This window comes from Chaetodon auriga, chromosome 4 (assembly GCF_051107435.1).
Source record: "Chaetodon auriga isolate fChaAug3 chromosome 4, fChaAug3.hap1, whole genome shotgun sequence".
Lineage (NCBI taxonomy): Eukaryota > Metazoa > Chordata > Actinopteri > Chaetodontiformes > Chaetodontidae > Chaetodon > Chaetodon auriga.
In genome coordinates this window covers 23,404,842-23,532,989 of record NC_135077.1, presented here as the reverse complement: position 1 = coordinate 23,532,989, position 128,148 = coordinate 23,404,842, and the positions used below count along the sequence as shown (strand labels likewise).

The window sequence follows — 128,148 nt, the reverse complement described above, 5'->3', positions numbered from 1 at the left end:
ACACACAGGGACAGCGTGACCAGACGTCCCTTTGGCCTCTGATATATTTATATGCTTGGAGCAGTCTCTGCTCAGAGAGGGAGACCCGCGAGATGCACCTGAGCAAATATTAACATCCTCCATAAGGAGCCTTTGATGTGCTGGGGCCAGAGCCCGGGGTCGGCACCCCTCAGCGGGCGCGGCTCAGAGCGCAGGGTCTGCAGAGTCAATAGAGGAGTGGGAAGATATTGAAGAGCAGACGGGTCAGACTCTCAGCCAGACATGAAGGCGATGCAACACGTTCTGGGGTCAGGGAAATCTGCATCTAAATGATAAGGGTTATTCAAGTAAATTTATGTAGAGGTGGGACTCAGACAGAAGAAACACATGCAGTGACCTATTAAACACATTCAAATGTCAAAGCAGTCTGCATCAAATACGGTGTTTGTGATTGAATAGTGGAAAAAACTTACTCTCATGACAGTTTTAAGGCAATTCTTGAGATTTTTTTTTGTTATTATTACAAATGCCATAGTTAGCGCAGGGAATTCTGTCTGTCAGCCCTCCCTGAACTACTGTCAAAAGTTCATAAAACTCAACAGCGTACAAAAAAAAAATCCACAACTTATTTGAAAGAGGAAAAAAAGATTAACTTCCAGAGACTTAAGTGTCTTCGTTGCTAAATCCCTTTTCAAACGTTCGGAAGAGACTTGAGGGAAATAAATATATAAAGTCATCCAAGAACCAGGCTAAGTGGTTTATCTCCTTTCATCTTGCCACCGCTGTATGAGGACTAATCCTGCCTTGTGTCTTCAGTGCGGAGCCGGGGCCCCTCTGAACTACATTAAATAGAATAGATTAGCTCCTCCAAAAAGTCATGAGGTGGCATTTCAGAATCTGCCTTGTTTTTTGGTGCCATAGATAGTGGCTGGCACGAGTCGGTATCTGTGCTCGGCTTTGTCTTTGGGTGTGTAGCTGACATCTGAACTCTCACCAGAGCGAAGGGACTTTGTGCAGGATTGCTGACGATAAGGGGACATTGATTGTCTTTTGGTAACCAGGTTCATTTTGAAGTTTGAAAAATCTGTGTGAGACACTTCTTGTGTGTGAGATCTGTCTTTGGGGAAGGCTGTGTTTGTAGCTGGGTGGAACAGGGAGTGCAGCACTGATAAAACCCATGTGAACCATTCAACAAACCATCATCTGCAGGAGCATTGTTCTCCATCTATTCATCACAAGGTCCATTCCAACAGATGGAGAGGACAGTTCACTGCAGGAAGTGGAGGGTGGGTGTGTAATGCAATTAAATGACTCCTTCATCTTGTTTGATCTGCTTCATTTCATTTGGTCTTACTAATTTGGAAGAAAAATCAGATAAAGCGAAGCCATCATGTGTTTTCACATCAAAAGTGATGGATGACAATGTTTCCACTATATTTCCTCTTCATCTCCTCACTCAGACTTCTGAGGGCAGCGGTGATTAGATCATCTCCAGCTCTCTACACAATGAGCTATTGTGGGGAGAAACAGCCATAAATTGGACTTGTCAAAGCGATCTAGTTAAGACAGGATCAAAGGCTTTACTGAATACTACTACCTCTGCTTCTGAGAAACCTTGTTTATATCTGCTAATTTCTCCTCAGTCTGTGGGTGTGAGTTTATGGGCAGGAGATGTCCTCACAGACCTGAAATCAGCAGAAGATGGGGGCTAGACAGTTTATCTGAGGACAAACTTGGCATCAGTGAGGTAGTTCAAGCTATGAGTACCACATCTTTTTCACTGTATGTTCTTTATTGTATACGTTTGTGAAGTTGTACACCATTTGGAGTGTGTCTATGTATTCATGGTTTGTGTGATACAGCTAAGGAGATGTGTAGGACATTCTCCAGATGCACTGAGTTGAGAGAAGTATTAACAAGACCGCAGCTATGCAAGATATGCCCAAACCAAACAAGAGGAGCTGAAAAGACACAGGCGGCACACAAGGGCTCTCAAATCAAGGGGACAGGGAGACAGAAAGCCAAGGTAGACAAGGATTTCACCTTTATTTATCTAATCGCACGTCGGATTGAGGCCAAGAGCACAGATTTGAGAGTGAGAAGAAGGCTGTGACCATTTCAGGGAAAATCATGAGGTTTTAAATTGTTGAGTGATGCACTGGGTTGTTGTTTCCCATGTCTTATTGATTTGGAGGGAGCATCTACTAGCATGTCAAAGTGTAGGCAGTCTGATGTTATTTATGGACGTTCATAAATTGTCCTCTTATTCCATCTCTGCACGTCTGTGGTGCAGCACGTGTGCCAAACAACTTTCAGCTTCAAGGTTTGTGAGACATAAAGCAGTCTGCATCAGAGGAGAGAATGCTGTATGTATCTGCATCTCGCCACAGCATGTGACAGTCATAGCAGATGAGTTTATGGCTGTAAATTAGGAACTGAAAGCCCTGATACCACACAAGTTGATACATAACTGTTGTAGCATCACAAGGACATTATTTAGCTTTGCCTTCATTCAAAAGCTCTTTTAACTATGTGTATACCTTTGTGTGGTATCTGAGTATGTGACCAACCTTATGAGTGTATTTACTTCATTTCATGTGCTACTTACCAACATGAAGCAGGACAGCAGCGCACATCACTTAAGTACCTGCTTCTGTTAAACCCTCTCTGGAAAGTAAAGTACTGCATATTATAATGCATGTTGTTTTTAAATGTGCTGTAAATATAAACTGACTTGAATTTGTGAAAAAATTTTAAGGATATTTTTCCGTAGCAGTCACTATAACATAGATAAACCAAACTACATATTAGTAATGTACAAATACATTGATATGCAAGCAATATAATAAATACTGAACAAACTATGTACTTCACATACTGTAAACACATGCTAAATGATACACACATTCGCATACATACACACACATAAACAAACAGACTTATATCCACTATATATATATACACACACACACACGCACACACACACACACACACACACACACACACACACACACACACACACACTCCCAACTGAAAAAGGTTATATTACTTATAATTACTGTATATATTGGTAGTTTAATCTCAAACGATGCATTATATTCTTTAAGCAGGTCACATTTTGAATGAGAAATATTAATCTGCTGCAGCTGTCATATAAATGCAGTTGAGGCATAAAGCAGTACAATGGCAATATTTAAGTAAGCTACCAGCACCTCAAAACTGCAAATAAGTACTTGAGTAAATGTACTATCCACTACCACTGCAGTGTAACAGGGAGTCAGCCGTAATGGAAATGTACTACATTTGCTTCCTGTATGGGTATGGAGTAGACCACATGTAGCCTATGATTAAAACATCCTTTAATATCTTGTGAACTGTGACAAAAGTTGGAGAAAATAAGAAACAGTTTGCTGATTTCAGATCTCCCCATATGTACATAAACAAACAAATAAATCAACATAGTCAACATAGTGGCGATGAAGAATATCTATGTGTAAGGTTGAAATGAAAACGTAAAAACCTCCCTAAGGCGGCTGTAATATCATCAAAGCTCCAGTCATGCTTTTTTAACACAGTATTGGGACTTGCCTGCTGTTCTATTTTGGTATGTGTAAACAGGGGCCAGTAGTGGACCTCTATCTGTCAGCAGAAACACATTTGCGGGAGCATCAAATAAGGGCCAGAGCTGGAGAGCGGGCCGCCTTATTTAATAATTAATCAAGGTGCAGTTCAAGGCACACAATCTGATGAAAGCGCCGTCTGTCAAGCAAAATTAAGCCCCTCTATCATTCCATTATTGTTGTTAGTTTAGGCTGATCTCGCTTTCATTCCTCAGCCCCTCTCCCCCTCCCTCCCTCTTTCCTTCCATCCTTCTTGCCCCCACTCGCCTCTTCTTATCATAAGTTTGAGGTTGTCAATGTGTCAATTAAAACAGGCTGCGGCATGTTGTTTCATCGCATGGGATGTTTGATGTCTTGATATAAAAGTGCTTTGAAATCTGTTTATTTTGCCTTTGCGTTGCTCTTTCTTCAGCGCTCTTCTTCTCGCCGCCTGGTATGCTGTGGGTTCCTCTTATCTTTTGTGGCTGTGAATTAAAGCGTGGAGGGAAACGCAACAAACGTATGCAAGAGTGCCAATGATGTCACATGCAGATGATGATGATGATGATGATGAGTTGAAAGTGCAGAAAGCTCCTCAAGGGCATGCAGACAAGGTGGTTTAATCAAGACAGCGACATATTCCTCATGCACGAGGACGAGGTGGGAGGTCAGGTATGAACCCAGAGAAAAACTTCTAAAAATTAAGCCTCACTCAGTTCAGACTTCTACATACTTGCTTGCCATAAATTTTGATTACTTGAAAGACTTTTCCTCAAATATGTGGAGCACTTTGGTGATGTATAGGTGGTTAGGTCTTATGATGTCATGTAGGAACAAGTATGCTGCATGTGCTCGAGGCATGCATTACTGGAGTGAGTGAAGCTTTCTTGCTAATACTGACCTAAAAAATCCAAACTGATAATACCGTCTGACCACACGTCTTTGCCCTATTGGCCTCTTTTCTAATATCAGGTCTTAAGTTAGTGTGTAAAAAGTTGTCATAACCGAAACAGAAAGACGCAGGTTGTGAAAAAAAAAACAAAACAAAGGATCTTCCTTTAAAGAGAGCAGCGCTCGCCTTCCATCACCACCATCCATTAACATCAACTCTTGGCTCTGAACTTAACAGCCTTAATCAAATAAGTCTTTCATCGTCAGGTGTATAAACCTCCACCTTCTGCATTCCAAAATGCTACCCCTGTGTGTGCATGTGTGCGAGTCTGTGCACACGCTCCTTGTTCACAGTATGTCTATCGCATCCATATGCCCATGCAGTGCATTCCTCATTACCCACATGAAGCGCTCTCAGGCACATTTGACTGCAGCAACAGAAAACATAAGCAGAACTGACAGGAACAATATGTGCAACAGCAAATCTGTTCTTCATACCTGTATGGCAGTGTTTCTTCAGAATGATACCACAGGAGGGAAATTACCAACGACTACTGAAAGACAAAAGAAATACGTGCAGTAATTCCCCCGAAGACAAAACAGCAATGAGTGAGGAATGTCTTTATCTATCCAAATACTAAACCATTTGAGTGCTTCAGCAGGTGTTGATGTATGGTGCAGAGCTACCTTAAGCATGTACACTAAAGTACTCACTCTTCATATATTTATTGCAATGGTATTTAGGCTGAAAAATATGATTATTCTTTGTGATGCTCTTAAATCTAATGTCAAAATCTGTGAACACAAAGCAAAGAGTGAATCTGTGGTGCTGTAAAACCGAAATAATTAGCCAAAAGGTGCTAAAATGCTCTGCGAAGCTGAGGGAGACTGCAGAGCTGGGTGACAATTCTCTGTGGGTTCGTCAAAATATGTGAGTCATCTGACTCGAAACTACTGATGAGTGCAGCTTCAAAGTATCAGTTACAGGCATGCATCCACATTATATTAGCTAGAGGCCCTCAAGGAAGCTTTTAACATTGTTCAGATTGACCTGCTTGTTGTAGTATTCTGAGCAAAAGTTTAATCTTGTGGATTCCTGTTCATAACATCAAACCTGGTTATCACTTTTTTGTGTTCGTAAGACTTTTATGATCTCAGCCACTTCGTTTTTTATGTATGTGAATGTCACCAGGGTCGAAATGACGAGTGCATTCTACAGTCAGACAATGACCCCCGACAGAATATTTGATGCAGGTCTTTTTTGAAAACTACAGCATTTATTTCATTTCCATTCAGATTTTAGATTAAAGTTCATTTTTTCCAGTTTGTGCTTTCACAGCAGCTCTATCATTCTTCCCTGTGTCTTCAGCTTGTGAGAGTCACACAGGAACGTGGGGAATTTCTGTCGAACAGACAATGTGGGTCTGAGTGTGCTGCTCCTTTTCAACTGCCCTCATGATGTTTTGTGGGAATTTGCCAGCTTTACTTTGCAGAGTCATCAAAGGCCGTGTTTGAAAAAGAAAATCAGATTAGATGTAGAAGGCCTTCAGAGCATGCCTGTGATCTGTGAGCAAGATTCATGATTCACATGTGTAGGTTTCAACTAAGAGGCCATGACTGCTTATTATAGCCGGCCTAAAAGCAGCAGCTATTTCAAACTGACACTTTTTCTAAAGCAATAATACAGGTTTTCATCTTGAGAAGGAAATCTACTGTGCTCAGTGTTGAGAAAGTCAAGGCACAGGTATGTGTTTATGAGCAGATAATAACGCTGATTTCACTCTGCAGTTATTGGCATGAAATTAGGTTTCATTTTTCAGATAATGTTGTACCTGAATAACATGTAGTATTATCTTTCAGTTTGCATCAGCCCATAAAGAAATACAATTAGACCTCCGGGTGAAATGGTAAGACTTCCAATATGGAAATTCCCAGATGGCTTCATTATGGACAGCCCAGAGAAAATTTACATTTCAGTAGAGTAGTCGCATGATGTTGTATACATGCATTCACATAAATTATATATGATCTCAGCAGTGGAAGAAACAGCCTCTGAATGGTATAATTGCTGAGAATCCATGAAACACACACACACGTCGCAGACTTAGTGTGAGGATAACACTGAACATTATACATGAATAGGTGTTTCTGGTTTCTGCGTAAATGTGTCAGAATATCAGAATTCATTTAGGATCAATAATATGGATTTTTGCCATTAAAATGTCAGTCAAGCAACTGGACAAAAATCAAGTCCGATGAGGAAAAGAATACAAAACTCTACTACTGAAATGAATGCACATGACTCAAAACATACAGACATTTACAGATGCAACATCAGATGTGTTTTTCATGTGGCCTCACTCTTTGCCTTGGTCTGAACATAAGGCTGTGTGTGTGTATGTGTGTGTGTAAGTGTGTGCGTGTATCTGTTGAAGAAGATGTACTGGGTAAGGCCTGAGGCCCCAGGCCTTTGTTAAGTAGAGGGGACGGTAATTAGGACGGACTTCGTCTGGGGCCAACGGTCTAATTCAGTGGTGCTGTTAACAGCCTCACTAAAGATCAAATGCAGAGCAAACAGATCAAAGCGAGCAGCGGACTGGTTTTAAAAGGGAAGCTACAGCCTAAATTAATCAAGGCTTTTATTCTTCCCAGTCAGGTGGCTGAGAGGAGACAGGTATGTGAACAGCATGAAGGCAACACCTGGTCAATGTCCAGGGGTGCAGTGTCAATTAAGCTGTAACTGAGGAGTGAATGTGTGTCAGTGCTTGCTTGCACACCTGCCTTTTCCCTTGAATGAAGACACCTGCACTCATCCTTCACCTTCTTCAGATGGCTGATTTAAAGGGTAGCTCCATTTTCATTACAACAGGGGTTTTATTTCTTTATTTCTTTATTGAAGTTTTGGTTATGATTTACACTTGGGTTGGGTGAGAACCATTAAAAGAATAAAGTCTCAAGTTTTTTAAAGCTTGGGGTCACAGTTTAATTGTGACTAAAACATGATTGAAACGTCACACAGACAGAGCAGAGTCCACAGACTGATTCATCTGCTTCTGCTGGTGTACTGACAAGACAGCAGACTCTTCAGACTGGTCCTGTGGTCTCACTATACATAAAAAGAGATGATACCTTATCAACAAACACAAACTGAAAATGTGCAAATCACAAAAATCCTATCCCAGTCTCTCTCTCTCACTGATGCAAATATTAGATTCATTATGACCTTTTTACACCTTGCATTAAAATGATCGGAGTGCTTGACCATATGAAAGTGCAGGTGGAAATGCAGACAAGATGCACTGAGGATGGATTGTGATCCGGTTGGCCAAACCATGTCTGGAGGTGGTCAGGGAAGGATTGTGAACACATTGGACACAAATGTGAAATACAACTGCGTTTTCCATCCATATAGAACAGCTGCAGGGGTGGAAATAACACCAATAACTGGATAGCGGTGGTTACAGTCTCCCGGCCCCCGTCACTATATCTCCTGCCAGCCTTGACGGAACCCAGATCATCCTCTGGACAGTGGTGGCACTGACCACAGCTAAAATAAAAGCAGCTGCATAAAACAGCATTCTCCTCTGCTCTCGTCTTCGACAGGCCAATTTGTATTCTAGTTTTCTGTGTTATAGGCTACTATCATACATGACAGAATGAAATGAGAACACTTTATTATTTATCATGCTTTTATCCATTAAGATTTAATGGGACGTTTTTTTATGTCTCATTGTAATTATGTGATGTCCTGAGATTTCTGTTTTGTTTTTGCAAAGCAAGCTAATTCCCATCAACTCCATTAAAATGGAAATAATGCTGAATCTTGAGTCACAGGTCTGTATCATTGAAATTCTAAACTGATTTCTTTTTTCAACTTGCTACTCTTCCCTTGAAGGTTCAAAGTCTAAACACAGATTCCACCCTAAAGCTAGGCACTGCTCTTGAACATTTCCCACTGATGTCACACTCGATCGGTTCCCATAGATGATGTCAGTGTTTACTCTGTGTTTACTCGGCTCCTGCCTGAGAGATATCACACCAGGCTACCACGTGGACTTGGGCCTGATGAGTGGATTCCACAGTCACCAAGCCAGGGCCTCATTTAAGGCTAATCTGTTTGGCCGCGGAAAACAATGTTGACGTCATCTGTAATTTGGCCCCTTGTGTGAAGTATGGCAAGGGGGTCTGGCTTTCATCTCTGAATTCCATTCCAAAAGCCTTTTCACTGCAAATTTTTTGACTTGCCCTTTACAAAATTCCCGGAGATTCCCTCTTGGGATTACTGAAAGTCTGTTACTGCTGCAAGAATTCCAGTCTCGTGTCACCTCTCTTCGCTGTCGTTTGCTTGAACGCTCCACGTTGCTGCAAGATGACAAACAACCTATGTGAAGTGACTAATGGCTGCCATGCTTTATGAAGGCCTATAAAGATTAAGCTCAGTGCTAAGTGGAGTCAGAGGGCTGTCGGGAGGTAATTACATGCCAGCGTTACGAACACCACGTTTCCTTGGGATACAGCCAAACCTGCTTTAGTTTTCCTCTTTGAAATGACTTCACCCCTGGCTGTAACCTGAAGGGGGATATGCAGCATGTGATCCTTGCTAATGTTAGGCCAGAGGACTGTCTTTTTTAATATCTACAAGATTATCCCGTGGATTCTGAATTTGAATGAATTTCTTGCTCCTCCTTTTCTGTCCGATGCCAGAACCAACAGAAAGCACGACGTCTTGACCATGCATAGAGATAATGAGATCCAGTAGAGTTCTACAACAAATACCACCCAGAAACTCCTGATGTCATGTCCTCTTACCTCCCTCCTGCTCTCTTCATGGGTGGGAGCTGATCTGACATCAACCTCCTTCTGTCACTAACTTCAACTGTTGCATGATGAATTATAAAGCTGATGTAGGTGCAGTCAAACTGTTTTTTGTAACTAACATCCCCTGGAGTCAGCTGGGTGTAGTGATAGATGAATGGGAGGAGACTGCTGACAGAAGGTGTGTATTTGGTGCCACCTCCAATCTGTCTGTATGAATGGTAATTAGGCTGAGGGGTTTGGTGTTGATATCCAGAGAAAGAGAGTATGTCTGCACAACCCGCAGACACTTTGAGCACGCCACTCTGATAGCGCAGTAAGATGTTTCCTAATCATTCCATGCATGTGCACACACTCAGTCTTTACGCAGCACTGCACTCTGAGGACAAACAGATTGAGCTGAATAAATTACACCATTCATTAACAGCTGCCCAGTCTGGGAACCTGATAAATGACGAGATAGAGCGAGCGATGTACGGTGGAGCTGAGCTAATTAACAACTAATTAAGCATTCACAAGCTGAATCAGAATCGGGGATCCAGGCTGCAGTCGGTTGGGGTAGCTTGGACGGCGCACCAGCTGTAGCTCCGTGGCTCCTGCAGTCGGCAGCACACGGTTCAGAGCAGGAGTAGATGGTTTGCGAGGGGCAGGATAATCATAGCTCCATAGCCCTGTGAACAACTTCAAAGTGGAGTGAGCAGCATGCAGGGTGCATATCAAGTGAATGGTGTAGAATGGGATCTACATGGGCGTGTTGTAGAGACCGGCTAAAAGCTCTCAGATAGGGGAAAGAGTTGGGTTGTTTCTGTTTCCTTGCAAGTGCACTTTAATAAGCAATTGGCCTGGAAGTGTTTTCCATGCATAAATAGAGGTTGTTCTTGTTAAACTAGCCCGTACTGAAGGAAGGGTGATGCTCTGCAGTGTGGGATGGCATTTGTTTTCCCTGTCTCTGCCTCCTCTTTTTACTCTTCCCCTCTCTCTCTTTCCCTTCTGTTTCTGTTTAAGGTTTCTTTTTCTCCATGCAAATGAGAGAAGCCACATTGATTTGGCCTCGAGTTTCATGTTACTATGGCAACAATATAAAAACTACAAAGTGCTTAAAGCACAGTACTTTTATCCCTGCGTCCCTCTGATCATCACAGGAAATTAGCATACCGGGAAACAGGAGAGCTCACAGAGGAAAGCAATTGTGCATTTGGAAGGCCATGCTGGCTGCCTGAACAGAAATGGGGTTTTTGGGGGGATTTGGCGAATGAGTGGGAAAAAGCACGTTGAAAAGAAAAAAAAGAAATAATCATGAGGCGAATAGAAAGATGCAAAGGCAAAAATCAATCTGTTTTTGTCGAGGGAAAGTTTCATGGCATCCCATTCGCTGTTCTCACTGTTATTATCAGTGTCAACCTGTCAACACACATAAACATGTGCATGTAAACACAAACTAGTCATATATTCTGCCCCGTCTCCCTCTTTCATACAAAGAAAAGAAAAGTAGGTGCACATTCTTCCTCATTTCATCATCAGCTGAGTGCTGCAGGAGAGCGAGGCAGCGTGTTTCCTATTGGCAATGTAAATGAGTGAGTATCCGCCTGTGTGTGATGTTGACTCTGTGTGTAAAGAGTGTTTTTCAGTACGAGAAAGAGGGAGGATGGAGGGGTGGACACCAGGGCCAGAGCACCAAAGGAGATTTGAAGGCCAACATCAAATGCTACATCAGCTCATTAATGCATGTAGGGGTGACCCCGACCCAGCACGGAACAAAACAAACACATCAAAAACGCCTTCCAAAGCCCCCATCTTGACCGTCATCACACCCAGCCATAGGAAGGCTGTGAAATCCGCCCACCAGCCCCATAGATTTGAATTGTTGCCTTGTTTATCGTGTCTCCCTGAACCACAGAGGCGGACAAAGGCTGCAGATTGAGTTTGGAAAGCATGGCATGGGGCTGACAAAACTAGATTCACACCAACACCAGTGTGGAATGGGTGTTCTTTCGCCACGCATGAGAGTGAGCCCAGACTACTTTTCTGAAAAGAAAGGAGACACAAAAAATTGCCTTTTCTCACACTGGTATCTGAGCCATTACATTAGTCAGATATCAATATTGTTTTCCAATTTTGCCTGCTGCACGAGGTGGTTAGCCACAGATGAAAAACGTTACGCTCCTAACTGTCTCACTCACCGAATCTGTCTGCCTGAAGGCTACCCAGCATGCAATTCTGAAACAAAGAGGCCTCTTTTTGATTTCTACACAGCGTGACCTTTTTTGATTGGGTGAGATTGGTTGGCATGGAAATCAATACTGCGTTGCGCATTTGATGCAGCCTTATCTCTTCTCCACACTGTCTGCAGGTAGAGGCAAGGGAGGTTTGTGTGTGTGTGTGTGTGTGTGTGTGTGTGTGTGTGTGTGTGTGTGTCTGCGGGTATATGTGCGCTTAGCACCAACACCCTCTCACAGCGTTTGGAACATAACAATAGTTCCTCTTCATGAAGTAAATTACTTTTGTGTGCCAGACGAAACAGAGAGAGAAACAGTTTGAAATAATTCTGAGGAGACAAAAAGGGAAAACAGCAGGTTTGTTGTGTGATTCTGGAAAACATGTTCACATGTTCAGATATTACAATGGAATATGTTCTTCTTTGTTACCCCAGCTTTAGTAGACTGTTCCAGACCTCCAAATTTCCATCTCAGATTTCTGATGTCGTCCTAATTTACGGCTGGCTCATTGCTTCAAACAATCGACCAGTCAGTCAAATAGGCAGGATTCAGAATGGGGAAGTCATCTTCCTACATAGCTAGCTAGCTGGAAACGTTCGTAACCGACAGCAATAAAGACATGGCAACAATCGTGGATGAGATTGACACCACTGTTGTTGCTTTAAGCTTCCATATCAACCGATTATGATGGTACAATATGTCACTTGCTACTGATTGGTTAGAGCAAAACAACACAAAGCACCACTCCCTTCCAAACAGAAACTGACTCCGGCTAAATAAATGAAGAGAAATTAAATGGCAATTCAGTGTGATTATCAGGCTAAAGTTTTAGGTCATTCACTACACAGCAGCTTGGTTCTAAACCCATCATGCTGCATTTCAAACCACAAAATCAAACAGATGTATCTTTAGAAAAGCCGCATTTATGTGTAATAATTTTTAGAACAGCCACTGTATCTGCAGACTTACAGTACAGTGAGTTCAAGTCACACAAACACAACAAATCTGTTTTCTTTTTCCTTGAAAGTGAGCGCTCATACATACAGTCTTTCATTTGAAGACAAATATAGCTTCATAGCGTTGTATCTCTTCTTTGTGTTAAGATGCCATATGAACATTAAAGACGATCTCATAAGATGCTCAGTACTGTGGGTGATAATAAGCTCAACCTCTCCTCTGTGTTCAGTCAAGTCAGCTCAGTTGGGAGCTGAAATTGACTGAGCTCCGTTGGCTGAGCTGAGCCGCATGAGATGGAGAACCATCAAAGGTGATGGGGTAGGACTATGTCCTGGGTGGCTGTTCTCTCTGTGGCAGCGTGCCTTTTTGCCTTGAAATCCCCGCGTTACAAGCCCTGAGTCAGAGCGATCACATTGGGTCAGTCCAACCGTGGACAAAGCCAAAGGACCCGGAAGGAAATTGAACTTCACTGGAGCTCACCACCGACCCCCAAAAGAGAAAAACTTCATAGCTTTCTTTCTTGTTATATGTGCTCATCGAGAAGGTTTAAACTCAGTGACAAACTTTTCTTGTGTTCAAACTGTGCCTTCAAGTGCATTGAGAATGTAGAATCCTGCTAGGATGTTATTCAGAGTCGCCATTATGTGATTTTTCCCCCCTCTGGGATATCTACTAAAAACCCATTTAATCAAAAGCAATCTACAGTCTTTTAGAAGATTTTTCAAAGAAATTCCTTAAATGAATTCAGCAGCAGATAGGCTGCCGCTCACTGTCGCACTTCAAAGCTTAATTGTAATTTTCATATAGTAATTTGACAGTATAATATGTATCAGTTCAGGGTGTTGGGTAGTAGCTTTAATGAAAGGACTCCTGCACACAAGTATCATGATAATCTACTAACAACCCCCATCTACATAACAAAACATGATACATAAGGATAAGAGCCATGTTTTGGCAAGATCCTGCCTGAGCCCAGCCTATGGGGCTACTTTAACAGCCTCAACACTCTTTTTGTGCATATCAATAGCCACAGCAACCAGCTGTTTCTCACTGTGCACCTCCAAAAGGCGCATCTGAAACCATTTAAATCAAAAGCAGTCACAGTTTCCACAGTGCATTATAGGCATTCCAGCATGGCCTTTCACTCCATGCTGCGTAGCCTCGCTCGGCAGGGGAGCGTGGTATAAAGTGGGCACACAGCAACACAAATATGCGGCCCACTGCGCGTTTCCCTCAGGAACACTAAAGGAGGGAGAGAGAAGGGAAACAGAAAGAGAGAGGGAAGGAAAAAGCTGAACAACCTCTGAGTTTTTTTGCTCTGGCTTCTCGGGTTAAAACCTTTTTCCCGCCTCAGATAAGAGCCTTTCTTCTTCTTTGAATGCTTTGTCTTCTGGCCAGATCAGGGGGAAAGGGGAGAAGAAAGAGGCGAGCTGTCTTATTGGCACACCCCTGTGGCGGGTGCTCATACAAAAAGAGACAGAGGGCGATGACAATGGATGATGCTAGCCTATGGAGGCAAGCTTTATTTACAACACTACCAGGCATTTAAACACATGTGTAAGGAGATTTTAAAGCTCTGTTAAAAGATGTTTTTATAGTAACACTAAATCAAATGACCCCCTGTGGCGTCACATTTTGCTTTTCCTTTCGAGCCCACAAACCAGGACCAAACCACCAAACCAGCTAAATGGCAAGGAAATGTGGGTCTTATTATGGAACTATATATAATCCGTTTTGTAATCATTTTCTTCTATTGCCAAGCCATTTATACTCTACATCAGGACACATCTGAGTGCATTTGTGACTTTCCTTGCCACTGACACTTCTCCTGGACTGTCGCATCATCACAGGAGCAGCAATAAAGTGACACACCTGTGCTTCATGAGCCTCTTAATGGTTGAGTTGTTTTCACTGACTTTCACCGGCCAAATCATGTCCTGAGCAGTCGATTCCAAGAGTGAAATGACCCTGACGCATCTAAGTGGGCTCTACTTAGTTCATGCTATGGAAAGGTGCTTCACTGCTTCCTTTCATGTGTCCTTTAGCAACACTCAACAGGTAAGGATGCCGTCCCACAATTCATTGTGGCAGCAACATTTAAAGCGATGCACCGTTCGGCCTTCATGACAACAAATAATCAACACGTCACTCATCTACAGCCTGTATCAGCCATAACAGCTGCAATGTATGATCAAGTCAGCGCTTCAAGGTCTTTACTGAGTTGTGGTTCTGAAGCTGATGATGACGTACACAAACTCATAATCAGAATCAGCATATTAACCATAACACAGGAATGTGAGATGTTTTTAATTCAGTATGTTGAAACTGAAGAGTGATGATATGTACAGCAGCAAATATGGCCTCATACATTATGCCTATTGTGCATAAATTTGACAATTTTATTTTCATACTGATTTGAAAATGTTTTATACTCCAGCAGACAGCAAATTGCTCACTGAGGACAGATGTTTCATGGAAGAGATGAGTGAAGCCTCAACGCAGACCTACCTGTCTGTCTGTCACCATTAACAGAGCCTCCAGTCTGCAGTGTAAACCACAGAACTGTAGAGCAACATTAGGCTTCATGATCAAAGAAAGTTCTTATATCACGTCAACATTTCGGTCCATATTGGTATACTCTCTCTCTCTCTCTCTCTCTCTCTCTCTCTCTCAATGGTTTTTATAATGCCTGGTCTAAAGGGATGCTGCAGCCCCCTCAGCATCCTTATTTGCTGCTTCCATATCTATATTCCTTTTTTTTTTTTTTCTCTTTATTTCAATTCCAACCTTGGTAATGAAGTAATATTTTTAAGGCGGTCCATATTTATACAGCCTGCATGAAACAACACAGAAAGAACGCACCGGGGGAGGTATCTAAGATGTGCTTTTAGCATCCCATCTGTCAAGAGCATTGTAGTTTCATCACATCAGACCCACATCAGTAACATGTGGCGTCACATACTTAAGTAGCCTAATGTAAGTGCAGGCGGATTCTCCGACATCCTTATGAATTCTCCTTCACATCTTTCCCTGAACTCATTACATCTTCTGTTCAGGTCAAGGAAAAGTGTCTATAAGATCAGCTCAGTATATTTCCAGTTATAGATATTTGCAAATATCTACAAAAACTGTTTCTGGACCATATTTTCTAGACTCTCACACTGCATGTTCAACCAGTTTAAGCCTACACTGTCTTTATTAAGCGCATTCATGAATTCATTCAGTTCAGTTGTCGGGGCACGGGAAACTAGATTTACCTGTCATGTGAGTCCCTCTCAGTTTGAAGAAAAAAGTGCCTTTGTTCCTTCTACTGATTGAAAACTCTCTCATAAGAAGTTAATTTGTCGGTGGAAAATGTTGAGAAAACAGTTTAACTAAACATACACTATAGAGACAAGACGGTAACATAGGCTGTCATTGGGATAAGTGATCACAGTAGGTTCTCTACTTTTTAATGTTTGATCACAGCAAACCGAGGAGGTGTAAGGACTGACCCGAGCCAGAGCACATGAGTGGAGTGGAGCAGTGAGAATTTAGGCTCCTCACTCTGTTTGTTCACTCGCTCTAGAGCGACAAAAAAAGCTGCGTTGTATTTTAATTTGAGTTTAAACACCAGTCAGACTAATTCGCAAATAAAACATGAGCTCGGCAGATTTGTCTGGTTTCTTCCCAGGCTACTTTAAACACATCATTTCATTCATTTCACAAAACCACAACCCAACTCATCTCAAACTGAAGCGTCATGTTTCGTTTCAAAGCTAATAAAAACAGTCAGACAATAGGTTAGCAATTCAAATGTTTTTTATTAAACCAGCAAATTTATACGCTGAAGCTGTTCCTCTCCCTTATGAGTTCTGTCTCTCATGTGTCTCTTTTAGAGCCTCCCATAAACTGAACAAGAAATGAAAAGGAAACAAATGAATCACACAGGTCCAGCTGGAAAACAAACTGCTCGCACGGTCAACAACGCGACCAAAGAGTTCTCGGTGACGCCGCAGCTGCAGCAGCATCAAAGGTCACAGAGGCTTTTATTCACTTCGAGCTCATGGTACGAGCGGTACTGGAGCGAGACTGGAGCGGGAGATAAGGCGGCGCTCCAACTTTTTAAAAAATCCACCACAGAATCCTTCCAGCGATGCCCCACGTTCCCCTCCGCTCACATGCTCTGACCCTTACAAATCCTTATGTCATCACCATGGAGAGTACTTGACTCCATGGTGTCATTGCATGAGCAGTGGATATCCTGCACTCAAGCGTTGTGTGCTTAGCCACTGAAGACCAACAGACATGTTATCTGAGACACAGGACAGCCGTTGGACTAAATGAGAATGGCTGCAGAGTGGAAGGTCATCCTTGCCTTCGCCCCTGAACAACTGTATTACCTCTCCAGGCCCTTTGGCCAAGTTTAGGCCACCAGAAGACTCCAGTTGTTACCTCCTGGGGCGAAGGCATCCCGTCCTCCCCTGGTGGTCTGCTGTCATCTCATCTTTCACAGAACACAAGAGGCAGGAAGTATCCACGGGGATCAACAGATGCCGAGGAAAGCCACAAAATGGCTTCCTCCTGAGCTGGCCATGTGGCTTCTACGATCGTAAACCTTTGAGCCTCAGAACATACAACACACAACAATGCTATGCTCTGTGGCACTTTGAGGTTATGCCTCAGTGAAATTTGCTTTCTTGGGGAATGTCTTGGTGGAAATCAGGTGATGTGGACACAGTGGCGATACGACAGTGTGAGATCTGTTAATGGTGCAACTCCAAAATCCAAGCAAATGAATCAGTCTCAGTGGTTTTGATGGTGCGTGTAGAAAAGTTAGATTGCTTATTCAGACAGAGAAAACTTTTTTTTTTCTGTAAAGCAGCACAGCCGGAGAAATTATTTTTGAGTGTGGACAGCGGCGAGAGAGAAACCTGCTGAATGCCAGAGTAAATAAATAACGTAAATAAATCGGTGGATAATGTGAAGCAATTGTAGGGGTGTGCATAATCAGGGATTTGGAGGCTGCTCACTCTGCTGCTCATCTTCTGACTACAAAACCAGGCCTGGCCACCCCTAACCCCCCTTTCTCTCGCTCTCTCTCTCTCTCCAGCCGGTGATAATCTGTTCCAGTACACTTGCCATGAAATGAGCGATGCAGGACTCGTAATGCACTGGACAGGCAAAGCCTTACAGATAACATAAGCCCCCTTCGCTGCCCCCCTCCCACGCTGCCCGCCTTAGCCCCTCTCGCCATTACCAGCCCTCATCCCCTTCCACTGGTACATCAAGGCCCTTTAGCTGTAAACAAGAGGAAGTAGATTTGGTTCATTACAAGGGGAGTTGTTTTCTCTCTTCATCTGATATATCTGTGGCGAGCTGTCTCGTCGCTTTATGCTTGCGTCATATTTCATCTTGACTCTCATGACCTTCACTGTCAGGCATACAATGAGAGGCGGTTGTTGTGGGTTTTTGTTCTCCTCTCCTGTTTATAGTTGTGATTGTCATTTGGCTAATGTATGCGTGCATACATACACGTGGGCCTTGAAGCAAAAGCCTTGCAGAGCTGACAGTGGTAGTCTGTAGTCTCGCGGGGAGGAAGCAAAAGCCTGTTTTGATGGCAATGAATATATAATTTTTGTATTATTTTTCGCTTTTCTTCTCTTCTCTTTAGTGTGCTGTAGCTGTCTGCCTTTTAGTCCTCTCTCTTTCCTTTATTTGCTTTGATCTGGCTTTGGTTTGAATGTCATACCATCTGGATGAGTTCACTCTGGATGAATCTCTCTCCACAAACACTCAAATAAATATATATTATATCAAGAATATAACTCCATATGTTCTTGCGCTTTACTTTAAACCACACAAATTTCGCTCCCACTTACTCACGATGATAAGCAGTGCATTCATATGTCTAAGAGGAGAAAGTGGGTCTAACAAAGGAGAAGCGATGCTGCTTTCATTTCTACACAGTGGCCTAATACGTTACAGGAGGTAAAATGAAAGTGGAGTTTCAATGCGCTGCAGAACAATTTATTGTGACGCTATAATATGGGGCGAGAAAAACTGCTGATGAAAAGATCTTCCCAGTGCACGCTGAATTTATTGTGCAATTAAAACTGACACTGTTATTCAAAAGCATGACCTCCCCCAAAGACAACAATCCAAGCATCTCATTTGGAATCTGTGTAAATGTTGCTTGAAAAACTTAACGAGGGCGAGGAGCGTATTCATCTCTGTGAGCGACAATTCCATTCGACTGTCGATGGGGACCTCCCTGGCAGAATGTTTGACAGCAAACAGCAAACAGCCCCGGCTGTGATCGATAGACTCCCGGCCCCTGTCTTCCCAAGTGCCTTGTGGTTTTGGAGGTTTGGAAAATCCGCTACGATGCAGGGCCCTCCCATCTTGTCTGAACCAAACATTGTCCGGGTGGCTCCTGCTCCCATGCTCCTCGCTCCCTGGAATGCCGGCACGCTGAGGATAACAGGGTTTCCTAAGATCCGACTGGGACCTCTCTAATTTGGGCATCCACTCCTGCCACTTCCCCTGACCAGAAACCATTTTAAATTGGTGGCCACGTAGGAGCTGGCATTCCCCTTTTCCTCCTTTTTTAATGGTTTGTTCACTTCTGTGGCTCTTTCTTGGTCGCTCTTTTATTTCTATCTGTCTCCTTCCACCTCTGCTTTGGCTGAAACTAGAAAGTGAATTTATTTCCGCTCTGTATTATTGTCCATCATATTAAATTGTGGGCTTCATGTACAAACACAAAACCCCACCACCGCCACCATCAATGCCACTCCACACACTCAGACACTATCAGTGACAGGCACAGCACAACAGCAACGATGTGTTAGCACTCTCTCAGCTCTGTGTGTGTGTGTGTGTGTGTGTGTGTGTGTGTGTGTGTGTGTGTGTGCGCAAGCAGGTTCTTCCTGCCAGTGAGCGCTGAGAGAGTGACAGACCACCCACCTGCTCTGGCTCTTCCTATTGATGTCAGTTTGGCGTCAGTGGGAGGGCAGCTAATGGGATTTCACTATCAGCACCTCAGTGTAGCCACCATGTCAGCTCTCCCTCCTCCGTAGCGCTACGCACAGTCAGGCAAGGTAAAACTGCTTGGCTTGGATTGCTAAAGACTGACTGTGAAACGCATAAGACGTTCAACATAACATAAAGCAGTTTTCAAAAACAGACACTGTAAAGCAAAGAGTGACTCACAGGCGATGGAGGTACTTGGAGTCCAAATATAATCTAACCTGTAAGTGAACTGTCAAGGTCACCTTATCATACAGCCCACCCAGCAGCGTTGGGCAGTAACATGTTACTTGGTCACATTTCACTGTAATATATGTGATTTCTTTTTTAAGGAACAGGTCATGTAAGGGACCAGGAAGTCCATTACAGTGACAGACAAAGAGGGGCGTTGACAAATAGCTGCTTCAGAGGACAGACTGCTGCAGGAAGGGTGTGGAGGTGTAGTGATTTAGCCGCTAGCATGCTCAGTTACCTGCTGCAGTTCTCTTTAGCACTGCATGTCAGTCACCAGTGCTAAGCTAACATTAGCTGTTGATTGGCAGGCTGCTTGTTAAACCACAAAGTCTTGTCTTCATTTTCTACATAAGCGTGTGGGTGTTGTTGTTTACGTGCACGTTTGTCAGGGTTGACTAACCAAAGTAAAGCCACGATTAACTTATTACGTTTGCTGTAGTGTAATTAGTAAAGTAATATAATTACATATTCAGAGAATACACTGTAAGAAAACTTTACATTCACAACAAATGACTTGTAAATGGTTTAGAACACATTATACTGTAGGCTAATTGTAGTGTAGTATTAATAGTATAGTAGTATTAATATTGCATATGTTGTATTAATGGAAAACATCTTCACATGAGAAGATAATTGTTAAAAAATCCTGTTTATTAATAATAATTTTAAAATGCCCCAATTGTTGTGTACAATTACACTAAAGTGGATTAGAAACCAAGCTTGTAAATGCTAAATATGGACACTTAAAGTAAAGCCTTGCCCATTTTTCACTGCTGTCTGCTGACCCCGCTGATGCAGATCATTTCTATTCACGCTGTCTCTCCCGTCAAACTGTGGTACAGTTGGAAACTTGCAGCCTATAGTGACAGATTACGAGCTGGCATTGTCATGTGTACAAATGTATCAGTGAGAAGCTGCCACAGTCTTTCAGTGTTTGGAGGCCACATCCACACAATCCACATGCTGAAGTTTTGTGAATGGTGACTAATCAGTTCAAGGTGTTAAGAAGAGTGTCTGCGCTGAGTGAGCCTGGAAGAAATGAGTACCTCATTACTGCATCTAGTCACTATTCCATCACCTGGCACTGTCATAACAACACTGCACTTTTAAAGCCTCGTCTCACCTCCTCTTTCACTGTGTTTCACTTTGAGCTTTTCATTTTCCAGCCTTCTATGGCACTCTCTTTCTCAGCCTTTCAAAGTTTACAACTATTGTCTGAAAGTTCACACTTTTAGTTTGGTGGCAGCGTTGCACATTTTTTCTTCTCCCTTTTTATTTTTTATTCCTTTCTTCCTTGTGTGTTGCTCCACATCAGAGATCCAGAGAGGGGCCTTTTGTGTCTGACTTTGCCCCAAAGGCAGTCATCTTGCAAGGCAGATTAATAATTACAGAGTACACAACATCGGGGAAAACAATTTCAACATCTTTGATGTCAAACATGAGAGAAACCAAAATTACAAAGAAAAAAAGGATGACGAGGAAAGGTCTTGAAAGATGGTCTTTCTTTCTGTCTCCCTCTCTCTTGGCAGTATTTCCTGTTATTGTTGCTTTCTACTGTTTCGCAGTGCATTAAAAGCATTAAGGAGGACTTAAAAGAGACAGGCGTCTGCCCCCAGAGGGCCACATTGGAGAAGTGGCATGGCAACTATTCTTTGTGACAATGTCACTGAAGATGAGAAGGAGCTATATATAATGTTTCATAGGATTTGGTCTATCTGTTTACATGTTTGGGCACATCAATAAACTCATGAGATGTTGTTTGTTTAGTGAAGCATTAGGATAAATAGAAACCATGGCCAAATATAGGAGGACAGAGCTGTCATGGCCCTGAGTTATGATTATGGGCTGTAATTGAAAGGTTGAGGGTGCTCTTTCCTTTGCTTCACTATGAAACTCCCTATAACTGAAAAAGCCATGGATCATTGGAATGAGAATTTACAGTCTCTCCTGTCTTGTACTTTACAAAACCAATACTTTTTTTGTCTTGTATAACACAGAATGATTGGCCTCGGGCGGCCGTCCAAACACAGATGATTACATATCCTCTTTTAATAATATTGAATGAATATCAACAAATCACAAACAAAGCGACCACAACCACAACTGAAATTTAAACATGTTTCCTGTGAGATCCTGAAAATCCCTTCTGACAAAAGCCAGTTCTTAATTTGGATTTACTGAGGTTGTACTTCTTCAGTATCTCAGCTCTTCTTGAGTAGTTGAAACTGGCTTGGGGATTATCAGCACCCAATACTCAGTGCCTGGTCCACATCAGCTTAAAATGCTTCCAGTAACAACAGCGAAATGCAATTGAATGTTGTCTTTGTGTGCTGAGTGATGGTCATAGCTGGGAGGCCACTGTAAACTGGAACTATGTGAGGCCACTCCAAGCAGTGAAGCTACAGCAACAGCAACAGCACACCTCTGCACAGAGTTACACAGATGAATTTTATTGTATTGCATTTTTTTGTGATGTAATTTTTTTTTTTTTTTTTACTGTTGATTGCAATTTGGGAACAATATTTTTTTTTATTTTATATTTACAATTAAATAAGTGAATTCATTCAATACATCTTGCTAAACTAATGAAGCGTGAAAGTAGGATTTATTGCAGGACTGTTGTATAAGGCTGCATTAGTTTCAGCTAGGTGTATCTAATAAACTGGCAGCTTCCTGCCCCCCCACACATGGACAACAGTTGAATTCAGACGGGGCCGGGTGGAGAGGTGATTTTAATATTATATGTTACGGTCAGGCTTCATAATACTCTTTCTTGTTCTCAGTTCTCTCTAGGAAAAGTGATCTTACTCGCAGTGACACTGCATGATTAAATAAAGATTAAATAGAACAAAAAATAAATGTGTAAGATTTTTCACCTCATAAAAATCACAGCTCCAATTACTCCGATACCACCAATATTTGTGTCTGTCCATACAGAGTGAAACCACACACATTGCTATCAAATATGTATGTGTGCTGCACACAAACATACATACATACGTCCAGTATGTAATGCTACGCAATATATGATGCAATTGAAAAGTAAATTGAAATGATTTGCAGGGTCATTCCACAGATGGTGAGTTGTGTGTAACAGTCATTTGTGTTTGTTTCAAAGGAGAGAAAGTGATATAACCACTCAACTATTCAGCAATGCTACCAACACCACACAACACTACCGGGAAATGTAGTGACACTTAAATAGCAACACCCTCCGCAAACATAATTTCTACCATAGATGCTTTATTCATACACTACAAAATTCTGTGCGATATAATGCATATTCAGTACATGCACTCCACATAAAATGTGTCAAGATTCACATCTCAAGTGGGAAAATTCATAATTTCTCCTAATTTTTCACATTTGTGCTGTTCTGACCCTGCTAATGACCACAGTGCTGTGGAGGCCGAATTGATACAGAAAATATTATTTTCTCATGAGCAGGAAGAAGCACAGAAGCAAGGTTACACCAACATACTGCAGAATGCAGAATCCACTGTTTCTAAAGCATATATTTCAAGACATTCATAATAATATACCAAATCACATTCCCAGCAGTAGAAACGTGAAGTGTAGTTTTTAAGGTGAGAGAAGAGGCAGTGCTGGCATGATGAGTGTTAAACCCGCTGTACTCATAGCTCCTCCGCTGCAGACTCTCTGGATATACAGCAGTGAATTTGACAGGTGTCAGTATGGAAAGACTTCTGTTTTGCTTTAAAAACAATGCTCGGTAGTGTTACACTGTGTGCTTTAACCATGACAACAGGAACTGAGGCGTCAAAGCTGAGACAACACAGAGGGAAAGCCACATTGTACTTGAGTCGTGACAGCGAGCCCTCTGTTTGACGGATGTCGGCGCGTCATCGCAGATGTACAATATTTGCTGAAAACACAACAGTCATCTGGAGCTGCTGTGACAGTTTTGATTTGTCTTCTGTTTATTTACTGTATCTGTTTGTATTTGGGAAAAACAACAATATGAATGTATTGGAACATCCTGTCATATGGAGTCCATCTGATTGCAGTCTGTAACATAGGTGAACGGGTTCATCGCTGGCTTGCAGAAATTCAGAAACTGCTGAATTTGAAGGGTCAGTGTCCAGTGCAATACATGTGATGACTGTCCAGACTCCAGACCTTAAGTTTGAAAGTGTACGTGGAAAGCAGATAATGGAATTGGTTTTTTTATGTTCAAATGACCTAATTATAAGCAATTTAGCTTTGTTTCATCAAAGGGTTTTTGATAGGCTTCCCTGCAGTTTATACTAGTTATCGACTTATTCAATCTTTGTGTATAAGTTCATATGAGTTCATTTTGTTCAACCTAAATAACAAAAACTGTCCATCTCTCTGTGTAACACACAGTTAACGTGTTGTCAAATGAGCACAAACTGGTTTCAGTTTAAGTTCCTTTACCATCAGTAACACAAATTAGACATGACATCTTCATCATGCATACATATGGAAACATCACAGCTGTCAAGTTTAGTTCAGAGGAACAAGTTGAAGTCAAAGCTGCACAAAATCTATATTTTCATACCAGCAATGGAAAAAGGGACATTGTGTAATGTGAAAGGTGCTCACAGTGACAAACCCAGATTCAGAGCTCATTGTTCTGGGTTACTCTGATCACTCTCATCAACCTTGTTTCCACCCCCAGGAGACAGCTGTTTTTAGTGAAAACGCTGTGGTAGTTAAAACTGAAGGAAAGTGTGTAGCACCCTGACCACAACACTCTTGCTTTTTACTACGCTGATACTTAGCACCAGTGCACTGCAGTCCTTTCATATATTTTTAATTCTTACATGCAGTAATCACCTGCAGGTCTTCATCTAACCAGCTGTGGTTGCATCTGCCTTCTCTGCAATGTTCAGTCTGATCAGCCCACAAAAAGTGGTAAAATATCCAAATGTACCTTTTTACAGGACCAGGGGTAAAAAACGGGTGTTAAAGGCAACAGTTGCTTCACAATAAAAGTCTTGCAGTGGTTGGATGGAAACAGCTGCAGGAAGTGTTCAAACTGAATGAACCGCATTTAACACAGTAAACCTCCCATTATTGTTCTGATAGCTGGGCTGAGCAACCATTAAACTGAGGCTGTTGATGAAAACAGGGAGCTGCAGAACTTGTGTTTCAAATGTGGCACCATCTCACCATTGCTAAATAGTTAGCCATTCAGTTTACTGTGACATGTTAACAGCTTAAATGATGTTGGGGACTATCATGATGTCATTGTGGGTTAGTGTGATTGTTTCTGGCCAATCGGGATGCTGCAAAATACACCAGGACCAGGACCCAGGATTTGGTCCTACTTTCAGCTCTACTGTTCCAGCTCAACGGACTTAACACCAAAAATAAAACCTCAAATTAGCCACTCCAGACATGGATGACATGATCGCGGTCACCGGGCTGACGTTAGGTAGTTGAGGCGACGTAACTGGTTTACAGAAAGTGTGGGCAGCTGTTCACTCAGCGGGCAGCAGCAGCAGTGAAACCACATGGAGCAGGTGTGTGTGCTGAGCGGTGAGGGAGTTGACAAGCAGCAGCAGGTGGGAAAGAAGAAGTTTAGCTGTGAGGGTGCAGACAGACAGACAGAGGTCATCTTTAACATCATGACCTCGCACATCCTGACGACTTCTGTCCTTTCATGGACTAACAGCAAATCAAGGTTCAAAGCTAAGATATATTTATCCCCAATGTCCTGCTGGTGTTCACCGTCCAGCCTATTGATGGACAACGAGCTCTGTTTATGATACACTTTGAAGAGAAAACTGCATACACTGTTTATGCAGCAGTAGACAGTTACAACAATTAACTTTTTTTTTTTTCAAAATTCAAAATGCAAACAACCATAAAGACGCCCAGTGTGAGGCAATGCGATCATGAATTTTTAATTAGAAATATTTTCTTCACACTAACTTCTGATGGACTTTACTGGATGGGAAACCAGGTCATCGTCACCAGAACGACAACTGTATAGGTCGAATGTGCAAGCAGGTTATTACAACCCATATTTACATTTATTCTTAGGGTGATAGGAGCAAAGGAGGAAGTCAGGTGACATAGCTTAAAAAGCAAGAAAATCCTTTGGAAGAGGGTGGGGTGGATGGATGGCTCAAACAAACACAGCAGCTGGCCTCCAAACTGGCTGTGATGTCACAAAAGCCTGCGTGTTTGGTGGGGGATGTCAGGCGAGCACAAAGAAACGTTCTTTGGCAGACGAATGTGAAAAACAGCTATCTGATATCAAACTCTGCACATAGGTCATTCTGCACAGTGACCGTCAAACATCAAGTGAGGTAACAATGCACTTTGCATTAAAAATGCAAGCTAATTTGAAAACACACTCCACAAAATGAAACTGTCCTTTTTGCATTTTTTTCTCTATGCCATTCTTTAAGCATCATCTGTTTCCAGTGGAAAAAAGAGCATTAGAGGGATATATAGATGGGGGTAACATTCCACTTGTGAAAGCTGACATAAACAAGTCGACTTCCAGCGGTTTGGTTGAGATATAATGGGGGCAACGGGGAAATGTGTCAGCAGCGTTAGTCACACTCTGAAGCTGCCTCCGACTGCTCTGAAGATCAAACTGAGGCACCACTGATTGAGCCTGACATCCACTTCCAAAGACCCGGGTTGTGATTGCGAAATTCCTGGTTTTCCCTGCAATGGCTGACGAAGACATTCTGCAAAAATCCCACATAGGGCTAAAGGTGGGGGAGGGCAGATGATACCGTCCAATCAGATGCATGAAAACATCACTGGATTTACAGTATATGCATAAAACCTCTACTTCAGCCCAGAATCATGATGGTGAGGGCTTACTTCCTTTCCCTCTTTTCTTGAAAAAAGTGTGAAAAAGCAGAGGGGAGGAAAAAAGAGCCATAACACTCAAACAAACAACAGCGATGCAGCTGCATTCAATTTCCTGTGGCTTGCTGTTTCTATCACAAGGTCTTTTCAGATGCACCAATTGAGTGGAGTTTGGGAATGGCCATGAATCTAAACCAGTCTTCCTCTCTACACTTGGCTTAATGAGGGTTTCATGTAGGAATGTCGGTTCTCACTCCACACCTTCTCCCCGTTGGCTTTTTCAGAATGATAAGGAGGAAGCAACATGTTCTTTACATGATTTTCCATCCCTTGTGGCCAAAAAAAGTGAAATTCATACACAAGTTAATCTCAACCATTAGCAAAATCATAAACAATTTTAATATTTTCCACCTGAGCCGGCGATCTGGTATGGAACTCCAGAGCCAAACCTTTCAAATGCAAAAAAGAAAAAAAAATACCTACTGACATCTCAGACTTCCCAAATCAGTTCCCCATCATGTCCGCAGATCTTCCACGCTTTTACTGCAGCGATACCTCCAAAAAAAGAAAAAAAAGTGGGACAGTGAATTTTCCATCCTTAAGCCTTCTGAAATGATGTGTTCCATCTGGTTGCAAAGAGGGATTGTTTTTGTATGGCCAGATGAAATTGCAAACATCCCTCCATAATTATTTCAAAAAGCATCCTGTTTTGAATAACATTGTGCTATGAAGGAAACTGCACGCTGGTAAACAACAACATATTCCTCACATGGCCCTGCTTTTCCTATTAGAGGTCTTTATTTCAAGTCCAGAACCTGTTTCTCATAAGATCGTGAAGAACGTGTCATTTTGCTCACGATGGCGAAATATCAGCACTACAGAGACAAGCTGTTACAGAGACTCTTCAGAGCATTTGTGTGTATCGAATGTCCCCCGACCTCATTAGCTGGTGTCCTTATTAAGAGTCTCCTTGCTATCCCCTGGAGCAGCCTGGTGAGAGCCTTCCCATGTCGTCCCCCCATCTCTCGCTCACTCCCTCTGTTTCTCTCTTCCATGACATGCCCTTTGAACTTCCCTCAGTCTCAACTCCCACATCAAAGCTTTGATGGAGGCTTCCTCTTTCCTGTTCTCAAGGTGAAGAACTGGCTACATGAGCATGCGTGTGTAGAAAAGATTGAGATGGCAAAAACAATTTAGGTAATTTCTGCCCAGTATTAATCACTGCTTCCTCCAAAACTGTGATGCAGGTGTTAATATGGAGAGGAGTCCAGCACCACTATTCCGAAAAGGAGACCATCACTGTCGCCATGATGTTACAAATATAAATCAGCTGAGGAGTTCTCTCCATGTTGTGTGATGATTGGCTCAAGTATTCAGATGGTTTTCTACACAGCAGTAGTCTGTTTGGGATGCCGAGATGCTGGTGCATCATCTTAATAAAACAGGAACGTCACAGTCGGAAACATAATGTTTCTTCATGCATGGCCCATATCACACATAAAACATGAAACAGTTCTTTATTGAGTGTAATAACAACGCTTTATGTTCATTCCATCAACTGTGCAATAAGCCAGTCTGTGGCAAACTGAAGAGTTACCACTTCAATACTTTGCGAAATATTGGATTTTAATAAGGTCAAAAGAAAAGACAACAAAAAAAGGGGTTGATTTTGCTGTTATTATTAGTTTTTGCACACACAGCAGTGAAGTCTGTGACTCCTAAAACAATGTAAATTCCACAATGAGGAGTTTTTATCAACTATTAATGTTGGACACAGTCACAGCCAAACTTTATACTCTTTGACTGGAAATCCTGAGATTTAAAGAAAATACTTCATTGAAATGGAAAAAGCTTCACTCATTTGATTTTTAACACAGAAAAGTGCTTTGGATGTCTTTCCTTTCTTTTGAAATATTTATACCAATTTTGGACTTTTTTTCTTTTTAAAGGCAGAATAAAAAACAATACATAGACTCGTGCAAAACATGACCCCTCTCAATCATCACTTGTGACCCACCAGTGTATCTGCGGACACCCTGTCCCCTGCCTCTTCTCTCTTATTTTGCTGTGTTCAGGATGTTTCTGGTCCTCAGCATTTGGAGAGTGTGTGTGTCGCTCCCAGCCAATAACAGCAGGGTGTGAGGGTGGGACTCTGCAATCATCCTGATCAGGTGAGAGGCTGAGTCGGGGAGATGGGGTCAACTTTGGATGCTGCGTTTATAATCCAACAGCTCATTCTGCCTTTCCATACAGACAATCACTGTTTTTGTTGCTCTGCTAACGTTGCATGTTCTTTTTTGATTCGTTATTTATTTACTTTCTTTTTTAAAATGCATTTCCTTTCTCGAGTTGTGAAAACTGAAAATACATCAAATAAAATTGTATAATGATAAGAATGTCCAGTAATAATTCATACCACAAACACAGTATTTACAGCAACAAACAAGCACTTCATGTTCGTGTGTGACAGGATCGGTGATAGCTAGAGAAGCAGGCCTATCTTGAAGTGCCATGCATACTCACAGGACCTTTACAGATAAATAAAAGTGGATACAAAAATGCTGTAATGCACATATTTAGTGTTTTCAAATGACTGTTGACGTTAGCTTTTTCAAAGTGTCTCATGTAACTGTGCGCCTGTGTCTGCAGTTCTACTTGTGAGGCTGAAATGCCAACCTCATGTCAGTGCAGCAGAAATAGGTCAAGCCTAACGCACTCACATGCACACAGATAGATGAATTACTCATTCTCTTTCATGGCCTTTATAGATGGAGGAAACGGATGCGGATGCAAAAAGATCAAAACCCTGTGCGCGAGAAACAAGTGTCCTCCTCCGAGCAGCCGCGCAGGAGGGAGGAAGAGTAGCTCAACAGGTTCGTGTCACTCCTCCAACTCTGCAGCTTTTCACTGCCTGTCCTCTGCTGCTCTGTCCTGCCAGGTATCTGTTTTTGGATCCTTTCTTTGTGGAAACGTCTGCGCTATCTGCGCATCAGTTTGAAGCTGCTTTTCCTCTTCCTGTGTCTGTGGAAAACACAATCAAAGAGAAAAATCAATGTATCCTGAAGCAATAAAAAAGTCAATAGCTTTCATAGAATCTATATTTAGTGTGGAGTGATGTAGAGATTCTCAGTTCTGCCTGGTTGCAATTTACGAGATTTATGAGAGATCAATTTCTTTCCACATTCATTCATTCATCATTCATCATTTCCTCAACTCTCTCTTTATGAATAATAACTCTGTAAATGTCTTATTTCCATCTAACTCAGGCATGTATATGCGTAGATCTGGGTGTATTTATGTGGAGGACGTAATGGTGGAGGTGATGCTGTCAATCTTCTGAGCAGATTGAGCGCTTGCGCCAATTATTATCTTATGAATTTACCCAGGTTCATTCCTACTTTCATTATATGAGCTATATTACATCCTGGACTTATCTAATATTAGTATCACGTAATCTTGATTAATAATCTTACCTCATTTCACTCAGTGATTGAAATGTATCATGCAGATGACTCTGAGAAATATATGCAGAAAGCAGTTCTATTGTTTGGGGGTAAATGGTTTCTTTTGAAGGAAGAACTCCCTATTAAAATCCTATCCGAAGCATCTCAGTGCCTGTGTGGTTAGACATATATACAGTGCAGCAGCCCCATCCACACTGGATAAAATGCACCAACCAATCACCATCTGAGTGCTGCAGCAAAAGGGAGTCCCTAGCAACAGCTGGATACCTGTTGGCCAAACCTTGCTGTTGGCATCTCTTCCAAGCTACAGATTCATTCCTAACCATCGAGTACAGCACGTCTGACAGAATATCATTATCTGCTGCACCATGAGCCCGCCACAGCTGCAAAGACTAAAATCATTTAGAAACTTTTAAATGAAGAAGTCCCTTTGATGGGAAGAGGTCCAGGGAGGGTAGTCTCTTTCCAAATTATACGTCAGATGTGAAGCCAGTTTATAATTTCTGAGCAATAAGTGTGTCAAATTCTGGATTGATTTTCAGCCAAGGCAAGTTCATGGCCATGTAAAATCTGCACAGCTTTTTGGGCCATGTGTTCACACACGCACACACGCACACACACACACACACACACACACACACACACACAGAAACATCCTTATTTTTTGTATTTTTAAACGGTCATTAACAGAATCAATTACTGTAATGCCTCTTAGCTCACTTTCCCTTTCCTTCAAACTTATTTTGTTTAAGGAATCAACCATGAACAATGCCAATTTTTAAACTTCCTGCAGTCTAAGATGTCTGTGTATAGCAGCTGTGATATGATTTAGGCTAGGGAAAAATAGTTATGCATGGTTATGCAAACAATCTATGGTTAGGGTTTGGCAACTAAAAGTTAAAGTTTGGAAGATAATGGCAACGGCTCGATAAAAAGCAAATGTTAACTTGGACATTTGTGGGGGGTTCGCTTTCATGCATGAAAATCTCCATCCACCACCTTGATCTCCACACCCGTACCGTACAATCCACCTCACCACATTCAGAGCACTCTGTGCTGGTACTACAGTGGTTATAAATGAATTGTTTGATATGAGCATAGTTCTGGGATACTTGACTGGTTAAATTCAAGTGATGGCATGTATATTTTCAGATTCAGATCCACTTGTGAACTGTAAGAAATCATATGAGCAGATAGCAGTTTCTCATGTAGTATCAGTTACATGTTGAACACCATTTCACAATTACTGAATTCAAATACAGGCACATGTGGTTTTCAGACTTCCATGTTTTCACAAGTGAGAACATTAATGTCACACTAGCTCCTTATGTAGATACTTAATAGTTTCATGTTTGCTACAGAATCAGTATCACAATGAAATCAGTCATTAATAAAAACTTCATTTAAAAGATCAGAAAAGAAAAAAACTGAAGAAAAAAGAAAAAAACGTTACACATATATGATATAGTTTCAATTTTAAGATCTTGAAAAACTGACAATATCAGGATAATGGTCAAGATAAGATATTTTATTAAAGGGTAACTCAAACAATTTTATACATCAAACTCTATTTAGAAGTCTTGAGGAGTACTGCTGCATGTGAGAAAACATTGGATAAAGCCTTTTGTAGAGCTCTGTGAAATCTAATATACTGCCTTAAGTGATGTCACTTAAGTCAGCCTGAAGACTAGATGTTTGGAGGTAAGGTGTTAGAAAGAAGTGAGCTTAGCAAACCTCTGTGGGCTACCCTTTTTGCTGCTTGAGTCTAGTGGTTCCCTGCTACATTAGCCGCTACTAGTGTAACACAGCTGAATTTCTGACCAAGCTGTGGCGTGCTGAGTGGCATTGTGGGTAATGTAGGCACCAGGAAGGAGACTGTATGGAATAAAAACGATGTGTTCTGCTGAATTGATGTTATAGGAGTGCAATGCTAATTTGATGGAGTAATCTTTTAGCTTGTCTAGTGCACTTTGAGGGCTCCATACAATATAGTGGAGAGGAACCTATCCATGAACAGATTTAACAGGAACTACTTCCTCTTAAGAAGCACATATGAAATTCTATTCACCTGAATTATATTGGTGTAGTGGTAGAAGTTTTACAATCAGATATGTCAAAACTGGGGTCCATAAAACCAAAACTATTTGCCCAGCTAGATGCCACTCAAAGTAGGTGAAAAAATATGGTTTTTGTCAACTGACCCTTTAACCTATGTTTTTAATACAATCACTCCTTGCAGCTTTTGAGGTCAAAACATCAAGAATAAGTTTTAACAGCTGAATGTGCAGGCAATCCCACCCTTCGCTGGTTCAGCTTAATATAGTTCCAAGCTGCAGTCATTTGTGGTCCTTCACTGCTAATAGCATCCCCTTAAATGAGCTCCCATTTCCTCATCTCATCTGAGCCCAGCATGACCCACAGATAGGTCCTTGTAAATTCTCCCCCCCATCTGGCTCCTTTTAAGTCAATGTCAGACTATCCATAATCACTCTGTCAAAATGGCATCCCGTCACCACGGCTTGTTATGAGGTAGTGCAGGGTAGGAGGCTGAGACATACCAGAGTCGGAGCAGTCTAGCAAGCCTGCCAGCCCCCTTCATGTAACTAGAGGAAATGAGTTTGTGTCAGGACTATTTTGGAGTTGCTTTGAAGTCTTATTTTGCCCCCTTTGCCTCCAGGGGAATAGCACAGAAAGCAAAGGGGGAGGTTGGGTGGGTGGTACAATATGTGGAAATCTGCCGAAATGCCCCGATAACCCAAAAGGCAGTGCTCTCCTGATCTCATGCCTGGGTGGTCAAAGCACATAGAAATGCATCACCACTCCATTCTGATATGTATGTCACTGTGTCACATACTGCACAGCCTGTTTTTGTGGTCTGATTTGTCTTTTAATGGCAGCTGTGGTACTCATATTCCTTTCTGCATGCATAAACATGCCCTTAGGAGAGAGTTTCATTGTCCTGAGGCCTTCATTACCCTCAATTCATTTATGCATTGTTTACATTTTGCACTCATAATTTCGAAGTTAAATTTAATTCTTCTATAGCTTTAAGCCTACAGTGGTGTATTCATATGTGTAGCAGTACAAGAAAAGCTGCAGCGTACAGGAAAGACTTTGCAGTACAAAGTGACTGTTTAGATGCATTCTCTGTTGTATTTGACTGCTGTTGCACAAGCATTTAAAAAGAGACACACACCAGAGATGAAAAAAATTAAACAGACACATCGTGATCCCACTACTGGAAAAGACATATTGTTATTATCATATTGTACAAATTCATAGATCAATAGTCAGCAGAGGGTCTGTCAATACGAGCCGGCAGCGATGGACTCGTCAGTGGAGAGAAGGGGGAGGGGAATATTCCTCAGGCGGATCAAACAATGATTTTTGTTCACTCACAGGCAAACACAAATATGTACACGCACTAGGGACTAGCTTAAAATTGCTTCACAGACTAAAGCATAATGCATTAAATAGTAATAAGCCCATAAGTGGCCAGTCAGCAGCATTTTGACCTTAAACACAAGTTTGTGGGGCAGTAAAGGGGTCCATCATGTCTCAAACCCCGATTTGCTTCCATAGTATCAGCAGTAACAACAGTGAGGAACTGCAGAAAAATAATGTCAACACAACATGTATTCACACATGCGCACATGCACACACGGCCACATGTACACACAGACAGGCACTTTGGTGAAGATGTGGTTGCTTCCCACCCCCTGTTGCGTCCGGAGCGGTGTTCCTGGAGTGGGGACAGCGAGAGGGCATCCCGCAGTGCTGTTTGAGCGTCCTTGCCAGCGCCAGACAACTTCACTATCCCTGCCCTAGCAGGGGGCGATAATCACATCAAGCTCTCCTGACAAGAGGCATTGAATTCAGCTCCGGTCCCCTTAAGAGTCTGGCATCCAGCAGTCTCTCCTGAACATGCTGCTGACGTTACAATGGGAAGGTTTGTATTTTCATTTTTTCACTCTTTGGCATCGCTTTTTTTTCCCCTTTCTTTTCTACCGCCGCCTCCGAAATGTATTTAGGAACGATTTGGGATTCCATGTCACTGGGGTGAAAATCTAAATTGGCAGAATCGAGTGTTACCGCCATTTCCCTGTGAGAAGTGTTATTGTATTAGTTCCTGTTTGTCATGGTGAATTCTTTACATCAGGAATATTTTTGAAAAGTTTTCATGGGAAATCGCTTTTCATTTGGAATTTCCATAGATTATATCCTGCGATAGTCACCATCGAAATGGTCAAAGCAGTGACTTTACGCACAGAATAAATGGCTAAAGACTTACACATTATCAATACGTTGACACGGGTTTACACTCAGGCTCCAGCCCATGCTGGGCGGTGGTCAGAGTAAAAAGGATGCTACCACTTTAAGAGGTCCATGTCTTTTCCCAAACCACGCTCGATCAATTTTTGCCGGCTCCACTGGTTAGCAGCAGTATTATGATTTTGTTTGTCAGTTGTCAGCTTTTGTGTTTCCGTACTTGTGCTTCCACGTAATAGTTTTATATAAAAATCTGTTGATGGGTATCTTGTATCACACTCTGCCCTTCCAAGGGTTGTGGGAGACGTTGCTTATGTTTTGTGAATACCCAATACTCTTTAATACGGCTATTTTTGGAAAATACTGTCCACTCATGAAGACTTAAAATACCAAGGACTAAGTGGGGGCATCCTTCTTTCTTCTGAAATCCACCAAAACAGATGAGAACCGCACTGGACTGTTTTAAGCAGCTTTGTGGGCCTGCAGAGCTCCTTTGCTACCCAGGGAGCCTGGCTTCCAGCAGCTATACCCCATTCATCACCTACTTTCAATGGCCACCACCAAGCCGCCTCCAGCTAGAAGGCCAGGTAGGGTGCCGGGTGGTGCACAATGTTTGAGGGATTAGCAATCAAAGGAGTGCGGAGGCTAGGGCCCTCCGTCCCGTCCCGCCTTTCACTCCTAGCAGGGGAGGAGAGCTCCAGCAGTGGCCAAGGTCAACGTCTCAAGCTCGGCAGGAGGTAACTGGGAAAGAACCCTGGGAACCAGCCGCCTGCTTTCTGCTAATCGCGGGCTAGCAGGCTAGCAGCACAGCAGGTGTCTCACCCGCCAAACATTCATCTGTTTGTGCCGCTGATAGCATGGCTGACAACAAGATAATGCCTTGCTTTACTTTCCTCTCACTTTCCCCCTCTTTTCTCTCTTCTTTCCATCTTTTGTTGATCTCTTTTGCTCTGTTCCTGCCTGATTCTGTGGGATCTGGTTTTCTTTCTTTGAACGAAACTGTATGTTGAGTGAGCAGGATAGTAAACTCGAACAATAGTCATTGTAGTCTGTTGTAACTTGTCCTTAGATTTTCATGGGAAGGACATGGATGAAAAGTGTTTGCGTACATTAACAAAGGCCATTTTAGGACAGAAAGTAAAGTGTCTTTCTCAAAGTCTATCTCAGGTTGGTCTCATGGTTTCTGCCCAAACTACAGTCCCCTTAGTAAATTATTATTATTATTATTATTATTATAGATAGAAAACAGTATTAGCTTAAGTAACTTTTTTTGTTAGAGTTAGAAGTCCCTCCTTTTCTTTGCTATCATGAGCCTGAATCTCGTGACGGAATAGAGATTATGGCCATCGTTTTAAGCTGATTTGGTATCCTGTGGTGCGAGACATTGGGCTGAGAAACCCTGATGGGACAGCTGGTTGTAGACTCACAGATTGTAGCAGAGTGGCCCATACATTCTCTGAGATCGCAAACTGGACAGATTAGCTTAGCCTGCTTGGACTGACAAGGAGGAAACAGTGAGGTAACGATGATGCAAAATGAATCGTTGTCGTGTTCCAGTCGGAAGCAAGAATGCAACCATGCTCCGCCACCCCACCCTCCCACAAACACACCCCTGTTGGGATATTGGCAAGTTGTCATGACGACAGGGATGTTCTCCTGATGAAGTCTCGCTTAGCGCCGTCCAATCAGATCGTGGAGCTACAACCGCAGCGTGAACAGGGGAGGACGCACCTATTCCAGTTGCACAATGCTGAGAAAGGACAGGCGAAACCCTGGACCACCAACGGGAAATTGGCAATCCGGGGGAGGCTGTCAATGGGCTGCCATGGTTCGACAATACACAAACAGCAGGGGTCGTGGATACAGGGGCTGCCAGGTAGGGGGTCTCCGTCATGTCTGATGCTGTTGGAGCTGCAATTCTTTGCTACTATCAATACAAAGTATTAATGCATTATTTATTTTCACTGTTAGCATGCAGTTATTGAACATTGCCATCAATATGGCTTATATGGTGTTTCAGGTTGTTGCTCGTAGCTATCGGACAGCTTCAGGTGCACTTTACCAAATTGGCAAATCACTCCTGCAGGTGGTTTTTACAAATGTGCAACAGCCACAACAACCACAACAAAAAGCAAAGGAAATTATCTGAAAAGAGCATAAATGTCATGTAGCATTAACTTAAATGTAATTTTGTATTCATTTCTCTGCGGGCTGTGGACGAGGAGTAGAAGAGGCTAATATACAGAAACTGCAGGTAGCAAAGTGAACGAAAAACTCTCCCGGTGTTAGTTTGATTCAGGCCTTTCATTTCAAATCCAGGGAAGGGTTTTTCTTTTCATTTATCTGCTGGCTGACCAAAGGAGAAGCCGGGGCTGTTTGTAACTCCATGAAAGATGGAGGGCTTGGTGGGGGCGCGCTCTGGTTTTTTTCCAAGCACTGCAGGTAGCCATTATGGTCATCGTCCTGTTAAGCTTATTATTGCAACCTATGGAATTGTAGCTGTTTACAATTGATATTCAGTTTTTTTCAAATGCTGACCTGTTCATAAGATGATTATGATTAGCATTTAAATTTTTTCGGCAGTTGATTAGGGCACCAAACGTTTTCTACCCTAATCTTACCCCTCCCTCACTCAGCTCCAGTCCCTCTATCATGGGGTCTCTGTGGGATGCCATTAGGCAGACTGACCCCCAGTAGTCGTTGTGTTTGACTCTTCAAACTTGAGAATCAAATGTAGGTTGTCAGCATGGCAAACCACCTTTATTAGCTCCTGGCTGGATGTTTTTGGTTTTTTTTCTGTTCTTTCATTTGAACATTTTTACAAATGATGGTCCCACAGTGAGATGATCAGCCCAGCGGGATGGTTTTAGGGTCACTGTGTTCAAAAGACTGGCGAACCAATAGTTTTGTCATTTTTAAAAAACAAGGCCCATTTGATACTCTAGAAGAATATTTTATACCGTGGGGACGTTTTGCGTATCTGGAAAATATTGCCCATGTTATTGTCTCATGCCAGTTTAACTGTGTTTTGGCAATTCAGAACAGACTATTAGGGTTCACACAATGCAGAGAAATTTAAATCTGTGGTGAGTGTGGGCCTCGTTGAGAGTGAGCACAGCTGACAAAATGTTTTATGCAAGGTTGGTTATTCTGTTGTGGATGGATATTTCAGCCACTAACAATGAGATGAAGCATGGGACACATAATGGTTTTAAGTATTTTGTGGAATATAGCAGGCTATATTGTATGGTTATGGTCAGTCGACAGTCCAGTTTTCAGCAAAAGGCCCAATATCTGATTCCATACTGAGGGTAAAACAGCAAATTCAGCGTTGTGGAGTCTGAAAGTTGGCTCAAGTCACAGTGATACCAGGCTTAAAGTAAAACACAGACAGGCTGTCACTTTTTCCACCAGTTCAGCATTTTTAATCCAACAAGTGAACATACTCTACCCTTACATGAAAGAACTCTCTGTGAGGCCTGGTCAGCAAGTTTGATGTGAGATATTGAAGCCATTTGGCCTGAGCAGATACTGTGTGTTTCATCTTCATAGGCAAAGATTTAGGCAAAGATGCCAAATGCAGCTAACTGCTGATTGCTGGTCTATTATGTCATTTACAATGGCAGTCAGCATCACAGCTTTACTCATTTAATCTTTATGCAACTTCAAGTCCACTACAATTCAAGCTAATGCCTGCCAAGATGGAACCAGTGGAACTGATAGTAACCTTGAGAGTTAACACACACATAGAGACTTAAAAAAGATTTTCATAAAGCTACAGACTTGTCTGACACTATTGCATTTATTTAATGGACTGTATATTCATGATAAATTATGTACTTAATTATGTGCTATATACTTTCATGCATGCTTAAGATCTCTGATAATGAGCCCCACTTCATGCATTAAAGCATCTCAATGGATGTGGACAGCATTTTGCTCAAGAAACAGTAATTTACATGTGAAACCAGCTAACCCAGTGAAAAGTTGCTTATTCACGGTCACTTCCAAGTTGGAGGGAAGGGGTTTTCCCATTGCTTTGAAAGTACACACCACAAATGTTGTAGCGAGTCTGCAGACAATGATGTCAGATTGTTTCAGGGTGAGAGGGTTTGTAGCAGGAAAACCACTGAAGTGAGATGATTGCTGTTCTTGTGATGCAGACTAGTAACATTTTGGTGACTTGGGTCAGATGTGGTGAGCTCTGCGCCGTCCTGTTTACTTTCTGACCTTGAGGCTCAGGAAGTTGTAAAGAGCATCGTGTTCACTGTAAATGGTGTAGACTGAATGTGAATGATGTGTTTTGAGGAAAGAATTAAAGACACATTTACATGAAGGATTATTCCTTGTTCACAAATGTGTTAAGGATTTATTAGATTCTTGTTGTGAGTGTGTGTCTTTACCAGTCCCCCTTTCCAAAGCATCCAAAATGCATTAAAAGCTGGGTTGATGAAGATGTCAAAGAAACCACAAAGGCCCTTTGGGAACCCAACACAACCTGGTTGGAATTCATTTACGGCATCATGTAATCAACTGCCACTGTCATACAGATAAATCACAATTTGAAACATCCAAAGAAAGAGGCATTATAAGCTGATGTTTCATAGGCTGAAATCAATTTCCAGAAACACGTGTCACTAAATGTCATCTTGAGGTTGATTGGACCACCCAGAGGTTGCCCATTAAAAGCCATGCGGTTTTCATTGAAGAAGTTCCAGGGTTGCACCCCAAAGGCCGTTCATCCTGCCCACCAACCCCACAGATCCAGATCCTGTGATCTATGGCTGGGGTCCCCTTCCGCAAATTACTGCATTTGAAAAGAACCCAAGCATGGACGAAAAAGAAACAAGGCCCCCGGAGTGCTCCGGAGGAAAATGTCATTCCTAACAGTCGGCGTGCATTCCTCCCAAGAAGGAACCAGAACTAGAACAAACCATCTGATGACAGTCAAGCAGCAAGCTGCTCACTCAGACCCCGGCCTGGATATGTCTATTATGACCATGTGAAGATGGGGAGGAGTGGTTGGTGCAAATTAATTGCCCATCAATTGTCAGTGTAGTGCAGAAAAAATAGCACTGTGCAACTGTCTCTCTGAGCAGCTGTCAGCCAAGGACAATGAATGCATCCCATTTCTTTACTACCTTGCTACATCTGATTTAATAGAGAGAGACGTGGACCACAGACAGAGCTGTGAGAGCGCGTACAGCAGCAATGTGGTCAGGTTGTAAACACACAGACATAAAGAGGAAGAGCGGGATTACAAACAGGTTTGATCTCCCCCGGGCTGTCCAGACCGGCTGACAGGGGAGGAGGGGAAGGGGAAGAAGGCGGGAGAGCGGCGATTTGGGCTCCTTTTATTCACTCCTCTCCCGTCAACTACCTCTCTCTTGCCGGCAGCGTTGTCATTTGGGCTGTCCGGATACAACTGAAAGTCCAGCATTGAAAGAAGCACTACAATGAAGCAAGAGACAGACAAACAGGCAGACAAATGCACCTGGAGGCTGAAGTCTCGGAAAACAGCTGAGGCCCACCAATTTGTTAACAGCACAATTTTCAATAGAGTCATAACGTTACCCCCCTCCCTATCTCAATCTCTTTTTCTCTTTCTCCATTGTTCATTATTCTGAAGGCACTGAAAGGGAAGCAACATTAATTTCTTCATCCAGAATGGTCAAAGGAGAGCCCAAACTACCCTCAGTGCCAAACAAATCAAATTGAATTCCTTATTATCGCTTCTTTTTCAAATGAATCAAAAGCTTGTTTTAATTCCAGTGAAATTGAGTTCCATTTATCTTTATCCAGCTGTAATATTATCCTCTTTGTTCATATCCCATTGGTCTAGGAATGCCTAGGAATAGGCAGATCATGAGATAATGATGGTGGGCCTTTCTTCCAGTGATGAGGTCCAATGTGAGGATGACACGGTCTAGAGATGAAGAACAGTCCTCCCCAGCCAATTTAGACAGGAGAATTAAAGGTCTAACATAGCTAGAAAGTGAATCATGTCCTTCATGTTAATGTGAGACATCTAATATCATTTGTGACTGAAAGGCAGATGGCTCTTTGAGAAAAAGTAATTGTACATCTGCAGGAGAAATATGACCTATCAGTAAAATCTCATTCCCTTTAAAGAATTAGTATGCAAAAAGAGGTTTTGTTGGTGGAGTGTGATTTAAATCCATCTTCATTATTGTCTGGAGTTAAACGTACCACAAGGAGTTTTGAACTGGTTTTGAAACAGTCTCATTTTAACACTAATGCCACTCTGTGACCTACATAAGCAAACGAGACCATCAGTGAGAAGACTGGTCATTTGTATATAGTTCTTCTTAATGTCTGTTCCCAGGTCTGACTGGCAAAGGGAAAAGAAAAGAACTGACCGCAGAACAAAGGCAGAAGCTCAAAGGGACAGTGATAGGGCTCGAGTGAGAGCAAGTCATCACTGGTTGGTCATTCAACAGATGGAGAAACATGCAGGATTTGAAAGGATTCAAAACTGATCCCAACCTGGGCCTCTTTCTCCAAGACAGGCATGTAATATGAGGAGTGTTGACAACTTTAGCTTTCGCAACAAACTTACAGTTACCAGTGCTAACGAATTCGCTCATTGTAGGCTTGCACCTTACCTAGATGTATGAACAACACTAAAAGAAAGTTTACGTTTCACCATCGTCATATCACATTAATCTTACATAGACACAAATAGATCCATTACCTCATTGATGCGCATCCTGCAAATAACGTTAGGCACGTAACTAGCAAAACACGAGATGCTGGGGCTCATAGTGGTTTGTTCACAGGGGGCTCCAAATAAACACAATTTGACAGTTCCTTGTCGTTGCGTGAAGCTGTGAAAGAATTTTAATGATTCACTTTCGTTTTCAGCTCTCTACAAAGTATAAATCCCTGTACAATAATCTAATTGCTCTTTTAACTCTGTAAGCGTTTCAATATTTAATGATTTCATTTCACAGATTCCCAAAACACATGTAAGGTTTATGCGCCAACAGCTTAATGTTAAGATGATAAAAGACTGAACATACTGTATATGTATGTATTTTAATTAGATCCCTCGATAGAAGATACTATAACTCTAAACTACGGATAGTATGATATCGTCACAACAAATGCCTTCTATACTGTAACAGAGCATATCTTACTGGGCCATGGCTGTACCATGTGACTGTATGTGTTGGACATGCACCCACTGTAGTAAAAGCAAATCTGGTTCTGATGAAAATCTGAGCCCATGATGGGTTTATGTATGTAAGTGGCCATGATGGATCTCCTAAGAAAGAGAAGAAGGAAATGACAAATGATAATGTCCTGCCAGTCAGTGCAGACACACAAATACATAGAAATACACACACACACACACACACACACACACACACACACACACACACACACACACACGGGCATGCACACATCAAACAGAGCTGGAACATCTGTCAGGCACCGGACCAGTGGTTTAGTTAAAAGATGAGGAGGGGTCTGGTGAATGCTCTGCTATTCATTTATCTCGCATTGCTGCCCATTGGTTTTAATTATGGTTGGCCCTTTCAAGTTAGAATTAGGCATGCTTCAAAAACAGAGCTGTCCTTTTTTTGTGTTTTCCCATTGTTTCCGTGGGACTTTGCGCTTGGGGGCAAAGGGGTATATGTGTGTGTCTGTCAGCAAGTGAGATCTTTATGTCAGTATTTCCTTCAGTCTGCCTCATTGTTCATCCATCTGTCTATTTGCATATGTACGCACATTTTTGTAATTGATGAGCATTTTTTGTGTATCTGTGTGTGCATGTTAGCGTGTGCATTGCCATGTATGCACAGGATTGGTCTGCCATATTTTCGTGGCACAGCTGCAATTGGACTGGATTGATGTGTAACCCAAGCCGGCACTTTAAAGGGCGAGAGGCCTGGACAGACGTGGTCTTGCTAGTATACCAGATGGGGCTTTATGATGAAAAGAGCATAATCCCCATCCAGGCATCACTTCCATCGCTCGTGCACTACAAAGCCATTCACAGCTTTTTTATTGCAAGAAATAATCTCTGTTTTTCTACAGTCCCAAATAAAGCCCAGTTCTTTTTAATATCTATATATATATATATTTCTCTCCTCCTTCTCTTGATTTCTCTCTACTTCTATCTTTATCTTCCCCTTCTCATATCCCTCTGTTTCTCCACCCCTCCATATCTCCCTCATCTCTCTCTTTGCCCCCCACTCACCCACTCTCCCTTTGCTCTTGACGACTTGCAAATGTGGCATTAGCTAATATTCACAGAGCCAGGCAAGCGATCCCTTTTTATCCGCCAGGGCCCTACTGATTGAGCTACAGTGTGTGCATTGGAAATGAGTGCTGCGCCGGGGCTGGCAAGCCCCATGCCTCTGATTGGTATTCAATATACATGTCACTGCAGGACATGCTAGTTTGGGGCAGCGGTTTACTCTCTCTCTCTCTTGTTCTGTGTCTCTATGTCTCCCTGTCTCATCCTCTCCTAATTCCAGTCATAGAAAATGCCTTTCGTTGCCACTGTCACTTGCAAAGAAGACAGCAAATTGGACACAGGGGCAATTAATAGGCTGGGCCAGGCTTACACTGTAAATGTGGTTGACATATTTTTCCATTTTTGTTGCATTAAGTAGCATGGCTTTGAGAGTCCACTACATTTGGATGTAACCCCTCCCCTCACTGCTTGGTAAAAGGCTACAGTATGTTTTATAGATGACTTTATAGAAAACAGACCCATCTCTCTACATGAGAGCTTTATTGTACACTTTAACAGAAAATGCCGGTCTCACTCTAATTTCCCACCCTCTCCCCTAGTAGATATAGAGTACATATATCTCTTTCATTGGTTCAGTTGTAAATATAATCATCAAAAATAATAATTGCTATTCACATGGCACACTTTTGCACATTATGCCTCCATAAGATCAATCTTTTTAAGTGTGTGCTTGCAGTGTACTTCTATATCTGTGTCCTACCCTCTGAAGTCCCCTGCCCTTGTTACACTAAGTGATTCGATTTTTTTTTTTTTTTTTGTATCGTAGAGCACATACAGTGGGTCCTCCCTCATTCTTTCAGTTGCCTGTTTTTCTTGTTCTTAGAGCTTCACCATGTGCACCAGGGGAACAGAGGATTTCTTTCTGTCTTAGACTTACATCACGCTTGCACAATATGTCAGGGATTGGACTTGAATTTACATGAGGTGTGGCGTTCATGAAAACTGACATGGCAGAAGTGGTGTGTGGTTTAAGCACAAGTTAGCTATATCCCCACTGGGACTCGAGCGGTGACGTACGCCGGAGCGCTTGCGCATCAGTGGCGGATTTAGACTGTGATTCTAAGATATGTTAATCACAGAAAGAGAGTTGAGAGAGGAAAACAATCATCATGTACAAATAGAACCCATACATTTACTATTTTAAAGCATCCCCCCCCCAAAAAAAAAAAAAAATCAGCATGAATGAAGCCTCCAAATCTAACCTGTGTTTAGTCACTGTACATCAGAAAAATCGTTTATGAGAAGACTTCATTTGAGGAGATATTTTTGCATCGAGAGAACAGTGTGTCTTAGTTTTGTGGCCCTGCAGACTGGTGAACACATGGATCTTTTTCTAGTCCAAATTTCTTCTTCTATTCTTCCTGTAGAAGAGAAAATGGGGTGGTGTTGGTGGTGAGTCAATACTCCACTCCAGCCGAAGACACAATCACTGCTCTCCTGCTGAAATCTAAGGCCCTATCTGTTGGTTCCTTCTTGTCGGCCTTGTTCCAGGTTTGCCTTGGCCCTCTTCCAGGTGTGGGAAGTGAAGTGTAAACAGTTTACAGATCTGCTGTGGCTGGGGAGGGCCAAGGGCTTTAGCTGGGAGAAATGTAACCTGAACACCACTTCACAGGGAGGCAGCGCTGTGAGATGGAGCATTCATGCATATTGTGTCAGTGCCTAACAGGAAACTGACCCAGCAGTTCAAGGGAGAGCCGGCTGGTGAGAATGTCTGCTGACGTCAGTGATCATGTGGAGGGTTTCTGGGAGAGGCAAGGAGGCCGTTTGGCTTTTGCCCCATAAACTATCACTCCTGATACTTTCCAGTTGATTGTAGCAGCTCTAACATTGGTTTCATATTAATACGTACCCACATATGTAAATACGTAAGCATGTACGTGTTGCATGATGCAAAATATACTGTAATAAGTACTGTGCATGAAGCAAGCCCATCTCAGCAGTTAACTGTGCTACAGATTAAAACAGAACGTGAAGAATCACAAATTTATGTTGTGCTGTGTTATCGTCATCCTCCCTCATATTCTTGTCCTCTTCTATTTTTTGCCATTCTTGAGATTTTTTAACCCACGTAGATTGGGGTTATATAACTCCAGAAATTCAAAGAAGCACAGAAATAACTCGTCCGTTTGGCTCTTGAGTGAAATTGGCACCATCATAACCTTCACCTCTTATCATTGTTTGAGTGCCATTGGACATGTATCCTGAATGGCAGCATATTTGCAGTCAATGTTCAATTTAGTTGAAATGACGCTGCTAAACCTGGTGAACAGCACAGCCGCACTATCCATTAAAGGGATACTCAAGCACAGCATTGCAGTTATTAATAGTATTGCACTTCATAAAGTTTGAGGATTCAAAGAGACAGATTTAAAACAAAAGGAATGACCATAAGTAGAAATGCAACTCAATAGTGTCTTCCATTAGACCATCCAGGGTTAGTTTTTCAACCTTTTAAAAGGTTCTTCTGGAGTCACAGAAAACAAATGTTTTCACAAGCTCAGTCGTACTCCTTTTGATGAGTAAACAGAACGTGTGGCCTTGCTCTGGGCAATGTTCTGCAGCACTTGCTGTTTGGGTGTGAAAGCAGAGTTAGTGGTTAGTGGTAACCCTAACCCTGGTAGCCTGATAATCTGAGTGAAATGCCATTTTGCTTCACCTCATTCATTCATTCATTCAGTTTGACACTATGCTCATGGTGGCCAATTTCTTGTTTGGAGGTGGTTATTTCTTTTTTTTTTTTGCACTAACTAATCAGTAGTGAGTGACATATCTGTCCTGGGGACTATATTTTTTAAAAGCTGCTGCAGTAGTGGTTGTTAGCTAAAACAGCTAACACAAAGATTGGAGAATGTTGATTTAAGAGTTATTAGGTCTGTAAGTTGAACTACAGCAACCTGTACAGTTCTGTCAATGTCATCCAATTTGGTGGTCATTTCCATAGCAATATTTCTTTTGCTATTTTTAATGGATGTAGCTAGGAAGCCAGCTATCTCTGATGAGAGATGACATTTCTGTTCTTTATCCTGCACACAAAGCTCTGATTGGTCAATTGTTTCTACAGCTGGCTGAAAAGCCATCTGTTCGCACAACACCAGACCTCTAAGAATTGCTGAACAAATCAGAGATGTGGGAGGCAATTCAGAGGTCTGGAAGCAGTCCAGGTCAGTGGCTTTATCAGAGCTAAAGGACTAACTACTTGGCAAGAAAATATTGCAAACTGCATTCTAGGTTGAATGTGGTTTGTTCAAATTAAATTTTGCGTGTCTGTGTACATCTCAGAAAAAGTAGTTACTCTATGTTCAGTCCTGAGATGGTCATATTACCTGTATTCATGAGTTGCATGTTTTCGCACTGCACATGTGGGCATGCACACACACAACACACACTAGTGTATTCATCATGCATATTTAAAATCACCTGGTGTCACATGATGTGCATGTGTAGTTTCTGTTGTCTGAGAATGAATGCAACTGAGCCTGCTGTTGCTGGAGCACTAAAACTCAGTGCAGGAAAATGAGGTGCTGGCAACAAAGAGCTTTGAGGAAGTAGACACGTATCTCCAAGGACACATACCACCCAGCAGATCAAAGGACCTAGAGGACGTGTTTGATGGGGAAACCACACTGGTTTTCAAAGCATTGTAGTCCTGCATCTCACCAGCCCACCAAGGCCCATGATAGAAATTCTAATACGTCCGCCTGTCAGTTAATTGAAGCCCCATTCTGTCCCTTGGGGGACAGCAGGCTAGTCTTTAGAGAGCATCTTTGTCCTGCTGCATGCTCGTCATTAATTATTATTCCTCAATCACTTCCTCAATAACACCGTTTATTGTCTGAGTGTGTTTTTGCGTCTTGTCACCAATCTCTTGTCTTGGGAGAAGACACTGATGTTTGACAGAGAAAGAGATCACAGCTATCCACATATTCACTCATATCATATCAGCCTACCTTTGGGGATGTTGTGTGTTCACTGCAGAGATGTTTGCTTGTCACTGTTGTTGCATTTGATCATGGGGTGGGGGAGATTCGGAGTCTGTACCTTTGTTAGTCTGCATAACAACAGAATATATGGTAGAGGACACAAGGAGGACATGGGGAGAGATTCAGCTTGATGTGTGAAGGTGACTGTATTTTGCAAAGCAGAATCAATGTATATCTTACTGTAGACAGACAAATGCACATACCCTCACACACACAACCAGAGCACTCCTGTCATTCCAGATACATGTCCCCTTCCCCCTGAGACAGACAATCTTCCAGACAGACAGGAAGTCAGCCCTGTCTGTGTGTGAAGTTTGCAGAGAGGAGGAAGTGATGAGCGATGGCAGCCGATCTGAAATCAGCCATGTTTCTGCATATGGCAAATGTGGTGTACAGTGTAAAATGCACTTGATCTTTGCAAAAATATACACAGCTCAGCATATCATGCGTGTATTAGAGTTATCTAATCATATTTGACATGCACGAGCCCATTTACGTTTTCCAGCTGAACATGTCTGTTCAGCCAGTGAGGGGGGGGTGACGCTGCATTTTGCTGACAGTTCTGACAAATTGTGTCTTAAAACCCTGACAAATGATATTCAATTGCAATGATATCATAGCTTGTCTGCAGCTGTGAGCCTGGAGCCGAATGCTCAGTGGATGCACAGTATGTGATACTCAAGTAATAGACGCTCGCTGTTGTTTGGGGTCCAAAGAGCAGTCGAAACTCTTGAACAGATCAGCTCCCTCACCGCGGTTCATTGCTATAGCACACAGCATTTCTATAGTTTCCCACTCAGTCTCTGTGACCTCCTATCTCCAGACCAAATGACCGGTTTGGACATTGAAAGGGAAATTGCGTGCATTCCTCCATAATTATAAGAGGTATTTAAATATGCTCTCTAAATAATTATGTGGTCCAGCCGGGAGCATCCAATGAATTTTTCACAAAAGCACTTTCTGCTATTTACATTCCTAAAATGTAATGTGGTTTACTTATGCAGCTGGACGGCCCGAATCAAAGCATTCATTCCCGGGGACCAAGTGCAGGCAGAAGGAGAGGGAGAAAGAGAGAAAGACAGGAGGGGGGGCTGAGGAGAAAAAGTTCAAAGCATGTGAGGTCAAGCTTGAGGGTCACTCTCTCAGTGCCTTTTCACTGCCTGCGTGAATATATAACCGGCAATTGACTTTCTAATCGGGAGGGGCCTCATAAAATATGCAGTTTAATAATAACGGTTATCATGGGTCCTTTTTTGTTTCCACCCTGTGTTTTAGTCTAGAAGCATCTAAAGCGAGCTGTGTATTAAATAATGATGGGGCTGCTGCCTGCCTTCCTTTGGCTCCATGTTTTGCCTCTGAAATACGGAATGACAGCCAACCATTCCCTCTACCCCTCACTCATAAAAGCCCTTCCCTGCTGGATTTTCCTCTGATTGGATCAAAGCTTTGACCTGTGTTGCCAGGTGACCTTTCCTGATCCCACCGGTGCCTCCAGAGTAGGGACCCTTGCTGGGGCACCTGGGAATTACCTCAACAGTGGTGTAGTCGACGGCTGTCACCGAGCCCTTGTCTTTTTGATGTCACCTCTGACACCGGCCTCTGTAGCGATCGCCAGGGAGATCTGACGCCCTTGCTGGGCTGTGAATAATAGAATATATCTACCTGTCTTCGACCACTGTTGTCACCTGTGCTCCCTATGATGAAATGTTCCCATGCTTATCTTCAGGGGTGATGTGCTCTTTCTGTCTGTTCCAGGGTACAAAGCGAGGCGTTGTTGGCCAGCAATGGGAAAGAGCTGTCGAGAAGGTGGCTCAGCTGGCAGTGCCCAGGGCTCTCATGGGGCCGAGAGCTGCCTGAAGTGGAGAGTCAAGGACGCTGAGGGATGACAAGGGACAGCTGGAGAAGCGGAGGACTCTTCACTCTCTGTGCAGACACTATGGACCACAATCAACAGTGAGAGACACCGAGTGATGTTCAGTGTCTTCTCCTTTCCCATTTGTTCAGTCACCAAACCCTCATAGGACTCAAACTTGCAAGTTTGTCTTTGTTTTGATGTCTGTATGAAGTGTATACTGTGAGCACCTCTTTGAAACATGTGGCTCTTCAATTTAGTATTTTTTTTTTTTCCTTTTTTCATTCCAACTGCTCATCTTTTTCTGTAAATGTTCATGTTTTCATTTTCATAGTGATTTGGAACAGTGATTGCAGAGCATTTCCCTTTTTGTGAACCTTTCGCATTCAGTTAGTGAAACCAGTCTTATCAATAGCAGCTCACCCGGTCTGATCCTCATCAGGCAGTTGCTGACAGACCCCTGGCTTGTCAGGCTTATCTCGCGAATCCTTGGAAAGGGTTTCCTCCACGACTCACAGCTGTGTAGCAGGTCAACACTTTAACATGTTGATCCCTGCAAATGAGGTTTTGAGGATTTGGCAAGTGCCGATGCATGCATGCATGCCTGGATGGATGTATAGATGAATACTGTGGATTTTGAAGGGGGTGAGGGACTGTGTGTAGCAGCCGTGAGAAGGAGAGAACTGTGGTTTGGCCCGATGTGTCACTGTTTCCGTTGCTGCTGTCACTCCTCACATTAACCGACCAAAAGGCATATGGTTGCTGTTGGCTTATTATGTGACGTTTTATTTTTCTGACTTAAAATCAAAATACCCACTTGGTGCATTCAAGTGGTTTTAAGGCATGTTATCTGTAATTAGAAATGCATCACAGGTGCATGTACAGTCAATAAGTGTACAGGAAATGATGATGGATGTGTGGCCGTAATGCTTTCCATCAAAGTCACTGTCACCACGGAACACATGTGTGTCAGACATCATCTGCTATGGATTTTTGTGGTCTGGGAATGTCTGTGGGTTGATCTGGTCCCCATCATTTTGTCACCATATGTCACCCCTTATAGTCTTTTGAATAACTGTGATATATTCTGTATGATGTGCATAACCCACCAAATATGAATTTCTGTTTTCACACAATCTTTCTGCTGAGCATTCTGAAACAAAATGAAAAAAATATGACCTGCTTACATGCTTGTAATAATCAGAGCTCTGAATCCACATTAAGCAGGAAGAATAAACCAGATTTGTGCTCTGGTCAGTACCTGTGTCTAGAAACAGGATTCAGTAGCCTGCTGTTGTCCGGGTGTTGACAACAGGGGAGTCCTCGGCTGTTCGCCACAACAGAGCTGCATTGATGGTGAAGGTGCAAAACCATGCTGACATGACATGGAGTCTTCCCTACTTTTTTCTCTCCACCACCCTCTATCTCCTTTAATTTCCACCTCTCTCTTTCCTCCCCCTGTCCTTTCTATCTACCTCTCCACTCCCTGCCTCTACACCTCTCTCTGCCTCTCTTTAAGCTGGTTGGAGATGCATTCCTCATTCCTTGAATGCTCACAGAAATGCTCTGCACTCTGGCATCAGCATTTCTTAAAATGGGCCGTTGCCACTGCTGCTCCAGCTGGAGCTTCAGCACTTTTCTCCCTCCCCAAAAATCCTGGAGAGATGAGAGTGGGAGGAAAATCCGCTAAATCCACCAAACTCAGGAATGTATTTTCATTAAAACAAGTTTGTTTGAGGGGATTGGGAAGGTGGAGGAGAGAGAGGCAGTATCAGAAGTGATCAGACCCAGTAGCTTAATGGCTGCACAGTGCTACAAGTATTAGAGGAGCCGAGAATGAGGATACATTACATCTGCTGTGCACACATAGACACAAGCTGGAGACTGTATTTAGCTGCAGGACTTGCTAAAAGGAGTTTATCAGTTAGCAATGGAGAAAGCTCCTGTCCCAAATCCCTGCTTTTGCTGCTTCTAGATAGGTAGCTTGAGGAATAGTGTTTCTATGTGTACGTGAGTGCTTGCTTATGTGTGTGTGTGTGTGTGTGTGTGTGTGTGTGTGTGTGTGTGTGTGTGTGTGAGTCACCTCTACCACTGACTAAAGCCATCATCCCTCTAGATCTCCCATTATCCAGTCCACACACGTATAGATTTATTTCTTGCCCTGGTCAGTCTACAGGAGAGGTAATTACTAACCAAGAAACACAGGACTTCCTGCAAGAAGCTTATCAGAATACACACACCATCCACTGTCTTAAATGTGACTGGCAATCTGGGACTGACAGCATAGAGTTACATTATTGCCTGCTACTCCTCTGCAGTTGGGTACCTGGTTTTATCTCTTTTTGTCTATAAATAGAAAAAGGCATGGCCACAGTTTATTTTTTCACCTTGTCTGACCTTTTCTCTTAAAGGTCCACTAGTCAATATTGTTATGTTAACAGGGAGGGAAATGACAATGTTTATCAGTGTTGTGCATGAATGTGAAAGCTCATGTTTTGGGTGAATGGTGAACTGAAAATATCAGTTTGCAAATAATGAACGTGAGCGTCATCGACGACAGTTAACAATGCTCACGCACCATGTTTTACAGCACCCAGCATACTGAGAATAGCTAGTGCAACTGGAAGATTTATGAACCAATCAGTGCAGATTCCTACTGAAAAAATCTCACATTTCTTTGCAAATTGTGCCTGAACTGGGTCTAAAAAAAAGTCTGAACATTAGCCACATTTGCAATGAGTAAGAAACAACACATGAAGTTGAAACCTTTGACCAGAAATATCTGTGAGTAAATGGTGATCACGAGAAACTATTGACAAAGGGTACGACCACGAGCCAACTGCTACAAAGTTCTTCCTCCCAAGTCCAGCTCACAGCAGTTTGCAAAGGACCTGTGTCTCGTAGTGGTGGAGGAAGTACTCAGATGCTTTACTTAAGTTCTAATACCACACTGAAAATACTCCACTACAAGTAAAAGTCCTACAAGCAAAACTAAGTAAAAGTACAAAAGCATAATCAGCAAAATGTAGTGTGTAAATGTTGATACTTTTGAGTATCAAAAGTAAAAGTACTCATTGTGCAGAAAAATGCTCCCTGTTAGTGTTTTACAATTATATGTGATTTTTTTTCAGACAAAATATTTGTGCTGCATTAAGATATGGTGCATTTTACTGCGGCAGTTGTTTAAAGTTGTGCTAATTTGAGTAGTTTAATGTACAGCAATACATCATTTTCTGTAAGATCACATGTTTGCAGCATTGCTGTCCAGTGAGAACCATGAATCACTAAATAAAGTCACCTTTTCACGAGCTCAGAACAGTAAAAGTATAATATTTGTCTCTGGGATGTAGTGTAGTAGAAATATAAAGTTGCAGAAAATAGAAATACTCGAGTAAAGTAGAAATATCTCAAATGTGTACTTAAGTACAGTAAATATACTGAACTACATGCCACCAGTGACAAGCAGACACTTGTATTAGACTACACTGTCAGAGATCTGCAGTCTTTGGAGCTCATTAAAGAAATGAACTTGAACTAGCTCATTGTTTGGGATTGTGAGCCGTGAACTCAAAGTGTGCACTGAACATGAACTAGCTCATTTTAATCTGTGTGAGCTGAACTTTGTGCTCGCTCTTGTGAAGTGTGAACTTGCACAACAGTGATGTTTACGAAACGTGTTCCTTGTAGGGATGAATCCCGACAGTTTCCCTCAGCTCTGTGAAGAATTTTCTCAACTTTGAGCTCATTGTTTTGGTTTTATGGCTCACAACTTTACTGTTCTGTACCGCTCTCAATAATTTCCAGCTGCAGCAGACAGCTGCTTTCAGTGAAAAAGCCCTGATGAACCCACTGTAACACCAAAGAACAGACAGACAAATTTGATGGAGACAATGGAGCATTTAGCTGTTGTCCTCAATTGGACAAAACATCAGTTACCAAAAGTTTGAAGAATAATTCCGGTTTGCTACAATGCCAAAATGACGGCCAATGGGGGAATTATTATTCAAATTGTCAAATTATGACTTCAACCTTTTCATTGTTTAAATCAAATATTTGTGTTTTAAATGTTGGTTTGTTAACAAGTTTGATTGTTTCACCACTCATCACAACTATTTCAGCAAAGTCACCATGTTCTCAGCCATCGCTTTTGTGAGCACAATTGTTTGAATAATTATAACTGTGGTCAAAACTACAAAAATGAGACTCAAGTTGGAATAGAAAAGAAATATCATTTAACACCCTAACAAGGGAAGTAACCTCAGCACCTGTATTTTGGCAGATGCCTCTCGCTCTCAATCTGTTTCAGCACTTTGTTGTGTGTCTCAAATGACTCCCTGAGGGTGTATATTATCACCTAGAAGACTGAAACCAGGAAGAAATGTATCAATCAATATCATTGTGTGGTTTCGGTAATCCCTGCCTAAGTGTAATAGGCTGCTGAGATTCGCTTTTTCTACAAGCTGACTCAGTCAGATGAGCACACCCACCAGGCCTTTTTGGCTGCTCCTCCCTTGCTGCTCTCCCCTTGATCAGCCCAGGGTGGTGGATGCACATGGGGACCACCCTTGCATTAAAAGAGACTTTTGCTCCCTTGATCAGTGGGAATGAACTCGTACATGGCTTTAAACATAGATAAACACACAGAAAACTGCATATGTGCATGATTACATGTACACAAAACAGGAGAGAACATCACATGGCTGAGTAACATGACTCTAATTTGATGACACACAAGAATACACACACATTGGAATATCTATCCATCACCACACGTGTGTACACATTTAGTGATGCATGTGTGCAAATGCATTGCCAAATAGTTACAAATGCACATATTTCATAGACCTTGAAATATGTGCATGCAGGATAGATCATCAGAACATAAAATATGAATGCCCATTCATCACAAGCACACCAATGCACAACTAAGCAATTAGAGTAGGAATGCTAAACACACACAAAGAGGGGTACTCCTCGTTAAATCTGGTTCCATAATATACATGTGTGTGTGATGATTTCTCAGGCCACTGGTGGTGATGAGGTGAAAGTTGACATCTCGATGTGATGCTGCAATGTGCCGGCCAGATGAGACTGGCTGTTTGCTCGGTGTCACTACTTCCAGTACAACTCCGACAAGACCTTCTGACACATTGTCTGTCAATCTCCCTCTGTCTTTCTCCCTGCCCAGTATCACGCAAAGTGTGTAATAGACCTGTCATTTGAAGGTGTATGAAGTATGAAGTGGACTGTATGAAGTACCAACACAGGGCAATAATGGTGGGAGTAAAGCACAAATATAACAGAATGACAAAGTGAGGTGAGGTGAGGGTGGATGCAGGGGTCAAACACAGGACTTTCACACAGGAGACATGGAGACACGAGTCATGTCTGGTGTGAGACCAAAACATAAGCATGTTAGTTGTAGAAATATGAACATTAGTCATGTTAGTTCAGTTATGTATGTATGTATGTACTTCAGTATGTGACGTCACTTATGTCAGGTACTTAACATACAACTTAGATAACTAGTGTACTTAACTAAGGTAGTTTTTTCAACCCAAACCATGATCTTTTCCAAACCTAACCAAGTAGTTTTGGTGCCCAAACGTAACCAAACTGCAACTGTCACCTGAAATGTTTCCCAGCAAGCTTTATTTTGAATGTCTAAGCAGATGTTGCATATTAATTGCTAACTTGGCCACAGAGGTAAAACGTGACATGGTGGACTGGCGGGTCCATCACTCGCTTTGGTGTGACACCAGGTTGCTTCTGCTCCTTGCTATCGTTCTTGGCTGTTGCCATGAGGTGCAAGAGGGTGACAGAGAGTGTTTGACGGCTGGTGCAGAGGAGCGGGGCAAGAGAGAGGAATGGGCCATTGGACAGAGATAGGAATGAAGGAGCACGAGGATGGCCAGAAAAAAAGATGGAGAATGAGTAAGATGAGAAGAAGAGAGAAAAGAGGATGAGAAATGAAAGACAGGGGATGGTGGGTGTTCTCCTTTTATTGTTGTTTCCTCAGAAAATAGCTTTAGAATCTGTGCTTGGCTGATAGCACTGCTACTGGCACACAAACACACATTTTACATGCATACACACACACACACACACACACACACACACACTCATTTTACTTGCTCTACATGGCAATCACCATGGTAACAAAATGTACAGAACAAAATCGGGGTGGGATATTTTTAAGTTTCAAAGGCATGGAGACAACAATAGGGACGACAAAGGGAGGAAAAGACAAGAACGGGGGGAGAGAGAGAGAGAGAGAGAGAGAGAGAGAGAGAGAGAGAGAGGGAGGAGAGTCAGGCCAGTCTGAGTCCAGCAGATGGACGTGTGTGTGTGTGTGTGTGTGTGTGTGTGTGTGTGTGTGTCCAAGGTCACAGCCCAGAATCATCTGGGAAAGCGGAGAGTGAGGGATGGAGGATAAAAGTAGGAGGACAAGGCCTAAAACACATTAAAGAGTCCTTTCATCCAAACTTCAGTTTTCACAGATTTTCTCACTGAACTCTGGTGTCTCTCCATGCAGATAGTTTCAGTTTTATCTGTCCAGGTTTGTCGCGCTCTGAGATTTCGACCTTCACCTCATTGTAAAAGAGGTGAATACAAAATCACCTGCAACTTAATGACTCATGTCATTGTGCATAATCCACAGGCCTGACTGTGAACAGGAATGTTTTACTGAAGAGCTAGTCTCTATTCAAACTGTTGACGATGCACTGTGTAGACAACCCCTCTGGAAAAACAAGCTGCTGGTGAACTTTTTAAATTAACATTTTCAATGCTGTAAGAACCACAAACGAAATAGAATTCATCTTTTTATTGGATGCATAAATCTCAGCAGCAGATGTCTCAGAACCAGAACTGTCAGCATGGATAAACAGTACTGGAGTTGGTGAAAATCTTTGGTAAACAGACCTTATAAAGGACCTGATCACCTATTTTCTCAATCAACAATGGGACCCTGTGTGAAAACACAATGTTCTGCTGAAGTTAGACTAGTTTCACATGAGAGATTTCTGTATTTGTGTTTTTTCTTTGCTTTCCTTGCTTGGTTGAAGTGGGCGTGGCTCATTTGGAAAAAGGTGATTCCACAAACTTTTGTTGACCAGTCAGAGTTCAGTAACATTCAAAACAAAATCTGATGACAGTTGGTGGGTCGTATGTTTATGATGCCCACACTCTCCATCAAGTCTGATCAAACCACACTCACACAGTTTAGATTCAATTTTAAGTGTTAAACTGTGAATAAATAAAGACTGAGATTATTTAAACTTTCATTTTGCTTATTTAGTCATGAATATTTAATGTTACAGAGAAGTACAGTGTACAGGGGCTTTAAGGCCGCAATGTAAAAGTAAAATTAGCTCATGAGCTTCTCCTCTTCTTGTCCGTCTTCCACCTTATCTGATGATGTCCGAGTGATGCATTCACATGTGTGGGTGGTTGGGTACATGCACGCACAACTGTGCATGTGTTTGCTGAGGTCTAAATGCAAGCACATGTTTGTGGGTATGCTTGTATGTGTATCTTCTCCCCAAAAACAGGTCTTCCCTCCTGTGTGGGTGTAGATTTAGCAAGGACAGCTGAGTTCTTTTCAGAAGTTGAAGTGGGTCGGAGGTCAGACACTGGTGTAGGTGGCCTCTTGTACTCAGACCACCATCTAGTAGTTGCCAAATAAATCAGAGTCTTGCTGAGTGGTTTGGCGAGCATGACATACCTCCCTCCCTCACACTCTCTCTGCTTTCCATCCCTCTCTCTGTCTGTCTGTCTGTTTCACCCTCCTCACATTCACACACACACATCCAAGCCAACAGCAACCCATAAAGCCACATCTGGCCCACTTCTCCCCACTGGACATGAACAACTCTGCCACCTTGAAAATCCTTTTCCTTTCTTTGTGGTATTTTGATAGTGAAGTAACTTTCGTGCGATGTTCCAGATCCTGATATTTTTTTACTGTTCTAAATGTTTCTATGGTTAGATAAAGTTTGGCATATCATTAGTTTATTTATTTGTGCATCTTCTATACTTGTCAGGCCGCAAATCTAATCCAGATGTTGTGTCTTGTACAGGAGACATTCAAGTAACACACACAGTAGCTTAACTACACACACACACACACACACACACACACAGGTATGCACTGTACATATATGTAAGCAACTGAGCCTCCACATGTTGTACATACCAGAGTTTAACTGTCTCCCCTCCTGTAACTGTGCTGCTCTGTTCACTTGTTTACTGTTTTTCTGATTTGTGGTACATTTACGTAATGCCTTCCCCATCAAAGTGCAGCTGTATAGCCCTGTTGCCAGGAAACGATGTTGGGCTACACAGGAAAGATGGAGAACAATGTGGGGGTGGGCGGAGCCACCTAAGCATGACTGATGGGAGTGTACCCATCTGGATGGCCAGCAAAGAAGTGACATCATCTGCATCTGAGCAAATATGACAAGTCACGCTTGAAAGCTATTCTCTGCTTATCACCTACAAGAGAGCACTAATGATATTGTTGTGAGACAGGCCAATTAGACGTCTTCCAGTGGGAGAAGGGATTACATTGTGACTGCACACAGACTGTACCACAGTTTGACTGGAAACAATCTCAGACCACCTTTTTCAGGTAGACTTGGGCAAGATTTCAGTGTCCATATCAGTGTTTGGAAAAAACATTCAAGCAAACTACTTCGGGATTTATTGCCTAGTGAGCAGTAAGTTCAGACAGTTCAGTGAGAGTGCCCTTTAAACTCCTGCCTATGTGTTTGCACAGCATAGCCATGGCTTCAAGTGCCAGTTCCCGTCTGAGAGCCTATAGGCAGCACACATACATACCATATTCATACAGAAATGAACATTCCCCTTCAATCATGAGGCCCGATGCTAAGCTCAAAGTGTCGAGTGGAAGCCCTCCTTTTGTAGTTCTGGACTAAGCTGACAGAAACGAGGCACAGAGGTCCCCACAGGTCGCTAGCTTGTTCATAACATTCAGCCTGTGACTTCCACCATCCGCATTTTTTGGAGTAATGATCCAAACTGGAGACGACAGACCAGCGTCGTGTGCAGCTGCAGATAGGGCAGGTTGAGCTCCGCGCCTGTGTGACTTTTACCATGACGATATGCCTCAAAAGATAATTTGATGATCTGTGTGTTTTGCTGCCAGGTTATCCCACCACCTCCACCATCTCCTCCCAACCCCTCCTCCTCCTGTTCCTTCATTGCTGCGGTAACTTATTAATTTCTGTCAGCTGGTTTTCCCTGCCATTTAGAGATACTACCAAATCACATTATGTCTGTCATGGATTACGTGTACAGGCAATGCATCTCCTTGAAGAAGAAAGGAAAAAAAGATCAAAGATGTTCTTACAATCACCTCTAAGTGAATATGGGAGGTGGACGTGTTTGAGTGCGTGCGCTCGCATCTCACATGCTATATGTTTTATGGGGAACGCAGATAGCCAGCAAAAATGCCGTCGACGTTATACTCAGTTTCCTGTTTATATAATCATCAGGATTATTGATCATTGAATAGTTGGGACTCTGCCGAGTGCACTATGGAACATTTAAAGGTCATCTATGCAGTTATGTTAGCTGATGATAGAATGAAACGAGAGATGCTCATCTCAGGTTTTCTTAGCTGAGCTCAGAATCTGAAAGGCTACAAAGCCATATTCCCATATTTACCCATATTTGGCTGTGTGTGTGTGTGTGTGTGTGTGTGTGTGTGTGTGTGTGTGTGTGTGTGGCAGAGGATTTGAAGCTGTCACTTTGTAATTACCTCAGCAAATACAGGCTTGGAGAGAGTTGACTGAAGTCTTCCAGTTGGACAGCCCTGGGAGAAAATGAGAAGTGACAGACCACATAACACAGCGTGGGACGTAAATAACTTTTACCCCCCTTTCTCTCTCCCTCTCTCCCTCTCTCTCTCTCTCTCTCTCTCTCTCTCTCTCTTTGTCGTAGAAACATGGTTGATACTTCAAGGATTTTGAAAGTGAGAGAGGGAGAGATGAGCTGAAATGAGAGAATATCCCTCGCTTTCATCTTTAGAAAAAATCTCTGACATCCTCTCTCACTTGCTTTGATGAAAGTCTTTGGTTTTTTGGTGTTTTATCCTCTTACACGAGGTGTATGTATTATAGTGTGTGTGTGTGTGTGTGTGTGTGTGTGTGTGTGTGTGTGTGTGCGTGCATGTGTGTGCGTACACTCACACATGTTGTGATGAACACTGGTACGTAGTGATATCATTTCCTCACCAGAATTTGTGTAGGTGGCATGAGGAATCTTGCTTTGTGTGCGTGTGTTTGAGGGACTTTTCTCCACAGAAGGGCCTCAATTTTTCATTCTGTGTCCTCATCAAGCACAGAAAGTCCAGGGGTTTGTGTTATACCCACTGGCCGCTGACTTCATTTTGTTGTGCAGGATTTACTTCACTGTCCTCTGTTCTTTGAGCTCTAGGCAGGTTGTTACTGAGACAACAACACTGTTGTTACAGCGTGTGTGGATGTGTGTGTGTGTGTGAGTCCAGCATTGATCACTGAAGAAACACTTCCACACTGGTAGGCACTCATGGTATGTCTTCAAGCTACCTCCACCAGAAGTACTCAGAACTTTTATTTGAGTAAAAGTAGCAAAACAAAAGTGTAGTGTAAAAAAAAAAATTCTGTTACAAGTGAAATAGTGACTTCATAATCTTACACAATGTGCAGGATGGACCATTCTAGAATACCACATATATACAGCGGATTATAATTAGAAATGCATAAGCATAGCTGATGTTGCAGGTGGTCATGGTGGGGGCTAATTTTAATCACTTTATACAGTATACTGCTGGTCACTTAATCATAATAAACATTACATTATGATTTATTGGTTTGTTTATATTTTGCATTAACAATCTGAATCTGAATCAAAATAAGTAACTACTGTTCAAAGTGTAAATGTAGTGTAACTAGTAACAACTGTTACTGTCAAATAAATGCAATGGGGTAAAAAAGTCCACTTCTGGCCTCCAAAAGGTCGTGCAGTATAAGTAAAAAGTAGCGTTAAATGGAAATACTCAAGTAAGTTAAGCACAGTATTTGAGTAAATGTACTGAGTTACACTCCATCGCTGACCTCAACCCCCATATATGTACACTTATATACACATACACACATATAGCACATCCTTTCAAGCTGTACCATTCCGCCTCTGGCTCTGTACCACCGGTGTCTTTCTCTTTTTCTCCTTTTCTCTCTCTTCTCCCGCCCTCTTTGCACCTCCACCGCTCTGCCTGGCTCAAGTCCAGCTATAGATTGTTAATTATGGTTTGTACGTGATGCACGGTCTTGCCTCCAAATACTACAGCAGTGTTCTTTGGCAGACATCAAAGTGTCGGTGTTTCATTCCATGGGGATTAGTGATGGTAGTGTGTGATAATGCCCCTGCCTGCTCGCTGAATTAAACGCCCATGGCTGGGCGCAGGTACTGGGAGTCTAATGAACACACACTCGCACAGGCAATCACACGCAGTGCATGCACTTCAACAATGAAACAAGATGCGGAAAACACTGAGGAAAGATAGTTACAGACAAAGCAAGATCGTGCTGAAAATACAAGCATAATTACAGAAAAATCATACTCATCCGTCATGATTAAACTGTGGTATAAACATCCAAGCAAACTCTCCCTTTCATCTGTCTTCTCTCAGAAAAAAAAGAAAAAAGCTGCATGTTGGTCAATGTCCACAGAGATCCGCAGTGCATTGACCGTCCTTCACTCATCTCTCATCTTACACCCCCGTGGCAAATTGGATTTTTAAACGGCTCGTTTTTGATCATTCCCCCATACTCATAATTGACTGTGGTTTTCTCTCTTGCTGTCTGTTTTCCTCACCCGCTTTCTCTCTGTCTCACCAGCAAACTTAATGAAACAAGAATTGGTACATAAAAAATATAAAAAAAGACCAGTCTCTATAGCAACTCCAGCCATGATTCATAAAAGGACAAATGACAAGTGTTTAAAGGGCTGTGGGGCGTCTTAATGTTCAGTTTGCGCTTTCTCTCGTCGACTGAGAAGGTCTCAGGAGACAGCAGGAAAAACAGCCATGAAAGGAAAATTACAGAGAGAGACAGAGGGAGACGGAGAGGCCGAGGGAGAGAGAGCGATAGAAACTCGTCCTTGGTGATCAATGCATCTGCTATTGTCTGTTCTGTTTCTTTGTCCACAAGGACGAAGGCAGAGGAGAGGAGGCAAGTGATGCATATGAACAGTGTTTAGGCCCCTTATACCAAACGCCTGACCACAAGCTGGGTGCAAAAGGAACTGTGCTGCTACTAGCATGTAGCTGTTTCTGTGTGACTTACATATAGAGGACATGCTGTGCACTGTATGTGTGAATGTGACGGCAGGCTTCAAATGTGTCAGCTCCTATAAAGTCATCTCATGGCTTGATACGGTCATTCAGTCATTCATTTTTGTCATTTTGTCCATTTCATTAAAATCACACTCACCATCTTCATTGATGAGACCTGTAAACAAACACTCAAAGTACAGCAGATGATCAAACCTTGTATTTATTTGCCCCAAACAGTCACAATACCTGTACATTAGCTGTTAGCTAGCAAGCTACAGCATGCACTAACTGTAATCTGAGGGTGTGTGTGTGTGTGTGTATGTGCGTGTGTGTGTGTGGGTGTGTGTGTGTGTGTGTGTGTGTGTGTGTGTTTATTCAGTTTAGCCTCCGACTGAACTCAGCACTCACCAGAGACAATTCTGTTTCCCTGCAGCCCCTCTTCTCTCTGAACATTCATGAAGTAAAGTACATTACCCCTCCAGTCAGCAGTCAACATGGACAGACAGCCTAATTACACAGCACCCGACAGTGGAGGTCGGCACTTCCGCGGCTCGCCGCTGCAGACAGGTTGAGAAGAGTGAAGATAATTCCACTTTCTAATCCCAAAAGTTTAAGAAATAAACTCTGAGCTCTCCTCACGCTGGTAAACAGCTTGTGATCAGAGCACAATCCGCTGTGACTTTGGGTGTTTGTTCCTCCAGAGGCTCCGGCTGAGTCCCCGGCCTCTCTTCCAGAGCTCCCCAGCACAGCAGCTGTCTGTCGGCGAGCAGTCGCTCCATCCCTCCACTCCACCCGGTCCTCCGTAAATAGCCCTCTCAAAGCCTGGCAGTGCACACACTTTTTGCTAAAGTTTGGAAAGTTTTTTCAAAGTGCGGGAATACCCAAATAATCTGGGCATTTAAACTGTTGGTTGGCATGTTTCTTTCCCCATCGGACCTTCATGTGGTATGACGCCACTGTGTTCCCACATCTTACTTTGAGTGAATATAATATCATTAAGTGCAATAGAAGTAACAGCCAACCCTACAAAAATGAAACCAAGAACCAGAAATGATTCTCTAAGATACAGGATAAGCATGGAAGTTTGACATGGGAATGTGCGGAAACCCTGATTAAAAGGGTTTAACACACACAGAGGCCATGAAATAAGAACAAAATTGTGATAAAAATGGTCCCTTAAATCCTAGAGTTAAAGCTGTTCCTTCATTCCTAACTTTGTGGCAGCTGGAGGTGATCACAGCCTGAAAAGGTGAAAAGGTTGTGACAAGAGTAACAAAAATGACACCAAACAATTCATCTAACCCTGCTATTTGAACCAATACAGCCAGTAGGAATAGAGTATCATCAAACTGAGCAAATGTGCTCTGACTTGTCATGTGAAGCAGAATATTTTTATGTACATAGAGCCAAACTCTGCCTGAATAAGAAAAAAAGGAATAAAAGAAAGAGCCTTGAGCCTGTTAGGCCAAGTTAGAGTTGCTGTGGAAGTGTAACCTGCATCATTTATGTGATTATTTCTGCTCTTCACGGGCTTTAAAATGTGTCTTGCTTACTGACAACACTGTAATCCTCTTCTGTTTGTTGTCATGACATCCTCATCATTTGTCTGACATGCTCCCTCAGTGAACAGCCTGTCATTTACAGTCGCTTCTTGCTTTGGTGACACAGTTAATGTGTATGTGTATGTATGTGTATATATATATATATATATACATACCTATACGCATGTGTGTGTGTGTGTGTGTGTGTGTGTGCGCGCGCGTGTGCTAGGGAGAAAAAGATACAGACAGGCAAATAGACAGGGACAGAAACACCTCGACAGAGACAAAGAAATGACCTTTTTTTTGTCCTTGTGAACTGGTTTAACAGCACGCAGTGGTAACGGAAAGAAAGGCACAGATAAGGATGGCAACAACAAGAGGAAGAGAGGGAGTCTGAGAGAGATAGTGAAAGAGGCAAAGATAAAAAAAGGGCATCCAAGAAAAAAAGAAAACACCAAAAAACAAGTCTTAGCAGCCAGACAAATACCTCTCTCCACCTGTAATCACCTCCTGCAGGTCAGCTTCTGCCTCGCCTCGCCTCTACTCGCCACAATCCTCCAACTAACACAGAGCCAAGCCATCAAACAGCCATGTCTTCTTCTACCCCCTCCCTCTTTTCTCTTCTTTCTTTTTACACAGACAGAAAAGACCTTGATGTTTTTCCAATAATTGGCAGCAGAGGTTGACTTTTTTTTTCTCCACCTCCCCCCCCTCCCTCTTTTTCTGTTTATCTTTTTCTCTCTCTCTCTTTTTTTTTTGCTCTTCCTCTTCCTTTAGAGATGAATACTTGGCCCGGGATCAAAGGCAGACCCCAACTGGCTACTCTGGCCACCACAAAGGGGCGTTGGGCGCTGGCGTGGGGCCAGGTGCTGCACATGGCCACATAGCCAGGGACAAGGCATGCAGATGGGGCCTGCAGAGCCCTTGTCGCCTCCACCCCCACTCCTGTGTGCCAGAGGTCAGTGGCTAAAGTATCAGAGTGGGTGCTTCCTGTAAGATGATCCAGTCTGACTCACTTTTGTTTCCATCTGTCTTTTCCTTACGCTTGTGTTTCTCTCAGTTGGTTTGTTTACTTCCTGCAGCTGCCATGTTTTTCTTTCTTTCTACACCTATCACATACTCTGACTTTCCGTGTTCTTCTTCGCCGTTCCAGAGCGCAGATCCGAGGGAGACTGGCAGCCCGTGCAGCAGGAAAAGCACCAGCTGAGGTAAACATCTTGCCCCCACGGACAGAACTGTGTTTAAATGTTTGAGAAGACCTGACTTGAGTTTAGTCGAACACTTCCCTCAACCCTCAGCAGCCCTTGTTTAAATATATAAGCGCTACAGCCAAGTCCGATGTCTCCGAGGCCAGTACAAATAAATTGAGGTGGAGGACATAAAAAGTGGGATAGATAAAACAAATGAACAAGCCCTTGTAGTCCAAATATATATGCAACACCCAGCTTGCTTTTCAACTCCTTCAACTGACACGTTTGCAGAATTTCTTAGACGACGGCCAAGATGATGTTACTGAGTGAGAGCAGGATTGTTGGACTCTTCAATTACAGAACAATTGAGAATCACTTCATTAAACAGGGGATGTGAAAAGACGTAGTGAGAGCCTTCTTTTCCCATCGTGCATGTCAGAAAACATCCTCTCTGTCAGAACCTTCCCCATAACTTTCCAGTGCAGTTCTCATCTGTATTACAGTTGGGGAGCTGAAATATACAGACCTGAGAACACACAGTGTACACACATACTGCCTCGTGAGTGCTTGGGCTTTCCAGTCTTTCCCTTTGACATGCTTTGCAAGGTATTTACGGGAAACAGTCTGCGTTTTGTTGCTTTCTCTAACAAACCCCAGTGGTTTCCTTCAGATTTTTCATTTGTTTTGTTGCGTAAAATGTAAAGTTTCTGAACCGCGATGTCCAAATTTCTGAAATGAGTAAAAACATCCTGGACATAAAGAGGCACACGTAAATTTCTGGGAGAGAAAAAAGACAACAGCAGTGTTTTTCCACACTCTGCATGCTGTCATGCATGAATCCCCGGCTTCAGCCATATGTTTAAGATTAGATGTACTTTTTTGTTAGACGAGAACACAGTCAACAAAGTTCTGCTGCTTCCCCACTGGTCATGAATCAACTGGGCTCTGTCCACACCCTCTCTTTGTGGTCTTAATTCTATTAAATGCTGTGATCACAGCCATCATGTGTGTGAAGAATAAGACATTTATAGTGTGAATGATGGTATGAATCACTTTCTTCCTAATGTTAACTGACATAGTACTCAAACAATATGTGTTTTGTTCATTTCTGGTACGGGTTTAATCTGAAAAGAACAGGATGAGGTACATTTTAATGCTAATATGTGTCATGTAAATGTCAGAGTCTCTCTCTCTCTCTCTCTCTCTCTCTCTCTCTCTCTCTCTCTCTCTCTCTCTCTCTCTCGCTCTCTTTACATTAACCTCTAGCTCTGTACTGAAGCAGCACTATACTGGCTGCCAAACTGGGGTTTTTGTGTGGTATGAAGCCTCTGTGAACAGTAATTAGAAATGATTAAATTAATCCTGAAACAAACCAAACAAAAACAAACTTTAAAGCTGCATTAATTGATTTCATTTTGGCCACTAGGGGTGCCACTTCCACTAGCAGATCAAGCTGGAAACAGATTTTGCTATATTGCTCATAGGATGTCTGAAAGCATTCATTTGAAGCCATGTTTCTGTCCACATGAAGTTAAATATTCACTCTTGTGTCAGCTCTCATTTGGTAAACTTATATCAACACAATGTATCTGCCTTTTCTGGAGTGGGATGCAGAGCTATATTCAGCAGCTGCTGGTGAACCTCGTCTGTCTGTTGATGGGGACAGGGAAGGTCAGCTGATTTATCAGAACCTTTTTCTCTGAAAACAACTGCCTGCTGCTGCTGAACATGGGTCAAAAGAAAGAAATACATTGACCAATTAAAAGATGTTAAACAGTATGTAGATTGAACAGAATGGCAGAGGCAGAGGCAATTATCTGTGGGTTTTTGCAAGCATCATCTTTCACATTACATTTGATCCATTGTTGATCTGAAACGTTTGATTAGTGCATCTTTAAAGTGACACTCTGCCTCAAACAATTATAGCCTGTGACAACGAGGCATTGATTGATTGACTGACACACAAACGGTCAAATCAATGTGAGTAGGACAGAACATGATAAATGTGTACTTAAGCGTTGAAAACAAGTGTGGCAGCATAATTGTTGTATTACTTGTAGTGAAAACAGGGACAGTTTGGTAGGGAAAGTCATAGTGTTTTACAGATATTTACCCAGACTCCAGACACCCAGTTTGAAACCGGGAGAATGAACAGGGACATCTGGTCACTGTCGCATTGGTTAGCACACAAGAAACATCGACCCCCCATTGGTCAGAACCTTTCTGTCTCAGCTCACTCACTGACCAGCCTGTTGCGGTGCATTTCTGACCTGTTTGCTGGTCTGGATTCCTGTTGTACATTAATGTTTTGCTAACAGGTAGCAGGGATGTCACTCACACAGTTGCTTCCTTTATGAACAGCCTGTTCATTACATCCTGCAATCGACTGGCGACCGGTTCAGGGTGTACCCCGCCTCTCGCCCGTTGACAGCTGGGATAGGCTCCAGCCCCCCCGCAACCCCAAAAGGGATAGTCAGTATAGAAGATGAATGAATGTTCATTACATTTTATTATCCTGAGTAAAAGTTTAACTCTTTACTTGTATCTTAGGCTGTTAGTTCATGACATCCCAATCAGCCTCAAATGTACTTTGTGTTTAGTGCTAAATGTTAGCATGCTAACGCACTAAGATGGTGAACATGGCAGGGCTGCCAACTCTCACGCACTGACCGTGAGCCTCACACAGTGAAAAACAAATGCATGACACGTGAAAAGACGATGGTGGACAGAGAAGAAAGAGCAGCACAGGACAACAGCAGCTCTGTGCATGTGCAGCAGCCAGCTCTTTAGACCATCAGGGGGAGAGTGAGAAATATACACAAATGCATCATATTGAAATGTATTCCCCTGCATGTCATAACCTCAGTCAGCGGCTCCTCTGGCGTCTCTTTCTCACAAGCAGGAGTGACAGTTGCTACAGTAACAAGTGTCTCTGTCGCTCTGAAACTTTCTCATGATTCCCATTAGCAGGTTTTTAGGTCAGTGCAATGATAAATCACAAATGTAATTGTGCGTCAATGGTGACATCTGATAATATAACATAATTTTTTTTAAAGCTTGGTTTACATCAACTGGCCAAACAAATCTCACACCAAATAAGAGGAAGTCTCAAAGACACTACAGCACTGAAATAATAGAGCTGTAATGTTAAATAGACACAGGACAAAGTCTGAACATCAGGCTTTTTTCCAGGACCCTAAGCACACAGTCTGAGTGTGTTTAGTTGACAGATGCACACACACACACACACACACACACACACACACACACACACACACACACACACACACACATACACACATGCACACACCGCTCCAACATCAAAAAACACCTTTCGTGTACACAGAGTTTTGTCTCACTTTGTGCCTCAGTTTCACATCTATGACAGATTGATTATTGATTCATGAAAAAATACATATTTGAATGTGATTAAGACGGGTTCGTTTAGATTAATGAGGCTCACCACGCCACAATCTGAAAATCAAATCATCAAATCAGCATCATGTACTGGTATTTATCCCAGCTCTTATTTAGACAGTACCTTTGCTTAATAGCTTCATTCAGCTGCCAAGGTGTCAGAAGATGAATTGCCTTTGTGTGAAAGCACCACTGACAAAATCAATAAGAAAAAAATATGACAAATCCAAACAACATAGTTCAGCCAAGAACTCTTTCCCTCTATTCAAATTCTAGGCCGTTATTCTAGTTTAACAAAATCGAGTTTGTTTGTTTTCTGGACAAAATCATCCTGCGGGATCCACTGTCTTTGAACAATGTGTTTTTCTCCCTCATTTACTTTTCATACAATGCTACTGTTTGTAGATGCAACTACTTGCCAACCCTCCAGATTCTCCTGAGAGCCCCACTTTTCAATGCCCCCTTCCCCCCGTCCTCCCGATTCCACATTTCTACACCAAAATGACTGGGTAAATTCACTAGAATGCAGGAAAACAGTCTCTGAAATTAACAATTTTCTGGGGAAGATCCCCAGATACCCTGATTAGGTTTGGTTTCCCGTGGCTATGATGACTGGCGGTTGGCAAGTATGCTTATCAACCGTGATTTGGCTTTTCATCCATAAATCTCACTCCATACTGCAGAGAAAGCCCTGACATTACACCTGCCAAACAAGAGCATTTTAACATTTCCGTTATGAAGATTTTTCATAGCTCTGCCTCAACAAGCCTCACAGAGCCGTTAGCGTAGCTGTAGATTATCGGTCTTGTTTCAGGTGGGCAGCATCAGCAAAGCTAATGAGTGACGTGGGAAGAGCAGGTTCCCTAATGTAAGCAAAGCAACATACGCGTCCACTCACGGAGGTCTGAGATCATTGTGCTGCAGAAGTGGAGTTAGAAGTGTTTTTACTTTTTCTTTTCTTCTCTTTTCTTTATTTTTTTATTGCATTGTTAAATCTTGTCATTATTCGAATCCATTTGAACAAACCTGAATCAAAGCTGACTACAGCCTCTGTGCTCCATCATAGCAACCTGTAAATGTATTACTGACGCCTTTTCAAACTGACAAGGTGTTAGTGGTATTGGATGGCTTATCACTGTAACTGCCTCATGATGAAGTAGCATATAACTATTCTTTATATAACCTGACCGTCACTCAGTTATGTAACTGGATCGTCACTAGGATACATAACAAATACACCTTATGTTGTGAAGTAAACCAAAGAAACAATAAGCTACCAGTGATCACAGTATTAGGAGATAGCCATGTGGATGTGGAAAGATGCCATGTTGCTGATCCTTCGCTGGCTCAAATTAAGGACTTTACTTTGAAAATCGCTTGATTTCTCGCTGCTTTCAAAAGACTTAATCAAAGCATCACTGTGTAAAAAGCATAGGTCTCTGTGAGTAGGTCCACTCTATGTAGTGCAGGTTATGCTGACCCCCTGCCACGAAGAGGTAAATAAAGCCAACTAAATAAAACGACATGATACACTTAATGTAACCATTATGGAAAAAAACAGTTACTTCCAGCTCAGATAATGGCCCGCTTAATACAGAAGACTTAGTAATTAAAGCGCAGGGGGAAAATGATAATGCAGTTACCTAAATAGGGTCAACTGGTTGCTTGTTTAGCTTCAGTGGTAGCTTACTTGCTGTTAGAAAATTATGAGCAAAGAAGACTGATGTTGTTTTTCTGTAATAATGGGCATTATTTTCACTTTTATGTGTTCCTCCTACAGAGAAAATAGGCCTGATCTCTCCCTTTGTGGTTGCTCCAACTGCTCACTTCCACCACCCACACAACACATTTTCCCAGGCAACAATGTTCCTCCAAAGTTTACACACAATAAATAACGATATGCCCAAAGCAGTTAGCAGTGGCCCCGCTCTCCGTTTCCTGGCTGGAGTTGAAATGAAATGGTAATTTTGACTTGAGGAGGATTTCAAAGGGATGGCCTCTACTTTTCATCTTGGTGCATACCACGAGCTCGCCGACACATTCACGCTGGGATTTGAGAAAAAAAAAAAAAAAAGGAGGAGAGAAAAAAAAGCAGAATTTTAAGTTTTTTTTCTATGAACTTCCTTCTTTCTTTTTTCTGCCATCTCCCCACAGAAAAAGAGATGCAACGTTGCTGAGATCTCTCCCCCAGATGGACAGCGTTTATATAAACAACCATCCCCGGTTCAGGGAGCATTTGATTGATGTGTCATTGTCTAAAGATTGTTTCCAGGCATTTGAATAGATAATTCAGTGTATTTGATGTAGACATCTTTCTTCAAAGGTCAGTTGTGGGGGTAGAGCAGGGGTGTCCTCTATCTCCCATGCTATTTTTCACGTTGACGGCTGCAACCGGCCTGCCTGCTTTTCACAGGGGAGATTGACTGGCACTTGAATTGTCCTTCTGCTCAAGATTACAAGGTGCTTTCCAAAACTCCATCTGAGATCTGCTTGCTAGCTCTGTTATGCAAAATACCTTCGTCTCAAACAAAAGACCATAACACTGTGTGGATGTGTCCTGTGCCTATTTGTTGTCTAGGTTTGGGCTACAGTCTTGAAGTGAGATTGGAGCAAGACCAAAGATGCAGCGGAGGGATTGGTTCAGGAACTCCATTATCTCTGCGACAAGGAATGAGAAATGGAATTAAAACACCCAAAACAAGGTCTGTCGCACATCAGCAGCACTGGCTCCGATCCTCCCATGTATATAACATTTTACTCTGCACAGAACCCGCTCTGAAAACCAAAACAGCCTCCCACTTTGTACACTCTTTTAATCCCTACACAGCCTCGCCCGCTCCGACCCAGCAGCCGCGGCACTACCGAGGGTCCACTTTCCCTGAGTTGGACGATCACATTCCATTGTCAGTCAGCCATGAGGGAAGCGTCCGGGTGACAAAGGCAGAGTGCGAAAAAAAAATAAAAAACACCGTGGTGTCTTCATTATCTCCTAGCTCCGCGGCCCGTGAACGAGGCCAGGGTTAATTGCTGTTGATTAGACGTCAGTACGCATGGCTGAGTGCGCTTACAGATCTCACTGAGGGGGCCACAGAGGGAGAGGAGGAAAGGATGAGGTCGCTCACAGACAATGATGTGAAATCAGTGTCAAGTGTTCCTCCTCGGTGGGCTTAGCTGGTTGCGAAGCAGATAAGGAATGTAGATGGGGCATGTTAAATGTGTTTTACCTGCGAGAATGAAGAATTATGCTGAAAATTGACTCAGAAAATGTAACGTGCCGTGGAGAAAATAAGCTAACCGTGGTGATGAAATAATAAAATAATACATGCTGGATTAATTTTGTTGTATGATGTGTCTCAGTTAATTATTGATTTCGAGATGAGCAGCTTTCTCTGCCGATGCTGGTTTGGTGCTCTCGTGGTCGGCCCACCTCGGTTCAGACTGAAATATCTCAGCAGTATTAAACGGACTGCCATGAAAATTCACTCAGATCTCCACGGTGAACAGAGGATCAGTGCTAACTGATACTCACTTCTACGCTAGCGCCACCACCAGGTCACTCGAGAAACACCTGAAGATCTGCTGAATGTATTGACATAAAATTTCGTCTAGACATTGATGGTCGACAGAGGATGATCACTGACTGTGAAGCTCTCCTGACTTTTATAGTGCCATCATGATCACATCTGTGTTTTTCTGGATGGATTGTAATGAGACGTGATACCAGCATTTAAAACTCCCAAAAGATGGATTGTAATAGTTTTGGTTTCTATTTCAGCTTATTTTTTTAAATTTATTTAATACAATTATATTTAAGGCTAAATACTGACTTAACTAAAGGCATTTCCTTCAGTCTCAACTGCACTTTGTGTTCAGTGCTATTTCGAAAATGCTAAACATTATACCTGCTTAACATCAGTATGTTAGTTTTGTCATTGTTAGCATGTTAGCATACTGATGTTCGCATTCCTGTAAAAGCACCTCTAAAGAATAAATAACTAATAAGAAGAAGATATAACTGATGCTTTGATGTGCGTGAATTCAGACTTACACGCCCAGAGGTTCTGTCTCCTATGACATGTAAGTCACAGTCTGTTGCTGGTACGTTGCCAAAATGTCTGTCTCTGTTTGTGTGTCATAGACAAACAAGCACATTCGTTAACCCTGGGTTATATTTGTCTTTAATGCGTGATTTTTATCGCTTTGTTGCTTTTGTAGCCAAAATAATCACGACAATAGAGGTGGTTCAGACCGGAGCAGGAATGGCAGGCAGACGAGGGAGGGCAGGACACTGTAACCTTCACGCCCTTTGCAGGGGGAGAGCTCGCTTTGTTTAAATCTCCCAGATCAAAGGGTGCAATGCAAATTCCTGCAGCTTCCACGCCACCATTTGATGTTTTGGGGAGCCAAATTATTGTGGTGATTACAGTAGCCGTACACAACCGGTGGAACGGGCCAAACAAGGATCCTTGTTGTGACTCTCAATTAGTGGTGTGACATCTCAGCACCCGACGTCTGAGAGGCATCCCGCAATAAGAGAGGCTGTTTAGTCTGATAAAGTGATTTGGCTTGGTGGGGTCCTTTCATCTGCACCGACAGTGGGGTATTTGAGGCTTCTGGGTATTCTCTCTGCACATCCTCACACCTCCCCTTATTGCGACAATAGTGCCACTGTGTGCAGCATTTCAGAGAGGCAATAGGCCTGCTGCACCGTGAACAGCTTCAGTCCACTGTCATATACAAGTGTTTCCATGGTGAAATTAACAGGAATGTCTCAAAAGTACAGGCATGTGAGGACACTGTACAGTGAAAATACAATCGCATATTATTTTATCAGCTTCTGGTTCTGTTTTTCTTCACCCTCAGCAGCATGACTCAGAACAGATATTAGATATCACACCATTAGCAGTGTTCCGATGTCTGAATATTCAAACACTCAGCCATCTCTGAAGTTGACGACGCAGGCGTTGTTTTTTGTTTGTGTGTTATTGAAAGCCACAGTGAGTTGAAAGCATAACTTTGCCTGTGGGAAGGACAGAGCACCAGAGGATCAGGTTCAGCTGTATTTCTGATAACACTTTGCATTCTGCAGGCACTAGTGACAGCTCTGATGCCTCATGTTTGATTGTCTCTTTCATGTTTTCCTCCTGCCTTCAGTATAAGCAGCAAGGCCGGGGTGGAGGTGAACCGATGGCGAGCGGACTACCGCGGCGGAGACAGATTGAGATGTGATGTGTTTCTGCCAAGGTGATGGACAGGGGCACTGGAAGGATGTTGGTTTTCAGACACTCCAGGCTGTTTCTGATATGTAACAGAGAGTTGCAAAAGGCCCTGGTGGTGAAACCATTTCAAGTACAATTAGCATCATGACGGGAATCTTTGGCTGTGGGGTGATACTGGATGTGCTGGAAAAGAACTGGCTCATGAACAGGATACTTTTTAACCATTAACCTATTAGAGAACACCATATTATTTTTCATTTTTAGACATGAGGTTTCTTCTGAAAGCCTGGAAAAGTCAGATTACTGAAAGGATAAGGCTGGTGATTTTTTTTTATTGTCAACAAATCCTGTGAAAAATCAAAACCAACAATGAACTGAGCCCTCAGAAATATTGTCTGTGGAGCCAAAACATGATATAACTTATTCCTCTGTGCCATACAGCTCCACTGTTGTCCAAAAAGTATTAAAAACACATAAAAGAGCAACACTGCACCACTGGTTAACTGGTGTTTTGGTGCCTTAAATACTCACTAGAGCATCAAATCCACAGCTGAAAGTGGTTCCCCAACAAATACTTTATTTCCCCCTGTTCTTCCTCCTTTTTAAGAAATGAAAGTCTGTGTTTGTGACACTTAAATCTGAAGATTTAAGCCTTTGATAGCATTGAATGGACTTGAGGCTGAGTGCCACCAACAGGCTGGGGACGTCAGAAAGTATTGAGAGACCAACTTATGCACAGGTTTTGGTGTTCATGATTGGATTTATTGACAGTGAGAAAATGCAGAATATTGTCAGCCTTACCCTTTGCATGCATGTAAATGCTGTCATCGTAAGCACAATTGTTCATCATTCTTTCTTGGTCAGTACTATCATGCACATCTCACTCTCTGAGGCCTGAAAAAGCAAGTCTTAAAACCTGCAATGCCCTTGTCCTATAGCTTTATTCGTCTCTGTGCAGGGCATTGTGTTGACCTGGAAACAGCTATTCACTGCTGTGAGAAAGCGGCCCCTGAAATGCTCCTTCTCACTAAGAGAAACATATAACAGTATTAGATCTAGTTTAATTACACAGGGGCTTGCGGATGGGCCCCTCTTTTCTCTCGGCGGTGAAAATGCTTAGCGTTTGTTGTCGGTTCAAGGCTCTCTAAAGGATGTGCTGGCATGTGTAGGGATCTGGCAGAGAGGAAACTTGCGGTGGGGGGGTGAACTGTTATTGTTTGAAAAGCGTGTAAGCGGCCTTCACAACACCGCATCCACGGAAATGAAGCAAAGACAGAGGGAGAGGGAGAGAAAAAGGCAGAGAGAGAGCAGGAAAGAGGAAAAAAAAACTCTTGCGCAGCTTTGACTGACGACTTAACAGGCGAAACCGAATTTGTCTTTTGCCGGGAGATGTCAGATGCCTTGCCAGTGAGAGAGAGAGATGGAAAGAGGGAGAGAAAAAGCACACCACAGAATCTCTCCTGCGTCTTTTTCGCCCTCTCTTTTCTCCTCCGGTTTAAGACGGCTCGGTGAATGCAACAACATCAAAGGCCTAGCACTCAGAATGTACATTGTTGTTCCAGTAACCACATGAAACAGAAAGGGAGAGATGGAGAAAGGCTGGGAGAGATGGAGCAAGTTTTTTTTCTTTCTTTCCTTGTACATAAATAGGGAGCTATGGAGGGAATCGGTTTAGAAACGGTAGAAGATTAACTCTTTTATCTCTTCATTTCAAACGTCCTCCATATCCACATTCTCCACATGCTAACCACTGTCAGGATCGTCATGCCTGACCAACACCACTACAAAGCAGAGGTGTCTCCTGTATTAGGACACATATAACTCCTCCACAAACAGAGCTGATGAGAGTGGAAATAGAGCCGAGGCGGAGGAGGTTTATGTAGCGTCAGTCCTGACTCATTGTCATTAAGAAAGCTCTCCGTAATCGCAGCTAAACTTAGAAAGGAACGAGCTCGCACTCTGCCACAGACATTCCACATGTGTAGAAAAGAGGAACATAAGGGAAACAGTCCCAAAACTTGTGCCTCAACGTAACCAACGGCCTTTATTCCTGCCTGCCCTTATCTTTACACAGAGACCACCCAGGAGCAACAAGTCAGCTCTCACCTTTAGTCTGAGAGTGTGTGCGCATCAGCTTTGTACTTTATAAGCACAAGTGTACACCTGCGTCTGTATACAGTCCTGTGTGTGTGTGTGCGTGTGTGTGTGTGTGTGTGTGTGTGTGTGTGTGTGTGTGTGTGTGCACGTCTGTGAATGAATGTGTTTTCTGTGTATGTGTGTGCTTCTACCTCCCACCATCTGGGCCCTGTTTGGAGAGATTTTCTGTAAAAATCACAGTCACGCCGTGGCAGGATTACCACTGTGAAAAGCAGCACCTGGAAGAAACTCAGTGCTCCTGCTCCTTTCCCTCAGATGCTCAAAGAAGTTTCTGGCTTCCCAGCTTGAGGCGCAGGATTTGTTTTTGACCTACATGGGCGTCCTAGGCCTCATGTTCCCTTCCAAAAAGCAAAAAAGCAAAGAACACATCTTAAATTCACACTAGGCTACATCCAGTAAGGTTACAGTATCAACACATTACAGTAGATAAACAAGTGCGTGTGTGTGTGTGTGTGTGTGCGCGCGCGCGCACGCATGCGTGTGGGAGTGCACACCAGAGTGTGTGTTTACACCATATATATCATATTTCCATGTTTTCTTTTTTAATGGCAAGCCAAGACACTAAAGGCTGATTATCCACACTGAGATATAAGCCTGTGAATGAAAGAGTTCAATAATCCCAGATGGAAATTGAGTCGGAGCATCTCCACTGAAGATTTCCCATTAGAAATAATCTTAGTCCAGGATTAGCCACAATTAAAACTGTTTTGATGCTCCCACACATACACACATGTAATGTCTCCATAGTTGAAATACATCATGCAGCACAGCCACTATGTCGCATCTTTGCTTCTATTTGAATGCAACTTCTTCAGCAGCAAAGTTTAATGGCTCTGTGTAGTTTATATCTTATTCTATTCATATTACAGACATATACACACACACACATACACACACACACATACATAGTGTACTTTTTAATCATTTATTTGTTAAAGTCCTTTTATTTCTGCACTTATTTTTGTCCTTGTGCTGATCCAACACCCACATTCCCCCTCTGAAGGATAAATAAAGGGTTACAAATTGGTGCAATAAATTGGTGTAAAACATCCAAAGTGTTAAAAGGTTTCAGGTCAGTAGCCCTACTTCCTCAAAACCACAGTTACAGCACAGCTAAACGCCAGCTGAGGCTGAGCCAAAGCCCCCTAATAGACTCATTTAAAATGCTTTTTGTGGTACTAGAGAGTATCTGACACTTTCATTTTACCCCACTCTGCTCTTGGTTGAAATCTCCAAAACTATGAAATTAAACTTTCAGAGAAGCTGGGGAAAGGAAAACCAGATTTTGAACTCCTCCTGCCTCATTGTGGATTTAAGTAAAGGCCATGGTGGAGCCCGCTTACAGAAATTAGCGTAACATCTGACAGCTCATCAGTAAATGTTGATTAGTACGCGATGATGTCACTCGTAGATAATATATTGGTATAGAGCAGTTGTGACTCCTGGTTGGAACTGTTCACATGACATGTTCACAGGGTTCACATGACACGTGACTCGTTTATCAGATGGCAGTCCTGCTCCACATCTTTTGTCTCTCTGGTCTGGATCGCCCTCATTCCATCTGTTCCCACACATGACTGTATTTATGTTGCTCAGAGTGTGTATTTCTTTCAGCTGTACCATGAACACACACACAGACACGCACTCTCCATTCACAGCCCCTTGACCCTGCAGCCCCGTGCCGCTGTTACCATTTCGCTGTCCACCCTCACTCTCGACCCGCTGACCCTCTGCTTGGTGTCTGACAGTGTCAGGGTCTGATGCTGGTGACATCATCCGTCACAATGAGTCCACTGCCACCTCCAGCTCTACTGTCCATTGTCTGCCTGACAGGGAGCGGCCTTGTCCTGGCGGAGGACGGCGCTGGCGCGGCACGCTCCCTCTGTAAATGATGAAAGAGAGCGAGAGAGTTGTGCTGAAAGCACGGGCCTTGTTTGGCCGACCGCGCTGGCCGCTGCGCTGATCGGAAGGCGCCTTTCTCCCCTGACAGTAACTTCTGTGATCTGTGGAGATAAAAAAGAAGAAAGAATGCGTTTGATGTCTAGATTTGAATAAATACCCTGATGTTAATCGTTTTACAGCGTTAATCACATTTGGTGATAACATAGCTCCTCCTGTCTCGTATGTGTGTGTGTGTGTGTGTGTGTGTGTGTGCGTGTGTGTGTGTGTGCCAACATGAACACATCTATTCTGTATGAGTAAATTTGAGTCAGATGTTGTATACATGAACACGGTTGTTGCCTGTGAGGATTTATTGGTCTAATGTTGAGTTTGGAGGAGCATTCCTGACTCTGACGTTCACGTGTGTGTGTGTCCTCCATCTCCTCTGCAGCCTTTAAATTTTTTTTATGACACTCCTATGTTTATTTTGTCTTAATGATGTGGGTCTCTTTTGGTTAACGCAGAGGCGCATGATTAAATCTTCACATGTAGTGGCTTAACAACATGCAATTAAGACCCTCCATACAGAGAGGAGACCAGAAACACTGAGAAATCCCCATTTAAGAGATGAAATGAGAGAAGTTAAGACCCGTGCTCTCGCCATTGTTCCCTGGTGATTGAGTTTGCCGTCTCAGTCGTCTTAACCTGTTGTTTATGACACATGAGAAATATACATGTGGATGAACAGATTGGTTGGGATAGTGTGTGTTTCCTGGAATTCCATAGGGATCCACATCTGGAATGGATATTTTACTGCTTTATGAAAGCTCCTGCTGCTGAGCTGAAAGCCGAAATGAACAGCACAAGCTCAGATGTTGTGGTTTTTAGCCAAACTCTCCGTGTCAGGTAGCCTGGAGAGCAGCTTCACGGTGGTAAACTTGTAAGCATCTGGCTATGATCTTACTAAGCTTCCAAACAACTCTGATAAACTGTAGCGAAACAATATTTTTAGCCTCGACCGAGCGTCTTTTACAGCAGATGTCTTGTCCATCGTTCAGAATGGGTTCTATTAGATATTGATGTTTGATATGTTTGATCTGATGTGTCTGTTTGATCATCTGTTATACCTCTACTTGCCGAGACAGTTCAGGATCTTTTGTGATGTAAATTCAACATCCTATGGCCCATGTCCTTTGAACGACAGAAGAGGCTTCGACAGACCTAGACAGAGAATTTTCTCAGGAATTCACCGTAGGTGTCACAGAGACAAAGCTTGCCCCCCTCCCTTGTCAAAAAAAGAAGAATCTTGCTTGCTGCCACAGCATATGCAGAATTGTCCCAATTTCTCTTCCTTTATATCAAATGCAAAGCGTTTCAAGTCAAACCTTTTGTAGCATATACCACATGCGATTTGGGCTCTTGTGTGGCGACGCAAACTTTGTGACTTTTTGATATCTCGGTGAGTGCTGTCTGACAAGTTTCTGTCACTCACACTTTTTCCTTTTTCTCTCTCCACCAGCAAGCATATTTTCTACCCCATCGATTGATTAGCATACATCAAGCCCCTGTCGTCATGGCAAAACTTCATTTGAATCTTCAGTACTTTCCCCGTGTCTTTCAACCAGCAGCTGTCAGCCACATCAACACTAGACACGCTCCGCGCCAGACGAAGTTAAATTGAAGCACACTCTAACACTATATATAGATAAAATGTCACTTCTTTCAAGAGACAAGGCACCTTCGAAGTCGTCAATACAGAGCGCTTTATCACGGGCAAAATAACTTTGAAACTGGAGAAAAGAGTAAAGATGAAACGATCATTCTCTCTTCCCACTTTGTGCTTGAAAGAGGGAAAAGGCGAGATAATTCTAAAGTGGGTAGAAGCGTTTAAGGGGTTTGCTTTTTGATCTGTCTGTCCGTCAACGAAAACGAAGAGCACCTCCTGATGCTTCTGATCGTTAGGTGTCCTCAAAGTGTCTCAAAGTCTCTTTGTTATCGCTGAGTGCGTCGATTAAAGGGAGGAATATCATTTATTCATTTTGCCATTGAGCGAAAGAAAGAAAGGATTCAAGAGCTTAGCGTTCATTTTCGTCAAACTCTCGAGGTGCGGTGATGAAGTCAGCTTTCTTTTGAGAGACGAGTGGAGTTGAGGCAAAAAGATGTGGAGTGAAAGTTTTTGCTCTGCAAATTTTGAAAGGCCCCACTGATCTTTGAGATAAAATAAATGGTGATCAAACTTTATTAAACTTTTCTTTTAACAGCACACTGCAGAACGACAGTTCTGAGAAGAATTCTGTCTAACAAGGTGTTACTGATGGGTGTAGCTAATACATAAGCATATGCACATCACCACACACACACATGCACACAATCTCTGTCTTTCTATAGTATCTATCTATGTCTGTCTCATGCGTGCACATTCAGAGTGAGAATGTATAAGAAGCTTAAGTACATGTTTATTGGGATATGTTAAATTGATTTTCGGGATGTGAGCACACAAAGCGAGCCAGAATCAACACACTCTGTATGTGCCTGGTTCCTCTTTTCACCAGAGGACAATGCCATATTCATCTTCGCTCCGTTTTCCAAACGCGGTATCTGATTCTTTAACATGCCTCTCAGTCTGGAAGTCCCTTCCATTCCTACTGTTTCAGGTTTTTTTTTCTTTTTCAAATACTCAGTCCTGTTGCAAGGTGTCTCTTAGAAGTTGAAAAGTTCTTTTCAAGCCCGAAGTTTTTGCCGTCTTCACTTTTCAACTGGCAAGATGAATATCGGTGGGACAAAGCATAGAAAGGAAAGGCTTTTGACAAGACTTCTGAAGGCCCAGGAGCGCGTCCTGTCTCTCCCTTTTGCAGTTTTCCCATAACTGGCTTTCTCGCGTGGCTGCTAAAAAGACACCGTATCAAATGCAAACTGAGAAGTCACAGTCTTTCATGATACATCAGTGGGGCCCTTGTGGAGATGCTGCTCTGCTTAGGCTTTTCACAACTTTTGAAAAATGAGAAATTGGTGCATTCTCTCTTGTGTTATCAGAGCTGCTGACAGTAAGTTCATGTTCTGTATGTGCAGAAACACAATGCCATGAATACATGACCCAGAGCAAAGTCGAGTTTTAAAGTGCAACTTGTCAGACTTTATTTAATGCAATATCTCTTTAATGAGAAACATTGTACTGCTTTCATGCAATCACACTGGTGTTAAGCAGACCACTCTCATTCATAAAAATGAGGGTTGTGTGAAATGTTGTCGAATTAGAGGAATGAACAAGACCATTTTTGGTATAAAAAAACATAAATGCCCAAATAGTTTATTTTCTTTTCATACAGGCATGAGTTGCTCTCTGTAGTTTGTGCTGTCTGGACAATATGTGTTGGATATTTGAAGTCTAAACAGTCGGTGTTTTGTGTTCACCAAGGCTGGGGGCCTGTGGTTTAACACTTTCAAGAATCACTTTGTGGGGCGGCATCGTGGGGCAGCCTCAAGAAAACCTGAAATAGCTGAAACTAGACCTCTGTGCAAATAATCACCCTGGGCCTCTGTAAACCATCATGTTTATGCATTGTAAATTGTGAAAAGGAATGCTTTAACATTGTGTGGCATATGTATTTCAAGGCTTTGAACATTGGATGGTATCCGAATTTCACCCACACAACCACAGGCTTTTGCTCTCGCCTTTTGACTGAAATATCATTCAGATTCCAAAGGGACTAAAAAAAGGCTGCCTAAAGAATGTGTCTGAAACCGTTCCCAAGCTGCTTCCATGCATTTAGCTATCACTGCTGCAGGGTCAAAACCCTTCGACCAACTTCTCACTATTCTAAGTTTTCCTTTGGTGACCATGCATTTTTGAAATTACACAACAAGCTTTGAAAGGTTTGTCTGAGTCTTGACTTCAAAAATGTTCTAAATCCATAGAAGACATATGATAATCCTTCAATCCTCCTCTAAAACTGGACATAGGTCTACTGTACAAGGTAACAACACAGCTGCTTATATATACACACAGTGGAACATATTTAGATGTTGCGTCAGCCTCTCTTCCACCTTTGAAGGAGTTTATAAGAAAGGTTTTTGGCAGGAGTGCAGTCTCCACACCGGTTATCTGCTTCCTACACTGCAATTCACCTCATTTGTAACACACCTCTTCCTTTGATCTGTGGTTTTGAAACTGTGTCTCACAACCTGTTTACCCACTGAGTCCTTGAATTGACTTGGAACAGACTTGGTGATGTCATGACACACACAGACAAAGAGTCACTCACTCTTTGTGTCCTCAGCAGGTTGTGTTATCTTCAGTATGTCACAGGCTCAACCACAGATGCCTCAAAGATTTGTTGGTTTTATCTTTAGAAAATCTCTCCCCGAGTCAACTTGACTTATTAGTCTGGTTCCAGTTCAGCTGAGTTATGTACTGATGTCGAAGTAGACCAAAAAAAAAAAGACATTAGTTCAGATTTTAAGGTAACTTTTGCTGTAGTTCTTGTTAAATTAAAGTTAAGCTGAAATTTGAATTCTCCTCACTTTTCGTGTGAGAAAAACTAGAATGATACTGCAGTTTGTCCATTTTTAAAAAGAGGATAAAACTGTTTTTGGACTTGCGGAAACAGCGTCTAAGCTGGGTCGGCATTTCCCCTGACATCTGAGGGCCGGTATTTCTCGGAGGCGAATGGTCAACTTTTGTGGTGCGCAACTAACTTGAGCATGTCGTATCCCTTTTTTAACCTGGGAACGTTGAAACAAGGCATTCTTTTCTTTTTCAACATGCCCAGATAACGTTGGTTATTTATCATTAGTGATTTAATATTCAATATACTAATGCCCATCATGCCGGAAAGCCTGTATTCCGGTTGCCAACTTGCCAACATTAACACTTATTCCCTCCCTTACTTTACGTTCATGTTATTTCAACATCTGCAGTTGCTGCACATTCCTGTATTATAGGAAAGTGCATCAGCTTTCATGGGTCCAGTAGTGGTGATGGCAAATGACCAGACTGTCAAAATGCTCAGCAACATATAGCCCGGCTAAAAACGTTGTCGGACTTTAAGTAATATAATGATGTATTTTTAGTATTCACCTACATAGATATTGTACCAATCAAATTACCTGCCATGACTGAGTCGCTTTGCACAGAAAGTCAAAATAAACACTACAGATAACTCTATAATGATTGCGGCTGTAGAAATATGATCACCTCCAGTGAACATTGTGTCATTTCTACATCAGCATAGCTCAAATTACAGGGCAGTCATTTGACTCACTTTACAGTTTGTCAACGGGAACTCATTTACCCTTGTTGCTTTGACGAACACAATGTGAGGAGGAGTATGAGAGAAAGCAGCCTGTGTGTTCTTAGTGCTATAAATGAATGGTCACCATGTAGCACTGCTGTTTGCATGGGACCAAAACAATCATCATGTTTAATGAGCATACAATAAATGTCAAACATAGATCCTAAAACGGCCTTCCGAGATCAAGGGACGTCCGAACAAAGCTCCCAGACAAAAACTGTCAGCATGACAGGTACAACAGGCGTGTCATGATCTTAAAACTCAACAGACATGCCGATCCTGCAGCCTTGATCTTGCCACCTCGTTGCGTGTACGTACACATACCGTATACACACATATACACTCCCACGTACGCATGTGTACAGTATGCACGTACACACACCCAGGTGAAATCCTCTCTCTTTTGTGAAGCGAGGGGGTGATTTATATCAGGCAGAAAAGCAAGTAGGGTGACATTTTGGAGCTTTGGAGCTCGAAGGGGCTTTGAAAGGAAATATATTCACTTATGTCTGTGGAATGTTTTGGCAAGAATGTGCAAGGATTTTGAGCTCTCACCTCATCTGTGTAGCTGCTGAACTCTGGTTGCGGTGGCTTGTGCACTCCTGTTCATTTGACAACATGCAGCTAGTATTTTTTTTTTTAACACACAAACCTGTGCAGTATCACAGATTATCCAGAAGCTCACCAGGTTACAGAGCCAGCAGCAAATGAGCTTGAGTGTGGGAAGAACCTGTGCTGGCACAAGGAGATGAAACTTGGTAAAAGTCATAAAACATGAGAGGATTTGTAATGTGTATTTTGTTTACTTGGAAAATCATTTAGGTTTTTTTTGTTTGTTTGTTTGCTTCTTACAGGTGAGAGGAGAGAAGAGCTTACATGCAGCAGTGGGTAAGTACATATTTATGACTTTTAAGTTCACTAAACCCCCACTCTGAACAGCACCTGTCCAATGATAGCTTAGTAACTATAACTAGGCCCCAGCAGCCCTGTCAACCTTTGCATTTCTTTACAAGCATGAGGCTTTAAGAAGGTATCTAGTTATCTCAAGAGTTTGGAGGGTGGTGTATTTTTATGTATTCTCTATCAAAAACCTAACACGTGCAAACGTGTGAGGAATGGATTAAACTTTGTCTTTATCTGCTCTAATGTAAGATGTAAACGTTAGCATAACTGCCAGCTTACTAACTGCAGTAGCAACTCAGCGTTATGTCCAACAGCAATGGCCACGCTTTCCGTTTTCTACATTAATCTTTGGTGTTACAGGTTACATTAAAAAAAATCACATCCACTGTTTATGGATATGTGAGCCAAGATGCAGCTACGTCAGAATTTATAGTCACAATAGCGGCTAATTCCTGCTTTTTGTTTGATCTGGGGAAGTTCACACTCCAGCAGCTCCACCCAAACTTGCATCAGATACTAAAACATTTGCCAAACTCGTGACTCATTCTTCATTTCCTCAAATCCTTCTCTCTTGTAAAAGTGAAGCACACTGTCTGAAATGCAATAAAGCATAACCACTACATTGCTTGTCCAAGTATGGTTTATTATTTACATGTTATTATTCTTTTTATTTTTAATATCATGCTATGCAGCAAACTAGCTCTACACTGGAAAGCACAAATACTGCTGCTCCCTTGTATACGTTATACAGATCAACAACCGGTGAGGATGCTGAGTTTATGCTGGGACATGTAACTGTAGCCTCAGTCTTTTAGCATTACATCACGTACAGAGCATTCAACTACATACTTAAGACCATTTAACGGGGTTCTCACTTGGAGACGGACTTCTCAGCTGACTGACAGAGTTTAAGAATTAGCATTAGCTCACATTAGCTAGCTAGACTTCTAAAATCTGCTGGCAAGAGTCGTCATTTCAGCTGACAAAATCCACGGTTGTCAGCTGCAAATGAGAAGCCTGATTTTGCGTACTTCTGTGAGGAATCAAAGACCTATTGTTTCAACAATTACAACAAATTTCTTTGGTAAATCTGTGACCGTTATCACTGTAAACTCCATGTGCACTGTGAGAATGAGGAGCTTGACAGGAGCAGCAGCAGTCACTGAGAAGGTCTCAGGGCTTAGCAAAGGATCAGCTGAAGGTTTGGCGCTCAGACTGCGTGTGTATTAAATTGATTGTAATATGTCAGCCCTCCTTTCAGGCAATTCATCTGCATTATGTTTCCCTTGAATAGCTTGTTTATGGTACATGAATGATCGAGCATTTTTTTATTTTTAGATGAAGTCACGCTGGCAAAAGATTACATTTCTCTTCCCACTTTTTTGCCTTTTTTAGATGGTGTACGGTAGAGAAGCGACAAGAGTTGAGGGGAGAGAAAGAGAAGGGGGATGACAGACAACAAAGGTCATCTCACAGACGAGAACCTGGGACACTGTGATTACATAGTCATATTTGCTGTTTTGAATTATAATCCCCTATTAGTGTCAGAGTCCTGCTGTCAAGTTATCCTCAAACCTTTCAGCAAATACAATTAAAGGACAGTTCCAGTTGATTTCAACTTGGGTCTTAGTGTTATAGTTTTGGTCATCATTTCTACCACTTATAACAGCATTGTACTGACCAAGTTCATAGTGGGATATAGGAATGTGATAGCATGGCAGAAAAATAGCCACAAACTGTCAGATGACCAGAAATGTTGTAAACAAACTCTGAGCTTATTTGGACGAAAAAAAAAACCAGGATGAATGTTAGAATGAAACCTGTCCGCTGTAAACATCCATCACAGTTTAGAGATAAACTTCTGGTCAAACTTGAACATAGAGCTGCAACAATTAGTTGAATGAGAGAAAATTCCTGTGCAGCTATTTTTAGAACTGATAAATGGTTTCAGATGTTTTTCAAGCAACATTGCCAGAAATTTCTGCTTCTCAATTTTGATGATCTGATGCTTTTCTTAGCTATAAGATGAAATGTCTTTGGGTTTTGGCTGGAGTGTAACCAAGGACAGTTACTCAAATACAATTTTAACAAGCCTGTACTTTACTTGAATATGTCTATTTAATGCTATTTTACACTAATACTCCACTAAAACATGAGCTGATATGATGCAGCACTGTAGTACTAATCTTCCCAGTAGTATCCAAAGTACCTAAATCTGGCTCCACATTGATGAACTACACCTATACAATATTTACAGTATGCAATACATACAATATTTCTTAGTGATACAAATAGATAATATAATATTCTATAATAAAAGAATGTAAAAAGACACATTCTGCACAATGAATACTTTCACTTTTCATAGTTTTAGGACATTTTGCTGATAATATATCAGTACTTTTACTTAAGTGCCTTTTGAATTCAAGTTTTTACTTGTAATGGAGTATTTTTAGACTGTGATGTTTCTACTTTTACTTCAGTAGAGGATCTGCCTACTTCTCTCACTGCTGCCTGTCAGACAAAAACAATTTGAAGATTCCACTTTGGCCTCTAGGAAATGATACAAAGCTTGATTTTCTCAAGAAACAATGAATCAAAGTGATAATTGGCAGATGAATCAATAATAAAAGTAAATTATTAGCAACACATCATCACTCACTTTTCGGTTTTGTTTCCAGATAAAGAAAGCTAGGTTATATCATCTGGCTAAACATTTCAAAGCTGTCTGTTCCTCATATTTCTTGACTCATCTGGCTTTGTTGTGGTGATGTTGCCATGTTCCCAGAACTCAACAGCTGAATTGGTATGTTATCAGTGTTATCATAAGAGAGAGAAGTGCTGGACAAAAGACCCAAGTTATAATACATGTAGTTATCTTTTTAAGTGTTGGATGAGCTGGATTTTGGAGATTCACAATGTGCTACAACCCTGCACACACACACACACACACACACACACACACACACACACACACACACACACACACACACACACACAATTGTACCTCTATTGTTAGGAGGACACTCATTGACATAATGCAATCCATAGCCCCTTAACCTTAACTATCACAGCTAAAAGCCTAAGTTCAACCCAACTCAAATTGGTTCTCACAAAGATAGATGTACGTGTATACACACACACACAGACACACACACAAGCGCCATTAGTCCCCAGAGCTCCAGCTGCCCAGGGCTCTAAAGTCATGTTGTCCCAGTGTGATTGAAGGTCCAGCTGGTAGACCAGCCCTTTTGATCCCTTTCCCTTTTATGAGACAAACAGCTCCTCGTAGTCACCCACACCGGAGTGATTGATACACGCACGCACACTCTCACACACACATTGTGATCACAGTTAGGCATACACATGCGTCCACACATTCACATGGTGATCACAGGCACACACACACACACTTGCATCTTCTTAATGGATGCCCGCTCTCCCACTGTAATCACTCTGCTAATGACCTGCTTGAACTCTGAATGAAACCCAGAGGGTGAGAACAAAAGGTGGAGAGAGAGAGAGAGAGAGAGAGAGAGAGAGAGGGAGAGAGAGATATAGTTGTAGCCATGCAGCATGTGAGCATCATTTTGGCCCACCGTTATAACCCTGATATATAGGTTATAAAGTGTGGAGGTTATTAGGAGCAGTTTGAGATTTTGATTTTATTTGTCTTAAAGAAACAAATGCTTTATTTGTGAGGCAGCTGGATTTGCAAGATCTCAAGATCACACTAGATCAGACGACACAAGAATCCATCTTGCTGGGCTCCAAGTTGTGCATGTGTGGCGAAACAGTCATTCAGACCAATCGACGTCTTATGAGGAACTACTGGAGGCCATTCCGGGCTTGATTTAGGTGTGACAACTGTGACTGTTCATTAGAAAACAACAATAATTGCTCCTAAAGAAGTTAGCATAGATGCTGCTATAGCATCAGTTATATCAGATCTGAAGAGTGTTTCTTCATTGAAAGATGAACAAAGAATGGCACTGAAGGCTTTCCTCCATGGAAAAGATGTTTTCACTCTTCTGTTGCCCGGCTTTGGCAAGAGTTTCACTCTCCTATACATCACATGGTTTGCTAATCTGATTGGTTGAAGTTAACCCTTGATAGACAGTGATAGACAGATAGTTCATCCACTCACCTGCCAAGTATTTTTTCAAAGGGCCTTCCCCTTTCCAAACAGTTTCCATGGACAGCTTCCCAGGTTCTTCTGTGTAGCAAACCATCTGGCACAACAGGTGAATGAACTAGAACCTAAAACTGAATTTAGTAGAATATCATGATATCTTTTGGTTTAATTCATATTTGGGAGAATTTCCAACAGTGGAAACCAGAGCGCCTGAGGCTTTACTTGTAATGACATCAATAGACAACCAATGAAAGTGTTCAGTCATTGAGTAAAACATGCTAATGAGTTGATGACATCCATGCAATGCAACAGTGAAAAACAGGGAGCGACAGCGAATCAGTGCAGAATCACTCTGGCCGCTGTCCATTAAATGTTTCTCCGGTTCAATGGACACGTCACAGCGTCTGCACATCACTGACACCGCCTTGGCTGGAGTGAACTTCTCCTGCTTTAGCTGGCAGAGCATCTACTCCGATTTCCTACTTGCATGGAACGTGCTGCACATGTGCTCCAAGTTGTGGCGTGGCTGTTGTGTCTGGCTGGTGAAGAGCTGCTCTTGTTGTGACTCTTTCACTTCCTGGTATTATTTATTTTCTATGTAACTGCTGTGTTTTGTCTTTGCTTTGTTTTGTATTTTAGTGTTAGAGGAATTTGTTTGCTTGGGAGGAATAAACCATTCTTTCAACAAGTATAACTCCATCTCAACAAGTCATTTCATCTATTGGTACAACAATACTACATATATTTAGTCTATTGCTGAGTTCTTAAGTGTTATTTTATTAAAGAAAGAGAAAATAATAACATTATTAATTTTTCTAGCTGTGTTCTGCTGCATCTAGTGTTGCTCCAAGATATGGATATCATGTATAGGATTTTCTAAAACAAGCAAACTGGGGTGCTGGGGTTCATACATTCTAAACGAGTCTGCTTAACAAAGGATGCAGAGCTATAACATTACGCTCAACCTATTGCAAAATGATGCATCTGTGCTCATAAATGGTAAAATAGTGGAATCGGACACAAGGGAAGCTGCTAGAATGGTGGCTGAAATGTGTTTAGACAGTGTGTTAGAGTCATGGCAGCACTGGCAACAACACTAAAGCTAGCAATAATTACACAAATGAAATTTGTGGGGCATTTTGAAGCAAGAAAGGCGGAAGGGAGGCAGCGTACGCCACTTTAACAGCACTAACAAACGGTTTCCTTGATTGAGGACAAATCAGCCATGAAGACTGAACGACTTTCTGGGATCATTTTCAGCATACTGCTACAAGTGAAGCATTTACATGGATCTGGAGGAGTTGGTCTTCATGTAAACACAGTTTTAGCTTAATGGAGCTGTTTATCTTATGAGAACTGAATGACTCAAACGTGAACAAATTGTGCTCTGATCTTCAAGCTCACATGCAACCTGAACGTTCAAATGGGGTTTTCCAGTGATTGGCTCTCTCCCCCTTTGGCAAACCGAGGGAACAATAGATGGGCAGTAGTGGAGAGACAAGAGCAGTAGAGAGGAATGTGCTGCCGGATCTTCACTTCCTGGGTCCCCGCTGCCCCGGAGGCATTCCAGGGCCTCCTTACATGGGAGCCATCCATACATGGGATTTGCATGAAACTGACTTTGATGTGATCTCCCTGCAGCTAAAGTGCTGGAACACAACATGTATTCATATTCACAACTGGGCACTGCACGGTGGATGAGAAGGAGCTTCCTCTCAGAAACGGGTGTCATCTTTCTCATTTTTGCACTGTGGGGCGTCAGGATGTCTGGGTTTGTTTTTAGACGGCCACTTTGTGAAAATCTAAGGCGAGTGTGACACAGAAGAACAGATACCTGATGTGCCATAAATGCTTATTTCACAATGGAGGGAGCATAAGAGGTAGGGGTGGAGGGGTGGACAGGATGAAGGACAAATGCAGACAGAAATGGACTGCAAATAAAGATGGAAAAAGATAGAGTTGGAAATCCACTATGGCAGACAGACAAAGGAAAATCGACAAAGCGATGTGGGAGAGAGAAGGACAGATGAAGTAAAAAGGATAGAGATAGAAACAAAAAGATGAAATGAATGAATTGAGATACTGTGAGTATGAGGGGTCATCTTTTTTTTTTCTCTCTTTCCCCTCCGCTCCCTCTTTCTCTTACGGTAATCCCTCCAGTAGCAGTGAGCTGTTAGGCTCCTCCATAAATCAGCGTTTGTATGAAATACCAGCGGGAGCCAAAGGTCAAAGGAGAAAATTAGCAGCTGTCTTTTCCTCTCCTTTCATGTTAGCCGCGGGGCTAATCGCCAAGTGCGCCATCAGCCTCATTTCCACTTTAAAACAAACTCCCCGACAAGCAGGGGAGGAGCTGTTTGCCCGCTCTTACATTTTATGGCACCGGATTTTATTCTTTGAGGGGTGGGGAGGGGGGGGGGGGGGGGGGGGCAGTGAAGGGGGGGGGGGGGGGGGGGGTTCAACTCCTACTTTCTGTCACCCCTCTCCTTCTACACCCTCTTCCTTTGCCTCCACCTACACCACCATCTTCAGGTGTGTGGGGTCAAACAGAGGAGCCCGCTCCTCTTGCTTTGCTCTGTTGACACATTTCAGCAGCGCTGGGGGAGTGGTGATGATTGGCGGCCGTCCCCTCGGCTCCACTCCAAGGTAGGACTACTCATTAATAGAAGGCCGGGTGAACTCTGTTGAGCTTTTCACTCCCATGCTCTCCTTTATTCTCCTGGCCTACTGTTAGGACACCCCAATAGTTGGAATACTGATTGAAACACACCCAGTCTAAATGAGTCTATTTACAAGTGTAAATATGTGTTTTTTTACTTTGACACAGCTTTATTATTCAAACTGAGCTCCATCAACATCCCTGACACGGCTTATTAAAAACTGAACAGGCAGACTTCACAAATGTAGTGTTTGCTGTACAGCTGCTGTACCTGATAACAGTAGATTGTACAGGTGTTTCCATTATTGTTCCACAGCCTTCGTATCTCAGTGTTTATGCTCGTACTCTCCTCCTTTTCTGTGCTGTTCTCTTCTTATGACACCTAAAAAATTTCACTTGCCTTGTTTCTGGCATGACATGTAAATTGTGATCCAGGATTCAGTGTTGTTAAAGCATATAGACAAGAAGTAATACATGAATAAACAACATAGATCTGTTTCTTGTCTCTGTCATCCATCTTTACTGTCTGTCTGTGTCTGCCTCTCTCTTCTCTGACCCTCTTCACCTCTTTCCTCTTTCCGTCTTTCTCTTTACATCTCTCTTCTCGTTCTCTACACCCTCTCTCCATCTTTTTTTTTTTCTTTCTCTCTGTGGGAATGTTTTCCCTGTCGGTTGTCAGAGCAGTCAGTGAGGTGCATAACAGCAGTGCTTTGTTGATGTTCCTCTTTGCCTATCTGCTGCGCAGTGTGTTTTGAAACTCACCCTCCCTCTGCACACCTGCTGAGTAGCTGCATGACACTGGGAAACATCCCACAATAGGGTCAAAACACTTTTATCTTAGTTTTAGTTATGGATTTAGAAACTCTCTCAGGAATAAACGAACAATATGCAGCTGGCCAGAGTTGAGGTCCTGGATGGTTGCTCTCTTTTGCTGTATCCGGGACTTCCTTTATTCACAGTAGGTGGGTTTAACTCTTCAACGAGTAAAAATATCACAACCTTGCAGAATGAATTCAAGAACACACATGTATATGTTTAGAAGTTCATAAAGGCAAACAGAAGTGGGTTACATGCAAGCATGCACGTAACTTATGTGTGGGCATGCTTGAGCGCTGCTGTGTACATTACACAGTAATATATGCATGCACACTCTTTGTAGAGACTGTGGACTCGCCTGTAGTTGCAAGGTTTTTTTGAACTTCATGGCCGCGAGCTTTTTATATATAGTTTGTAAAACCAACAGATCTGCAGACAAGTAAATCATCTTTCTGGTCATCTCAAACTCAGGCTTAACCTTTGGGTTTGAGAGTGTGACTTTTCAGACATAGTTCTTACTTAAATCTGGCACATTGTATGAACCGAACAGGTCCCAAACCAAATGGCAAAAAAAGAAGCTGCAATGTTTGTTGTTCACAAACAAAAATTAGCATCAAATGACAATCACAACTTAAATTCATTTTTTCGGTTGCTTTGCATTGTGATTGTAGTTTCTGATTCAGTATGAGGAACTTTTGGGGACTGTCAGATTGTGAGGCACAGCTTTAAATGCGTATGACTAAAACCATGAGATTCTGCTTAAGTACTAGTTAAGTTCCCTGCAAAGTCAAGCAATCTTGATGTTGTGTTTCTGACTTGGACTTTGTTGTTAGGTCTGCTGAGTTTACGCTAGGCTTATTAGTAAAGCACTGCAAAAGTCACCATTCTTCAGACATGCACATGCTGCTTTCATGCATATTAGCTTCCACACATACGCTCCGCAAAAGCAATGTGTGTGAATAAGCATGTTTATGTAAATCAGCCATGTTTTAAACAATCAAAAGGAGAGCCGTTCTTAAATCTAATCAATTAGGAGCTGGCGGAGCAGAGCGAGCCGTGCACATGCTGTAACATTTAGAATAAATAAACACGAATCACCACACATGATTGGCAGGTAATCATCTCATATGCCAAAACATCCAGTTGACAGCTACAATTATTCTCGATTTTTATGACGAGCATATTCGTTCCCTCCCGTTTCGTTGAGGCCATTTGCATCTGTATGCATGATAATCAGAGACTCGTGCTTCTACATGTCTGAGCTCTGAAACACCAGATTTTTTTTTTCTTTTCTTCTGATGAACTTTTCTGAACACTCTCAGACAAACATGCTCTTTTGTACAGCAATAAACTAACTGGGTTTCCCCAGAAAAGCCAAAGACCTCAATTATTGAAGCAATTGAATTAAACTGGAAAAATAAGAGAAGGAATGCATTGATCCAGGGCTTAAAAGTAGCTGCTGGAAGAGGGGATGGAAGAGTATTACTCACTCCTGTGTTTCCTGCTTCATGACATTGCCCTGACAACAGGTGGTGCAGAGAATAATAAGAACAACATGTCTTTCAACTTTGGAAACGTTTCAGTTTAAAGTTTTGCTGTTTCAGCATGTATCCCTTGGAATTTCATTGATACTGGGTGGTTCTGCGCCTCGTGATTTACATCCAATGCCATGTTTAGTGCCAATGCAAGGAGGCAGTGTGCACTGTATGTAGCAAGGTGGAAAGCAGGTAAACCAGAGTTCACATCCTGTCACAAAGCTGCAACTTTTTTTTTTTTTAAATCAGAACCACAATCCTTTCCTAATATGTCTGTTTTAGTGGCCTAACCTTAACCATGATTTATTTGCCATAACCACAATTTTTCCTTAAACTTAAACATAGGTTACTGTAGTTGCATTTCATCCACATTAGATGTTGAAGAACATTGTTGCTCACCATAAACCGGGGTTTTGTCCAATATCAACATTGTGGTCTGGCAATAGAGTTGTATAGTACTACTATACTGTATAGTACAACCTCCTTATGTTTCTGACACTGAGGCTTGTGACCACTGTCCCTCACTGCAGAACTTATCCATCGAAGTTTGGAATATTTTGGCAATATACTGTGTTTGACACTCATCATTTTTGTGTTTTTTGGAACTTTAAAAGTTGCATTCCTAGTCCAGACACCAACTATTTTGTCCCTGATGTCTGTTTTGGAAAAGTCACATATAAAAGTGTCAGTCATCAGTCCTCTTTTAAAGCTGACACATACTCTTAATTGGCATTCAGCTTAATTTGCCCGTGTGGGTGCCTTTCTAATTTCAGCCCACTTACTTCAATGTTGGGTTTTTTCATGTGCAACCCACCTCTTAGCGCCGTGTTTGCATTATTTTGTCCACCCTTTGGTATTTATGCTCCCATCATCCTCAGATCCTATGATTGTGAGCTTTGTTGTTGTGCTCTGTGATGCTTTGTGACAAACAGTAGGAAGCAGCTCCAGGCGAGCAGAGCTACATGTGGATAGAAAACAGGTTTTACAAAGACACCAATCCTGTGTATCAATTCACACAGGTGATGAAATACTTGTCTGGTTAGTTCTCACCACACACAGAACTGTTTGGTTTTTGCCACAGAACCTGACACTGTGTGTGGACATAGCAATCACCCGCACTGTTCTGTTGCAGCATGTCTGAAATGGCAGGATGTGGATGTGTTGATATGACAACAGCTGGCTGTGAAGATTCTAAATTAAACAATGAACCACTGTCACATCTGTCTGCTGCTTTTTATGGTGTCACTGTTGTCCCACGCTGCCGTCCTGTCCAGTGGTGAAACAGCTGAACACAGAATCATGTGGTCAATAGGGCCATTTCATTTGCCTACGCAGCACATGGATTTGCTGTCAGGCTGAGTCTCAGCCAGTTACTCTTTGTCAGTTTACACCAGCATTGGTCCTTAACAAGGTTTGTTCAGCCTCTAACAGGCCTGACTATTGCTTCATATCAAGCGTTTCTCTGTATCATTTGTCTGATGCTCATTTAGGATCGCTAACTGAGCGCAAAGTGAACACATTTCTCTTGCTTTCACAATCGGAAGAATCACTTGATTTGTCAAGCATGATACATTGACAAACATAGCTAATACACATGAAATTTTTTCAGTGGAATTACTGGAACAATAATTATCCGGAGCAGTCAGTGCAGGAGGACAGTGTACACTGGAGTATGTACAGTGCGTTAACAATCTTTATCACACTATACATGTCATCTGTGATGTAAAGTTTTCTCTTGTTCTTAGCATTCATGAAATGATGTAGTGTAATGTGCAGAAGGCTGTTTTCATGTTGTTTTTCAGCTGTCTGTCTATCTGCACATGTTGGCTCGGCAAACATTTGCTCCCATCAGATAGGGTTTCGGTTACCACAAAGGTTTGCCAAGCCCAAATGGATTAGGCCAAGCATCACAGACATTGTTTCTATACATTATTAAACTTTTAAGCCACCGAAAAACAGGATTGTCAGAAAAAAAAAGAGGGCGAGTGGGAAGAGAAAGTAATTATTCATCCTCAGTGCTGACACGCACCCCCACACCTTCTTCAGCAAATCCCTCACTCAAGTTTCCAAAGATGACCGCTCAGTTTAGTTTTTCAAGCCTGCTGAAAATCTTACCTGATTGTTGTCACCCTTGATTTATTTAGACTCCTGCCAAAGTTGAAATTAAAGTTTATTTTCCCAAATTGGGCCTTTTTAAAGGAATGGTCTTAACAAGCCATAACAAGCGGATGAATGGCTGGCTTCTCAAACTTTAAGGGTGTTATGCACCATGTCCAACTTCAAAGCCCGTCTTAACTCCACACTTTAATTGTATCTTCTTCAAGCCTGTCTGCCTGACCGCCATCTGATTCTGCTGACAACTGCACTCCTCTCTCTTCTTCATGCTCATCCTTCTATCTCTCCATTCCTCCCGCTCCTTCTTTCTCCATCTGTCATGACAGATACCCACCCCCCCCCCATCTTTCCTTTAGCTCTTCTAAAGTCACTCTGCTACAAGTGTCAACTCAGGCACGAGCCCTAAATTACTTTTTTGGATGAGTGTTGACATCTACCACTCACCCTTCAGCTCGTGCAAACACAATGATGCTATTTGCCCCTCTTTTCCTCTCTCTCTCTCTCTCTCTCTCTCTCTCTCTCCCAACTCTATTTATTTCTCTATCGCTTCTTTTTTTTCTATTTCTCTCTGAGCCTACAAACAGACATTCACGCTTCTCTCCATATGGGCTTTAATTTGCCATTGTCCCCCAAGATATTCCTCGCTCAGGCTTGAGATAAAGGGATAATCACTTCAAAGGGAAGCTAGGGGGGAGACTGCCCCCTCCCTCCCAGCTTAAAGGACAAGTGGACAATACGCTAATTGAGAGGGGAACTGATCACAGGGTCTGTTCAAAGGGACGCCTGGCCACGCCCCCTCCTCACTCCGACGCACTTAATTTTATTAGTGTTTATGGTGATGCTTCAGCCAAAATTATCACTCAAACCCACCACAGCCTTTGAACTCCAAAATATTGGGTTATTTGCAATTAGCCACCCTCTCCTCTGTTTTTCTGTGCTATTTTAGCACGAGTGTAGGATTTGAGCGTAGGGAAGGGCGATAAAACGGGCTGTACGGAATTTATTGTTCGCATTGTGGGAACATATACTGTGGGCTGTTACATGATGCAAATCCAAAAGTTCTTATGAAAATGCGACAAAAAGGGAGAACACAGGCGTACTGTTTGACTGATGCAACTAATGATACACCATCAAAGACTTCTGCAGTACAGTAGTAACAGAAAGAAAGAAAGAAAGAAAGAAAGAAAGACAGAAAGATTTTTTAACAACCCTTTCCAACACACTACAATTAAAGTCCTCTGTCTGGTTCCACGGATCCTGATGCGACACCTGTACTGACAGCAGTGAAATGCATACTTTCTCTGTGCCTTTAATGCAGCTTCTAATTAAAGAGGAGTTTCATTTCCAATCTCTGGTGATACACCAGATGCCTTTAATTTCTTCCCAACCACGAGCTCTCAATTAGCCTCCAGGTCACCCCGTTTTATTGGGGTTTCGTAGCAAGTCAGTGGCGGCAGCCTCGTCCTGTATTGTGCTTTTAAAGCGTTTGGATCTTCCTGTGAAATGGTTAGGGCCCCAACAAAGGGGTCAGGGCAGGGTCAACATCAAAAAGGGGCTTCTTGTGGCTGGTTTACAGCACCCTCTCTCTTTTGTCACTGCTAAACACAAGAGTGGGCAGTCAAGGGTCAACAGGTGTGGTCTCATGGGCTTAGTGTCTCATGACACTTCCCATATGAATTTAAAAAGTCAGCAACTTGTGTTTTAGCTGCGTTTTTGGTTTTTGTCTGTAGAAATGCATAAAAAACAAAGACATCCCGAATAGTTGAATAGCCTGAACTTTACATGTCATTACGAGCAGACTGAGGAAAGCATGAACGAAGCTTCCTGCCTGTCAGCAGAAATTAAACTGTCTGCGGACTTTTTTCTCTCTTGCAGTGATATGTGCGGCCTAATTTAATTTGAGTGAAGATAGCATCTTATCCCAAATGTGAATATCCCACTTTTAAGATTGTCCTGCACTTCAAAAATTACATTTTATAACCCCTCTATATCTCAATCCTCCTTTCAAAGCGGACTTTAAAGAAGTTAGCGCGCAGATAACAGTATGGCTACATGTTTCGTGTCTTTCATTTGGGCCTCGCTGATCAGTGCCCCTTGAACGTCACAATGCCAACGCTGCAGACCCGTTTCGTGATTTCGTGTTCCATCTCACAGACAGCGGGCACTTCCCATTTCAAAGTGTTGGATGCTTTTTTTTTTGGATTTTGGCTGCTGGATTGCTTAAATTTGTGGCAACAATCTTTGTTTTACAGAGCCCTCCAGTATAAACAGTGCCTAATAACACCTTGCAGTGACAATTCCTTTAGAGATTACATGTGAAATAAGCAGGACTCACCAGACAAGCTCACAGCATGCAGGAAGTGGTGAGCAGGATGTCAGTGTGATCAACTGGACTCCTCTGGTTTATCAAGAAAACAAAAAAAGGGCACATTTGTAAATGCTAGATGATGTTAAAATTACTCAGCAGCGTGTGTCAGAACTAAAATGTACAAGTTGGCAACTTGTATCCAGCGTGGCTGCAGGATGCAGTGGGAAAACACTGAGCAGCTAAGTGAAAATAATCATATATGGCCACTGAAAATTCTTACTCAGCAGTCCACAGTGCCAGTCCACGCTGGATGAGCCTGGATGAGATTACATGTCACCCGAAACCGTGTGGCCAAGTGTAAAGATTTGGACAAACGGACAAAGATGCTGACATAACTGTAAATCCACATGGGAACTGATGCACAGCAGGCCTTTAACTCAACATGAATTAATCACCACTTGGGGACCTCAGAGAAGTTGGATTTCATTAGTTTCCTTGTCCTGTACCATCATGAGAGTTTTGTGAATTTGAATCCTCTGACTTATATAATTATATTCTCCTTTAAAGTTGATTTTCAACATCAAAGGGACAATATAGCCTTTGAAGTACCATGGGATTGGATCACTGTCTAACCCACTCTTTAAGATTCTGTCACAATGACATTAGGAGAGTCATGTGAATTAAAAGACTAGAGAACAGCTCTTGCCTTTGCTCTCTGTCCAATTTCAATCAAAATGTCATGCTGTGCCATTTTCCCTGAATGTGGAACTGGCAAGTGTGTTAGGATGACATCTTTGTGGCGAAAAGCCTGTGACTAATATGTAAATTATTTGACAGTTACACTCTATAGGATTATCAAATGGGGCTAGAACTTTAAAACACACTTTAAGTAGTTGTGGACATTGTTTAGAATTATATTTAACCACAAATGATTTGCTGTCACTCCCCTTACTCTGGTAATTCTGTAATTAAAAGGAAACTTTAGCGCAATTACATATGTGCGCAGACTCCCTATACTTTGAACACTAATACATATATATATTAAAATGACGCCATATGTACAGCAGATAAATATACACCGCTAGATTGATAAAGTGTAAAGCTTCTCCGCCGCTGGGTGAACACACCAAACTCGCTCTTGTCACTTGAAGAGGCCAAAGGCAACGAAAGTATCGTTTTGTTTGTTGTGTGTCTGTGTAGAAGCTCGGTGTAGTAACAGACGGCCTGTAAGAATAACGCCATTGGCGCGGTGGATCACTTACTCCTGACGCGCCGAAGCCTCGGGGAGTTGGCTCGAGATTGCCTGTCTTTGATAAGGTCCTGGCAAACATGTAAATCCTTTTCCCGTCCAGGAAAGTTGATAAAACGTCAATACACGTCGAAACGCAGGGGGTTGCTACCACGACACTGTTGAACGGAGGGTATGCTGTGACTTAAAGCTGTTTCTATACCTTTATCTTTATTCTAGTTGGTTTAACTTAGTTTTATTTGAGGGGGTATTGCGAAGATGAGACGCGGTGTTTTTATGTATCTTCCGGGACCAGGCCAGCGGTTCCTGACTTTGAAGTCCGTAGTTAAACCTTCAGCCCAGTTGGTTCAGAAAGAGCCCGGAGGATTGTTACCGCCTGCCATGACTCCTTCAAACATACCTGGTGAGAAAAGTCGAGGGGAAAGCGCTTCTCTCTTTCATTCGCGGCTGCATTCAAACTGTCCAATGTGATAGGACATTACAGGACAGAGAGCAGCGCGGTTGTAGGCAGTCTGTTGTTGGACTACTTTACTTTAACGTTTTCAGAAAGGGAGGCTACTCGGGTACATGGATGGTAAGTTGTAGGGAAGCTGTTCCACAGGCCCCCTCTCTTGGCCGCTTTGATGTGCTGCTGCTGAGCTTTGAAGTTGAGAAATGCGGGCTATGTTTCTTGTTTGTGGGCGAGAAATACGGTGAGATAGATAAGAAGCTTATGTATGTGTGTGTGTGTGTGTGTGTGTGTGTGTGTGTGTGTAGCCCAGATAAAAACCGAATATTTGTCGGGTGGTGCGTCTTCTAGCTGGGAAAAAAGTGGGATGTATTCTTCAGTCAGAGTCCCCCCCCCGCTCCCGCTCCTCCACCTCCTCCTTTACCTCCTCCAGATTTTGACACCCCTACTGATCTACATAGGGACTGAGCCTGCCTGCTCTGAGGTCAGTTGTTGAATGGGACAGGGTACAGCAGACTACAGCGCTTGTTTCGCGCAGAGAGATAGGACACATGTGGCACGGCGCTGTCTTAAAATAGTCCGTCGTCGCTTTATGTGCTGGAATACTGTGTGCAGAGTTTTGGACTGTATTAGGCTCTACTAGAAATGGAGTAATTGTTCAACTTTTTACCGTGTTTTACTCTGGTTGGATCTGCTCTGCGATGGTATGTTGTTTTACGCACATTTGTTCAGCCCTCATCCGTTGGGTTTTAGTATCGCTTTTATTGTGATGCAGTGTCACACTGCTTGTTGATCCTGTCTGAATTATTATGTAGGATGTGTGACAGTCAGCCACTCAGTTTATTTCATTTTAGCTGCTTGTCGTTGAAGGTAAGAAGTGTGTAGATTTGGCGCTGACTAAAATCACTCATTTTCTGACTGAGGTTTTGCTCCAGATATATCAAGTCTTTCTGTCATGTAGGTGCTAGTTCAGACACGTTGCCGGGCTGTGGCTTTAATAATGTGCTGTAATAGCCTTCTTCGGCAGATATTACGGCGATTGATCGCTCACATTTACGCATGAGCGACTGGCTTTTCCCGCGGGGCTTTTTACCCCTCGTACATTACAGCGTTTAAGGTCATTGTGGTGCAGATCAGATGCATTTCCACTCGTCTGTACATTTCTGGGATGGTGAGGACAAGAAGTGTGGGCTCCGAGTGGAAACGAGTCTGTGCGTGTGATGCAGACAGGGGAAGGGTACGGTCGTCCGAAACAGATTGGGAATTAATTGGAGTTGAAGCCTGTGACATGGTCTCGTTAGGAAAACACGTGTAAGCCACAGTTGTGAGAATACGGTTTTGGTGAAGAGAGAGGCTGTGTGAGATGACTATTCTTGTAAAAAATGTTTTTTGATGTGACAGATCAATGCACGTTGAGAATGTAGGCTGCAGTTGATCTCTCATTTAGATTATAAATAGATAAATGAAACGAAAAAAAAGCCTTTCATATTTCCTTTCTCTGTGAACCCGGCGAGGGTTTTGAAAGGGACTGTTTACTTGATGTCTTTCTTTGAAGTTCAGCAGGATCTGGCTTTGATTAGATCAATACTTTGTGTTTCAGAGTGAAGAGGAGCTGAGAAGCTCCCCCGCTGCTTTTAGAGAGTGAGGAGGATTAGGCTGGAGCTCAGTGGAGGCACGACGGCACTCTCACACGGCAACCGGAGCTGGAGCCATGAGCAGGGCGCTTACGGAGCACATCAGCAGTAGCTTCCGAGAAGATGCTCCTCGTCCTCCGGTACCGGGGGAGGAGGGAGAGGCGTCATGCTACAACCCCAGCAGATCTGCCAAAATGAGAGCCCAGAACAAGGTTAAAGATACCCCCGCCGCCGCCGCGCCTCCCGGCTCCACTCCGCGGAGGAACGAGGATGGTCTCGGGGAGCCAGAGGGCAGCGCGTCCCCGGACTCGCCCCTAGTCCGGTGGACAAAGTCCCTGCATTTCCTCCTGGGCGACCAAGACGGCGCTCACCTCTTCAAGACCTTTTTGGAGCGGGAGAATTGCGTGGACACTTTGGACTTTTGGTTCGCCTGCAACGGCTTCAGGCAAATGGACTTAAAGGATACCAAAACGCTGCGAGTTGCCAAAGTTATTTTCAAGCGGTACATCGAGAACAACAGCATTGTCGCCAAGCAGCTGAAACCCGCCACCAAGACCTTCATAAGGGATAGTATTAAGAAACAACAAATAGACTCTGCCATGTTTGACCAGGCACAGACGGAAATTCAGTCCAACATGGAAGAGAATGCATACCAGATGTTTCTGACCTCTGACATATACCTCGAATATGTGCGCACCGGCTGCGAGAACGCGGCGTACATGAACCACGGCAGCCTCGGCAGCCTCAAGCTGATGTGCGGATACCTTCCTCCTCTCATGGAGGAAGAGGAGTGGAGTTGTACTGACCTGAAGGCAAAAACGTTGGGCTCTGTGGTTGGACTGTCTGCGAAAACCCTGAGGGCTACTGCTACCATCCGGACAGCAGCTGAAGTGCTGGAGAATAGTTGCAGGTAAGAGCAGCGCTCACCTGGAGCATGCATGCCTGTGTTATTTCATCTCAGTGCATGTTGATTTTTATTTTATACACATATATTAGTCATTGTCCTCCTGATCACCATTCCCTCATTAGTGAAACCACAGCGAATGTGTGGCAGTTGGCAGTTATTTCACAAATGCCTAAGAGAGAGATAAAGGCACTTGATCAAAGGGTCTCAGAGGAACATGCCTGTATATTTGTGCCCTCCTGCCTTGCAGTTAGTCAAGGGGTTGGAGGGGTGGAGGAGCGGGGTGGGTACAAAACATCAATGGATCTGAGCCTTCCTTTTAAGTAAATGGTGTCTTGCAGGCAGCCCTCTGCTGGCTTGCTCAAGTTTCCTGTGCTTTGAAACCCTTCCTCCGGTTCAGGCACAAATTCAGACACCAAGCCTCATGACTGTTACAGCGACATGAAACAGTATGATGTTATCCTAAAGTTATGCTGGATCTTCTCTTTTTTACCCACTAAGCCATATAGTTACCGTATAATGTCACAAAATCTCCCAAACCCAAAGAAATGCTAATACAGAGTAAAAAGAACTTGTGCAGTCAGTCTTTTGCCAAGTGGAGATATTGTTCTCTTGGTCAGAGATGAAAGCAGAACTGTTTGTGGAAAGCATTTGGGCTTTTATCTTAGGAGCTCGTCCCACACACTGTCCAACAGCTGAAATCTTTTCAAGCCAGGAACATTTTCAAAAACTGGATTTTATGCATGAGCCTGCATCAAAGAGCACTTCAAAAAGTTTTTCACTCAAACTACTTTGTCCTCACATCTGGACGCAATTGTTACTTAGAGGTTTGACAATGTCTTGATACTTTGGTACGAAAAGTACAATTTATAGATAATCCATACTTTCCCTGTCAAGTTAACTAAACATATAGCGAGACTAGAAACCGGATTATGATTTTTAGTGTAAAAACTAATTGATCAAGTCTAATGACTGAACTGAAACACTCCCTTGAGGATTTTATCCTTCATGTGAGCAGGTGTCATAACATCATCGCACAGTTACTCGTTTGCTTGAACGTAGTCATGTTGAGTCAGGAACCAATAAGCACAGGGTTTGTTGACATGTGGGCATCTCCTGGTTTCCTAGTGTGATCCCTGCAGTCTTGTTTTTCTTTTAAAAGAAAAGCGAGAGGGAGAGAGCCCTCTCTTTCTCCCTTCCATCACCCGTGCTCTCCCCCTTTCCCGCTGCCCCTCACCATCTCTTTAGGTCAACCAATTTCCATCTCAAACATGTGGAACTAATTTTGCCACTGCACAGATTCCTTTTTCCCCTCTTTTTGAGAAACGTCCAATACTCAACTCCAAAGTGATAGAAAAACACAACAACAAAACATCCTCAGCTCAGTTCCGCAGCTTCAACCACTGATCCCACTTTGCCATAGATTGTGTGTGTCTCTCAGTGTTTTCTTTTCTCTTTCTGTTCTATCCAGGACTTTTATCTCTCCTTTTTGGGGAAAAAAAAATCTGTCTGACAGAGACTAAGCATGCTTTGGAGGGAGACAGGGAGAGACAAGAGGAGGGGAAGGGGGAAAGACAGGAAGGGGGGGATCATGAAAGAAAGAAAAGAGATGGAGAAAGAGAGGGGGGCAGAGAGCCCAGCTGTGCTAAATACCTGACTCTTTGCGTGGACCTTCCAAAGGTCAGGTTTGTGCTTGGGGCCTACGGCTTTAGTCATGCTGGGGTTCTCCTCTCAGCACTCCCGGCAGAAGGCATTCTCATAAAGAAAGGGGCCCTCCTTCCCCCTTTCCCTCTCTCCCTCTCCCTCCCTTTCTAAAGCTCAAGTTCCCCCTTCCTCTTCTTCCCTCCCTCTTCCTTGTCCACCCCCTTCACTACTGAAACAGGAATGCAACACAGCAGGAGAGAGTAGAAAGACAGAGAGAGAGAGACTTTAGAAAGGGAAGCAGGGGAGAGTGGGTAAAGGAGGGGCCCCAGACTGGATGATAGAGAGAGGGCCAGAGAGAAGTGTGAGAGCACGGAGGAGAAAACACTCCAAGGAAAGAGAGAGTGGAGTTTCAGAGTGGAAAAGTGCAAGAGTACAGGCCCGGGTCGAACAAAAGGGTGGAGAGATAGCAGAGGAGAGAAAACAAAGGGAAATGCTGTTCATTCAGACTGCGAGGCTGCTCACTTCACCCACTCCGGCCATCACCCAGAGTTCCCCAAACACACAACCCCTGGATGTTAGGGAGGAGGGACGCGAGGGACGGAGCGAAATCAAAAGAGAGTCCATACCTCCATTTGTAATAGGGTTGTCACATTCCTCAGGCCCCAGTGTGCCATGAAAGTGACTCTGATTATGGAGAACGCCAACTAAACAAAGTCCGAGCTGTCACGTTTGCCGTTCAAGTCTGATAAAATTAACAACAGAAGGAAAGATGGAGCAAATACACTTAACTGTCACATTCTCCACTGTCATCTTATCACACCACAACCTTGAGAGACATCACATTAAAACTTGGCAAATGTGTCCCTGGGTCTTTCACAGGTCCCACCGCCGAGGAGACCCCGCCAGCCCCTACTTTGTCAACTCTGGCTACATCTTTGCCCCCGCCACCAGTGCCAACGACAGCGAGATCTCCAGTGATGCCACGACGGATGATTCCATGTCCATGACAGACAGTAGCGTGTAAGTGTTTCTAGTCTTCATTGAAATCCAAAAGTTGGCTAGTCAGCTTTATTCCAACCCAGCTTGCTTTGGAAAACAAAGTAGAAACTTCAAAAGGCTCATTTCCATTCAGCTGACCCTGGCCAAAGCTCTGTAAATTTTATTGTTTCCATAGTGTCTAAACGTGCCTGGACCAGAGTTCAGTCAACACCTTTCCAGGAAAAAGTCTCGGGGTGTGAAGAAAAATATTGGGCCTTTTAGACAGACTCAGCTTTTCTTGGGGCTAGGGGACTGCACTGTTGCGAAATAATGGTCTGTAATGTATTTTAATTATCCTCTATGATTGACTCCAGGTAACTCTATTAATGTGTAGTTGTTACTGTGGCCTCCAGGGAGATAACTCTGGGAAAGTCATTATGTCTGAAGACCTTTTGAAGTTTATTCTGATGCGTTACAGGCTGGAGAGAAGGGAGAAAAAATGAGAACGTCTTGATGTGGGTGGGGGCGTTGCCTCATTTTCCTCAAAGTTGAAATGTATCCATCCCACCCACCCTTCTGCCACAACAGACTTGTTTTTTTCATATTATCTAATCGCTTTTTCCCTTTGAAGAGCTGGAGGAGAGGGGGAGGGAAATGGCCATTCGGGCCTCAAGACAAACTCATTGAAAAATGTTGGCACCAAATGAAAGGAGGCTTACTCACATGGTGGGTCGGTTTCCTGCCACTGGCCTCTGCGGCGTGCTGAGATCATGTGTCTGTGAGGCTTTCACAGGGGTTACTCATTTCTAGACCTTGGGACGAGGCATGAGGAACTCCCCCTGGCCAGGCTAGGGCACCCCCAAAAAAATCACCTCCAACCACCCAACCCTCCACAGCTTCTCTCCTCCACCCTCCAGAGCCAATAGCAGGAGCGGTTAGGCTCGAAGTGCAAGGGAGTGAGAAAATAAAGTGCATGGAGTATAAAGGGCTTAACTGAATCGCTTTCAGCCTATTGTTAGGTGAGGGGAGCTTAGGGGGATAAGAGGGTGGCTGGCTGCTTTGAAAATGACTTGCACAACTGAATAGGAGATCCCCATAAAGTACGGGCCCATGAAAGAGTCCACGGCTGTTTTCTCTTCCCCAACCTGGACAAAGCACCCAGCCGTCACATGGGTAGTCAGGGTGGGGATAGTTTGGATTGATAAAAATATAGTTCGTCATCGGGAAGTTGGCAAGCTTTTGTGTGGGAATAATGTTTCGCCGCTAAGTTTGGGGTGCTTGTTAGCGCCCAAGTTCCTCTGGGCTGTTGAGTTTAACTTTTGAAGAGTTTCCTGTGTTTCTTCCTGTGCCTTGAGGGATGATGGCTTGTAGTCTCAAGGGTCCAGTTTGTGAAGCATTGATTTTGGTGGTAGGTTCCACTTACAAGAAGCTTGCTGCAGCATGGGTGATATCGGCAGCTTGGCTCCATTATCTGTTCTTCTTGACAACGTCACTCTGAAATGTGACTTGCAGAACTTGTTTAGATGAATAAAGAAGAAAACATAGATTCATTGTTGGACAGCGTCATGTGTCCAAGTCACATTCCTTTAATAGTTCTCATCGAAGGCTTGACACAGAGATCTCTCCTGTTCTTGTCCCCAGTTCTCGTCTCTCTCCACCTCTAACTGATTTTAATAAAATCATCTCATTCGAGGGAACAATCTGACTTGTATGTCCTTTTACAGTGGTTAAAAGGCACACTGCAAATTTGAATCTCATTTCCCAGATAAAGAACAAGAAGAGGAGGATTTGGGAAGGGGGGGGTGGAAGAAGGGGTGGAGGGATTTTTTTTCTCTTTTTGCTTATATCTTATTTATGGATTTACTTGGACGCTGGGGAATGCTGCTGCACCAACTTCAAACATTACCTTATCTTACAAACCAGCCTTTTGATGTTGCTGAGATCAGAGGCTCACAGCACAGCGCTTGCCAAACGAAGATGGCAGAGGGTGCATATGTGCATGAGTGTGAGATTTCAAAGAGGCAGCAGAAAAAGTAGCGTTTGGGCTAGGTCAGACACTTCTGAGCAGCCAAAACGGCCAAGATAATTGGCCCAGCTTAAGTGGCAGCTGACTGGAAAAGCTAGCAGACACAGAATGAAAAATGGAGAATAAGATTCCCAGAATAAATGCTTAATTGTCCAGAGACTACTGGTATTCCTAGCTACATCTCTATTTTCATATTAATATATATATCAGAGCTACAAAACCAGCAGCACTTAAGCAGCATTTGCCAGCCTGCTTTAGCCTGTTTACAACTCTAACCAGCTAGGTTAGCACTAATTCTTCTGCTTTTTAAACAACCACTGTCAGAGCTGACAAGGACTGATGTAATCTTGTTTAGTGCGGCTCTTCTTTTGAAGCCCACAGTGGGATGTTTAGCATATCTGTCCCATTGTCCTGGCGTGTTTTGTTATGTGTGTTTTTGTTGCCTTGGCTTCAAGGGCTCCCTGGGTCTTTTGATTTAGCTGTAATGTGCCTAGTGGGTGGTTACTGGGTGGTGTTGTGTCAGTCACTTCAATGATGAACTGCCTCCTAAGAGCTCTTTCTCCACAAAGATTGGCTAATGGCACCAATGCACCAACAGTTGGTGTGGAGGTATTGTGACCTGCATGATGACAGGCAGTAAATGATCAAGAACAGCATCCCCGGGATGGTTGGTTATAACATTTGAACAGCCTTTTTTTCCCCAAATATAAATGTGTCATATCTTTGTTACAGAGATGGAATCCCTCCATACAAACTGGGCACAAAGAAGCAGCTCCAGCGAGAGATGCATCGCAGTGTCAAGATCAATGGCCAGATAACGCTACCCCACTTTCCTGTAAGTCCTACTTCCTTAAGTTCTACTTCCTGTCTCAGGGTTTCCTTTTTTGTAATCTGCTAAACTCAAACTTTTACACACTGACAGACAACTGGGTCCTGATTCCCTCGAGGAGTTGTGCTGTATTTTATTTTAAATTTCAGAGCTCATGTTGTGTCAGAATACTATATTTCATTTCCCCGCTCGTTTTCATATAAAAGTCAGGGTAAATGAAAGGCAGGATTTGCATATCACTTCACGTCTTCTGCTGCTGTTTCAAGCCCCCCCCCTTCTTCTCCCATCCCAGTAGCTTCTGTAGGGTTGTAAATATAAACTTGTGTTGTCATCTTTCTATTCCATCTCAGTAACTATAGTATGTCACAAAGCATCATAGCTTTATGGGTTTTATGCATCAGTGATAGCTGTGATTATAGCATAGGCAATACACATCGCCACAGTGTTAATGGTAAGTTCTACCTAAAGATTACTCTTTGAACTGGATAAATGACTACCAAAGCTACATCCCAGCAGATGAGCAGGAGGCACATCACTATTCAGTTCCACTTCCCTCTACTCCAACCCTGATATCTGGTCCCATTAGTATTTGGGTCATACAGCGTATGTGCTTTGAATTTGTGATTCTGTTGACCTGCTGAAGTTGTTGTGGGAAGGTTTAAGGAAGTGGGTTAGAGCAGATTGACACAGGTTAGGAGGTGGATTTGTTTGAGACAAGAAAAGAAATGTGAAATTCTTTTGTCTTCATATCCAAACACAGGTATGTGTATGTGGAAGTGTGTGTGTGTTTGTGCATGTATTTGACAGTGTTGTCTGTTGCCCCTTTTTTCTCTCTTCCTCTCAGTCTTTTCTCTCTCTCAATCTCTCCCTTTTCCTTTCCCACTTGCACTCCTTTAATGTCTCCCTCCTGATTTGGAGATGGCTCTGTCTCCCATGATGCACCAGCCCCAGGCAGCGGGGGCCCCGTGCAGGGCTGGCGCTCCTTTGCCAGCAGCTCTGCTTGCCTTTCTTCTTCTTCCCTTCATCGTGTCTACAAAGACATGAGAGGAACAACAAAAAAAGAGTCAAAATCAAGAAAGCCAGTGTGCCAAATAACAAAAAGTAAGAAAGGGAGAGAGAGAAGCCGGTGCATATAGTTAAAGAAAAAGGAGGATAATGTGACTAGAGTACCTCTGAGCTGCCCTGCATGCAGCCGGGAAATAAATTACTACTTCCCCTCAGATCTTCCCAGTATTTGACTCCTCTATCCTCTCCCTCCCTCTTTTCCCTCCTTCTCTGTCTCATTCTCTCTCTACCACCATTGCCACTTCACTAACGCACATCTCAATCCTCTCCCTCTTTTTTCATGCTGTTAATTTTGTCCCCCTCTCCCTTTTCTCATCCCCTCTCCTCTCCTCACTCTCTCTTCTCTGTCGATATCTGGCTTTTATTCGGAGATTTAAAGCTGCGTGTCCCTCCCACCCCTAGTGTGCGTTTGATGTTTGACAAGGGCCCTTTGAAGTGTGCTGACTTCAGAGGCTGCCTAGCTGATGGCTTGGTCGGGCTACAGAGGGTGCAGGCAGGGGGCCTCCCCTCCGAGCGAGACCAACTGCTACCCCGCCATCACTACCCCCTTCTCTCCCCCTCGCCCAGCAGCCTGGCACTGCCAAGGGCACTGGGCATGAGAAGATCTGGGGAGGGATGGGCGGCGGAGAAGGTTCAGGTTAGCTCGAGGGCAAGGGCATCTGGATTAGGCTTTTTGGAATAGTAGCAGGCTTTTTGGAACAAGATAGGATTAGGGCAAGGGCAGTGGATTAATGCAACATATTGCATCTGTCAGAAACACTAAGCAGTTACACTCACGCACACACTAAAGTGTCCTTCCCACTGTGTTGTTTACCCTACAGAGGACACACCGGCTGCCTAAGGAGATGACCCCCGTTGAGCCCTCAGCCTTTGCTGCTCAGCTCATAGCCCGGCTGGAGAAGCTGAAGCGAGAGCAGGACACCATGAGCTCATTGGAGGAGAGGCTCCAGCAGATCCAAGAGGTACGGATGCACATAAACCTGTTCCAAACAGCCTGACACTTCCACCAACATTTAGCATGGCTGCCACTCGGAAATTCTAACTTCTATCCAAGTTAACTTGGGACAATTTCCATATTGCACTACAAAGCCTTTATGCCAGCTTTAGCATGTCGAAGAACAGGGAAAAGACCAAGGGATTTGAAAGTCTGTCTTGGTTTAGCTACTACTTCCTTTTTCCTCTCTGTCCTACACTACTTCATCTGGAGGAACTTTCAAACTTATGTTTCTAGGCACACTTGAAGTTCCTTCAAATACTTAGTACTTAGCTACTCTCCAGTGGCACGTTTGCTGAGTATGTGTAGTGCCAGTCTCTTTGTGAAACACAGGCACACTCTGCATTATAGATGAAGCGCACCCAAAGCCTGTTAGCGAAGATAACAGTGCGGCAAAAAGGAAACTCAAATCAAGTTATCCAGGCGTTTGCTCTCACTGACTTCAGAGGACGACAGATATAAGTTGGTCTAAGTTGAAACATAAATTCCTCTGTTTGCTGCCTTTCCCACATCTGACTGTGTATGGATGTTTTGTCAATTGCCTTAACTTTTATATATACTTTATTGCCTGTCCAGGAGGAGGAAAGGGAGGAGAGTGGCAACCTCGCCAGCAGCACCTCCCTGCATCACCCTCTGCTCCCATCTGGCAGCCAATGCGAGGAAGACCCCCAGGCGATCTTGGACGAGCACCTGTCCCGTGTCCTGAAGACGCCTGGCTGCCAGTCACCAGGTGTGGCTCGGCACTCACCGCGCTCAAGCTCCCCAGATCGGACGGGTGCAATGGTGTCCTCTGGCCACGGGCCCTTCTTTGGTGCTTATCCTGGGGCCGCCAAGGTTCTGATGGCAGGCAGGCAGTCCACAAAGCACATCCACCACCACTACATCCACCATCACCACGCTGGGCCCAAGACCAAGGAGCAGATTGAGGCTGAGGCGGCTCAGCGCGTGCAGTGCCTCTGCCCTCCAGGGGGCACCAATTATTCCGACTTCACCCCTGCGTGAGTGCAGCTTCTGAGATGTGCTGAGTTGCATATTAGCCCTACAGTTTTCCAGCGGTAAAGGTGCTCTGTCTATGGTCTTAACATGGCTCTATCTTCTTCCTCCAGTCGCTGCAGCACTTTGTCCAGACGGCCTCTCAAGGCCACTGATGAGGGCGTGTCCTCACCACGCCTTCCCCTAGATGCCACCGACCGCTCTCAGAATGTTTGGCAGTGGATCCTAGAAAGTGAGAGGCAGGGCAAACACAAGCCACACAGGTAAGTGTCTGTCAGGGATCATCATCTGTACCACAGAACGCAAGTGTCTTGAGTTCCCAGCTCATGCTATAAACCGACCATCTTTATCCTAACAGCACTCAAGGCCTAAAGTCCAAGTCCAACCCACTTGACTCCAAGACTCTGACCAGTCGGACTCACTCCTCTTGGGGTGGAGGCGGCATTGGCAGTGGGGCTCACCTCCGTGGCCACCACCCTGGCCACCCGTTCATCCAGGACCCGGCCATGCCACCCCTGCCCCCACCCAACACCCTGGCACAGCTAGAGGAGGCCTGTCGCAGACTAGAAGAGGTCTCCAAGCCTCCGAAACAGAGGTAAGCAAACCAGGACACACTTTCATTCCGGTCTACACATAAAACCAAAACGACCAATCATACATAATCCCTACATTACATGTTTGATTGACCACATAGGTATACACTGCTAATGGTGTCCAGTAGTTTCTCGTCATATTGATGTGAGTATTAATCAGTTATTGATCTCTGTGTTCTTGATAGGCAGTCAGTAGCCAGCAGCCTTCAGAAAGACAGGAGCCATCCAGCAGCTGCCTTCCCCAACGGAGGCAGCCCTCTAGCCAGCCCTGGACTCCAAGCAGACGAGTACGGGTCTCTTCTTTACTGCTCTCATTTCCAATCTGTAACACAGTCCTGTCTTTGTTTCTATAGCTCCATTTTTCTTGATTTATTTCTTAATTGCTTTCTAGCTTTGTAGTTCCTCATCCACACAGACACTTTTCTGAGCGTTCCCTCTCTTTCCAAGCTTGTGTTTTCACCCTCTTCCTCACAGATTTTCTCGCTCTTCCCTTCAAAGAGAGATGTTGTGAGTCAGCATAGCTATGTCTTTGAACTCCTCTTCTCTCGCTTTTTAATCATTTAAGATTAAACATGCTTTAATACAGAATCCCAACTACCCACCCGTCTCCTAACACACACACTCACCACTGGAACCCAACAAAGATGTGTTAAGTAGCCCCTGGTAACTCAAATTTATCAGCCCCCTGCATACATTTGTTGTTGAATGGGTTAGGGTGTTTGATGTTAAGCTACAGCCACCTGACTGCGAGGGCTCTTTTAGTTTTAATTGGTTGACCCTCTGTGAGCCGGCTGTTTGTTGGCATCCTTAATTAATAATACTCCAAAGATTCTTTGTCTGCATTCAGCAATCAGAGCCCTTCTCCCACAAGTGCAATTATTAAAACCCATTTTCGTTTTGCATTTTCAGGTCGAAGGAGCTAGTGGTCACCTACTTCTTCTGTGGCGAGGAGATTCCTTATCGCAGCATGATGAAGACCCACTGCCTCACCCTGGGACACTTCAAGGAACAGCTTAGCAAGAAAGGCAACTACCGGTAAATATGAAGCGCTGACAACAGCACACACATCACAGTACACCAGCACCGACTTGGACAGATAGTTTTACACTGCTGTTTGTTTGGAGTTGGTGCTGTAGCAGGGTTAGTCGTCTGTGTATGTATGTCCATTTGTTATTGTACTTGTATATACTGTGTCTGGTGAGTGGGAGTGTGAAATACTGGAGCCCAATAGTTGAAAAAAAAAAATGGGCTGATCCACTGTATTCAGGGCTTACAGAGAGAGGGGAGAGGAGGGGGGCTCTGGAGCGAATTTTTTTCTCACATCTGGTACTGATTTCCATGGTAAGGCAGCCTTAATAAATATGGCTTTGAAGCCTGGGACATTTTATTTTGTGCACAAAGACCATTGCGAGGCCTGCAAATTCCTCCTCCACACTATTGCATCAGGCATTAAAATCAAATGCCGCAAGCACCTTCTTCTGTTAATGACTGATAGCAGTTAAGGCAGCAAAACTACCTCCCATCAGTGTCAGATGATGAGGGGGAATTCCTAAACAATGTAAAGACTTAGCAAGTAATTTTAGATGTAATAGCCAATCAGTTTAAAGACATTTAAATCAGGTCGTCCGGGCTTGCTTTATGAAGAAACTGCTCGAATGCTGTGTAGGATGCATGCCACCGAAAACACACAAAGCCTGCATGCTCATGACATCAACATTAGGTTACAGCCACATCTGCTTGTTAGGCAAGAGAGAAGAAGGCCTGCAAACAAGTCATTGCACCCCTGCTATCCCATAACTCTTCAGTGAGCGAAGGAGGAGGGGGAGGGGGGATGAAGCGTCTGGCTTCAATGGCAGCAGAATGTGTGGAGTTGGTTAATTTGGACATGGCAGCGGTACAGTGAAGAACAGTACGCCGTGGCTCTGCCAGACGATATTGGTGCCAGATGTTGTGAAGAGAGAAAAATCCTGCCACATAAAACATGTTCCAATGGAAAGACTCCTTCTGTCTCTCTCTGCCTCACTCTCTGAAACAAAGTGATGACTTTGAACTATTTGTGAGTGAAAATGTAGCATTTTTTTCACAGAAAGGAAAAAAAATCAGCCAATTAAATTGATATGGCTAATGCATTTATTTGGTTTTTACTAATGAAGATGAAAAGGCAAAATCCCACCCAGTAATGCTTTTGAAAACACAGAATATCACTGAATGAAGCCATCACCCCCTCTGTCGCGGCACACTCGAGTAGAAAGCCTCGCAGCCTCCTCTGCATTTGTGTGTAATTACAATCAGCAAGGAAAATAAAACTGTACGTGTCCGTTTTTGTACACCCCACCTTACATGTGTTGTTTGAATGACTCTGAGCTGAGCGATTGCTCATAAAACACAGCGTTTTTTTTTTTTTTTTGTATTCTGAAAGCAGACACACATGGGCAAAATGAGGCATTTTTCCATTACAAAGCTTATCATTAAATCCCCTCCTGCTGATCTTTTGCTGGGTTTAAAGTAGAGAGGAGAAATCATTAGGAGCTCCAGGAGACTTCACAGTCACTGGGACCAAGCTAACCCTGGGAGTTATCTCTGCTTGAGAGAAGAAGAAGAGTGGGCTAGCTAGGTGACCTGTGACCTCCAGGAGACCATCTGAGCGGTCGCCACCCTCCCCCCTTCCAGGATAAAGCCCCTCAGGCTCGGCCTGCGTCCAGCCCGTCACACCCACTCACTGAGCCAGGGAAGGCCTGTGCTCCGCTTCCCCCTGCTTTCTTCCCTTCCTGTTCCCTCTTTTTTTCCTCTGTTCTCCGCTGGTGATCGGAAAGTTGCCCTAAGTGTGTGTGTGAGCCTGTGACGGCGGGCGTGTGTGTGTAAGAGAGAAACACCGGGCATGTGCATGTTTATGTGCAAGCAGCGGAGTGTGTTCTTGCAGTCATAAGCAGACTCTCAGGCACCTGAAATGTCAACCTGTGTGACAGAAAGGCCCTTCATTTGACAGCCAGCACAATTAGAAGCCGTGGAGACACAGAGGAGGGGGCACTGCTGACGAAAGGGAAGAGGGGGGCTTAAGACAGCCTCTAATTAACCCTTCAACTTTAATAAGACCTTGCTGGACAGATAGGCATCTGTAGAATGGCCAGCAGTCCAGATGAACAAGTGGATGAGGAGACGAGTACACATGGATGAACACACACACAAACAGGCTGTTTCTAGCAGCTTGAATTATCACAGGGAGTGTTTAAACGGAGGGTTCAGCTCTGTTTGTGCAGCGGTGTGATGTGGAGTCAGGCTCTTCCTTTGAAGTGTGCAGGGATGGCATTGAAGGCTATGACTAAGTTGTTTTGAGCAGGATCCATTTCTGGCTCTCAGAGTGTGTGTGTTTGTGTTTGATTTGGACTAAAGGGAGTTGTGCACGAGCCTGTATATGGAAGTAGTCGTGTAGGTGCCTCAAAGCAGTTTAAAACATGATGAAATGTATCAGATGCACTCCTGCTGCCACTCTTTTTTTTTTTTTTTTTTTTTTTGACATACACCTACGCACAACATTTTCTAATCACAGACCTCTCTCTCTTTGTTTCTCCTTCTCAGGTACTACTTCAAGAAAGCCAGTGATGAGTTTGAGTGTGGTGCCGTGTTCGAGGAGGTGTGGGAGGATGCCACCGTGTTGCCCATGTATGAGGGCAAGGTCCTGGGCAAGGTGGAGAGGATGGACTAAGAGCCACTTTGTTACCAACAAACCAATGCCCTTCCCCTCCAACCAAAAGCTAAACTGTCCCTAAAAAACTTGAGCAAGAGACTCTTTGTAATTAACAAAAAAACACTCTGGACTCCTTTTTTGTTTTTGTTTTTTTTGTTTGTTTTTTTTCTATTTCTTAATATTAAGCTAAACAGAGTTAATATATCCAGCACAAGAGGAGTGATTGAAGGAAGACGAGCCAATGAAGTATGCCGTACCCAGAGGAGGTGCCGACCCTCCCTGACTTTATCAACCAATCAGCCTTAGAAACACAAGGGAATGACACGAGAGACTTAAAGACCAATACAAGGATGATGATGATAATGATGATGATGATGATGATGATGATTATGATTATGATTGGAGGCCAGTGGGGGGGAGACCCCACCTCTTCTTGAATATAACCACTGAAGATGTAGATGACTGTTTTGTTGTGATGTAATGAGAGACTGATGGTGCGTTCGCGCCAGTTTCCTGGCCGAGTGCAATGGACGAGCAGGTGCTGAAAACAGTGCCACCGACCTGCTCTTAATGTTCCACTCCAACATCGTTACAAAAACGTCTGTACATGTGCATATACATACATGCATATATGTATATATACATGTATTATATATATAGATGCTTTTTGTCATGAGTTGAAAGTTTTTATTAAGTATTTATTGAAAAAAAACAACCCACTCCTTTACCCCGTCGTCCCTCCCTGAGTCTTCTTAAACCCCGTTTCCCCTCCCCCTCTCTATTTCCAGCCAATGGGCAAGCTGCTTTGAATGTTGGGAGAATACTGTGGTGATATTGTTTAGTGTTTGTTTTTGTTTGTTTTTACTTTACACAAAGGACGTGACACTAGCCTAGCACCTCCCATAGCCTTGTAGCCCCGTCTGACCCAAACTAACAACCTTAGCAGTGGTCTTGTCCGAGGCGCACTCCCTCCACTATTCTAATGGTCAATCCCAGTCTTATATGCTGCTGATAGTTTGTGATATTAAGTTTGTCACACTAGTATTTCCTCTCCCTCGTTCTCCCCCTCCCTCTCTTATTTCTCTCAGTCCGGAGACAGAGCTCAATCTTTTTTGTTGTGCCTTTGTTTGTAAACCAGGCATTGCACGGGAGGGGGGCGGGGGTTGAAAACAGTTGCAGATACACACAGAGAGGAGACCTGGAGCACAAGTTGTACCATCTAATAATGGCAGTGTTTACAGCCCGCACACCAAAATAACTTGTGCTAACAAGAACCAGTTTGGGTCACTGAGAACGACTTCTCGAGGAAGTCAGCTAGTGTGTCAAAAAACACAAAAAAAAAACAAAGAAATGGAAAAAAAAAAAGCGAACATTGAAGAATTAAGGCTCAGATATCCTTTGAATGTTGTTACAGTAACATCGTATATAGCAGAGCTCCTGTATACATTGTAATTATGCATTCTGAAGTATGGATACTGACACATGTGGTGCACACATAGAGTACACACACAAACACATGAACAATACACACACACACATACACACACACACACACTATCGCTGGTGTTTTATGAGTACAGCACCTGTGCCTACATGGACGCCATACCATGTGCTACCCTGTTTCAGGGTTTTAATATATATCCCTTGGTTTTCAGAAGGGTTTTATGTTGAAAAGATATTTTTATGCTTTTAATAATATCCTGTAATCATGTTTTTTTTGTTTTGTTTTGTTTTTACACCACGGCCTTTTTTTTTGTTTCATTCTATCTAAACTGTAAATTATACATTATATAAAGAGTTTCATTTAAAGATTTACATGGACCTATAATTATTGTAATTATTGAGAGATGTAGCCTTTATTAAAGTTTTATATTTTTCAAATGAAAGCTGTTGTACTTGTTTCATGATTGCACAGAATAAGATGTTTTCACAGCTCCTCTGATGTCATCATGATATCTTAAGGATACCATCACCAGTTCATACTGCACAGCAAACGTCCCAACATTAGAAAGACGATTTTTCCTGACTGTTGTTTAGATGTGATGAGAGTGGACCGCAGAGTTGTGTCCACTTAAAGGGAGAACTTAAGTTGGCCTTAGACACACATTGATATAAACACATATTTTAAGTACTTGTGTATTTGTGCAGATCAACCCAATCATGGGTTTCACACCAAGTCTCAGGAGCTTCAGTGTGTCCAAGCAGACACGTATCATATTATTGGAATGTCCCCACTGATTCTGGTCAGAGACCTTTGTTGCATGTCATGCTTGGCAAAAAGCAAAAAAATAATCTTAAAAATATCAGGTTTGGGTCCTAATATTTTATTTTTAAAGAACACCATATAAGCAGATGTAATGTTTGTCAAAACCCACTAAAAAAAAGCATCAGTATCAGTCAGAAATGCAGCAGTTTAACTCTGCATTGGGAAACATTGGATAGTGGAAACTACCCCTCACACTGCAGTGAAATAACATATACTAAAAATGACAGGGCTGTGGAACCTGTTGTTCAGCTCTCCCAAGAATTATTCTTGACAGTTACCTGCCGTCTGTTTAACCCTCGTGTCTTCTTCAGTAATGAAGAACGTGAAATGTTGCTATAGTCGTCACCATTAAAGAGGCGCAGCCATGTAGCGCTGTGATCGCATCACAATGCAGACTGAATGCGGAGAGGTGACCCTCCACTTGAACTGGACAATCAATAAAATTCATCAAATTAATTCTTGTAGCCACGTCGCACGCTCATCGTTGGCAGGAGTTCCACAAACAGCTGGACCGAAACCCTGAACAACATCTCGTTGCTGAAAAAATGAAGTTGAAATTCATGAATGCAAGCTGTTAATTCAGTGCGTAAACAGGAATCACTGAAAGCCTGTAACCTTTTGATGCATTACAGCCCCTCAGTGGTTAAATGTGCGCGTTCTGTATGCAACACTTAAATGGGAGACATTAAGCATGGAAATGGGGGCATGGGCTAATTGGTCCTATTAAAGAGCAATGAGGACCAGCACTACTCTCTGACAGTCAACACAAACATTAATGAAGCACCCTGCATCCTCTATCAGAGGGCCGAGCCATGTTTGCCGCAATTATCTGGCTTTATTTCAGCAGTTGGGGGGGGGGGGTAGTTTAATACAAGGAAATCATTTGGTGGTGGGGAGCGCGTGCTGCCTGCTGCATGCAGACTCTCTCACTTGTACAGCTCAATTCAAATTGTTGACATAAAAAGAGACTTGCAATTGGCAAAAAGCAGAGGTAGCCATGCAACAAAGATAACAACAGTCATTACTGACAAGCTTTCACTTCCCACAAAATGATTTTCTCATTTCTTTCTCCCCTGGTAGCTGTTCCTGGCAATATGGCAAAAAAAAAAAAAAGGAAGAAAAACAGACAAGCCGCCAATGCTTGTCACATCTAGGAGATACTGTAGGTTTTCTCTTTCTTAAAGAACACAGACACTCCTTTTCGCCTTAAAAAATCATTTTACTGCAGCCGTCCCGGAACAGTTTGTATTTTAACAGCACAAATAGCAGATTAATTTCCAGACTCTTTTCATCAAAGGCACAGCGCGGTGAAACTTCAACAAATAATCAATGCATTACATAGTCCCCAAACCTTAAAATCAATTCCTCCATGGTTAACTTTACAATGAGGAGGGTTTAATCAGCCTGAACCAGCTAGTTTCTGTTGAACTGTCTGGAACCGGCAGGTGTAACCCTCCACCCTTCCACCCCCACCCTCTCTGCCTCTCCCCAACTCTATTTTTACAGCCTCTTGGGGCTCCGGCTTTGAAGGGAAACCTATCCAGGAAAATTGCTTGCATTTTTCCCCACTGAAGCGTTGATAGATGGACATTGACTGTCGCATTCCCTCTCTTGCACATCAGGAGCTCGGGCTTCTCCTTCCTCCCCTCCTCTCCTCTCTATCTTCTCTCAGCCTTTCTGTGGCATTCCAGTCCTAATAGGTGCTTTGTGGAAGTGCATTGCAGGTTACACACAGGTTCCGAACTTCCTGACTTTTGACTCCTTAAACTTAAATTATCATTTGAAGCACACACTTCTTTCACACAGTCTTTTCATCAACAGCGAACATTTCTGGTGTGATTTCATTGGCAGCGTAAACTTTTCTTTCCCGCCGCCCTGCACTCCCCATATGTCTCCTACGCCGCTACCTTCATCCCTGCCTTTTCTACAAACACTGGCATTCATTTCTCCTTGCATTGTGGTAATTGGCATAGCATGGTTGGGGCTATTGTAAACATGGCTGTGTGAGACTGGTATAAAGAGGCACCAGTCACTCCCCAGGCTAAGCTAGTGTGCAAGGCAAGCAGGGGCTGCTGCCTATTGTGCTGGTGAAGCCTTTGTAGATTTGCAGTGGGCCTCTTTTTAATCGCCTTCTCATACACCGCTTGCCGACTCGCTTTGCATATTTAATTGCCAGGTAAAATCATTTTGTCGACAATCCGTTTAATTATTTGATTGTACAGTAACCGTAAAGAGTGAGCGAAGGGAAGAGGAAGGGATAAAGGGGGATAGAGAGAAGAAGAGAGACAGAGAGAGAGAGCAGCAGGCAGCAGAGAAAGAAAGAGGTCTGTTGCCAGAATAGACATCAAAGCTGTGCCTTGATGTTGATGTTGAATGGGCATTAATGGTTTCTGAAGGCAAGAGATTGCACAGGAAAAAAAAAGAAAGAGAGAAAAGAAAAAAATAAACCCTCCTTTTTCTCTGACAATCCCGCCAGCAATCTCAGTAAATGCATAAACATTGGAACCCGGTGCCAGATAGAGGGCTTGAACAGAGAGAAAGAAAGTGAGAGAAGCTAGTTGGATTGTTCACTTTCATTTCCTGTAATGACTGAAGGGCGAGTAACAGAGAGGAGATGGGTCAAATGGCCTGATTGGAGGCAGGCGGTGATTAGGAGGCGATCGCTATGTTAACCATTTTTGTTAAAAGACCAGAAGATTCACATATTCAGTGTCAGTTAATTCATCAGGAGTCACAAGGACATCAAAGAGCAATATACGTCAGATTAAACAACCTCGACTCCAAAAGAGTTGGGACGCTGTGTAGAACATTAGTAAAAAACAGAGTGCATTCATTTCCAAATGAACTGTGTTCACTGACAGCAGTTTTAAAGTGTTCCTCAGTTCATCCAGTAACATCCTTTATCCAGTCATGTGTTCACAAAGTGGTGAACCTCTCTCCATCCTTGCTTGTGAACGACTGAGTCTTTCCAGGATGCTCCTTTCATACCCAATCATGATACCATCACCTGTTACCAATCAACCTGTTTACCTGTGGAATGTTCCAAACAGGTGTTTTTGGAGCATTCCACATCTTTCCCAGTCTGTAGTTGATCCTGTCCAAACTTGTCTGAAACATGTTTCTGCATCTAATTCAGAATAAGCAGATATTTACAAAAATCAATGAAGTTGCTGAGATGAAACATTAAATATGTTGTCTTTGTACCGTTTTCAATTGAGTTTATGTGAAAAAGGATTAGCAAGTCACCACATTCATCCTCACAATTAAAGGAGGAAGCATTGAGCAGACTCAAACTGTTTTTGATCCAAATATTGGATATAGGGCAGTTATACACTGCATTCTAAATACAATCAGTAATTCAAAGGACAATCTTGGAACCCATCAGATATCGTCTGATGGTGATTTGGCCTCTGTGGGCAACAGCCAATGCCCTGATATCTGGGCCAAGACTTCCACTTCCGTGCCCCAGTTAATGTTTACAGTCCGATTAGCAATTTGACTTTCAAGCTCGACAAAAATTCAACAGATCAGATAATCTCTATAAACAGACATCTGCATGTGAATGGAGAAAGCTAATAAAAAGCTAAACTGGCATCAGATGATACCTGCATGCAGTCAAAGCCCCCTCAAACGTGATTGGTTAGTATTACTCGAACTACAAACAGAAACCAGAAGGCCCTTGTCTTCAGGTCATTCAAAACATAAAGAAAATTCATTAGCAGCTCAGTGCTCCACTATGATCAGCCTGCCTGCTGTTTGGTGCTAGGCAGGTGACATACAGTTGGCTGATGAGAGACCATCCACTGAAAATAGCTGAGCTAGTCAGTAGTTTCAGTATCAACTGGGTGGACAAGACACAAAATGCAATATGAGAATATCCACAGGGTAGAAGGATGCTGCCTTTGATACATCATTTGCATTCTTGAAACAAATTCCAAACAGTGGATACTGTCCCGACTAGAGTCACCAAACACCTGAGTGTTGTCTCATGTTTCATGAGGTGTGTGGTGGGGCTTGGCATTTGCGTGTGAACGGTCCAAGCTCGGGGCTTTAACTGCAGCTTACCTCTGAAACTCATCCAAAACCACCGTGATCCTCTTTCGACTGGCACTGCTGGAGATCTCTCTCTCTCTCTCTCTCTCTCTCTCTCTCTCTCTCTCTCTCTCTCTCTCTCTCTCCCCCCCCCCTCCCCCCAGTCTGTCTGTCTCTCCTCTCTCACTCGCTCTCCCCTTCTCTTGTGTTGTCAACTTTACTTATCTTTCCAGCTTCCCTGAACTATCTTGTTTCTCTGTCAGTCTGTTGTGTGGGTGATGTGTATGTGGGTGTGAGGGTGTTGTGGGGGTTTCTGTTATCTGGAGGGAACATCTAGATTCAACATAACCTTGACTAGCATGCATGTATTGTTGTGCAAGTACATAACTCGGGTCTTTTTAATGACTCTACTCGAAAACAAATCTGGCATTGTAGAATTACATACTCAAGATATGATTTTAAAAAACAGATAAAAAGAGCTATGTCATCAGTGGGAAACTGCTTATTTTTCATGAAGCATGCATGGTAAGTTGATAGTCAAATGACACCTTAATATTGAACAATTATCTATTATGCAACTGCAAATATACACATTTCCAGGAAAAAGCAGAGGGCTTTCATGGATCTGTCAGTAAGATGAAGAGGCCAGATTCCAGTTTCACTTGACTTTCATGCTTATTTAAGATAATGAAGTGCAGTAAGACAACCAGAAGACAACAAACCACGAGCAATTTGACAAAAAACTAAAATATATAAATAAACTATAGGCCTTCCTACCGGCTTTTTGAGTCACGTCTGCCATTCATCAGTGAATGAAAGTGCCTCAGTCATCATCATGTGACCTAAATAAGAAACTTTGAGTGGAGGGTCTCTCTCTTGAGTTCATGCTTGAATGAACTTGAACTTTCCCACTTTCTTCAACTGTGGATCTCATGGATAGTAGTTCTATGCATCCAGTAATCACAAAATATACGAATGCCCACACGATCTCGAAGGAGGAAAAGCATACAGCAGCTTTCTGGCCCTCTCTCCTCTGTTTTGAGAGCACTCTTTTTGGACAACTTTTGTTCATTTATTTTGGGAGCATCCATCCGTCTCTTTCCCTTTCTCTCTACCTCTGCCAATTCTGTGTCAGCAGTGGATAGATATTATCTATTTTGTCTAACTACCCCCTGTCGGGTCTCAAACCACCCCCAGGGGAAGCCTGTGTTCTTTGTGCAAGACAGAGCTTTGGGCCCAAACCACTGTCAACAAGGGGAACAATTTGGCTGGCAAGGGCCATATTTACAGATTGGTGAACCACAGCTCCATTTAGCAGTGTTCTTTCGTCAGTAAACACCACAGGACGGTATCTGTCTCAGATCTCGAGAGGAGGAACAGAGATAGAATTATGCCATGCGGCCCAAAGTTGGTCTATGCAGACCACCGCTCGGACCGCCATTGTTTAGAACTTAAGAACGGCCAAATTATCCGATAACACGAGTTTGTCGTGGCACGCAACTTTGTCCACATTCCTCAGTGACCCAACAGAATGCAGTCCCTCGAAAGCCTTCGCCTGTGGCCTCAGTTTGGAGGGTGTGCGGTGTATTTTGAATCCATCGGACTCTTGTCGTTTCTTCTAAGATCCTGAGTGTTGGGAGAGGCATTTCTAAAAATACAATGATTAAGGCGTTGTGGTGTTTCACATGAATGCTCGAACCAAACTCCCTTCGGGCCATTGTACACACACAAAGTATGTTAATGTGTCAAGATATGGCAACCTTGAGTCTTGTTAACACATTGGCCCACATTACATTGCGGGCAGCATGGTATGCAAACAGAGGACTGGTTTGGAGTTTGGGGTCAGAAAAGGCTTTGAAGCTAAACATACTCCTGTCATAAAGTTATATCTGGGACAGATGAAACCAGTAAACCAGCACCACACAGAATCCATGGAAGTCCAGTCACAAGTGGGTGACAGAGATAAGTGGGAAAAGTAAAATCTACCACAGATAATCGCTGCTTCAGCGATTTTTGGTTGCCTTTTTGTTTACAAGTGGCCAAACAGTTTTAAAAATGTCACTCTGAAAAGACAATTGGAATTAAGGTAGAACACAATTTTGTTCAGGCATCAGGAGGAAGAATCCATTAAAATGAAGCAGCAGTCAGGCTGTTGTTGCCAGAACAAGATTTGTTAGATTTCTGCTGTTGTGGTTGTTCCTTGTTCTGCTGGGTGTGGATGTACAACATGGAGCTGGCTATCCAATCTGTGATTTAGTTTTATTATTGTCATATTATCACTTTAGCTTAGCTAAACTCAACCCAAGTTGCAAAAATGTGGCGTGAAATTCTTGCAGTATTGCGCTCCATGTGCACATCTACACCTACACATTACCCTCTTTGTGTTTTGTTTGTCAGTTTAAGATGACCCGAATATATCAGTGAGTCACAAAGGACAACTTGAGCGTTGATGAAGTGACATTTTTATGTACACAATATATGCCCCAAATTACAGCTTGAGTGTGCAGCAGCGACACAGACATTATCATCCATACTTGTTGTCTTGCTTGGGTGTGGCTGCCACAGACAATATTGAACTGAGCTCTTTTTTAGAAACTGGGGAATTTCTCTGTGCTTTTATCCTAAGACAGCCTCAGTGCTTCAGTGTTGTGCCTCACACATACCTTCAGGTCCGCAGTCCATTCCCCAGACGGCTGTGGGAAATGTGGTGAGGCCACTCTGGGTTTGGAGGCCTCCCAGGCACCACAGGGATAAAAACTAGCCTCCATCATGTGACACGGTCATGTGACTCTCGCAGAACTGGTATCCTATGAAGAGGAGAGGTAAAGGGGCAACAGAGGATTTTCATCGACTCGGTAAATATCATGATAAAAGAGACATTTCGCTGTGCGAATGTCACGTATCTTATTTAATAATTCCGTTACGCTACCGTCTTCTGTCTCATGTCTTTTGCTTTGCAGCTAAGATGGAAACCACATCATCATTTAGTGGCTAAAATAATCTAAACCATCCTTTCATTTTTTTCTTTCATAGATTTTCACCATCCAAAACAAGTTAAACCACACCAAGAGTTTACACATGCCTAAATGAACCTCTGAAAACCACCTGGGTTGTGGGTGTGTGAGCCCTCAAGCCTGACTGTTTCCCATCATAGACGCTCTGCCTGGCAAAGCTCAGGGCTTAGCCGCCATTGTTTACTCTTTACCCACAGAGCCCAGCACCTGTTAGAGATTGAGCTGTACACAACCCAGCTGCAAGTCATTTTCATCCAACACCCAAGAAGATAACTACCCCCGAAGCACAAACGATTAGGCTAATCGGCCTTGATGATGGGAAGAGACTAAGTTGGATGAGAAGGTAGAAAGTTGCAGGCGCAAAATGGCAACCTCTTAGGGAATCTGTCCGTCTCCAAACAAGCTTAGGGACAACTGCACCATTCAGTCATCGCTTAATGAGGACTGTAGTGGCCCCGTCTTTCCATGTTTGTGTTCTTCATCTCACATGCCACTTACTGATGGGCCAACAAGGCCCCCCTGGCACGACAAGAGGCCACCATTGTGAGGAAATGGCTTTGCAGTCTGCAGGAGCCCACAGCAGCACTGTCTTTTTTTTTTTTTTTTTTTTTTTTTTCCTCCTGGCTCCCTGTCGCCAGCTTGTCCCTCTTCTTCTTTGCTTTTCACACACAGGCAATTAAGTCAGTTTCCCAATGCTGTGATCCCCTCCAACACTCTTTGTTCTTGTTTTTTGTTGTTTTCCTGTTCCTTAGCTTTTCTTTCTCTCTACCTCCTTCTTGCGGGTTTGTCGGGTGAGGAGGTCGAGGCTGGGGGCAGAGCAGAGAGAAGAAGAAAAACGTGAGGGGGGGGGGGTTACATTTGCAGCTTTATGACTAACCACATATGTTTCTGGGTCTTTGTATTTACATGTTTCTCATGGAAAAGAGGGTGGTGGAAGGGGATGACGGGAGAGGAAAGACAAGCATATGGTTCTTGTTTGTTGAGTTAAATTCAGAGTCGAACTGTTTGTTTCCTGCGATGAGCAGAGGGAAATGCATTCTCGTAATCATCTTCAAACTTGACTCCTCCCCAGGCTGTGGTTAGGCTTTCCTTGAAATAAGATATGTACATATATACAGTGTATACACAGTACATTGTTTTCATGTACGCAAATATACTGTGCATAAAAAGGAGCGCTTTTCTCTCATTTGCTGCAGACACATGGTAATTTGGGTCCTCTCAAACTGAGTGACATTCACTCAGTTTGATAAAGTTTGATTGAAAGTTTTAGAAAATGGACATCTTTGCTTATTAAAAAGTACTCACACTCTCCCTGTTTCACACACTGTGTTTCTCTCTCTGGCGGAGGCTCAGTGGTGCACACTCCCTGCTGTAACTCTCACTCTGCCTTGGGCACCTCAACTGCTGGCAGTCACCATTATAAAGCCTTCATGAGAACCAGAACCAGGTACTTTACTCCCCTCCTTCCTCCTCTGTTTGTGAGGTGTTCCAGCCCCTACCCACATAAGTCGGTGATTGTCCAATTGCCTTGTAGGGGTGGGAGTGGGAGTGTGTGTGTGTGTGTGTGTGTGTATGTGTGCAGCACTTTGGCTTGCGATCTGCTCTAGACCAGACTTTACATACAGTGTGTATTATCGACTGAGATCCTCATAATTTCCACAGATTAAAAGCTTTTGTGTGAATTTATTGGACTTGTTCGCCTGGTTATTATGGTTATTATGCAGTGGTTTAACTGGTCCGGCCCTATTGAGATCAATTTGGGTTGTATGAGGCAATGAAATAAAATGAGTTTGACTCCTGCTCTGTTGTCTTTGTTTGAGTCCTCCCTCTGTGATTGTTAAACATCAAAGCACAAATCACAAGGTCAAAAAGATGCACTTGTTCTTTATTCTGTGGAACCAGCAGCATATAATTCAAGTGCAGATGGTTTTAATGCCTAAATGTTCCATTATCCAAGTTTCTTGTAGATGAAGTGGAAATATCTCCACAGGGTGTTCTGCCAAGATTTTGGACTAAAACAAAAAAGTGTTTACAGTTAGCAAATCATTAATGGTCATCAGTCTGGTGAAGGAACACACAATGTGGCACATTTACTGTTTGTGGATACTCTCAGTTGTGCTCTGCTGAAATGTTGATTGACTTGCCCTGGTGTATTGGGTTGAACCTATCCTTGATGGTGTCCTTGAATTGCATTGAAATAAATCACAGCCATCCACAAAACACACAGTGTATGTCACACCTTGTCTTCCTGATCTACTCAGTGGTAAAGTTTTTGGATCCCTAAATCAGTGTTTGAAATTATTGTAAAGCTTTATTTGAAAATCAAAGCAAAACACTGATTTCACAAATGATCTGTCTCTGATATAATTCATGTGCTGGGTGTTGCTGTTGTGGAGTCAATGGATCAGTGCAGATTAGCAAGACATTGTTGCCAGATGTACCACAATTGCTGTATTTTTATAATGATTTTGCCTTTTGTATAATCAATGATTAAAAAACGTAAATAAATTAATACATGTACATGTACAATAGAGCAGGCTCTATTTAAACCAGCAGTCTGGGTCTTTACATTCCTCGACAGTCAATGAAATTCGGTAGCCTAACAAGCCATTCTCTACAAATTCATAACTTCTGTTTGGCTATTTTAAGGAAACGTATCAGTTTTAGAGGAAAAACCTCAAACTTGTTCAAGTGGATCCTCTGCACAACCTTCCACAACAACTCCACCATCAGAGGTCAGAAGGCAATAATGTGTGGAAAAGTTAAAGATTTTAGCACAAGCAAATTATTGCAATACGCCTATTCAAGTTTGTTCAAGATGTTTGCTCACATGACATTTGATTTTTATTGTTTAAGGGACTCAAATCAGTGGAAAATTAGAAAACAATAGATCTGTAAAGACAAGTCAAACCTCAGCCAAGCATCAAAGAGACATGTTCATTCAAAACAGTTGAGCACTAAATGAGTCACAGACATCTGTCAGGAAGGATGGCCTGTGGTTTGTCAAAATGGGACAGTGAAAAGGCAAACAGATTATTTATTCATGTGTTGATTTGGTGGTTGTTTTTGTCCCCCTTGTCACACTTCCATTTCAAATGTCAAAGGACCTCATTTGGGCTGTGTCAAAATGCACCACATGGAGACAGAGAAGAAGTTGTCACTGCTCTCACAGGCTGAGACGGCACTTTCAGAGGATCCAAGTTTCGGGTTAGCTTCAGCTGCAAACTCTTTGGAATCGCTTCATGAATATAGACCAAGTTAGCGAAAGGAATGGCTTTCTTGATCCAGCCATCCACCTGGGAGTGGTGGAGGGAGGAAAAAAGCGGAGCGTTTGCTGCGAGTGGAGGTGGGAGGTCATGTGTGATGGCGGACGAGTGAAAGCCAGGAAAGCGAAAGAGAAAGATAGTCAGCAGTGCTTTATTTGTCAGGGTGTAGGCTGATGTAAACAAACGCAGAGCTTATGCAAGCTTTTGATCTTGTGAACCGTGAAATCTTCTCGGTAAAAACAGGAAAATTAGGCCTCACTGCAGGGAAGGAGGAGGGGCACAGCAGGCAAAGACTCATGGGAAAAGATATTTAGTCTGAGATCGGGAGTTCCATGCTATTAAATGAACGTCCCCCATCTGACTTAATTTGATACAGCTTAACAGTGTTTCTCCCAAAATGTTTAACCCCGAGGAACTCAAAAGGATTGGTACTGGTCGAATTATTGTTCCCTCATCAAAGTGGCAGAGTTGTAATCGAGCCCTTTGTAGTTTAATTGTCTTTGTTCAATGGCAGGTCCTCATGGCAAAAGACCAATCAGCTGGGGCATACTGTGGATAACAAGGCACCAATAACTTCACAATTAGTTCATTTTCACGATATAGATGGGGCTCATAATGATAGATACGGAAATCTGTGCTGAGGCACTGTTCTTTTCATGTGAGGATCCCATTGAGCAAGCTGATTTTCATCAGACGGCCACATTCCCAGCCCCAATTTTGTTGACATTGCAAAAGCGGCTCCAGGGGATGGGGGCGGCGAGGGCGGTTGGGTGATAAAAGGGGATGGGGGGCTACTTGAGAGACGGGAAAAAAAAGGAATCAGTTGCTTTGCCCATGAGCTGCACTTTTAATTTTTTTCCCCCTCACGTAGCTCCCTGGTAGGATGTGTGAGTTTGGTATAGAGGTGAGCAGGCTTCCCTCCCTCCCCCTTGGAAAGCTTGTGCCCGAGAGCTATCCATTTGAACTTCAATGAGAGGCAGCCTTCTTGTGAGGACTTAAAACAGGCATCTTAGGGAGTGCCTGGGCATGCCTCCTTTACCTGATGTGATGCAAAGCTCACTTTTGTTTGATGATTCCATACATAGATACAAACCGGTATCCTTGGCTGGAGAAGAGTGAGAAAAGGAGCAGAAAGGGGAAGTGAAGATGGAAAAGGGACAAGATTGACATATATAGTCTGTGTTGTCAAGGTTGAAGCGAAAAAGATTTAAAGGAAATGTTTTGATGTTTTTGCTTAATAACCCTAAAATCATATATGTATACTGAAGGAGTTATCTGTTGCCTGTCTTTCCATGCTGGCCTTTTCTAATGTGACTACACTGATGTAGAACAAAATTCACAGTCCCTGTTCTATGCAAAAACGGTCTCTGAAGTTCAGCCGAAGCTAGTGTGTGGCATCTGCAGACTGACTTGGACAAATCAAGTGGGTATCTTCATCTTTTTCTGTGTAGTTTACTGCACAAAAATCTACATCCAACTAGCAGGAAGTATCCCACAGCAAATGAAAACACAAAGAGCGATTTTAAAAGGCACGTTGTTCAGACACTGGTGAGACAACGAAGTACATACTGGAAGAACAGATCCATGAGTTTGAAGGCTCATCAGATGCCAAAACACTACACAGCTGTTTATGATAGAGTTTTACAGTTGTGGGAAGGTATCACAGCTTTCGTTGCATTGATTGTGAAGTAAACAGTAGAAATATGGTGTTCACATTACAAAGTAAGACACCAGGAATGTGCACTTGCACATACTTGATTGGAGTGACATCCTTGCTGGATAATGTTGCATTAGAAGGATCCTCTCACAGCCCAGATGGACAGGAGGAATTATTAAAGTGGCAATGACTCTTTCAGTCAAATATGACATATGTCAACTGTAAACCTGAAAAAATGTGAGCATGTCCTTTAAGTATCGCAGCTCTGCATTGTACTTGGACAGAACAGTCAAAAGTTCACTGTGAAAGTTTGACGTGCTTTTCCTTCTTTCAACATCCACTCCTCTATCCCCCTCCCTCGTCAATAACCATTTTTTTTAAATCCATGTGTCTTCAGTTTCACCCAGCAGATGCTGAGATGATTTCTCCACCAGATGTGTGACGGATGCCTCAACACTGAATGCTGAATACACCAAATTTCACAACACAATAGAGTTTTTTTGGCCTTAGTCTGCGTTGGTTGCTGTTCAACTTTGTATGATAATATATCAAAGGTTTCCCAATCTAAGTTTGTGTGCCTCTTGAAATGCAGTCTTTGTCTGTGTGCTTTGAAAATGTTCTTTTTGAGAGAAGAAGAAGTAGCCCTGGGATGACAGGCATCATGTTAAAATGGCCAACTAGCAAAAATGTCACCAAAAAGCACATTCTGCATTACTTTTGATGGAGATCCGCCTTTTAACAAGTTCTCCTTTAAAGATCTTTTCATTTCATAAAGAGAGAAAGGGCAGAAGACAGCAGACAAAAGAACCCAAATGCAGAGACTTCACTCCTCCCTTGAAGATGTTAAAATTAGTGTCTTAAAAAAAATCAAAGGCTCGACATTAAACGCTGAAAGATGCTTGAAATGTCGACACTGCAGTGTTTTAGAAAAAAGGACATAAGATGAGAGATACTTGCAACAGACTTTGGTGTCACTTCAAAGCCTTGACTTTAA

The 128,148-nt window shown here is 42.9% G+C and overlaps 1 protein-coding gene and 1 long non-coding RNA gene across 4 annotated transcripts; both read left to right on the top strand.

Moving 5' to 3' along the window:
* The first annotated feature begins 33,853 nt into the window (after positions 1–33,853).
* On the top strand, positions 33,854–69,565 carry LOC143319426 (uncharacterized). Its single transcript, XR_013077085.1, has 5 exons — positions 33,854–33,934; positions 48,277–48,474; positions 63,032–63,212; positions 63,408–63,462; positions 69,440–69,565. It is a non-coding gene; the product is annotated as an uncharacterized LOC143319426 (long non-coding RNA).
* A 27,871-nt stretch (positions 69,566–97,436) lies between these two features.
* On the top strand, positions 97,437–114,802 carry LOC143319425 (axin-2-like). 3 transcript variants are annotated; one of them, XM_076728400.1, is made up of 11 exons: positions 97,437–97,529; positions 99,175–100,118; positions 102,636–102,776; positions 105,493–105,595; positions 107,476–107,616; positions 108,225–108,646; positions 108,755–108,904; positions 109,000–109,236; positions 109,420–109,521; positions 110,144–110,269; positions 112,811–114,802. In XM_076728400.1, exons 2-11 carry the CDS (start codon positions 99,286–99,288, stop codon positions 112,935–112,937), a joined length of 2,382 nt encoding a protein of 793 aa, XP_076584515.1. In that variant the 5' UTR covers positions 97,437–97,529; positions 99,175–99,285; the 3' UTR covers positions 112,938–114,802. The 3 variants fall into 3 exon arrangements, with proteins under 3 accessions (XP_076584515.1, XP_076584514.1, XP_076584513.1); XM_076728399.1 differs by having other exon boundaries at positions 97,467–97,700; XM_076728398.1 differs by lacking the exon at positions 97,437–97,529 and adding an exon at positions 98,035–98,278.
* Positions 114,803–128,148: the final 13,346 nt, after the last annotated feature.

Coding starts and splice junctions, on each gene's coding strand:
- LOC143319425 (XM_076728400.1), top strand. CDS start 99,286: ATGAGCAGGGCGCTTACGGAGCACATCAGCAGTAGCTTCCGAGAAGAT. Junction 108,647..108,754: donor TATTCCGACTTCACCCCTGC/GTGAGTGCAGCT, acceptor TTCTTCCTCCAG/TCGCTGCAGCACTTTGTCCA. Junction 110,270..112,810: donor AGCAAGAAAGGCAACTACCG/GTAAATATGAAG, acceptor TCTCCTTCTCAG/GTACTACTTCAAGAAAGCCA.